The sequence below is a fragment of the Plecotus auritus genome (assembly GCF_963455305.1).
Source record: "Plecotus auritus genome assembly, chromosome: 4".
In the NCBI taxonomy this organism is placed as follows: domain Eukaryota; kingdom Metazoa; phylum Chordata; class Mammalia; order Chiroptera; family Vespertilionidae; genus Plecotus; species Plecotus auritus.
Genome location: NC_137775.1, coordinates 192,384,804 through 192,521,291, shown reverse-complemented (window position 1 = coordinate 192,521,291; position 136,488 = coordinate 192,384,804). Strand labels below are relative to the sequence as shown.

The 136,488-nt window shown below is 55.7% G+C and overlaps 8 protein-coding genes across 30 annotated transcripts in view; 3 read left to right on the top strand and 5 right to left on the bottom strand.

Moving 5' to 3' along the window:
- NPC1L1 (NPC1 like intracellular cholesterol transporter 1) overlaps nt 1-2,996 on the bottom strand; it is a 17,749-nt gene extending 14,753 nt beyond the window's left edge. The window contains exons 1-2 of the mRNA XM_080666259.1: nt 2,845-2,996; nt 317-1,830 (exon numbers count right to left, since the gene is read on the bottom strand). Coding sequence (XP_080522385.1) covers nt 317-1,830; nt 2,845-2,898 — 1,568 coding nt within the window. The 5' untranslated portion in view covers nt 2,899-2,996. The remainder of the gene's footprint in view (nt 1-316; nt 1,831-2,844) is intronic.
- Nucleotides 2,997-6,130: 3,134 nt separating this feature from the next.
- DDX56 (DEAD-box helicase 56) lies at nt 6,131-15,413 on the bottom strand. Of its 2 annotated transcripts, XM_080663384.1 has the most exons (15): nt 14,854-15,413; nt 13,980-14,141; nt 13,307-13,467; nt 13,021-13,191; nt 12,807-12,897; nt 12,042-12,286; nt 11,642-11,761; nt 11,061-11,174; nt 10,878-10,972; nt 10,159-10,232; nt 9,990-10,079; nt 9,594-9,699; nt 8,658-8,728; nt 8,262-8,340; nt 6,979-8,149 (listed from the first exon to the last, which is right to left on the bottom strand). In XM_080663384.1, the coding sequence occupies exons 1-14, from the start codon at nt 14,911-14,913 to the stop codon at nt 8,263-8,265; spliced, it is 1,638 nt and encodes a 545-aa protein (XP_080519510.1). In that variant the 5' UTR covers nt 14,914-15,413; the 3' UTR covers nt 6,979-8,149; nt 8,262. The 2 variants fall into 2 exon arrangements, with proteins under 2 accessions (XP_080519509.1, XP_080519510.1); XM_080663383.1 differs by having other exon boundaries at nt 6,131-8,340.
- Nucleotides 15,414-18,136: 2,723 nt separating this feature from the next.
- Nucleotides 18,137-31,945, bottom strand: TMED4 (transmembrane p24 trafficking protein 4). 11 transcript variants are annotated; one of them, XR_013960498.1, is made up of 7 exons: nt 31,183-31,638; nt 30,646-30,835; nt 21,304-21,404; nt 21,020-21,145; nt 20,385-20,531; nt 18,670-19,158; nt 18,137-18,503 (listed from the first exon to the last, which is right to left on the bottom strand). XR_013960498.1 is itself a non-coding variant. In XM_080666404.1 (7 exons), exons 3-6 carry the CDS (start codon nt 21,385-21,387, stop codon nt 19,009-19,011), a joined length of 507 nt encoding a protein of 168 aa, XP_080522530.1. In that variant the 5' UTR covers nt 21,388-21,404; nt 30,646-30,835; nt 31,434-31,626; the 3' UTR covers nt 18,137-18,503; nt 18,972-19,008. The 11 variants fall into 11 exon arrangements, 8 of the variants coding, with proteins under 8 accessions (XP_080522530.1, XP_080522529.1, XP_080522534.1 ...); XR_013960500.1 differs by lacking the exons at nt 30,646-30,835; nt 31,183-31,638 and adding an exon at nt 21,524-21,734 and having other exon boundaries at nt 18,670-18,883; nt 18,972-19,158; XM_080666404.1 differs by having other exon boundaries at nt 18,972-19,158; nt 31,434-31,626.
- On the top strand, nt 31,728-73,101 carry OGDH (oxoglutarate dehydrogenase). Of its 11 annotated transcripts, none has more exons than XM_080666394.1 (24): nt 31,728-31,825; nt 40,683-40,931; nt 49,558-49,749; nt 50,905-50,995; nt 55,676-55,720; nt 60,717-60,832; nt 61,476-61,630; nt 61,725-61,871; nt 62,224-62,314; nt 62,536-62,715; nt 63,847-63,975; nt 64,104-64,283; nt 64,526-64,678; nt 65,196-65,298; nt 65,438-65,566; nt 65,789-65,939; nt 66,602-66,729; nt 66,808-66,986; nt 67,104-67,175; nt 67,484-67,612; nt 68,039-68,111; nt 71,679-71,842; nt 71,958-72,112; nt 72,192-73,101. In XM_080666394.1, exons 2-24 carry the CDS (start codon nt 40,710-40,712, stop codon nt 72,310-72,312), a joined length of 3,105 nt encoding a protein of 1,034 aa, XP_080522520.1. In that variant the 5' UTR covers nt 31,728-31,825; nt 40,683-40,709; the 3' UTR covers nt 72,313-73,101. The 11 variants fall into 11 exon arrangements, with proteins under 11 accessions (XP_080522520.1, XP_080522524.1, XP_080522518.1 ...); XM_080666391.1 differs by having other exon boundaries at nt 31,752-31,821; XM_080666393.1 differs by lacking the exon at nt 50,905-50,995 and adding an exon at nt 51,118-51,220 and having other exon boundaries at nt 31,752-31,821; nt 72,192-73,060.
- A 1,564-nt stretch (nt 73,102-74,665) lies between these two features.
- Nucleotides 74,666-86,702, top strand: ZMIZ2 (zinc finger MIZ-type containing 2). Of its 2 annotated transcripts, none has more exons than XM_080666698.1 (19): nt 74,666-75,002; nt 79,296-79,430; nt 79,553-79,667; nt 79,895-80,097; nt 80,215-80,398; nt 80,612-80,875; nt 81,007-81,153; nt 81,801-81,878; nt 82,026-82,194; nt 82,647-82,791; nt 82,858-83,068; nt 83,278-83,383; nt 83,537-83,694; nt 84,128-84,195; nt 84,424-84,492; nt 84,725-84,969; nt 85,239-85,408; nt 85,490-85,732; nt 86,109-86,702. In XM_080666698.1, exons 2-19 carry the CDS (start codon nt 79,381-79,383, stop codon nt 86,214-86,216), a joined length of 2,733 nt encoding a protein of 910 aa, XP_080522824.1. In that variant the 5' UTR covers nt 74,666-75,002; nt 79,296-79,380; the 3' UTR covers nt 86,217-86,702. The 2 variants fall into 2 exon arrangements, with proteins under 2 accessions (XP_080522824.1, XP_080522825.1); XM_080666699.1 differs by having other exon boundaries at nt 79,293-79,430.
- A 5,194-nt stretch (nt 86,703-91,896) lies between these two features.
- Nucleotides 91,897-96,273, top strand: PPIA (peptidylprolyl isomerase A). The gene is made up of 5 exons (XM_080666304.1): nt 91,897-92,240; nt 93,738-93,768; nt 93,854-93,942; nt 94,144-94,316; nt 95,935-96,273. Exons 1-5 carry the CDS (start codon nt 92,172-92,174, stop codon nt 96,065-96,067), a joined length of 495 nt encoding a protein of 164 aa, XP_080522430.1. The 5' UTR covers nt 91,897-92,171; the 3' UTR covers nt 96,068-96,273.
- A 5,422-nt stretch (nt 96,274-101,695) lies between these two features.
- H2AZ2 (H2A.Z variant histone 2) lies at nt 101,696-111,730 on the bottom strand. Its single transcript, XM_080666351.1, has 5 exons — nt 111,518-111,730; nt 108,738-108,815; nt 106,514-106,627; nt 102,569-102,698; nt 101,696-102,165 (listed from the first exon to the last, which is right to left on the bottom strand). Exons 1-5 carry the CDS (start codon nt 111,518-111,520, stop codon nt 102,104-102,106), a joined length of 387 nt encoding a protein of 128 aa, XP_080522477.1. The 5' UTR covers nt 111,521-111,730; the 3' UTR covers nt 101,696-102,103.
- Nucleotides 111,731-123,012: 11,282 nt separating this feature from the next.
- PURB (purine rich element binding protein B) lies at nt 123,013-129,087 on the bottom strand. The gene has a single exon (XM_080664855.1). The coding sequence runs from the start codon at nt 128,946-128,948 to the stop codon at nt 128,016-128,018; it is 933 nt and encodes a 310-aa protein (XP_080520981.1). The 5' UTR covers nt 128,949-129,087; the 3' UTR covers nt 123,013-128,015.
- Nucleotides 129,088-136,488: the final 7,401 nt, after the last annotated feature.

The window sequence follows — 136,488 nt, the reverse complement described above, 5'->3', positions numbered from 1 at the left end:
TCAGGGGAGGGCCAACAACAACAAAAAAAGAAGAAAAGACCACAGGCCGAAAGTGCCCTTACCCCGAAGGGCCACACCACACTCCTCCCTCTCCCTCACCGCGCAGGACCCGGCACTGGGAGGCAGCCTCTGACACGCAAACAGGGCACGGACGCTCCCTGCTCCCAGGAGCCCATGAGGCCACCTGCACGTCTGCCCCGGCGCGCGGGCGGGACCCCACCAGGGACACTCGGCCTGAGAGCCAGACCGACGAGGACCCATGCCTGGTCCCGGGGGCCGCGCGCCCCGCCCCGCCTGCAGCCGCCAGGGGACTCACTTGGCGCAGTAGAGGAAGTGGTCCCTCCAGCCCACCTGGGCCGTCTGCCCCGTGAGCGTCTGGTTGGCGGTGAGCAGCAGGCGCGTGCGGTTGCTCTGGAAGTACTGCAGGAGGCTGTTGATGCAGCAGTCGGAGAGGCTGGCGTTGCCGGGGTTCAGGGGCGCATAGCAGATGTCCCGCAGGGAGACGTTGCGCTGCTCCTGGGGCGACCACACCTGCAGGTGCCGCAGCCGCTCCTGCAGCCCCAGCAGCGCCAGCAGCAGGTCCGTGCCCAGCACCCCCCCGAAGGTCTTGGGCCCCAGCAGCAGGGAGTCGTACTGGTAGCTGGGCCGGCGGGGCGCCGTCAGGATCACCTGGTTGGTGCGGAAGAAGGGCCCAAAGTGCTGGTCGTGGAACGCCTTCTCCCGCCGGGCCTGGCTGTTGGGGGCCGACCACAGCTCCACGGGGTCTGTGGTCAGTTTCATGAAGGCCAGCCCTCCGGCCAAGGCCACCACCACGGCCGTGGACACCAGCAGGACGGTCAACGGCCAGGAGGCCACCCAGGTGCCCCAGTCTTCGAAGCACGTGCTGAGGAAGGTGTGGGTGGAGTGGCTGAGCCTGTTGGAGATGCTGGGGCCGGCCTTGGGGTCCCGGGTCCTGGAGAGCAGACGGGTGCCCACGAGGAAGGCCGCGAGCACGGCCAGGACGGAGCACAGGATGAGGATGAGGGCCAGCCCGCCCGCCAGGTGGCCCAGGCGGAAGGTGGCGTCCAGGGCCTCGGGCCGGGCAATGGCCGGGCAGGAGGCCGCGCAGTCCTGGCAGGAGCAGGCGGCCGCCCCGCCCTGGGACTGGTTGCAGGGGGTGAGCTCCCCGTCCAGGGGCTGCATGGGGCTCCCTGCGGCCTGGCCGGGCTCCCACAGGTGGAAGGTGATGGCCAGCGGGGCCAGGCCGTTGCTGATGTCGCCCTGGTAGTTGAGCCAGCGCTGGGCGTTGCAGAGGGCGGAGCCGTAGACCCCACACATGGCGCCCACGGCCAGCGTGGCGGCCGCGGGGATGCGCACCCGGCTGCAGGAGTCATAGGTCCGCTCGGCGAAGCTGCGCCGGTAGAAGGCCTCGTAGGCCACCACGGCGGGGGGCTCGCCGGCCCCCCGTGCGGCCACCCGCGTCACGTTGATGAAGGTGCTCTGGTTGGGGCTGCAGGTATTGTGGCAGTGCAGGCTCACGAAGTTGTCCGCGCAGGCGGGGCAGCGGGTCAGCAGCGCCTTGGTGACCGCCAAGCTGGCCTCCAGCGACACCAGCTGCTTCCGGGAGCAGCAGGCGAAGGTGGCGGCGTCGGGGCCGGCGTCGAGGCGAGGGCAGACGCGCCGCAGCAGGGCCAGGTGGTCACCCGTGACGCGGGGGGCACGCGTGTTGTTCAGGCAGGACACGTTGGCCAGGGTCGCCAGGCCCCCCGACAGCTCGGGGTTCTTCCCGCACTCGTCGTAGAAGGCGCAGTAGCCCGGCTGGTGGATGGGCGTGTACGGCTGGGCCTGGGCCTGGGGAGCAGGGCAGACTCACCAGGGGTCCCACACCCTCGGCCGGGGGGCGGGGGGCTGGGGACGTGGGCTTAGGAGGGACGCAGGGCCCGGTGGGTGGGGGGGTGGCCATGGCAGCTACACACGGCTGGGAACTGGGGAGCCGTGAGGGGTGCAGAGGCCTCTGGGTGGTGTCTGGGGGTGATGGGCTTTCATCAGGTCCCTGAAGAGAGGGAGTTGAGCCCTGGCCGGTGTGGCTCAGTGGTTGAGCATTGACCTATGAACTAGGAGGTCACAGTACAATTCCCTGTCATGGTACATGCCTGGGTTGTAGGGTAGATCCCCAGTCGGGGGTGTGCAAGAGGCAGCCGACCCATGATTCTCTCTCATTATTAACGTTCCTCTCTCTCCCTCTCCCTTCCTCCCTGAAATAAATTAAAATATGTTTTTAAAAAAAGAGGGGTGGGGGGGGCGACCCAACAGACCTGCATGTGGCAGGGTCACACACAGGTCAGGGATGACTCGAAGGGGTCGAGCGGCACTGGGTGCTGAGCACATGGGCTCCACCACCAGCGCCATTGGCAGCCGCGGTGCCCACGCTGCGGGCCACACCGGGAGGCAGGGGCCCTCTCGGGACATCGGTGCCCGGCTTCCCCGCCTGGGGCCCGAGCCTGCACCCTCCCTCCCAGGCCTGCAGTGAGCAAGAAACAGCAGAGGCAGGTGCTAAATCCACGGTGGGAGGGAGACTCTCAGAAGCCACTGCCCACCTCGGGCCAGGGCGTCCACAGCAGCCCAGGGATGGGAGGCCCCTGGTCCACCCGGGCCAGCGGCCCCCTCCACAGCCCTGTGTCCAAACCACCCCGCGGCCTGGAGACTTGGGCAGCCAGGACCTCCGCCCACACCCGCCTCTCGGCCCTGGGATTCCCTGTCTGTCCAGAGACGGATCCCCTGTCCCGGCTCTCCCTGTCACCAAGGACCCCCGTGCCCAGGACTCGAGAGGGGAGGCCCCAGGCAGGGTGCAGGCGCCAGACTCACCGCCTGCAGGAGCAGCACCCAGAGCAGCCAGACCCGCGGGCGGGCCTCTGCCATCCCGGCTCCAGGAAGGGGTGAGAGGGAAGTAAGGCCACAGAGAGCCGAGCTCAGCCGAGGGCTGGGTCCAGGGGGCACCAGCAGGGCTGCCTCCTGCCAGGGACAGCCTGGCCTGACGGCAGGGGACCAATGGGGCCGCCCCGCACCTGTTAATGATCCACTGCCCGCCCCGCCCAGCTTCGGGCACTCTCTCAGGGGAGTGAGGGGACGGAGGTACAGGGTCTCCTGTCACCCATTTCCCAAGGCCCCAGGCCGAGGGCTGAGGCAGCTGGGGACCCGCACAGCCCCACACTTGCTCCCCCCGCCCCCATGCGGCCTCGGACCCCCACTGGCCCCAGCCCCCTCTTGGGACCAGGCGGGCCCTGGCTGGACACACCTTGCACTGTCATCCTTAGCAACTGTTGTTAATTAATATTAACAGCCCAATAACAGGGGACACTGGGGTGGCGTGATGCAGTGACATCGGTCTCCTCCTCTGGGCAGAGGGAGGTCCATTTGCTGAGGGCCGACCATGCCCCAGAAGTGGGAGCCACGGCCCCCCTGCCCCCACCCCCGGAGGCCAGGGTGTTGCTGGGAACCCCACAGCGGCCCCACTGGACGGGACGGAGCCAGGTGCTCACAGGCTCCTCGCCCTCCGATAGGGATCTGCCTATCGCCAGGATGGGCCGACCTTGGCCCTGCGCAGGGCGTAGCTTACCAGGCTGCCGGGAAGATCCCTGTGGCCACCGGCTGGAGGGAGCTGCAGGGACCTCCATCCGCCCCTCCTCCTCGGCGCCGCCCGTCTCTGCTGTCTCCCCTCCTCCTGGTATCTCCCCGAAGCAGCACCTGAGACAGGGATTCCAGGGGGGCAGCAGGAAGCCAACCAGGGTGCATTAAAGAGCAGGCTCACCGGGGACCTTGGGGGGTGTGGGGGCCTGCTCAGGGGGCCCCCCGGGGAGGGGGAAGGGGTGCTGGTGGAGGACATGGGCAGCTTCAGGCTCCTGAGGCCCTTGTGGAGCCCTAGGGGCCCTGCCAACCCATCGATCCAAGAGTGGCCCCGGGGAGCCCCTAGGAATGGAGCCCGGCATGGACTTTCGGGGTCCCCCCCGGGAACACCCACAGTCTGCCACTTGGCTCCCTTTGCACAAGGCGGTGGAGCAGAGTCACGCTGACAGCAGCACCTGCACCCCTCATGCCCCATTTCCCGATTCTTGCTCGGCCTCCCTCCGCGTCCTATCAGCCTGCTGATTGCTGGGCTGGGTGCCACAGGCCGCCCATCCCCCGGCCTCGCTCTTTCCGTATCTCGTTATGTGAGTGTCTGGTTGACGCTGTTCCGTATCTCGTTATGTGAGTAAGTGTCTGGTTGACGTCTGGCTGACGTCTGGTTGACGGCTAACAGTAGTTCCTCGTTTTGTGGCCCCGGGGAGCCCCTTAAATGAGGAATAGATCGTGGAGATGAGATTAGTGGTCAGAGTGGCATGTTTATGGCCTCAGTGGGTGCTCAGCTCCTCCGTGGGCGTCGAGGACGCCCGGGATTGCGTACCAGATCCCCGCACTGCGCCTCGGGGGTTCGGTTCGGTCTCCTGCCACCGTCAGTGCCCGAGCTGCCCGTCCACCCGCTTCCCCTGCCTTGTGCTAGATCTGCTGCCGACTCGACAAGTTTAATAACTGGAAACGGGTGCCTCCTCGAGAGGCCCAGGAGCGACCCAGTCCCCAAGTGCGGAAGGCGGTGGGGAGGGGCCAGCCGCCAGCACAGGAGCCTCTGGGGGTCAGGGGAGCCCCTTGTGGACGGGCAGCCAGCGCGGGAGCCGAGGGCTGGCTGTGCTGTGTGTCTCCGGGACATCAGCCTGCAGCCTGGGCTGAGGTCGGGGTGGGGTGCTGTCGAGCCAGTCACTGGCCCGCGGCCTCGGCACTGGCTAGCTCCCGGCTCATCGGGCCGAGCGGCCTGCAAGCTGAGATGTGGGCTCTGGTCACCTCCGTGGCACCTTCCCCGGCTGTCGGAACCCAGACTACGGGTGGAGGATGTGTCCACAATCCAGGCAGCGGGTCCGCGGGCCACGCGGCTGGGAGTGAAGATAGGCAGGTGCTGCGCGCTAAGAGCTGAAATTGACCAAATTACTCCAGTGCACACCCGGGAAAGGGCACCGCAGCCCGCCTGGGCTCAGGGAGGCTCCGGAGGAAGAAAGGGCCCACGTGCTCGGTGCCAGCTTTAGCGAGGAAGTAGCAGGAGGCCAGCTGGTGTGTTGTTGTTGTTTTTATAAGGGAGAGGAAGCGAGAGAGATAGAAACGTGGATGGGAGAGGAGCATCATGGACTGGCTGCCTCCGACACAGCCCCGCGGGGGATCAAGCCCGCCACCCAGGCATGTGCCCTGACCAGGAATCGAACGGAGCCGGAGACCTTTGGTTCCTGGGTCAACACTCAACAGCCAAGCCACACCGGCCAGGAATACCAGCTCGTTTTGAGTTTCAGATGAACCACCTAAGTGTTTAGTGTATCCCAATATTGACTGGGATATGCGTATGCTAAAAGTGATGCCCCTCATCACAGCACCTCGGGGACGAACCTGAGGCTGAAGGGACAGGGCAGGACTGCACCCAGCTCTCACGTCCCGTCCCGGGTCAGGGCCACAGACCTGCGCACCCCCTCTCTGCCACTGAGCTGGTGGTGAGGCTGGCAGCGTACTCCCTCAGTAAAATGGGAGGGCGTGTGCTCCTCCGGGGGCCTGGGTCGGCGGCATCAGCCGTCCTGCAAGGAGGCCCTAGGAGTGCAGACTCTCAGGCCCGGGCCAGCCCTGCGGGCGCCACCTCAGAGAAGACACTGATTGGAAGGTGCACTGGTTTGAGGGGCCTGTGTGCGGAGCCGGTGTGGGGGTGCGTCCCCCACTTACAGAGGAGTCAGGGGAGGCAGCACATCGTGGGCCCCGCAAAGGCTGCTCCTGAGGACTGACGACCCCGACGCGCAGCTCTGCCGCTCAGCCGGCCGCCATTCCCACTGCTTCCTGCGGGGAGAGCTCTGATGCCCTGAGCTGCGTCTGCCCAGCAGGCCCCTTGCACGCGGGAAGGCTGGGCTGGCATCTGCCCTCCCCCCGCCCCCCCGCCCCCCGGCCGTGGATGGCGCTTTCCCACATAAAATGGCCGTGACCAGCACAGAGCAGGCCCCACCCCCCCGAGGCAGGACCCCGAAAGCTCTTCCTAGACACAGGGGGTGACATTGGCAGAGGCCCCTCCTGCCCGTTTTTTTGTTTTTTTTTTAATATATTTTATTGATATTTTACAGAGAGGAAGGGAGAGGGATAGAGAGCTAGAAACATCGATGAGAGAGAAACATCGATCAACTGCCTCCTGCACACCTCCTACTGGGGATGTGCCCGCAACCAAGGTACATACCCTTGACCGGAATCGAACCCGGGACCCCTCAGTCCGCAGGCCGACACTCTATCCACTGAGCCAAACCGGTTTCGGCTCCTGCCCGGTTTTGAGCTTTGTCATTTCCTCCTGGGACAATGCTCTAGAGACCAAAGTCCCAGGGCCAACCAATTCCCTAAAAGCTGAGTCATTGGTTCTGAGTCACGAATGCTCTGCCAAGGGACTGGCATGAAGCAGGGTGCGTCTGACCTGCTCTGCTCACGGGTCGGTTTCCGGGAACATCTGCCTGTTATCACCGCCCGGGGCACCTCAGCAGGCGCTCCCCTTAGAGACCATCTGTGCCCTTGAATTGCGAACAGGAACCGTGCTTTTCAAAAGTAAATGAAATCGCTTTCTCAGCCTCTGCCCATTTTTGTGACCTCTTCGATTTTCGCTTCATCCTCAGACGTGGCAGGCCCCCCACTCAGTACTTCCACACAGGAAGCTGCTCCCACCCACCTTCCGTGCCCACCTGCACGGGCAGCCAGCACCCGGACTTCTCCAGTGGGTGAGCCCTGTGTAACCTCCTGGTACCCTGGACACCCCAAAGGCTGGCCATTGAGTACAGCCCACGCTGCCTCTGGCCCCCAGCCCAGCACCTGGCCTGCTCAACAGGTGTTGTGGGCAGATGGATGCTTTGTGAACTGTGGGAGGCGGGGCACATTGAAGGCCTGATTCTTTTTCATGTTTTTATTGATTTCAGAGAGGAAGGGAGAGGTGAATAGAAACATCAAGGAGATGATCATTGATCAGCTGCCTCCTGCACGCCCCCTACTGGGGATTGAGCCTGGAACCTGGGCATGCGTCCTGACTAGGAATCGGGCTGTGCCTGCCCAACCCCCTAGTCTCTGGCACAGGGCGTCCATCCAGGCGCGGGTGACAGTACCAGCAGGGACTCCAACGTCCGACAGTCCCAGGATGCCAGGGGCGCCTGGAAACGCTGAGCTTCTCAGCTGCTCAGTGGCTGGCTCCACCCCTGCCTTCCCGGCCCAGGGACCCTTCAGGTGCTCATTAAGGGCAGACGCTTCAGCACCAGACAGACAAGTCCAACCCCCGAGGGCCTCAGTGCCCCGTGTGGGGCCTGAAGGAGATGCCCAGGCCCTGGACACCTTTCCTCTGCAAACTCAGGGTGCTCTCCACAGCCTTGGCCGTCCACACCCGACCAGTGGCAGGGCCCGCTCCAGCAACACCCCCCTCCCCTGCAGCAGCAGCAGCAGCAGCCTGGCCTTGTGCGGCCTGGCGAGCAGATGGTGGTCCTGGGATGAGGGCCACAACCAGGGGCAGCCCTCCTCTGGGCAGCAGGAGCTGGGAGGTCTGGCCTGGGGGGACCCTCTCCTGGGGCCTCCCGGCCAAGTGGAGAGCAAAGAACGAGGTGTGTGAGCCATCACAGCACCACCTGTGCACGTGGCACATGCACAGCGGTGCTGACGGGAGCAGCAGTGCCGGGAGCTCAGGACTGCGGCCCTGGTGGCCCAAGGAGGGGAGGCAGCGGGCCCGAGGTGAGCAGGGCCCACTTCCTGGTGGGTGAGCTGTCGATTCGGAGCTTCAGGGGATGGAGGCTGGTCAGTGTGACCCAGGCAGGAAGGCACAGGAGCAGGTGTGGGCGGGAAAGAGACCTGGACAGGGCAGGCGTCTCCCAGGCCCAAAGGCCCCGCGGCAGGGCGGCACGGTTACCCCTGCTGGCCACGGGGCCGCATGCAGCAGGCAGAGCGCCGGGCACTGCCTCCCAGAAGCGGTTTCCGAGGGCTGAAACCTGCATGAGGCCCAGACGGAGGCAGCCAGAATCTTTATTCTGTCTTTAAGGCACAAAACGCGGCCTGGCAGGGTCACACACGGATCTGGAGGCCAGTCTGCCCGCTCCAGCACCTAGTGCATTCATCCAGGGCGAGAATCAGTCCCTCCGTCGAGGGGGAGCCCCACTTTCCCGCTGTGCTCAGCCCCATGAGGCCGGGAAGATAGCCGAACCCGCCTGGACAACCTCAGGAGGGCACCGCCCTGGGTCTGCGCTTCTCTCCACTGTGCTTGAAGCTGCGCAGTGGGTTCTGGGCCTTCACCTTCTGTGGGGGGAGGTTGAAGGTCAGCTGGAGAATGCCCAGACTGAGACAGCCCAGGGCCAGGGCAGACGCTGCTGTGGCCACATGCAACCTGGACGGCAGCGGGACAGCCAGCCCGTCCTCCTGGTCGTAAAGGCACACGTGGGCAGCTGCAGGAGTCCCAGCCCCTGGCTCTGACCTGGCGGCCAGGAGTTTTGGCTAGAATCTAGCCTCTAGATGTTGGGACCACTCTCCTCCAAGGTGTGTACAGACCGGGTGACAACGAACCAGGAGGGGGGAGACCACAGCTGCTACCAAGGCTGGGGGGAGGCGGGGCGTACCTTGACCTTCTTGGAGGACGGCTTCTTCCGCTTCTTGTGTGGGTGAACCAGGCCGCGAAGAGCAGGAGGAACTGGAAGAGACACGGGCTTCAGCAGCTGCCACCGACCCTGCCTGACCCCTCACCCACGTGCCCTCCGGGCCCTGCTGCGACCTCTCCCCCATCCTGACTCAGGGCCGCACTCCAGTCCCATGTTCAAGTGCCTACAGTCACACAGCTATTTGACATCACAGCGTTTGTTGCAATAACTGTGAAAGGAAAAACATAAAGGTATGTTCTTAAAGGAGAAATGCTACAGCCCTGACCGGTTTGGCTCAGTGGATAGAGCGTCGGCCTGCGGACTCAAGGGTCCCAGGTTCGATTCCGGTCAAGGGCATGTGCCTTGGTTGTGGGCACATCCCCAGTGGGGGGTGTGCAGGAGGCAGCTGATTGATGTTTCTCCTCTCCCTTCTTCTCTGTAAAAAATCAGTAAAATGTATTTTTAAAAAATGTTATAAAAATAGGGAAAAGGCCTGTGTGTGGTTGCCCCACACGTGACCCGTTTCTACAGATTCGCCCCGAACTGGCAGCCGTTCCCACAGCCTCCCTCCACCTGTCAGACACGTGCTTCCCCATGTGCTGCAGGCTCCTGGCTTCTGCCCTCCCCTCCAGCCAGGCCACGGTCAGAGGCCTCTGAGCAGCACCTGACACCCCAGCCGGCTGGCCACTCGCTGTTGGCAAATGCCTTTGCTCCTGCGTGACGAGGATAGCTCCCTCCTGGCCCCTCGGGGCCGCCGTCTGCACCACAGAGAGCAGCGCCCTCTGTGTAGCGAGTGCACCTGCTTGTGTCTGAGTACACGCTGCTGCCCTGCTTCAGGGTCCCGTAGCCCAGCACACAGTAGCTGAGCACTGACCGCGCCCCCGCCCCCCCAGCTTGGGGCCCGCCAGGCCCACTCACCCAGGTAGTCAGGGACGTGGCCCAGATGAGGCTTGACCACAGCAGGGTGCAGGGGCAGGTCATGGCGCAGCAGCTGGAGGTCCCTGGGGTTGTCTTCAAAGTACGTCTGACGAGAGAGACAGAGATGCAGGGGGTCTCCCTGTGACTTTTCGGGGATCCAAGTGGGTCACGCATCTTTAGAATTTGAAGGCTGAGGTTCCCATCCCAGCCACCCCGCCCTCTCCCAGAGGCAGAGCTGATAGGCTCTTGCTTCCCCGTCCCACAGAGGCACTTGGCGGCACACGGTAGTGCAGTGCAGCCGTCACTGTGAGACGGCAACTGTCCTTCACCGAGTCACCTCCCAGCCGAACGGCCCCGTCTGCCAAGGCCTCAGCACCAAGCGTGGCGCCTCCTCACCTTCAGCCTCTCTGAGTGCAGGAGCTCCTCCTTGATCTCCTTCAGCCTTGCTTCTCGGATGGCTTGTTTCGTCACCGAGCGCATGGCGTCCTGGGTGACACCGAGGTCAGGACACCGGGCTCCCGGGCTCCCCCGTCCCGCAGGAGCCGCTGCTCTGCCCGGCACTCACCCTGCAGCGGTAGCGGAAGCCCTCAATCTCCTCCATGCGGAACTGGTAGGGAAGCAGGGCGGGGGCCCCGTTCTCTGTGGAGAAGCAGCCATGAGTGGCCCTGGCTGCAGACCCCCTGCCTCCCGTACCCCCCTCCCCAGGGCGAGGCATCAGCCTCTCCGGCTCATTCCCTGCGAGGTGACCTGTCCACAAAGCAAGACATCTGGGTCTTGCCGACAGGACACCAGTTCCCCAGGATCCTACGGCCAGGCAGCCCACGTCCCAAGTCCTGGGTGTCATTACATCCCTCATCCTCAGGACCTGCCCAGCCCCCTACTCTCCCCCGCAAGGTGCCTTTGGATCCTGCACCCTTAACGTCCTGGGGGTGGGCAGCCTGCCTGTCCACCCTCCACTGCCCTCTTCTGACAGCCTGGCTGCCCCACAGAGCTCCCTCTCCCAGGGCCGCCTCCTGAGACCCACCAGCCTCTTCCCTGTCTCCCAAAACCCCCTTGCCGCCCTCAGCCCTTCTGCCCCGGGCAGGCAGTAAATGTGACCCAGGATCTGGGCCTGCTCATCTGTGAAGAGGCAGTGCCTGCTACCAGGGGCAGGATGAGGATGCAGCGAGGAGCATGGGGCAAGCATGGTGAGCAGGAGGGTGGCCGCTGGTCACGCTACGGTCCCTGCTCCATTGCCACCACTGGGCCCAAGGCATCCTGGGAGTGGCCGGGCCCTGCTCTTACCTCCACCGAGAAGCTCCTCAATCCTGTCCAGCTGGGACTGCTCCGTGGGCAACACAAAGGTCAAGGCTACGCCTGGGTTGTTGGCACGTGCCGTCCTGCAAAGAGATGGCCCAGCCCGTCTCTGGCCTGAGTCCTGGGGGTGCCTACAGTCCAGGTGCCCGGCCTGCCGTCCAGCTCTCCTACCTGCCAGCTCGATGGATGTAGGCCTCAGGGGTGGGGGGCAGGTCGAAGTTGAGCACGGCACACACGTGGTGGAAGTCTATGCCACGGGCCACCCCCGCCTCCGGATCAGAGGCCCTGCAGGAAACACCCACAGCAGACTCGACCCCGCCCTCCCGCTGGCCTTCTACAGCTCCTTTAATCAGCAGGGTCTCGGAACTAAGCCCGTGTGGAGCCCCAGGGCCCTAACAGCGGAAGACCCTTTACATCCAGAACTGTTCCAGGAGCTGGGCAGAGGGGCGGCCACACTCTGGCCCTGCCCCCAGCTCGGAGGCAACAGGGGAACTCACCGCCTCACAGGTGACCCAAGAACTCACTGGGCAGACAGACTGCAGGCTCCTTTTCCCTCTCAGGTCACAGCTGCACCCAATGCTGGGCCGTCTCCCCTGCCAGTGTACCAATCACCCAGGCAGCCAGCCCCCTTGTGCTGCCAGGGACCAGGTGAGCCCTTCACACCCCTCCTCCAGGCCCAGCAGCCCAGCCTGGCTCCCACTCTGGTTTCAGTCTCCCTGGGGAGGGCTGGAAGGACAAAAATGTGGACGCACCTGCTCCCCTTGGGCCCTTTGCCCTGACGCCTGCCTTTGACCGGGGCGCCCAGGACTTCGGCATCAGTCGCTATGACGCAGTCGTAGAAGCCTTGGTTAAACTGTGAGATGATGTGGCACCTGTGGCCCAAAGGGGAGGGTCAGCCCCAGGAGTAAGCTGGAGGCAGCGCTTCACCCCCAGCACCACCGTGACCGTCATCCTGGCGTTTCCCTCTTACACTCTCCCCCTACTTTATCTCTGACCCACCCCCTCGCTGAAGACGGAGGAACAGTGGGTACCTCGGAGTCTGTGGCAGAGTCGCTGACTATCTGCCAGCCTGGCCTGGCCTCTAAGCTCGTAAGAAACAGGAACACCCATCGAGTGTCTCCTTCCCAACCCCCATCTTCAACCACCGCCCACCTGGAGCGCAGGGGCAGCTCCCCATTGAGCACGCAGGCGGGGATGCTGAACTGCTCCAGGAACAGGCGCAGCCGGTAGCTGCGCTCCAGAGTGTTGACGAAGAGCAGGGACTTGCCCCGAATCAACGACAGCTTGAGCAGGGCGTACAGCAGCAGGAACTTGTCTTCCTCCGTGCCGCAGACCACCTGGAACTGCTGTAGCTGCTCTGGCCCTGGCAGCTGGGACTCTTGCAACTTGAGGGTAACCTGGGGGGACAGGCCTGTGGTCAGGAAAGAGGGCAGAAACGCTCCCACAAGCTGCTGCCTGGCACCACGGTCCCCTCCCACTGGCACAAGGTCTCAGAGGACCCTGGCTATTGTGGGCACAACAGACATGACGCTACATGCCAAGTGCGGAGGGCACAGAACCAGGAGAAACACAAGCACACGACTGTAGTGAGCGGGACGCCCTATAGCAGTCACCTTTCTCAGGAATGGAGGTCACATAAGTAGAGAACTTTGGCCCTGCTGCTAAAGGCAGCCTTTCTGCCCTTGGGGGTCCCTGCTCAGACCTTTAGGTGACCCCTAGGGGACATATGGAGGGTGCAATGATTTTAGATGTGGAGAGGGTGTTGACGAACTATTGGCTGCTAGTGATTTAGAACCAGGGAGGCTAAACCAGTGACTACTGTCCTCCCCCAAACACCAAAAGGCTCCTGTGAGCAGGAGGATCAAGCCCTTTGAGTGCACACGTCAGCGACGGCAGACGCCTGCACTGGGAACTCACTGGGTTATGCAGGACCAGCTCCTTGAGTGTTTGCACATCCTCATTAAAAGTAGCCGACATCAGAAAAGCCTGATAAATCCGGGGCAAGTGACTAAAATAAAACAGACTTCCGTCAGCCTCCAGCTCCCAGGGCCTCTCACTGTGGCAGCTAGACTTCGGGCCACCTGCCCCAGGCCCAGGCGTCGACTCTCACTCCCCAACCCCTCTTCCATACCAGAGAAGACTCTTGAGCTCCTCCTCGAAGCCAAAGGAGAAGAGGAGATCGGCTTCGTCCATCACCAGCAGCTCCAGGGAGTCCCGCAGCTTCAAGCTGTCTTGCTGCAAGTGGTTCAGTATGCGTGATGGGGTCCCCACCACGACGTCAGGCTTCTCCGTCAGCACAGCTCTGCAGGCGGCAACACCTCAGGGTCAGGGAGAAGGCACCCCTCCCTTGCTGCACACAAACCCAACCTCCGTCTCCGTGCAGCTTTATCCCCTAGAGTCCCGGTGCTTTCGCCCACCTCTGAGAGGCCGAGTCTTCGGCGGCCGAGACATTGGCCACCCGGATGTCTCGGGCACAGTAGGCAGCCAGCTGCTGAATCATGGACTGGGCCTGCCGCGCCAATTCCTTGGTGGGCACAAGGACAAGTCCACGCACAGCCTGCTCCACCACGGGGCCGGTCTGCAAGAGCAGGAATCAGACTTCAGGCAGTCGGTCCCTGTCATCTGGCCCCTGGTGCTTCTCCAGGCGATCTGGCCCAGCTGCTATGACTCCGACACCACTCAGCGCTTGCTTCTCCCACCTCGGAAAGTGGGGCAGAGGGTTCTTTCCCCAGGTGCTGACCCACAAAAGGAGTAGCTGACTTTATGGGTATCAAGTTACTTTAAAGTCAGGGGGCTGGAGGTTCACAACAGACTACAAGTAGGAGGGGGAACATGCCCAGTTTTTACAGCAGAAAGAGGCCTAGACTAGGACCCAGGTGACCTGAATTCCAGCCCAGGTCGTTTGCCACGACAGTACGAGACTCTGCGGGCCATCCCTCACAGGTAAGAAGCCAAAAGACTTCTTACCTGGTTCTGGAGAAAGGCTCAGGACAAGACAGCTCGGGGCGGGAGGGGGCGCGCACAACGACCACTGGACCACTGAGACGCCAGCCTCTCCCTCCCCGCCTTAGGGCGCCTCCCGCGACCCACCGCCTTCCTGTGGAGCAGCAGCTGCAGCATGGGAATGGCATAGGCGGCCGTCTTCCCCGAGCCGGTGCGGGCCCGAGCCAGGAGGTCCTTCCCCTCCAGGGCCAGCGGGATGGCCTTCTCCTGAATCAGCGTGGGCCGCGACCAGCCCAAGTCCGTGACGGCCTAGGAGAGACGCGGGGCGGCTCAGGCGCGAGCAGCCCTCCACCCCCCGCCACCCCGACCAGGCCGGCCCCTCAGCCCTCCACCCCCCCGCCACCCCGACAAGGCCGGCCCCTCAGCCCTCCACCCCCCCGCCACCCACGACCAGGCCGGCCCTCAGCCCTCCACCCCCCCGCCACCCCGACCAGGCCGGCCCCTCAGCCCTCCACTCTCCCGCCACCCCGACCAGGCCGGCCCTCAGGCCTCCACCCCCCGCCACCCCGAACAGGCCGGCCCCTCAGCCCTCCACCCTCCCGCCACCCCGACCAGGCCGGCCCCTCAGCCCTCCACCCCCCCGCCACCCCGACCAGGCCGGCCCCTCAGCCCTCCACCCTCCCGCCACCCCGACCAGGCCGGCCCTCAGGCCTCCACCCCCCGCCACCCCGAACAGGCCGGCCCCTCAGCCCTCCACCCCCGACCAGGCCGGCCTCAGCCCTCCACCCCCCGCCACCCCGACCAGGCCGGCTCTTCAGCCCTCCAACCCCCGCCACCCCGACCAGGCCGGCTCCTCAGCCCTCCAACCCCCGCCACCCCGACCAGGCCGGCCCTCAGCCCTCCACCCCCGACCAGGCCGGCTCCTCAGCCCTCCACCTCCCGGCCACACCGGCCCGGCGGCGGCCCCTCAGCCCTCCACCTCCCGGCCACACCGGCCCGGCCCCTCAGCCCCGCTGGGTACCTGCAAGAGCCGGGGATCCAGGCCCATGTGTTCGAATCCCAAAGCCTCGTCGTCCGCCATTCTGGGTTTCCGTAATGACAGCGCGCACGCGCGGGAGGAGGAGCGTGCGACGTGTGGGGCGGGAGTCAAAGCAACAACCAATCAGCGTCGGAGGAGGCTAGGTTTCCGGTGTTGGGGCGGAGCTCTGGGGCTGCGGCGGCGCGCGAGGCCAGGGGCTCCAGGCAGAGGCGGCAGGCGGCAGGCGGTGGGCGGCTGGGGGTCGGGGTGTCGCGTGGGAGCCCCCGGGCACCCTCCGGTCCCGGACGTTGCCTCCCAACGCCTGCGCGGTGGGCCTTTCCTGCTCCGGGGACGGGCGGATGGATGCAGGTGTGGTCCCAAGTGCCCGCGCCCGCCGCCCACCGGGCACACTGCTCGCAAGTGCACAGTTGCAGGCTTTGGCTTTACCCTCGTTAGCGCGTCTGTGATCAGCCTCGCCCTACTCCTTAGGCCCCACTGCCCGTGACTCCCGTGGCGGCTTCTCGGGCGCGCCCTCGCCTGCCCAGCTGCCCGGGTCGCTGTCTGGTCTGTGAGGGCACTGCCTGCCTCACCTGCGCTCAGGAAGCGCCCGCAGACGTGTTCCAGGGCCGGGCCCTGGGGCAGTGGTGGGAACGGGGCAACAGCTGTCCAGGACGCCGGTGGCCGCGGGTGTGTTGGCGTGGGGGAGAGGCCAGAGGCTGGCAAAGGTGCAGGGCTCGGACAGTCCAAGGACAGGCTACAGCGATGGGTCTGTGCCAGGACGAGGGTTGGAAGGATGAGTAGCAGGAGACAGGAAGGTAGGTCTGTCCGGGCTCCCCAAACCAGACTGCCCTTAGTTAGCTGCACAGCTTGGTTAAGAATGCGGGTTCTTGCCCCTAGGTGCGTTCTGGCGTCTCTCTATTTCTCCTAAGCTCCAGCCCTCGCCCCCATCCCCCTTTTTTCTTTTGCCTCCTGTTTCCTGGGGCCATTTCCCCTATGACTGACTTCTTCCTCTGCGACTGTTTAAATACACTTTTTCTTATAGTTTGAAAAAAAAAAAAATGGGGCCCTAGCCGGTTTGGCTAAATGGATGGAACGTCTGCCAGCAAGTGAAGGGTTCCCGGGTCCGATTCCGGGGCACATGCCCAGGTTGCGGGCTCCATCCCCAGTGTGGGGCATGCAGGAGGCAGCCGATCAGTGATTTTCTCTCATCATCGATGTTTCTCTTTCCCTCCCTCTCCCTTCCTCTCTGAAATCGATAAAAATAGATTTAAAGACAAAAGGAAAAAAAATGGGGACTCTTGGTTCCCACCTGTATTAGTTTGGTATTGCTGTTACAATTACCATAGCTTCGTGGCTTCACACGGCAGGAATTTACTCATGGTTCTGTAGGGCAGAAGTCTGACAAGGCCCCACGGAATGGAAATCAAACTGTTGGCAGGGCTGCATTCCCTTGGAGACGCTAGAGGAACAGTTTGTCTTGCCTTTCCCAACTTGGCTGATGGCCCCTTGCTCCATCTGTCTTCAAAGCCAGCAACAGTGAGTGGGTTGAGTCCTCACATCCCATCAGACCTTCCTTTGCCTCCCTCCTCCACTCTTAAGGAAACTTGTGACGATAGAGAGCACAGCCAGATAATCCAGGACAATCTGTTTTAAAATCAGCTGTTAGTACCCTTAACTCCCTTTGCCATGTTAGGTAACATATTCACAAATTCCAGGGATTAGGACATGGACATCATTGGAGGGCCATCCTTCTGCCAATCAGGCGACCCCAAACACAAACCTGCTTCATCAGTTTTGTGAGCCAAACTGAATTTTTAAAACTTTTAGGCCTGTCCAGCCAGTTTGGCTCAGTGATTGAGAGTCCACCCCTGAGCCAGGATGTCACAGTTTGATTCCTGGTCAGGGCAAATGCCCAGGTTGCGGGATTCCCCAGTAGAGGGTGTGTGGGAGGTGGCCAATGATTCTCTCTCATCATTGATGTTTCTATCCCTCTCCAGTCTCTGAAGTGAATAAAAACATGTTAAAAAAAAACCCAAACACTTTTAGGGTGTAATGTCTGTGAACACCATACAGCAGTATGGAAATCCTCTCACCTGCCCCATGAGCTAGTGTAATACAGCCCCACATTTGTTTCACTCCACTCCCCTTCCAATAAAAACTTGACAGGAGAAATCCAAGACTTACTGACCTATAGACATAATTTAGATGCAATTATGTCACCCTCGCTGGTTTGGCTTAGTGGATAGAGCATCAGCCTGCAGACCAAAGGGTCCTGGGTTCGATTCCGGTCAAGGGCACATCCCACACCTTGGTTGCAGGCTCCTCCCCGGCCCAGGCCCTGTGCAGGAGGCAACCTATAAATGTGTTTCTCTCACATCGATGTTTCTGTCTTTCCTTCTCTCCTCCACTCCCTTAAAAAAAGTCAATGGAAAAATACCCTTGGGTGAGGATTAACAAAACAAGATGCAATCGTGTCTACCGCTGGCAGACTTTGAGGCCAGCCTCATCTCTCACCTGGAGTTTCCGTCCTCCCACAGCCCAGACTCCAGTCTCTTGCTGGATTCCTACTAACAGCCACAGGGTAGCCACAGGGTAGACACAGGCTCCCTTCGTGTCTCAGACTCCACAGCCTCAGGCCAGTGGCCTGCACAGCCAGCCAGCTCCTTCTGTTTCCCTGTTTACTGTAACATGAACTGGAAACTATGCAAAATATCCAAAGAATTTTGGATATATCCATTATGGCATTTCCCCTTACTGGGATAACATGGCCATCCAGAATTAGAATGTAGAATGTCAAAAATAATTACAAAAATATTCAATGACAATGCCCATAAATCTAAACTGCATATATTTTTACAAGTGAAAACAGGTACATATGTGGAATAATATAGGAAATAAAGAAAAACATTAAGAATTTAGTTCTGTAGGTCAGATAAATGATAAAACCATGAAATAAACACATCAAGAACGGGCAACTGATGGCATTGTTTCCTACAGAAGACGGCATAGGGACGTGTAGTGAGATCTGCTTAAACTTACGATCTGGGACGTAAGCCCTTCCTACAATCCCTTGCTGGTGTTTCTACTTGGTTGACCCATGTGAATGGCTGAGCAACCACTTGTCCACCCACATCCCAAGACGGAGGTCAGGACAAGCGCTAGCACCATGAGCCCACACGTTGCAGCCCACTCCAGGCAGCCGCAGGGGCAGTCCAGGCCAGGAGCCCTTCCTCCGTACCCGTGTGCCTCCACTCTGCCCATAACCTCTCACTTCACTCCAAACACGGCTAGTACAACACGTTTTATTTCACTGGAAAAACCTGTATAAAGAACCAAACCTGGCTCCATGAAAACATTCACCATAGCTTAAATAAAGGTCAAGGGGAGCGGGCGGGTACGAGTGCCCTGCTTGTGCGAGCTGCCACGACCTCACTCCGGTGAGGCCCTGTCTGGTGAAATCTCAAGTGTCCCAGAGGAGTCTCTGCTTGTTGGCCCTCTCTTAAGGCCTCGAGAGCAGTGGGGACATCTGCTTTCTGGCCCACAGACGGCTGAAGTCCTGAGAGCTGCCACAGCACTTATCAAAAACGTGTGGACAGAATGCAAGGGGCTGTGTTGGTGTTTTCAGCTAGTCATACAGGCAGTTAGCACTTCAACTAGGAAAGAAAATATATACTTTATCAAAAAATAGTTCTAATATATAGAAAAACATTTCAATCCTCTAGGGCCTCTGCCCCTTATTTACATTCACAAAGCCCCTGGGAGAGCCCAGGACTGACGGGAGCAGGGAGGCAGGGCCTCTTGGGCATTGCCATCGCTTACTGCGTGAGTAGATGAAGACAGAAGATACAAGAGAGACTTGTCATTTGCTCAGTTGGTGATAGGATGCAGGGGAATCACTGGAGGTGAGAGAAGTGAGACCTGGTCCTGGGTCAGATCTGACCGTGCACAAACCCCAAGACATCTTTGAAAGCTCGGACCAATGTCCTGTGTTCTTGAGAACCATCGTTAGCAAGTGGCTGATCGGGATGCTTTGCTGCCAGGGAACCAATGTGGTTTATATTCTTTTTTTCTTTTTTCTCCCTCACAAGCCAGGTGGATAAGGTATTGGGTGGGGAAAGTACCAAATAACGGAGGTGAGAGGGTCATTCGGAGAGGACATTACACCAGCTTCTTGGCCTCAAAGAAGCTCTTGAGATGCCGCATCTGCCAGATGCCAGTGAGGATGAGGATGACGGTCTGAGTGATGGACCACCACAGGACCCTCTGGTTGGTGCTCTCACTGGTCAGACGGAAGCGCTCTTCACGATACTGTGGGACAGTGGACCCAGGATTAAATGTGCAGGGAAAACTGGTGCTGGCTGGGTAAGCCACCCCCCGCCCACAGGACTACTCAACCATGGGACCCAACGCCTCCTATCTGCACGACTCCACTGGGAGTGCCCCACGGGAGTGACGTGCGGCCTCTTGGGAAGCATCCCCACGGCGACAAAGTCATGCTCCTTCCATTTCAAGCCAGATCCCAAGGTGAACAGACGATGCCTAGGTTTTTACTCTATTGTACAGAGCTTGAAAAGAGCCCTCTAGACCAGCGATTTTCAACCGTTGTGCAGAAACAATATATTTCTTTTAAAGCTAAGGGGAAGTTTTCTTTATTTGAGTGGGGAAGGGAGAAGGGCTAGGATCCTGATGCCCACACTGTTTACTCTTTTTTCTTTTAATATATTTTACTGATGTTTTTACAGAGAGGAAGGGAGAGGAAGAGTTAGAAGAAACATTGATGAGAGAGAAACATCGATCCGCTGCCTCCTGCACACCCCCCACTGGGGATGTGCCCGCAACCAAGGTACATGCCCTTGGCTAGAATCGAACCTGGGACCCTTGAGTCTGCAGGCTGACACTCTATCCACTGAGCCACACAGGTTAAGGCAGCAACAATTTTTAAAAGATGCAATACCTGACTATTTAGGCAGGGGCACTGACCTCTTTTCCCTTAGATTGTCAAATAAATAAATGACAACAGCCAACCCAACAACAGCCATCCAGTACGAATGAATCAAAATTATACCTAACCCTGGATGACATGGCCCAATGGTTAGAGCGCCAGCCTGGGAACCGAAGGGTCTCAGGTTCGATTCCCAGTCAAGGGCACAGCCCTGGTTGGGAGACAACCAATCAATGTGTCTCTCTCACATCCATGTTTTTCTCTCTTTCCCCCAGCTCCTCCCCACTCCCTTCCACTATCTCTAAAAATCAATGGGAAAAACATCCTCGGGTGAGGATTAACAAAAAACAAACAAAAAGTTACACCTACTTTTTTGTCAGATCAGCAAAAAATATGTATATTTTTTGGTGTGCCACAGAAATTTTAGTCATTAATTTATGTGTGCCATGAGATGAAAAATTGCTGCTCTAGACCAATACCCTCCATTCCATTCCTGGAACAGTTCACTGGGAAGGAGCCAAGCAGAAACTCCAATGGGTGTGGTGGGTATAAAGGTCAATTGCCAGGTCCCAGTACAGCGACATGCCCTTACCCTTTGGTAGTCCTGCTCCTTCTGGATCTGCTCCACCTGATCGAGCAGCTGGCGGGCTCGGAGCTGCAGCTCTGTCAGTTTGTCCTTGGCCGCAATCTCAGGGTAGTTGTTGGCATGCTCTCCAACCTGAATGTCTAGGTGCACGCGCTACAAGGACACAGGGTCAGAGCCCCAAAGCCACAGGTTAAGAAACATAAGTGGGGGAGCCTCAGACGGCCTGTTCCAGACGATGCAACCCACTCTTATCCCTGACTACGGGACAGAGGGGCAACATCTGTCTCCCCAGTTGTGACTATGCCACCAAGGGTCACAAATAATGATGGAGATCAATCTAAACTTTGGAACCAGGTGAGAGATTCCGAGCTGCAGCGAAAGAACTTTTTTCCTTTTTTGAAATGTTATTTTATTGATTTCAGAGAGGAAGGGAGATGGAGAGAGACTCACAAACATCACCGATGGGAGAGAATCATGGATCCGCTGCCTCCTGCCCGCCCCCCCCCCCCCCCCCAAGGATTCCAGCCTGCAATCCAGGCACGTGCCCTGACCGGGAATCCAACGGTGACCTCCTGGTTCACAGATCGCAGCTCAAGCACTGAGCCACACCGGCCGCTGGGCATGAAAGAACATCCTCTTACCAGTCTGCCGCCAGCGAAAAGCACCATCCTGGTGGAGTTGGAGTGCAGGCAGATCTGATGGTCCCCGGGGGTGTGGGAAGTGAAGGTGAAGCGTCCCTCCGAGCCATACTGCCGCGAGAGCACCACCTGCAACAAACACAGCGGTCAGCGGAAGCCCCTGCACTGACCTCTCCAGGGCGGTGGACGCTCTCCCAGCTCCGCACACCCCACAGGGCTCTGGAGAAGGGCGGCCTGACGCCGTTTGCAGGGCGCCCAGGCCACGCACGGCCTGCGGGTGGCCCTACCTTGCCTTCGGGGTCCTTCACCTCCACGTGCATACCCAGACCGGGGGTCGAGGGCAGGAAGACCTCCTTCTGCTTATCCCACATCTGGGTGCGGTAGTTCCCTGCGGAGCGACAAAGATGTCACAATGCGCCTCGACTGCCCGGGCTCCCACACTCCGAAGGGGACCGCGGCCGCGCCTGAGGGACACGCAGGGCCCTACCCACCCCCACCCCGCCTGACCGATGACCATGGTCTCGTCGGGGATTTCCTCGATGAAGCAGCGCTTCTCGGTCTCGCCGATGTGGAAGTAGAGCCCCCGGACGCCCACCGCGCACAGCAAGAGCAGCAGCAACGCGGGCCACCCCATCGCGAGTCGCCGTGGGGACTCGACACCTGTCACCGAGCGCCCTCCGTGCAATGCGCATGCGCACGCCTGCGCCCTGCTTCCAGGCGACGCAGCTCAGCCCGACGCAGAGCGCGCACGCTGACGCGGGTCCTGCGTCTTTCAGACTCAAGAGCGCGGGCAGGCGGAGGGTGCGCATGCGCGGGACGCTCGGGGCGGGGGTGGTCCTATCGCCCCTCAGTGACGTAGCCCAGTACCAACACCTGCCAACTCGCACTTTCTGTCCAGCGCACGGGCGCGCGCCTGCGCACCACAGCAGTAGACGCAACGCGACGGCGCGGGAAGTACGCATGCGCTGACACGCCTCTCTCGCCCCCTCCCCCCCCTCCCTCCGTCGGCCTGCGCGGTGGCCGTGGGCACGTTGTAAGGTCAGGGCTGGGACTGACCCGGGTCGGAGGGCGGGGAAGGAGGCAAGGCGGTCCTGGATGGGCGTGGGAGGGTCGGGTCGGCCTGTGAGACCTCCTCAGGGCCTGGGCAAATGAGAACCCTCTAGGCCCCTAGAGTTGGGGATTTTTTTGAGGAATGATTTGATCTTAGTTTTTTAAAATTAGCCTGTCCTGGCAAAAGTTAATTGTAAAACGTAAGGATCACCAATGGTGCAATATACTTTTGTAAGTAATGTTTAATCTGAATCGGGTGTTTTGTCTTGCAATTTACAGGAAACGAAGACGTTTGGAGGACATCAGGAGGAAATGATAAAGCCAATCCAGGATACAGGACACTGGGTTCAACCTTTAAAAAACTAAAATGAAGAACGAAGGGTGGGGTGGGGGGAGGGGGACGGGACACCTGTGGTGAGGCAGAGTCTGCTCCCTCCTCGGATCCACGTGCTCTTCCCAGTGAGGGCTGAGACCTTTTCCCTCCACCGGAGCCTGGACTGGCTATACATGGCGGAAGCCGGAGCCTGGACTGGCTATACATGGCGGAAGCCGGAGCCTGGACTGGCTATACATGGCGGAAGCCGGAGCCTGGACTGGCTATACATGGCGGAAGCCGGGCCTCAGGCTTCCGTTTTCACGCCAGAAACCCAGCTGACTCCCCACCCTACTGAGCGGCCCGTCTTCGGAGGAGCTGCCCCAGGCAATACATGGCCCAGGATCGGCTAACCCCCAACACAAACTAACAAACAAACAAACAGCAACTGCTCTACGCAGTTCTGCAACTGGGGAAAAATGAGGTCGCTCTATAAACTGACAGGGAAAGATTTCCAGGATGTAATGCTCAGCTTGAAAAGCAAGGAGCTTGCCGAAACCGGTGTGGCTCAGTGGATTAGAGCGTCGGCCTGCGGACTGAAGGGTCCCGGGTTCGATTCCGGTCAAGGGCATGTACCTTGGTTGGGGGCACATCCCCAGTGGGAGGTGTGCAGGAGGCAGCTGATGGATGTGTTTCTAGCTCTCTATCCCTCTCTGTAAAATATCAATAAAATATATTAAAAAAAAAAAAAAAGCAAGGAGCAGCCCTGGCCAGCTTGGCTCAGTGGTAGAGCATCGGCCTGCAGACTGAGGGATCCCGGGTTCGATTCCGGCCAAGGGCACAGGCCTGGGCTGCGGGCTTGATCCCCGGTGGGGGGCGTGCGGGAGGCAGCCGATCAATGATTCTGTCATCATTGATGTTTGTCTCTCTCTCTCTCCTTCTCCCTTCCTCTCTGACATCAATAAAGAAATATATTAAAAAAATAAAATAAAAAGCAAGGTGCAGCCCGAACAGGTTTGGCTCTCAGTGGTAGAGCATGTGCCCTTAGACTGAAGGGTCCCAGGTTCGATTCTGATTATAGGTTGGATCCCCAGCCTTAGTTGGGGCACGTGTTGGAGGCAACCAATAGATGTGTCTCTCTCACATCCATCTCTCTCTCTCTAAAAAAAAAAAAAAGAAAAGAAAAGAAAAATGGAAAAATATCCTTGGGTGAGGCTTTAAAAAAGAAAAGAAAAGCAAGGTGCAGAGAGAGTACATTATCTCTGGTGTTTGTATTTGATGAAAAAACACTGGACGACTAAGACTCTGATATAAGAGGTTATTTACAAGTACCGTGAACACTCGGTCAATGTACACCAGTGTGACTGTACGGGTTAAAATAGAAACACTTCTGCTCTAGTTGGTAAAGGGCCACTCGGCAAGCCCTGAGTTCCCTCCACCTTTGCTCTCACTGCTGATGCCGGTTGCCTCATGACCCTACAAATAGTTACTTCTGGCAGGAAAGGAGTCTGGCAGGCCAGCAGATAATGAGGTAAAAGGTAGCAGAGGTGCAAGAGAGATTTTGCAAACTAGAACTTTTCATAACATTTTTTCCCCATTCAACAGGTTGCCTTTAAAAAAAAAAAAGTTATTTATTTCAGAGAGAGGAAGGAGAGGGAATTCGAAACTTGAATGATGATAATCATTGATCCGAATGCCTCCTGAAAAGCACCCTACTGGAGATGGAGCCTGCAACCCAGGCATGTGCCCTGACTGGGAATTGAACCATGACCTCCTAGTTCGTGGGTCAACGCACAGACTGAGCTACACCAGCCAGACACACACACACACACACACACACACACACATATTTGAGAGAGAGAGAGGATGGGAGAAAGAGAGAAACATCCATTGGTTGCTTCTCTCATGTGCCTGACTAGGGATAGAACCTCTAACACAGGCATGTGCCCTGACTGGGCATTGAACTGCCACCTTTTGGTGTATGGGATGACGCTCCAACCCACTGAACCATACCAGCCAGGGCCTTTTTAATATCTTTTTTTAAAAATATATATTTTATTGATATTTTACAGAGAGGAAGGGAGAGGAATAGAGAGCTAGAAACATCGATGAGAGAGAAACATCGATCAGCTGCCTCCTGCACACCTCCCACTGGGGATGTGCCTGCAACCAAGGTACATGCCCTTGACCGGAATCAAACCCGGGACCCTCCAGTCCGCAGGCCGACGCTCTATCCACTGAGCCAAACCGGTTTCGGCAATATCTTTTTTTATTTTCAAACCATGTGTATATGTTACCTATTTAAAATAAAATTTTGAAATTAGTGTTACCACCATTCTCTATCACTCTACCATTTTATGGATTTGAAACCAACAATTGCTGTCATGTTGGTTTACCCTAAATGGCAGCTCCATCACATATAAATACTGCCTGTCTCTTGTATTCACCTCTCTATCCCAGCACCTAGAACCCATCTGGTAGAACTATCTGTTCAATAATGAAGAATGTATACTTTGAAGAAAAAGCACGTTGAGCCAAAGCCATGGAATGCAATGAAGGCAGTGTTCGGAGGAGAATTCAGTCATAAGTGTCTACATTAAAAAAAGAAGCTATCAAATCAGTAACCTAACTATATTTTGAAGAACTAAAAAAGGAAAAAAAAAAAAAAAGCAAACTAAACCCAAACGAAGAAGAAAGGAACAAATAAAAAATAGAGATAAATAGCCTGGCCAGTTGTGGTTCAGTCATCGTGTAAACCAAAAGGCAGTGGGTTCAAATCCTATCAGGGCACATACCCAGGTTGCAGGTTCGGGGTGAGGGCCGAAGGCAACTGATGGATGTTTCTCTCTCAAATCGATGTTCCCTCTCTCACAAACAAACATGTCCTCAGGTGAGGATTTTAAAAAATTATAAAAATTAGAGATAAAAAGTCGATGAAAGCAAAAGTTGGTTCTCTGAAAAGATGAACAAAATTGACAGACCTTTAGCTAGACTGCTAGACTGACAAAAAAAGACTTAAGTCACTAAAATCAGAAATGAAAGTAGAGACATTACTACTGACCTTAAGGAAATGAAAGGGATAAGAGAATACGGTGAACAACTGCACACCAACAAGTAAGATAATTTAGATGAAACAGACAAATTCCTACAAACACCAATTATTACCTAAAGTAACATAATTAAGAAACAACTGGTATGGAACGGGTGGCTTCCCTGGTGAATTATTTTTTGTTGTTGTTCTTTTTGTTTTTTCCCCTGGTGAATTCTATTAAACATTTTTTTAAAAATTATTTTTATTGATTTTAGAGAGGAAGGGAGATGGATAGAGATAGAAACATCAATGATGAGAGAGAATCATTGATCAGCTGCCTCCTGCACGCCCCCAGCTGGGGATCGAGCCTGCAACCCAGGCATGTGCCCTTGGCCGGAATTGAACCTGGGACCCTTCAGTCCACAGGCCGACGCTCTATCCACTGAGACAAACTGGCTCGGGCTCTATTAAACATTTAAAGAAGAATTAACACCAATCCTACTTAAGCTCTACCAACAAACTGGAGGGAACACTTCCTAACCCATTCTATAAAGCCAGCAATACACTAATACTAAAGCCAAAAACATCATAAGAAAATTAGACCAATATCCCTTACGAATATAGATGCAAAACTCAATAACAATAACAAAAAAATAATAAACCTCAACAAAATACAAGTAATCCAAATCCAACAGCATCTTTAGATGATTATACCTCATGGCCAAGTGGGATTTGCCCTGTGAATGCAAGGATAATTCAACATGAGGAATATCAATCGATGCAATATACCACAATGATAGAACAAAAGGGAGAAAAAACATCATTACTCAATTGATGGAGAAAAGGCATTTAACCCTTTCATCTCAAAACTACTCAGAAAACTAGGAATAGAAAGGAACTTCCTCAGCACAATAAAGGATAGCTACGAAAATCCCACAGCAAACGTAATGATGAGAGACTGAAAGCTCTTCTGTAAGATCAGGAACAAGACAAGGGTGCTCACTCTCACCACTTCTATTCAACATATTACTAGAAGTTCTAGCCAGAGCAATTAAGCAAGAGAAAGAAACAAAGGACATCCAAACTGTGAAAGAAGAAAAACTGTATTTACAGATGACATGATCCTGTATATGAAAAATCCCTACGAATCCAAAAGAAAACTACTAGAGCTAATAAATGAATCTGGTTAAGTTTCAGGACACAAGGTCAATGCACAATAATCAATTCACCAGTAATGAATAATCAAAAAAGGAAGTTAAGAGAGCAACTCCATTTACAAATGCATCCAAAAATATAAAATACACTAGTGGCCCAGTGCACAAAATTCGTGCACATTAAAAGGGGATTAATTAAAGAAAATAATTTAATATATTGCTATTTGCCCTTTCTCTGTAATAGAAGTGTCAGAGATGAAAGAAAATTAGTAAAATGTATATGAAAACCTTCCTCCTGTCAAGAGTCTGGGGCACACCACGGGACCCAGAGTCAAGTCCCCACCCACATGCGCCTCAAAATCGTGTGAGACCCTGACCTGGGCACCCCCCCCCCACTGGGCTAGATCAGGGGTGGGCAAACTTTTTGACTCGAGGGCCACAATGGGTTCTTAAACTGGACCGGAGGGCCGGAACAAAAGCATGGATTGAGTGTTTGTGTGAACTAATATAAATTCAAAGTAAAGGAGCGGAGGGGAGAGCAAGAGAACCCTCCGCTCTTTCGGCTCCGTGGGCCGGATAGAACAGCCGAACGGGCCGGATCCGGCCCGCGGGCCGTAGTTTGCCCAGGGCTGGGCTAGATCCAGACCTGGCCAGTCCCACCTTTGTCAAGCCCCGCTGGGCAGGGGGATAGCCTCAGTTCCCCTGGCCCGGCGCCAGGACGGGGGGCGTGGCCTGAGGTCCCCCAGCCCAGACCCGGGCAGGGGGCATGCCTTGAGGTCCCCTGTCAAGCACCACCAGGTGGGGGACACAGCCTGAGATTCCCTGTCAAGCCCCGCTGGGTGGTGGGCATGGCCTGAGGTCCCGTCAAGCCCTGCCAGGCGGGGGGGGGGGGGGGGGGGGAGGTGCAGCCTCAGGTCCCCCAGCCCAGCACCAGGAGCGGGGATTAGCCTGAGGTCCCCCGTCAAGCCCCACTGGCAGGGGGGCACGGCCTGAGTTCCCCCAACACAGCACTGGGGGTGCACCTTGAGGTCCCCTGTCAAGGACCGCTGGGTGGGGGGCATGGCCTGAGGTCCCCTGTCAAGTCCCGCCAGGCAGCGGGGCGCAGCCTCAGGTCCCCTGGCCCAGTGCTGGGCAGGGGGCAGGGCCTGAGGTCCCCTGTCAAGCCCTATGGGGTCGGGGGAGGGGGTAGCCTCAGGTCCCTGCTGATTGCTCGTTAAGGCTCCTTATGGGAACTTGGCTTCAGCTGTGGGTGCAGCCATCTTTCTGGCGGTGATGGAGTGATGGTCAATTAGCATCACTCTTTATTAGATAGGACAGGAATAATATAACCAAGGTAAAAGACTTGTATACCAAAAACTACAACACGTTGCTGAAAGAAATTAAAGAAGACACAAATAAGTGGAAAAAACATCCCATGCTCATGGTCTGGAAGACTTAATATTGTTAAAATGTAAATACTACCCAAAGCAATCTACAGATTCAACACAATCCCTATCAAAATTTCCACAGCCTTTTTTGCAGAAGTGGAAAAGCCAAACATTACATTTATATGAATTTGTGAGGGGACCTACATAGCCAAAATAATCTTGATAAAATTGGAGAATTCACTTCTGGATTTCAAAACTTACTACAGAGCTACAGTAATCAATCAGTATGGCACTGGCATAAAGATAGCGTACAGACCAATGGAACAGAATTGAGAGTCCAGAAATAAACCAAATATATATGGTCCATTGATTTTTCAAAAAAGGTACCATGTCCATTCAGTGGGAAAAGAATGATCTCTTCAACAGTTGTTGCTGGGACAGCTGGAATTCCACATGCAAAAAGATTAAGTTGAATCCCTACCACACATCATATTAAAAAATAAAATCAAAATGGATAAACAACCTAAATAAAAATGCTAAAACCATAAAACTCTTAGAAGAAATATAGGGGTAAATCTTCATGATTTCAGATTTGGCAATGGATTTTTAGATATGAGCAACAATAACAAACATGGATAGAATGGACTTCACCAAATTTAAAACTTTTGTTCATCAAAGAACTGTACAAAGAAAGTGAAAATGGGAGAAAATATTTATAAATCATATATCTGGTAAGGATTTAACAGGCATAATATATAAAGAACTCCGACAAAACAAGACAAACAACCCAATTCAAAAAAGACTTGAATAGACTTTCCTCCAACGAAAATATAAAAATGGCTGAGAAACAAATGAAAAGATTCTTGACATCATATAGTGATAAGGAAATGCAAATCAAGACCAAAATGAGATCACCTCACATCTAGTAGGAGGCTATAATACATTTTTTTATTTTTTAATATATTTTATTGATTTTTTACAGAGAGGAAGGAAGAGGGATAGAGAGTTAGAAACATCGATGAGAGAGAAACATCGATCAGCTGCCTCCTGCACACCTCCTATTGGGGATGTGCCCACAACCAAGTTACGTGCCCTTGACCGGAATCGAACCTGGGACCCTTCAGTCCGCAGGCCGACGCTCTATCCACTGAGCCAAACCGGTTTTGGCTATAATACATTTTTAAAAGAAATTAAGAAGTATTGATGACGATATGGAGAAATTGGAACCTTCCTGCATTGCTGGTGGGAATGCAACATGGTGTCACCACTGAGGGAAACAGTTTAACATTTCCTCAAAAAGCTAGACATAGAATTACCATATCACCCACCACGTCTATTCCTAGGTGTTATAAAGGGAATAATAAACAAGTACTCAAGATACTAGTAAGCCAGTGGTCACTGTAGCATTATTCACAATAGCCAAATGGTGGAATCAACTTAAATGTCCATCAAATGATGTATAAACAAGGTGCAGCACGTTCAAACAATAGAATATATTCAGCTATTCAGCTATACAAATTTCTGACACATGCTACAACGTGGATGAACCTTGAAACATGCTAAGGAAAATAAGTGACACATAAAAGCGCAAATACTGTATGAATTCACTTATATGAGGTACCCAGAGTTGTCAATTTATAGGGATAGAAAATATAGGAAGGGAAAGGGGAGGGGAATGGGAAGTTACTGCTTAATGGTTGCAGAGTTTCTGTTTGGAGTGGTGAAGGAATTTTGGAAACAGTGGTGATGGTTGTACAACACTGTGAATGTAATTAATGCCACTGAATTGTACACTTTATTTTTTTTTAATTTATTGATTTCAGAGAGGAAGAGAGAGAGGGACGGATAGAAACATCAATGATGAGAGAATCATGGATAGGCTGCCTCCTGCACGCCCCCCCACTGGGGATGGAGCCCACCACCTGGGCATGTGCCCTTGGCTGGAATCGAACCTCGGACCCTTTAGTCTTCGGGCCAACGCTCTATCCATGAGCCAAACCAGCTAGGGCTGCATTGTACACACTAAGTGACAAATATTTTCATACACATACTTTACCACAATTTTTTGAGGGGAAAAAAAAAAACCAACATACTTGGTTCCTTCCCTTTCTCCTAGTCTCCAGATCCTGACCCCGCCCATCAGCCCAACTTTTCTTACCAGCATGTAACACAGTCCTCCCCATTTAAAACACCTCTTCCTTGCCCTGGCCAGTGTGGCTCAGGGGATAGAGCGTTGGCCTGCGGACTGAAGAGTCCCCGGTTCGATTCCAGTCAAGGGCACATGCCTGGGTTGCGGGCTTGACCCCCCAGTGGGGCCGTGCAGGAGGCAGCCGATCCATGATTCTCTCTCACCATTGATGTTTCTATCTCTCTCTCCCTCTCTGAAATCAATAAAAATGTATTTAAAAAAAAACATATATAGCCAAAACCGGTTTGGCTCAGTGGATAGAGCGTCGGCCTGCGGACTGAAAGGTCCCAGGTTCGATTCCGGTCAAGGGCATGTACCTTGGTTGCGAGCACATCCCCAGTGGGAGGTGTGCAGGAGGCAGCTGATGGATGTTTCTCTCTCATCGATGTTTCTAGCTCTCTATCCCTCTCCCTTCCTCTCTGTGAAATATCAATAAAATATATTTTTTAAAAAAAACAGAAAAACATATATATATATATATATATATATATATATATATATATATATATATATATATATAAAACACCTCTTCCTTTTCCTTTTAGATATTGCTCTACGTCCCTATCACATCACGAGTGAGTGGCGGAGTCCCCAGTCTGAATTCTGGCCCAGATTCCGTTATCTGTGTCGTCTGTGCTACCACCGCGGTCAGGTCTCCACGGTCACCCCCAGGACCCTCCGCTGTACTGCAGGGCACGGTCCAGGTCTTGAAGTTGCTGCGAATACACACACGGAACAATTCGGGGCGGCGCGTGGCACCGAGTTTCCCTAATGTCAATCATTTGCATGCCGCCTTTTTGATACTAACATATAATTAATAAAGTCTTTACATGGAGCCATTTATTACGAGGCAAACTGCCATAACTGTAAAGAGGAAAACCGGTATCACCTGCCCCCCAAAAAAACATCAAAGATACTCCCGCCCACCCAGACCCCCGAGCCTACGGCCCGCTCGCTCGTGGTCAAAGAGGGAAAAAGGGAGGACGAGGGCCGCTGGGAGCGAGGCCTTCTCCTTGCCGCCAGGGACTAAAGTTTCCTCGCGGTGTGACCGACTGCCGCTCACCGTACTTGAGTCCTAATGCGACTTATGTTCCCATGTTCGCCTCTGGAAAGAGGGCTGCATCTTACGATCAGAGAGGGGTCCTGACAACACCGTTTTTACTTTCTCAGCAATCAGTAAAATGACGTCGCAGAGCCGATGCCCACTTGCATCGGGTGAAATGCCACGATGCACCGCCCGAAGGCCCGGGCGTCCCCCACAGCAATCCCGAGGGCCACTTGGGGAACCCTCGCGTCCCCGACGGCTCCACGTACACCGGTGCGCGCCGGGCCTCCTGCTTCCCTCTCCCCCGCCGTCCGAGCGCCTCGGGTTCCCCCTCACAGGCCTCCGACAGCCCGCGCAGGAGGCTGGTCCCGCGAAGACCCCGTTCCAGACCTGGCGCGCGGATCGGCCGGGCGCACCCAAGGTCACCGCCCGGTCCCCTTCCTCCCTTCTCCCTGCCCCCCCAAATCTTCGCGCTCGCCCAGCCCTGGACGCACGCGGAAGGAGGCGGCGCGACTCTGTGACGTCACCGCCCCGCCCCGCGACGGAGACTACTCCCGGGCGGGGTTGCGTGCTGACGCCTCACGCCTGGGCGGGGTCGAGAGTTTGGTTCCCCGGAGCGGGGTGTCGGCGCCTCATTCGGGTGGAGCTGAGCTGGAGGTAGGTAAGTGCGCGCTGCCGCCGGGCCCGACCCGGGGTGGAGGCTCTGCGTCCGTCGGGCAGAGCGCGGGAGTCGCGGTGAAAGCCGAGGCCACCACGCCCTTGTTGTCGCCGGCGCCGCGGTGACAGGGAGTGAAGCTAGATGGAACAAGGCTGACGGGGGAGGGTGGGCGGGACGGGGGTCTGACGGACGACCGAAGCAGCCAATGGCGCGGCGGGCACCGCCAGGCGGGCGGAGATTGGCGGGTGCGGAAGCGCGTGGAGGTCGCGCGGGCTTCGGAGCGGAGCCCCATTGGCTGGGGCGGGCGGGGGGGCGGGCCGCGCGGCGGACGTAAAGGAACGGCCCTGCCGCTGGAGTGACTCCCAAGGTCGAGGAGGCGTCACGTGGGACCGCCCAGGCGCGTCCTCTGCGCGCCCGGAGGGACTGACGGACGGCGCGCCCTTGAAGCCGCTGTGGGCTGCGGGCCCAGGGCTGCGCATGCCCGTCGAGGAGTGACTCTGCAGCACCCCAGGTGCGCGGTGCCCCCCGCGCTCACTCCGTGCCATCCTCAGTACCCACCGTCCCCGTCCTTCCTCGGTGCTTCTGGAGGTGACACCCTCGGTGAGCGGATTACCCCGCAGCATCCCACGTACTCGGCACCTACCCTGCTCCGTACCCCACCGTGCCGCACCACCTTCCCTCTGTGGTCCTTTGCGTGAGCACCCACGTCCTCATCCTCTGCAGCAGGTGGGCTAGCAGCCCCTGCTGGAGGAAGGCCCTGTTCGTGGACCTGTCCCTTTCGCAAAGCCTCCCTGACATAGTGTAAGCGGCGCACGGACACTGAGTGTAAAACCGGTGGCCGAGCAGACGAGAGCCTGCCCTCTGCGCTGCTTCGCCCGGAACCAGCACACCAGCCCGAGGTGCCGTTGGCGGTCCTGCTCGTCGCAGCTGGTGCTGGAGGCCCAGTGCCAGGGCATTGCTCTGAGCAGCGTTAGGATGAGCGCCCCTGGGACACACGGCAGAATTTCCTGCAGACCTTCCCCAGGTGAAAATAGGCAATACCATCCCTAGTTTTGCAAATTAGCTGAGGACTAACTCTTTTTTTTTAAAAAAATATATTTTATTGATATTTTACAGAGAGGAAGGGAGAGGGATAGAGAGCTAGAAACATCAATGAGAGAGAAACATCGATCAGCTGCCTCCTGCACACCCCCCACTGGGGATGTGCCCGCAACCAAGGTACATGCCCTTGACCGGAATCGAACCCGGGACCCTTCAGTCCGCAGGCCGATGCTCTATCCACTGAGCCACACCGGTTTCCGCGAGGACTAACTCTTGAAAAGTTGGAGAAGGATCCATATGCTGACTTATCTTTTTTGAGACCACTGCCCACATTCATTTACTTTTTGAAAAATCTTTACCTGAGGCTATGTTTCTGTTGATGAGAGACAGACAGAGACAGAGACGAACCTGGGGCCTTTCGGTGTGCGGACCAGGCTCCAACCAGCTGAGCCCCCTCGAGTGCCAGGGCTGTTTTCTGGTGCTCCGCCTTTTAGCTGACTTCTTGTGACTTACTTGAACACGGTTTTGAAATGTCACCTTTATTGATAGGTCGTGTTTTTGCGTACATCTCTTTGTATAGCTTTTTCAGTGGTTGTCTGGGTATTCCGTTATACATATACACAGCTTACCGGTCCACCGGTGTCATGATTTTGTCAGGGTGGGTGAAGTGTAGAAAACCCTACCTCGTTGAAAACTGTCGTAACTATTTTCTCTACGTACGTTTTACAGCCGTGGGCAAACTACGGCCCGCGGGCTGGATCCGGCTGTTCTATCCGGTTCTCTTGCTCTCCCCTCAGCTCCTTTACTTTGAATTTATATCAGTTCACGCAAACACTCCATCCATGCTTTTGTTCCGGCCCTCCGGTCCAGTGTAAGAACCCGTTGTGGCCCTCGAGTCAACAAGTTTGCCCACCCCTGGTTTAGAACCACATCAGACCTGTAATTTTTGCTGTAGCCATTACTCATAGTTTAGAAGCATCGAGAAGGAAATTGTATTTACTCACAATCTTTGTTTTTTTCTCTTCTTCCTTCATGGAATTGGCAAGGTTCCTGCCTTTATCGGTTCCTTTCTGCTTAGAGACATTGCTTTGGCCGTTCACTGAGGATAGGTTCGCCGGCGGGCCGCAGTTTCTCTTCGTTTTTCTTCAGCCGAGAATGATTTGATTCCCCCTTTCATTCCGGAAGGTAATTTTTGCCGGCTATAGGATTCTGAGTTGACGGTTAATTTTCCTTCTGCACTTGAAAAGTGGTGTGCCCCTTTCTCTGGGCCTCCGTGATTTCTGATACACGTGCCGTTCAAGTTGTTTGTCTGCCGTTTCCGGAAGCTTATCTCGTCTTGGAGTGGACTTGTTGAGGTTTACTCTGTTTGGGGTTTACTCAGCTTGGAACGTTCCCCCTGTGACATCTCTGAATACTTCTGCAGCACCTCCGGCTTTTCCCCCTCCTGGGATTCAGCCCATCTATTCATGTCATCGATCTATTCATGTCATCGTTGGGTCTTTGGTTGTAGTCCCACGTGTCCCCGAGGCCCTGTTCATTTTCTTCACTCTATTTTCTCTGTTGTTCAGATTGTGTGGTTTCCTTCATTCTAACTCCATACTCACTGATTTTCTTCTTTCTCCTCCAGTCTGCAGTTTAACCCATCCAAGTTTCTGTGTTGGTGGCTGTAGTTTCAGTTCTGAGTTTCCATTCAGTTCTTTGTATCTTCTATGTCTTTGCCGAGGCTGTCTGGTTTTCTTTTGTTTCAAGCATACGTTTATAGTTGCTCGTGGAAGCATTTTAAGGCTGACTCCTTTAAAACCTGCCAGATACTCTGACACCTGTGTCATCTTGGTGTTGGTATCTATAGATTCTTTTGTTGGTTAGTTTGTTTCAATGGAGATCTTTGTTCTTGGTGTGGTTAAGTGATCGTTGATGCAGCCTGGACATTTGGGTGTCATGTTATGAGACTGGATCTTATTTAAATCTCTTGAGTAGAACAGGCTTCCTCTGACATTGATGGGGTGGGAGGTGGGGGGGGGATGGTGATGCCTGGTTACCGTTGGGCAGGGATGTAATCCAGGCTCCCCTCCCAGCCTCCTTGGTATTGGTATCTGCTGTGTGGGTGTAAGTTCCCTATTGGGCCCTTATGGTTTCACTCTGCCTGGGGAGGGAGGGGTGTGGCCCTGTTTCTGCTGAGCAGGATGAAATCCAGGCTTCTTTCTCTCCTGGCCTCCACTGACATTGTTGGGCATGGAAGCCCCTGATCTCCTCTGACTTACCAGGTGAGATGGGGCTGGACCACAGAGTTTTCTGTGGGGTTGACCGCAGTGAGGCCATTACTGTCTAAAACTGTCCATCCTGTTAGGCTGCCGTTTCTTGTCTTCTGCCCAGAGGAAGCCAGCTCTTGTGTGTTTTTTGTCTACATTGGCTGGCATTTCTGGGACCAGCTTCTCCAGCATCTAGTCTGGGATGTATGGAGCAAAGAGAACAGCAAGAACTCAAAGCTGTTCTTCCTTTGGCACCAAAGCCCCTTCCCAGTCTGCTCCTCTCCATCTTTCAGCATCTTTTTGTTTTCACTGTAGCATTTCATGTCTTTAGCTGCCTTTAGTGGGAACGGAAGTCCTGTTTATGCTTTTACACATTTTAATAAACATTGGTAAATGGCCTTGCTTTCCATAAAGATTTAATAATTTGTACTCCAGTCAACACCTTTGAACGTGCCTGTTGGCCTGCACCCTGGAGCACTGCCGTCAGGACCCCTCCCATCGAGGGTGCAGTCTGGGCCAGGGCAGTCGGCCCGGAGGCCCCCAGACTGAAAGTTGTTTGGGGTTCTAACTGTGGGCGCGGAAGTCCCTCCCAGAGGTCTGGCCAGCTACCCACTCCCAATTAACTTGCATTTAGGTTTTCCTTGGGAAATTCAGCTTTTTAAGATATATCTTTGGTTGGTCTTTTTCCTTGATAGATTTTAATTTTTTAACCACAGAAACCACTTTAGAGTGAGCTTTAATGTTTGCATCCTCATTACAGAGGCGTTTAAGGTTCATCAACAAGTCAGAGTCACCTGCTTGCCCTTCCCCTGCCCATTCCTAGTTTCTGTCCAGTAATGGCAAAATGCCTCCGCAGTTTGAACTACTTCCCTGTCTCCAGTTTGTGTTTGATGGAGCTACAGGGGGAAGACACTGAGTGTGAGGTTTTCAGCTCAATGAGCGTCAGGGAGAATCAATACTGTGCTCTTTGTGCGCACGTTCTCCGCGTCACTAAGACAAATCGTTGCAAGTGTGGAGCGACAGCATTGTCTTCTTGCCCCATTACAAGAACCTTAAGGAGCCTGAAACTGAGAAGTAAAGAAAAAATACTTTCAAAATGAGTTGTTCTTTTAGAATGGTTGTCAGGTAACACCGGGTAACAGTCACCTGATGATGCGTGCCCTTTCCCCTCCAAGACTCCCTTCCTGAGACGCTGTACACAGCTGTTCTGCTGACGCTGCCTCTTTAATTGACCCTCTGCCTGGCCCGCGTGACGCTGATAGGCATCAGGAGTCAGCCTGTGTCCCCATGTTGGGGGGGGGGGTGTGACCTAGGGTTGTGCTGCCTGACTGGGGAAGTACAGGCACAGATAAAGTTGCTTTATTCCAGCAGATGGTTTCCTATGGGCAGGGCTTCAAGCCCTTAACAAATTTTGCTTTGGTTTTTACTTTTTAAACCTTATTTTTGTCAAACGTGTAGGTTTATACTTGTATCAATAAACAGTGTCATTTTGTGTACTTTATTGGCACGGATAGGTTCACTTATAGTTTTCCTGGACGTAAACAACCTTGTTGAGGTATAACTTACGTGCCACACAGTTCACCCGTTTAAATTGTGCAGTTCCAGTGTCTTAGAGTAGCGGTCGCCAGCCGGCGGCCCGCAGACCCCTGGTGGCCCGAGAGGTCCGAAAGGTTGGCGACGGCTGTCTGCGAAGGTTGTGCACCCATCACCATGATCTAGTTCCGGAGCATTTCCGTGTCCCCTAAAGACAACGCCCTCGCCCATCAGTAGTCACACCTCATCCCTGCCCCCGCCCTAGCAACCAGACATCAGTGGGCTTGGTATAGAGTTGCCTGTTCTGAACATTTCGCGTAAATGAAACGGTGCATGTTGTTTTTGTGAATGACTTATTTCACTTCACATGGTATTTTCCATGTTCATCTGTGTTGTCGAGTGCTAGTCCATTGTGTGGCTGGCCCCCCGTCCTGTACCCATTCATCAGTTGGTGAGCATTTGGGTTTTCCACTTTTTGGCTAGAATGAATAATGCTGCTATAAATATTCGTGTACAAGTTTCTGTGTGGACATTTGTGGTTTTTTACAATATGTTTTTATTTATTTCAGAGAGGAAGGGAGAGACAGAAACTTCAGTGATGAGAATCATTGACCTGCTGCCTCCAGCACGCCCCCTACCGGGGTCATGCCTGCAACTGGGGCATGTGCCCTGGATGGGAATCGAGCCCAGAACCCTTCAGTTGGCAGGCTGACGCTCTGTCCCCTGATCCACACAGCTAGGGCTGGACATGTGTTCTAACTTCTCTTGGTCGTGTTGCTTTTTAATTTTTTAAAAATATATATTTTATTGATTTTTACAGAGAGGAAGGGAGAGGGATAGAGAGTTAGAAACATCGATGAGAGAGAAACATCGATCAGGTGCCTCCTGCACACCCCCTACTAGGGATGTGCCCGCAACCAAGGTACATGCCCTTGACCGGAATCGAACCTGGGACCTTTCAGTCCGCAGGCCGACGCTCTATCCACCGAGCCACACCGGTTAGGGCGGAGTTGCTGAGTCTTATGGTAATCCTATGTTTAACTTTTTGAGGAACTGCCAGACTGTTTTCCTCAGTGGCCGCACCAGTTTGCATTCCTACCAGCGGTGTCTGAGCTCCCAATTTGTTTTTAATTGTGTCTAGTCTGTGTGACATGCATGGTATCTTGTTTTGATTTGCCTTTCCCTAATGACGTAGAGAATCTTTTATTGTGCTCATTGGCCGTTTGTGTATCTTTTTGGGGAAAATGTCTGTTTGCATCCTTTGCCTATTTTGATTGGTTTATTTTTTTACTGAGTTATAGGAGTTCTTTATATGTGTTCTGTATACAGTTCCTTAGTTATATGATTTGCAAATATTTTCACCTATTCTGTGTCTTCTCTTTCTTGATGGTATCCTTCGAAGCACTAAAGTTCTTATTTGGATGAAGTCCAATTTATCTTTTTTGTTTGTTTGTTTTGCTGTATTTTTGGTTTCCTAAGATACCATTGAAAGCCACAAAGAATTACTCCATTTTAGCTTGGAAGTTGTAAAGCTTCCGAGCCTTACAGTTTCCGCTCTTACATTTGGGCCTTAGCTCCATTTTTAGTTCCCTTTGTGGGGGTGCCGCTTCTTTCTTCACGTGCACAGTCAGTCGTCCCAGCATCATCTGCTGATTGCCCCGTGGAATCCTCTGGGCACCTGGTCACGGAGACATGTTCCTCAGCCAGAACCGGCGTGCTTAGACACGGGGCAACCCAGAGCTTTCACTAGCCTGTTTGAGTATGAGTGTCTCCCCAAGTGATGAGCTAGTCTTGACGCCGACTCTGAGGTTGGAGGGACAGGGCCTGATCGACCGAACCCGGAGTGTAAGCTGCGTGTCTGCTCATGGGTTCCTCAGGTTGTGGGGAGAACAGCTGTCCCCTCCCCCAGTCGTCTGAAAGGCAGTCTGCTCTCCTGGGTGCTGTGCTGGCCGCATGGAGCTCCTGTCAGACTTGGGACTGTGGAGGGCTGGAAACGTGGCTTACCTTCAGGTCACGGAAGGACCGCGTTGGGAAGAACACGTTTGTGATGGTCGCACAGCACCTGTCCATGGGGTCATTGCAGCAGCTGGGTGATGGCAGAGGGGATGCCACTGTGTTGGGGAGAGAGGCCCACTCCGGCTGTGGCCCAGATGCCTAGATAAGGATGACCTTGGAGGGAGCACACTGACGTTTTCCTCTGGACCTGAGTTAAAAACAAAACAAAACGCAAAAACGCGCACTGAGAGCAGCTGTGGTGCATCTGCTGTTGCCCTCCGGTCCTCAGGGGCCCTTGTCTGCCTGACACTTGTTTGTGGGAGGTGTTGGGGCGCAGGGAGAACTACCGAAGTAACTTAAAACTTTTGACTTTCAAGATGAAAAAAAAAGATTGCATTCTATTCCGTAGCAATATCCAAAATACGTTGCTTGTTCGTCTTTAATTGTTAAGGAGCAGCTTTTGTCTCGCGTTCAGTTTGCTTTTAAAGCACCTCTGCTGCTTCCCCCTTTGCTGACTGGCCTTCTCTGAGCAGCGGAGCGCCCAGGTGCCCACCTGTGTCCCTCTGTGTGTTCTGATCGCATTTAGGCCAACAGGGAGGGGCCTTATGAACAGTATAAAGCCGCGGTCGCCAACCGGTGGTCCGTGAGGTCCGAAAGGCGTGAGGGCGACCGCTGGAATAAAGGACAGTTTATGAACATTGTTTCTGGTCATTCTTAACGTGTCTCAGAGCTTGGATTTCCTTCAGGTGGGTGTGGAGGTGGGGTGTTCGACTTCACAGCCAGGTGCTTGCTTTGAGGCCAATTCCTGAGCGCCTGGCCTGAGCCGTGTGCCCAGGCAGAGGGCTGTGGTCACCCCAGGGACCCCTCCCCTCCCAGGCCCCTTTTGTTGGCTGGAAGTCTCCTGGTCCCTTCCTGACAGGGTCCCCTGAGGGGCATGCTGGGTTTTTGGAAGTGGTTCACGGCCCTCTGGGAATAGTCTACACTTGCTCGTGGTCTGGTGGGCAGTCAGCTTTTATAAAGTGGCTGTTTTTGATAGAGTTACAAATTAGATGTAGTAGTGTTGTGACCTTCCGGGGCAAGGTCCATTCAGACCAGAAGCAAATACACTTCCCCACCCCTCTCCCTCCCGCAAGCCCAGGTTCCTCATGTTCTCCTGGAAGGGTCGGCAGAATGGGACATGGCAGTCAGAAAGCATGAGCTTGGAGCCTGGCTCTGCTCCTGATGACCCAGGGACCTTGGGGGGAAACTTGAGCTGAACTCAGAAAGCTGATCTGTCAAACGGACGGGGCGTGTGTGGGGTTTGAGAACAGCCCTGACAGGTCAGGGTGCTGACCAGGGTGCATGGGCGGTAGGCATTTGTGTAAGTGCTTTCCTCCCGAACCTCTGGGCCCCGGTTTCTGTCCCGCGTCAGAGAGGTTCCTGCTCAGCCCCTGCGTCCTTCACACTTTTCCACTCTCTGCCTCCCCTCCTCCCGACTCCTCGTGTGGGAGGCGCCCGGACAGAGTGAGTCCTCTGTGGAGTTGGCGTTGTCTGTGCCTCGAGCACCCAGTGCTTTCTCCGTGATGTTTTTAAATACTTTTTCTTCTGCTCAAATATAAATTATTTGAGAACTATTTCCCCTAAATTCTCTATAGCCTCCAGAATATAGTGAGTCCAGTAGGTACTCTGTAGTTTCTGGGTAAAGGAGAAAATATGTTTCTCATTTTGCAGTTCATCCAAATCTAACCAGCAATCAATCAATCCTTGTTGTCTTTTCTAGAATGTTTTATGCAATGTACACACTTAAAGATGTTACACTTAGAGACGTTACATGTTTACATTAGGTGATAGTTTGTATCCCTGAAATTAAACGTCAGCTTGTGAGTGAAGGCCTGGCCCTCGAGGCTGGGGTGGGTCACTCTCATGCTCTGTTGTGCTCTCTGAACTGGAGAGGTGCCCTGCCACCCGTGCCTTTGAACTCTCTCCTCCAGCCAGAGCCTGCGAGTATCGCCCCAGTAGCTTTATCTGCTAAAACGCTCTTTCTGATTTTCCTTTTTGTGCAGGCAGTGGTGAGAAACTTCAGAACAAGGATGTTTCACTTAAGGACTTGTGCCACTAAGTTGCGGCCCTTGACGGCCTCACAGACTGTTAAGACATTTTCCCAGAACAGACCAGCAGCCGCTCGGACGTTTGGGCAGATCCGGTGCTACACTGCGCCCGTGGCTGCGGAGCCCTTCCTGAGCGGGACCAGCTCCAACTACGTGGAGGAGATGTACTATGCCTGGCTGGAGAACCCCAAGAGTGTTCACAAGGTAAGGCTCGCAGGAGCGGGTCCTTGTGTGTTTGGAGTCGCCGCCGATGGTGGCTGGCCACCCAGGTAAGTGTCCTGAGGAGCCCTCGGGCAGGAAGGCAGGCGGCAGCCAGGAGCCCCAGCGACCCAAGTGCTCTGTGGCCACCCAGGCCCAACAGGAACCACCTTCTCTGGAGGGGCGACCCCCTCACCGTGGTGCCTCACTCTCTGGAATAGACCACAGTCACCCGCAAGGATCTCCGCAAGGATGCACTTGCGCCACTTCCGGAACCTCGGCAGGGACGCCGCGGAAGAGAAGCCAGCGCAGAAGAGAAGCCAGCGGAAGGACGACCGCAGGACGCTCCTCGCCCCGGGGTCCCGAGAACACCGTGAATCATCTCGTGTGATTTCTGTGCCTTTCCCATCCCGATCGTTATGCTCATGGTTTCCTCCTGTCCTGGGGAGTAAATCTGGGAAGGCTTCCTTCGGAGCCCCTGTGCCACCTGTAAGGCCTCTCCTCCTAGTGCTTCTGCTCACGATTTGCTTGGTACGGGGCACACTTCGTGGCAGAATTCCTTTTTTTCTTCCCTTTGTTTTATATATATATGTGTGTAATTGATTTCGGAGAGGGAGGGAGAGCGAGGGAGAGTTAGAAACATCAATGGTGAGAATCATCCATCGCCACCTCTTGCACACCCCACACTGGGGATTGAGCCCACAACTCAGGCATATGCCCTGACCAGAATCCTACTGTGATTGCCTTGTTCATAGGTCGACGCTCAACCACTGAGCCACGCCGGCCGGGCAGAGCAGAATTTCTTAGCAGCATTGGACCAGTGGAAATTTGTGGGTTTTAATGACCATTTCATGGTTTTCGGGTCAGGCAGTGGCCGGTGCAGGAGCTGGAGGGCAGGCTCCCCAGGCGCCCAGGCCTGGTGGCAGGTGTGGAGATGTGTTCCGTGCAGGCTGGCGTCATCACTCTTTGTTGTTGTTGCTGTCAATCCTCACCCGAGAATATTATTCCATTGATTTTTTAAAAATATTTTTTTTATTGATTTCAGAGAGGAAGGGAGAGGGAGAGAGAAACATCAATGATGAGAGAGAATCATTGATTGGCTACCTCCTGCACACCCCCTACTGGGGATCAAGCTTGCAACCCAGGCATGTGCCCTTGGCTGGAATTGAACCCGGCACCCTCCAGTTCGCAGGCCAGTGGTCGGCAAACCGCGGCTCGCGAGCCACATGCAGCTTATGAGCCGCGGTTTGCCTCTCTGTCGACTAATGAGTTTGCCGACCACTGCACTAAGCCATACCGGCTAGGGCTTTCCATTGATTTTTAGAGAGAGTGGAAGGGAGGGGGAGAAACAGAGAAAGAGAAACGTTGATGTGAGAGAGACACATCATTGGTTGCCTCCTGTACGTGCCCCAACAGGAGCTGGGGGTCAGGCCTGCAACCGAGAGACATGCCTTGACCAGAATTAAACCCGAAACCTTTCAGTCCATGGGCCAGCGCTCTAACCACTGAGCAACTGGCCAGGGCATGACGTCATCACCTTTTTAAAAAATATATATGTTTTATTGATTTTTTACAGAGAGGAAGCGGGGGGAGAGGGATAGAGAGTTAGAAACATCGATGAGAGAGAAACATTGATCAGCCGCCTCCTGCACACCTCCTACTGGGGATGTGCCTGCAACCAAAGTACATGCCCTTGATCGGAATCGAACCCGGGACCCTTCAGTCCGCAGGCCGACGCTCTGTCCACTGAGCCAAACCGGTCAGGGCGACGTCATCACTCTTGATTGCTCTTTTCCTTCCTTGTGCGTCTTGGGCCCCTAGAATAAGCTCTGTGTCGGTGACATTTACGACTGGATATATTTGTGTGACTACAGGAGCCACCAGCCCTGTCTCACCAGAAGTGCCTCCTCTTTGTCTGAACCTCACGGCATTTAGCGGGCCTTCCTGTTTCGAGGTCCACCAGAGCCGGTGGGGCCTGGTTCCCGGGAAGCGCTCTGGGCCTTGCCCAGGCTGGACAGGTGGACCTGGAGGAAGTGCTGAGAAGACGCCCTGCTGGGGTTGGAAGCCGAGTCTCTGAGGACAGTTGCTGTAAGCTTGTCTCTGGAGTGAATGAGCCAGGCTGCCGCCTTGTGCTCAGGCCTGCCCCTTGCCTTCCTTTTCCTGCGTGTGACCCCTTGTGGAGCCAGGCAGGCCTCTTAGATTAGCGGTGAATGCACATGAGGCGTGCCCGTGACGAAGGGTGCAGGAGGGGGGACGTGTGGCTGCTGGGCAGCCACCATAGTCCTTCCTCTGAGTGATGGGCTCCACCTTTGGTCTCGGGCAGACACCAGGGTGTGTCCTGCCCTCTCAGCAGGTCCATTAGGGCAGAGCTGACGCAGCTTTGCTTTGCTGTCCTCGGAGGTGGTGGATGCTTTGCTCGCACACCTGGAGAGGAGAGAGTGAAGCTGTTGGAGATGTTCTTTGTGAGCTACCTGTGGTTTAAAAACAGCGGCATTGCTCTAATCGAGCACAAATCCACTCGGTTTCCATAACTGAGGAGGACTCAAGCAGAACCCTTCATTTCAACTGCTTTCATGGTAGCAAGTCAGGCAGACCCCAACCCCAGTGCCTCCCGCCATAGTGGGGGTGCTCTGAGCAGGCTCTGGTGCAGCCCTGCCATCCTCAGCTGGGAGTCGCTTGAGCAAGACCCTGCGGTGGGTGGGTCTGAAGGCCAGCGCTGTCCTGCGCGCTGTCCTTCGGTCGCTTAGCTCTAAAGCAGGTTCTGCGGGGGTGGGCCATCGACCATCACCTCCCGCATGTGGACGTCCTGGACAGGGCAGTCACCCCATGTTTTCAGGAAGGGTGCAGGCCCAGCAGCTGGCGCAGAGAGGACGCTTGAGGAGGGTTTAGAGGCCGCCCAGAGCAGCCTTTTCCTGCGCGGCAGTGCTGTGAACCCACCGTGTGCACGGGCACCTGGTGCTGGGACACCGTGCCGAGTTGGCCGCGTTTTCTGACCCGGGAGAGCGCCTGTGCAGGCTGGCTGGGGAGACAGGCTCCTGTCTGCCAGCGAGTCCTGGTGACGGTCCTTGCTGAGGAGTCCCTGCCTGTCCATTGGGCTGAACTGGCCAAACCCTTGTTTCAAGATGGTCGTGCATCTGTTCTCCGCGGTGGCTGGTTGCCCTGTGCTTCTTGTCAGGAGCAGTTAGAAAGCTCTGTTAGTGCCCTGGCCGGTTTGGCTCAGTGTCTAGAGCACTGGCCTACGGACTGAAGGGTCACGGGTCCAATTCCAGTCAAGTACACAAACTTTGGTTGTGGCTTGATCCCTGGCCCTGGTTGGGGCACATGCAGGAGGCAACCAATCCGATGTGTCTCTCACATCTGTTTCTCTCTCCCCCTTCCTTCCACTCGCTCTAAAAATCAATGAGGAAATATCCTTGGGTGAGGATTAACAAAGAATTACAAAGCTCTGTCAGTACCAGAACTTACATGGTTGCCAGTGTCATGCTCGAGCCTGAAATGGACCAGCCATTAGTTTATCACTGTGCCATGGCCTTTGAACCTGGGGTTCGATCCATTCCAGGGTGTCCAAAGGTGATTGGGGTGTGTTTATGGGCGGTGAGCGGGTTCCCACCTAAGGTAGAGACAGCGGGCGTGGCATTGAACAGGAAGAAATGGCTCAGTCAGACCAGAACCCAGAGTCCTAGACTTTGGTGGCTGAAATAAGCATTCGTAACCCAGGGTTACGTTCTACTCACCTTCTTGTCCCTCGGGGCTGTGCAGGTAGAGGCTGTCCTGTGTGTCCGTGCTCTTACTGTCACAGGTGAAGAGCGAGGCACAGTGAGCCCAGGCGACTTCCCTGGCTTTGCCCCGTCTGCAGGGAGGGAACAGGGACTAGGCTGGCCTGTGGTGGCTCCTCGTGCGCGTGGTGTCCTGGTAGGCCGCGCACTCGTGTGGCTGATGTGTTCATACCGTGGGGCCTTCGAGACACGTGAGGGACACCAAGTGGTGCGGTCACCACTCTCCAACCCTGAAGCCTCTGGGAACCAGCTCTGGGCTCGCTCACAGCCAGGAGCTTGGTGCTGAGACAAAGTCCGTTTGCCTCACTGAACCACTCACGCCTACGTCCCTGGTTAGTGTCCACACCTGCCGAGGTCAGCACCTCTGAGGTGGGGTGGAGCCTTGAACGCTGGGCGTCCCAGGTTCATACAGCTGACACCATTCGTGGCACTGCACCAGACACCCCCCTGGCATCCCCTTGACACCCCACCTGACACCCCCCCCGTCAGTCTGCGTGCCCTGTGAGGGAGTCCGAGCCTGTGAATTAACTCAGCGGGTGTGTCGGGCACGTGCTGTGCATTGGACCAGCTTCCGCAGGACAGAGCCGAGGAAGGGGGGCGCTGTGGCTGCAGGGGGAGCCTGCTGTGGAGGCTTGGGGAGCAGAGGCGGGGCAGTGGCCTCCGTGGACTTCACTTAAATGCCGTAGTTACATAAAAGGAAAGAATTCTGGTTTCATTTCAACTAGAATGTTACCCTTGTTTACACTTGAAAACAATGTTTTGTTTTCAAGTCATGTTTTCGTTTAAGTCATTTTGGCAACAAGCTGAGGCCTTAAACCCACTCATGGGAGGTGGCTGCAGGCCCATGCGTCTGAGGACAAGCTGTCTCCCTCCTGCCCGTGCGCTGCCCCGCCCTCCCTCAGCCCTGCCAGGCCAGATGATACGCACCGAGATATTTCCCACTGCCTGGCTGCCTGGTCCTGGTCCCAGCCTAGCCTCCTTCCTGTCTGCCAGCGCCGCCACCTGGCCTCCCTGGGGCCTGCGACCATCCCTCCTCGGCTCCTCGCAGCCAGCTCCCTCCATGTGCTGTCCTTCCTGGCACCTGCTCTGAGAGAACACTGTCCTGCTGCTCCCGAGAGGGAGAAGCATGTCGCAGACGCCTGCCCCGGGCCTCCGCGCGCTGCAGAGGCCGCCTCGGGGCTTGTGGAGTGCCTGCCACCTCAGTCACCGTGCTCACCTTCGCACGTGCCGGGGAGACGTGTCCGGTGTGAGCACATCGCTGCAGCCTGTGGCCCTGCTGGATGGAACAGCTGGCTGTCGGGGGCAGTGCCTTCCCTCCCCCTCCCCGGTGGGCAGAGAACTGAGTGTCTGCATCTGGCTGTTGGTCCGTCCAAGGCCTGGTGGGGGACGGCTTCCTGAGTTAGTTGTGGAACAGGCGGGCACAGGTGGGGGGCTTTGACCGCAGTGCCTGGGGACCAGACTCTCAGCGTGGCCGACGAGCAGCTAAGTCTGCCTGTCACTGACGGAGGAGCACCACCCCCCTCCCTGTGGGACAGGCGCCCCGCTCTGGCCTTCATTTTGCCCATTTTCAGTTGCAGTGCACAGGTTTTGCCAAGTGCATGCAGTCAGAACCCAAATGTGAACACCAGTCAGGTCATGGTGGGAGGGGCTTGCTGTTGGGGTTGTCTCCTGGGCTGAGGGCTGAGTGGGTGGGGCACACCTGAGTGCAGGTGCCCACACCTGCTGCCTAGAATGTGCGGGGAAGGGCCTGGTGTGTGCGGTGGGGGGTGAGTGACGGGGAGGTGGAAGTGCAAACTGGTGCGCTCCCCTGTGGGCCAGCGCTGTCCTCTGCCAGTCAGAAGAAGGTTCCAGAGGGGAGGCCAGTGGTGGCGCCTGCCCCTCCCAGGGCTGGGCTGCCCAAGCTCCAGGAAGTTGGAAATGTTTGGGGTGTCCAGTGCGTCAGCTTTGTGTGTCCTTGTAACGCACCAGGCAGGGGCTCGGCCTGGGCTCTCCCTGCCTGGGGAGTGGACACTGAGGCGGCCTCTCCTTTCTCACAGGAGCAAGTCAGTTCTGTCGCTGGTGGGCACAGGGCCTCTCCGGCAGTGGAGCCGGCTCAGTGAGTGTGGGAGGGGACAGCCTGATGGCAGGTTGGGAGAATGGCACTGGATTCCGAGTCCTGCCCGAGGGGCGGAGAGGGCCAGGCAGGGCGTGTGCGGTGCTTACAGCTGGCGTGGGGCTGGTGCCAGGCGAGGACCCTGCAGCTCTCGCCCATCAGCTGACACACTGCCTGTCAACCAGAACAGGGAACACAGGGACCTCAAATAGTGAGGTTTGTTAAAACATTTAAAAATTGCTATTAATGTATTCCCCATTTTTATTAAGGTAAAAGCTCTGGTTTTCCGTATACTCCCATGTTGTGCAGTATCACCCAGTAGTTTGATTATAAGTTCCTGAATACAAGGGGAATAAACTTGGATGTTCTGAAAACGCCCCTGGACACAGGTTCAGCACCAGGCCCTGCTTACCACAGCAGGCTTCTGGTGGGATTGGCGGCACAGGCAGGGTCTCTTGGGACGGGACATGGACCTGGACCTGCACGGCACTGGAGGGCTGCCTGCAGACTCCTCACTGGCGGTGAGCGCAGGCCTGCTGGCCTCTCTCTTCAGGTTCTCCCGGGCGTCTAATCCGTTTACTGGCCAAGAAGCTTAGAAACTGGACATGTCTGGCGGAGAAGAAAGACAGTGTTTACCAGGTGTACCGGTTAGTCAGATTTCTTTCAATAGATGGAGTTACACATTATGTTGATAGATAATGCGATTTGATATGTATTCTATTTTGTTGTATTAACAGCAAGCTTCAAAACTTCACATGTCAAATTTTCTGAAGGTGTTACCATTAGGTATTTTTACGCTTAAAAATGTTGAATTTCGTGCCAAAACAAGAGCATTTGCAGGAAGTTTTAATTCATTACTTTATTTTGAAGAAGAGTGCTGCTGAAAGTTATCATATACTTCGGGAAGCTTATGGTGAACATGTTCCATCTCAAGATACTTGTGAATGCTGGTTTAAATGCTTTCAAAGTGATGACTTTGATGTGAAAGACAAAGAACGTCCAAGTCAACCGAAAAAGTTTGAAGACCAACAATTACAGGCATTATTGGATGAAGATGCGTGTCAAACTCAAAAACAACTTGCAGAAAGATTACACGTTGCTCAGCAAACAATTTCTGATAGTTTACAAGCAATGGGAAAGATTTTAAAGGAAGGAAAATGGGTGCCACATCAACTGAACGAAAGACAAATGGAAAACTGAAAAGTCACCAGTAAAACGTTGCTTGCTTCAATGGCACGAAAGAAAGTCTTTTTTTTTTTTTTTTTTTTTTTGTACCAAATTGTGACTGGTGATGAAAAGTGGATTTATTTTGAGAATCCCAAATGCACAAAATCATGGGTTGATCCAGGTCAACCATCAACATTGAACTACAAGCCCAAATCGCTTCAGAAAGAAGACAATGCTCTGCATTTAGTGGAATCAGGAAGGTGTGTATTACGAGCTTCTAAAACCAGGTGAAACCGTTAATACTGATTGCTACTGACAACAAATAATCAATTTGAACCACACTTTGGTCGTGAAACGACCAGAATGGGCCAGAAGACATGGCAAAGTAATTTTGCTTCATGATAGTGCACCATCACACACTTCAAAACCAGTTAAAGACAGGTTAAAAGATCTTGCCTGGGAAGTGTGAACCCACCTGCTGTATTCACCAGACCTTGCTCCTTCAGATTATTAGCACTTGTTCCGATCGATGGCACACGCACTTTCTGAGCAGCACTTCAAAACGTACGAAGAAGGGGAAAATTGGGTCTCTGAATGGTTTGCCTCAAAACAAGAAAAGTTCTAGTGGGACCGTACCCACAAATTACCTGAAAGATGGGGGAATGTGTAGCTAGCGATGGGCATTACTTTGAATAAAGCACTTTTGAGGTTTCTTTTGAAATTATCGTGTTTTCTTTGATTACAAATCTGCCATTATTAACCGGGACACCTGGTACGTGTCTCCGACCTTCCTGGTTTTTAATATACGAGCTTTTTTTGCAATGGAATTAAGTGTTGGTTTCTCTGATCTCTGAAATATTTTCTTTTAAGACTCACATCTCTGTGTGAGATGAATAAACTATTAAGAGCCCACAGTGTCCGTGTGAATTACACATGGATCATTTGGACGTGAAGTAGCCAGAAATAGTAGGAAGAGAAATAAGAGTTGGTTTGATTAGCACAGAGGAAGTGGGAACTGAGAGGAGCCCCAGTCGGTTCCCACTGCACGCAGGTGTGTGCTGGCCGCTGCGCTCCGCACGGTGTGGTCTTGACCGCAGACGTGTGCACGCCGACGTCTCTGCCTCCCACACTGAGCCCTGAGCCCCGGTGCTGCCTCCCACACTGAGCCCTGAGCCCCGGTGCTCGGTGTTTGGCAGGATCCCAGGGCTCAGACTAAGGCCTCCCTCTGCGCATTCCTGAGCCCCCGAGGGGCCTCCTGCAGTACGGATGGCACAGTTTCTCCAGCGCCAGCCCCAGGCTGCCCCTTACACAAGGGCCACTGTATGTCGGGGAGGGGGGGTTGAGGGCACAAGTGAGGCCTGAGCCCTGGAGGCTGTGTGAAGGACAGGAGGTCGGGGACAGGCAGGCAGGAAGGGCAGCCAGAGGGCCTCGGCCCCATTGATGGGGGGCATCCTGAGGGGTCAGGGGAGCTGCTGATCAGAGCAGGAGGACATTGTCCGGCCAGGATGTGGCCTGCCTGCCAAGAACAGTTCTTTTTTGGCTGGAAACGAGGGCTAGGCCCCCAGTGGAGTGACACGTGTGTTCCTTCTCTCTTCAGTCATGGGACATTTTTTTCCGAAACACCAATGCCGGGGCGCCCCCAGGCACTGCCTACCAGAGCCCACTGCCCCTGAGCATGGGCGCCCTGTCTGCCGTGGCCCGAGCACAGCCCCTGGTGGGCACCCAGACCAACGTGGACAAGCTGGTGGAGGACCACCTGGCGGTGCAGTCTCTCATCAGGGCCTACCAGGTAAGGTGGCGCCCGCTGGCCTCCCGGGGATGTGCCTTTGCCCTCCACTCCTGCCAGCACTGGGCCTGGCCCTGCCTTGGGGCCCAGGGGTGCAGGAATGAAAAAGGTGAGGAGAGGAGCCGGGACAGTCTCACCCATGGAGCAGATCCTCTGCCATCTTTAGTGCTGCCCTGGAAACAGCTCCTCGTTTGTTTCCATAGGTTGGCAAGAAAGATCTGTGGGCAGGGAAACAGTGCCAGGCGCAGGCAGTGCCGGTGACCAGGAGCACTGTGCTGTCCCGTGTCAGCTGCTAGCACCCCACCGAGAGGAGGAGATGCACCTGTAGGGTTTGGGGACTGGGCATGCCCAGGAAGCAGGGGCAGGTGGGGCGCTCCAGTGCACGGTCAGGCCCTGGAAGGGACCTGGTGCCAGGCCTTTCCCAGGTTAGCCCCCTGGCACCTGCAGACCTGGACACCTGATCCGGGAGCCGTCCTGGGGAGCAGAAGTCTTCGGGCAACCCCTGGGACCCAGACTCTCCTGCTGCCTCTCCCGTCGCTATAACGCAGGCAGGGCATCGGCGTACTCCGCCACCGGTGTCAGGACAGGTACCCGGGGACGGTGGCAAGCGGAGTTCTCTCCAAGGAGGGGAAGCTGCAGGGACCTGTGGGAGGCGGCGTGCACTCGGCCTCAGCAACTGGGCTGCCCGTGGGGCCTGTCCTCCATCCCGTCGGTGCCAGTGGAGGATGTGGGTGACGTGCCCCATGCTTTAGGGAACAGACTTGGGGGAGTTTCTGCCCTGCTTTAGGCAGTCAGATCAGAGGGGGCCGTCCCGTGTAACCATCCTTTGTCTGACTCGGTGCCCTGACCTCCAGCAGGCACGGACGGGTCTGGCCCAGCTCGCACTGCCTGCCCAGCGTTGCATCCCTGCTTCCTCGGAGGCCTTTTTCTGGTCAGAGCTGAGTTGGAGTCACATTGGGGTGATGTCCCCAGAGCCCATCTCCATTTGTCCAGGGAAACAGGGCCCCATGAAGCGGGTCCTTTACAGTATGGGGACAGCCTGCTGTCCGAGGCCGTTAGAACTAGTCGGGTTCATTGCTCTCGGGAGGTTTGACCACGTGTGACTTTTACCCCACAGCCCGGGACCTGTTTAACCACTGCTTGTGTTATTACTTCCAGGTCAGGGGTCACCACATTGCAAAACTTGATCCTCTCGGAATTAGTTGTGTAAATTTTGATGATGCTCCAGTAACTGTTTCTTCAAACGTGGGTGAGGATCGATCTGTAAATGCTAATTTTAATGTAATTTTACTTTTTTTTACCCCTTCCCTCTTTTTTTTCTCCTGTCCTTTTGTGTGTGTCCCTCCCTCCCCATCACTGGCCCTTTCATAGATACGAGGGCACCATGTAGCACAGCTGGACCCCCTGGGAATTTTGGATGCCGATCTGGACTCCTCCGTGCCCGCTGACATTATCTCATCCACAGACAAACTTGGTGAGGGTCTGAGAGCGGCCAGCGCTGCTGCTTAGCTCCCAGGTGCTGGCCCGGGAGGCCAGACGCCCAGACGGGAGGGAAGACTCTTAAGTTTCCTTCGTTCTGATCACTTGACATTACGGTCACGCAGCCTCAGTGCTGGGCAAGTTGTGTTCGTCCCAGCTTCTCAGACAGATGATATGAGCTCCATCGTCTGAGTCTCAAGTTAGAAAGTAAAATTTGGGGCAGAAAAGGTTTGAGATGCAGGGGAAAGGGTGGCCCGCCTGTGCAGGCCCATCAGAAGATGCTCAGACGCTCTTCTGGCGCCTGGCAGACCCGGCGCAGGGCCGCCGTGCGGGACAGGGCCTGCGTAGCCTCCCGTCGCCTCACGCTGTCCCTGAGCACACGGGGCCTGCCTCTGCCGGGCGAGTCTCAAAACAGGCCGTGCCACTGGGGTCTCGATTCTTACCGGCCAGTGATCACACCGAGGAAACTTCGGGAGGCGCCCGGTGCGCAGGGAGGCGCGAGGCGCATGGCGTCGTCACGCGCGTCCCGGGTGCTGCGCAGGGCGTGGCTGGGCTCCACCTGCAGTCGCTTCCTCGAGTTAATCTGCTCGCCGGCTCCGTGCTGCTAACCTGCTACAGAAATTACGGTGTGACTAATTCTGAGAGGGACGGGTGTCACGGAAACACTGTGCATGCTAATGAGACTGACAATTACACCTGCCTGTGCTGCTCCCGCGAGGGCACCCACGCTCCTGAGGAAGGGTGGCCAGTGTTCCCGGGGTCAGGCGGCAGCCAGGGGAGGCAGATGCAGACCGCAGGGCCCTCCTGCTCCGGCCTGGCTCTGCAGGAGGGAAGCCGTCCTGAGCGTGCCACAGGGCAGGGCAGGTAGACGGCCGCGTGGAGTCCTGCTACTTTTTTGGTGGTGACAACTTTGTGCTCCCCGAAGTGGGCTTCTCTGGGTGTCCATAGGACAGGGAGCCCCTCTCCTCCCCTCGGCACGTAGCCCCGCAGCCTCCATGGTGAGCCCTCCCAAGAGAGGGCCCACGTGTCCCTGGCAGGGCCTTCAGGCAGAGCAGGGCACCTCTGGGTGCCCATTTGTTGTCATCAAAACAGACCTTCTCAGTGGTTCTCAGCTCATCAGAGCTGCCTGGGGCCTGGAGCGCTCCTCTGTCCCTCTGGACACGGGGCAGGTGGGAAGGGGCCACAGCCTCCGGGCACGGGAGGAGCCTGGGACGGAGAGTCCGGGCCTGGGACCTGCAGCTCCTGCGCACAGCCGCGTCGGCACAGGCGAAGGCCCGCTCTTCCAGGCCGGAGGCCTTGCTTTCCGTCCGCTCGGGAGCAGGGTCCCTGGCGGCATCTCACACTGAGGGTGACTGGAAACACAGCGTCTGAGCTGTTGGAGGAAAGACGCTGCCTCTGCTGGCCAGGCGCCCTCGGGACCACCCAGTCGGGGAGCCCCCCCCCCCACCCCCCTTTGTAAGAGGCATTTGAAACAATTTGACAAAAGCAGTGATGAGTGTTTTCTTTAGCTACAAAAATAGGAAGTAGCTTAAACCCAGTACATGAATGTGAGCCTGGGGGAGGTTAGTCTTGAGTTGTCACCCTTGGTGTGTGCAGGTCAGTTTCGCCCGACCTCAGGCCTGGCTGCTGGGTGCCTGTCCCCTCCGTCAGTTTGTTTCAGGATTAGCTGAGCTCAGACCGCCGGGCCTGGCTCCCGAGGCCGTGAGCCGGCGTGGTCGGCACAGTCTGGGTAGGAGCTGCGATGTCTGGTGGAGGCAGGCTCAGAAGCTGAGTGATGGAGCCCAGGTCCCTCGGGGCTGGGCCAGGCCTGGGCTCCCAGTGATGGGACGCAGTGTCACTGCAGGGGTGTGGGTCTGGGGGAGCAGCGGCTGCTGGCGTCCTCGGTCGCTGCCACGCCGCGCGGGGCTCCTCACTCTCTGTGGAAGCGGAGGCTCAGGCGACACGCACCCCATGTTGCAGAGCGCAGTCTGCTGGAGAAGCACGTGGTGGGTGAAGGCAGCGAGCAGGGCACTGTCCGCGCAGAATTTCTTAAAGTGGGTCGTGGTTCTCCGCCTGGTTCGTGACCTTTCCTGAGCAGCGTGGGGAAGGCTGGGAGATGCTGGCCCAGAAGTTCCCTGGCCCGAGGTCAGGTGGAGAGGGGGCTGGGCGGCCGCGTCTCTGGGGCTCCCAGGAGGGACAGCAGGACTCGGCTGGCAGCTCTTAACCGCGGACACTTAGTGGACGGAGCACGTGTCGTGGAGGCGGGGGCTGGCGTCATTCCAATGCCCGTGTGGTGAGGGTCAGACGTCTCTCCGTGAGGCAGGGCCAGGTTCTCTCATTGGGCAGAGATCGCTGGGCATGGGGGCCTTTTCTTGGGTGTGTGTTTGGGGGCAGTTCTAGGTGCCAGGCCGTTCCGTCCACCCCCTCCCGAGGTGGGCCCTGGGGTCCTCACACAGAGCAGAACTGGAAGCGGTTCTCTCCGCGAGAAGGGGACGCACCAGCCTCTGCACAGGGTTGGTCTTGGGAAGTGAACTTGAGTTAAACAGTTAAAAATGCAGTTTGAATAAAAGGCCAAATTGTGACATCTTAGCTGCTTAACCGAGTTACCCCACCCCCAAGACCTCCCCTTGCAGGTTGGGAGAAGGGGCTTAAAAACAGCTGATTTCTCACCCTAGCTGGTGTGGCTCAGTGGATAGAGCGTCGGTCTGTGGACCAAAGGGTCCCGGGTTCAATTTTGGTCAAGGGCACGTGCCTTGGTTGCAGGCTTCTCCCCAGCCCAGGCCCTGGTCGGGGCACAGGCAGGAGGCAACCAATTGATGTGTTTCTCTCATATCAATATTTCTCTCTGTCTTTCCCTCTCTCTTCCCCTCTCTCTAAAAATCAATGGGAGGTATCCTCGGGTGAGGACTTTTAAAAAGTTGATTTCCCATCAGCTTTCACAGTCTGAGAGCACTAGAGAGCAGCTCCTCGCACCTACTGGCTGCCGTGAGCGAGCAGGCGGGCGGCTGAGCACGTCCCCACAGGCTGTCCTCCCTCCTGGACGCCCTCACCTGCCCGCCATCCTCAGCCCTCGTCCCCAGCAGGGCCTTCCGCTCTCGGCAAGAAGTCATTCTCTCCTGTGTGTGCGGGTGCTGGTGCTGGTGCTGGGGACCCTGTGCCCTCGTAAATGACAACCAGAATTTCTTCTCTGAAATTTCTTCTCTCCTGATTTGTATCTTTTGTTGGCGTTTTATTTTTAAAAAGCTAAGAAGTGCAGGAGTCCCCTCTCATTTGCAGGCTGCATGCTAAGCCCCCAGTGGTGAGCCCTGTGTGTCCTGGTTTCTCCTACACACACACCTGTGACAAGTATGATTTGTGAACTGGGCACAGTGCATAGCTGAGCGACTGTGACAGCATGCTGGCATCGGAGTCGGGAGGATGGCCTCTAGGTGACCGCGTAGGCTGCTGAGTGACGGGCAGGCATGCATTTTTAGAGCAGGGGTTCCCGTCCCAGGCAGGACAGAGCAGGGCGGCTTGAGATGCCATCATGCTACTGAGAACAGCGTGCAATTACAAACATGAATTGTTTGTTTTGGGAATTTTCCATGTAATATTTTTGGGGGCGGTTGACTGCAGATGGCTAACCCACAGATTGGGGGGGCTCCTGCACAAGTGAAAATAGAAGCACCCCCTGCCCCCAGCGTGAGAAGATGGAGCACTTACCTCGGACAGTGCGTGTGCAGGTGGCCCGTGGCAGGTCCTGTGTCCTGAGGACGGAGGAGAGAAACCGGCCTCGTTCTCACCTCGGCGGAGTGCCTGCCTCCGCAGGACCCTGTGTTCTCTCAGCCGCTGGCTCCGCGCTCTTTGGTGGGTGCTGTGGTCCCACCCAGAGCGGAGTCTCTGCATCCCCTCTGAGTTCTTGCCGTCAGCTCCGAGGGTGTCTGGCTTTCCCAGGGCAGGGAGTGGCCGAGGGGTGGTGGCCACACTCTGACCACTGAGCCCCCAGCCTTGTGAATCCTGTTACCAGGCCTCCTGACCCCGTCCCCAGGCCCATGCATCCAGGTGCTCGGTGATGTTCACAAGACCAGGAGAGCTGCCCCAGGTGGACGGGCGCCGCTGAGCACGTGGCTGATTGCCGTGGGGACGGGTGGCGCCTTCCACTCTGGAATCTTGAGGGCTCAGGTCTCGTCTCCCGCCTGAAGCTCCAGGTCTAAGGAACGAGAATCTCATCTTTTCCTTCACTTCTCCCCAAGTGTCCAGATCGGGTGATTCCTTCCCGGAGCCATGTGGGGGCCACTTCGGTGGGAGGGGGACGGGGTCTCAGACGCCGCCCAGTGGCCTTCCCCTCACCTCAGGCCAGCCCTTGTCCCCACCCTGTCCTCCTCTGTCTGTGTCTGTGCCCTGTCTGTGCTTCCGTCCTGCCTGCGTGGGGGCCTTCTGAACTAACTCTCACCTGTCTTTTTCCTCCGCGCTCCCCACGCCCCTGCCTCAGGCCTTGCCGGTTTCCAGGAGCGACTGCGAGTGCTCACAGTGGGAGGTATGGAAACACGCCTTCTTCCTGGAGCTGGGCGCCTTGGCAGGACGGCTTCTCCCAGCATGCCCTTGGGGAAGCCCACACTGTCCTGTTCAGAAGGTGGCCGCTGGTTTGGAAATGTTTTCCCGTCGCTCAGTTGTGACCCAGCAGGCAGAGCTGCTGTCCGTCATTCCCATCCCGTCATCGTGTCCTGGGACATCCCCTCCCGTCCGTCACCCCCCTGCGCTGCGCCCTCAGGCTCAGGGCTCGCTGGCCCCTGGGCCCAGGCCACACTGCCTTCTGCATGTGCAACCCTCCCTCCTCGCGCCAGGCCTTGGCTGGGCTTGGCAGTCTCTCAGACTCTGCCTCCTGGCACCTGTGGCAAGATGTCCCGTGGGGTGCATTGACAGCGCCGGGGGGAGGAGCCCTGACGACCCTGGGCTCTGCGAAGACCACCCGCGAGGACCCCAGAGAGGTGATAGGGCTCCCCTGCCTGTGGCCACTCCCCGTGGCCAGTCTACCTTCACAGCAGGTGTCTCTCCGTTCTTTTCCTCCGTTTGCTCCTTGCATCTGTGAGACTCTCATTGGGGTTAAAGGCACTGTTAGAGATTCCTAGGCAATGGTTAGAAATAACAACATGTGCCTCCCAGCCAGCTCCCTGTGGTCACCCCTGACGGCCACAGGACGTCCCAGCCGTGCTGCCACTGCATCTGCCCCACAGGGTCCTTGCTGCTTCCCACCCCCGTGTGTAACCCTGGCAACCACTGTCTGTTCTGTTTCTGTAACTTTGTCATTTCCAGAGGTTCTGCTAATGGAATCGCCATCTGTGACATTTGGAATTGGCATTTTTCGGTCAGCCTGATTGTCACCGGGCTATTCTCTGACCCTTGGCTCCTCTGATGGTCTGTCTCCCAGGCTGGTCTCTGACCCCCGATCCCTCTGATGGTCTGTCACCCGGGCTGTCCTCTGACCCCCAATCCCTCTGATGGTCTGACTGTCACCTGGGCTGTCCTCTGACCCCCGATCCCTCTGATGGTCTGACTGTCACCCGGGCTGTCCTCTGACCCCCGATCCCTCTGATGGTCTGACTGTCACCCGGGCTGTCCTCTGACCCCCGATCCCTCTGATGGTCTGACTGTCACCAGGCTGTCCTCTGACCCTTGGCTCCTCTGATGGTCTGTCACCCAGGCTGTCCTCTGACCCCCGGCTCCTCTGATGGTCTGACTCACCCGGGCTGTCCTCTGACCCCCGATCCCTCTGATGGTCTGACTGTCACCCGGGCTATCTCTGACCCCCGATCCCTCTGATGGTCTGACTGTCACCAGGCTGTCCTCTGACCCCCGATCCCTCTGATGGTCTGACTGTCACCAGGCTGTCCTCTGACCCCCGATCCCTCTGATGGTCTGACTGTCACCCGGGCTGTCCTCTGACCCCCGATCCCTGTGATGGTCTGACTGTCACCGGGCTGTCCTCTGACCCCCGATCCCTCTGATGGTCTGACTGTCACCAGGCTGTCCTCTGACCCCCGATCCCTCTGATGGTCTGACTGTCACCAGGCTGTCCTCTGACCCCGATCCCTCTGATGGTCTGACTGTCACCAGGCTGTCCTCTGACCCCCGATCCCTGTGATGGTCTGTCACCGGGCTGTCCTCTGACCCCCGATCCCTCTGATGGTCTGACTGTCACCAGGCTGTCCTCTGACCCCCGATCCCTCTGATGGTCTGACTGTCACCAGGCTGTCCTCTGACCCCCGATCCCTCTGATGGTCTGACTGTCACCAGGCTGTCCTCTGACCCCCGATCCCTCTGATGGTCTGACTGTCACCCGGGCTGTCCTCTGACCCCCGATCCCTCTGATGGTCTGACTGTCACCGGGCTGCCCTCTGACCCTTGGCTCCTGATTGCGGGGAGCATTCCTGGCCATGAGGGGCCCACAGTGCTTTCAGCCACTCACTGTTGACAGGCCTTGGGTGGTTCCTCTGACTCTGGGTCGTTGTAGAGCAGAAGGTTCACGTTCTGAAGAGCCCCGTGTATCAGGTCTCCCTTTGCTGGGTCACACCCTTGTCCCGTCTAAGCACACCTTCCTTAGGGCTCAATCCCAAAGATGTTCTCCTGGGTGTTTGTCCAAAGGCTTGATAGTTTGTGTTTTACGTTTAAATCCATGGTCCGTGTTGTTAATCTCTGCAGAAGACGTGAAGCTGGGAAGGGTTCGGTTTGTTTCCTGGGGGGAGGTTTGCCTGTGGGTGTCTGAGGGCTCCAGCACACTAGTGGGAAAACCTTCCCTTCATGGAGCTGCTTCTGCACTTTCTCAAACCTCAGCGGGGCGGAGGGGGGCTGCTCTGTTCTCTAGCCTGTGTCCCCCCCCCGCCCCCCACCCCCGTGAGGATTGTGAGACTTTCTAGGGCCTTCGTCTTCCCAGATACCTTTAGAGCCAGCTTGCTTTTGTTCTCAGAAAACCTGCTGACAGCTTGGTCAGAAGCGGGTTCAGCCCATGGGTCGGTTTAGGAAGAACGGACTCCTCACCGCGTTGATGGTGACGTGTTTGCCGTGGGTCTCTTTGGGTTTATCCTGTGAGCTCACTCGGCGTCTTGAACCTGCGGGCTTACGTCTTTGGCGTATTTGGGAAATCCCCAGCCGTGTTTGCCAAGCCGCCCTCTTGCCCTCACTCTGGGAATCGCCAGTCGTGGGAGCTTCCGTGGCGTGTCACACGTCCCAGGTTTCTCCAGTCCCTCCGTCAGGCTCTCTCCTCTTCGGGTCCCTTCCTTTCTCTCCTGTCTTCACGTCACTGATCCTGTCCCTGGTTCTGCCTGAGCCCATCCTCTGAGGCGCTCTGTGTGTTGTTTTAACCCTCACCTGAGGATATGTTTTGCTTTTTACTGCTTTTCTAGAGAGAGAGGGAGACGGGAACATCCATCAGTTGCTTCCCGCGTGCGCCCTGACCTGGGAAGAACTTGCAGCCTAGGTGTGTGCCCTGACTGGGAACTGAACCCAAAACCTTTGGTGACTGGACGACGCTCCAACCAGCGGGGCCGCCCGGCCAGGGCCCGTCCTCTGAGTCTCAGTATTTCATCATCTCAGCGTTTCCCATGTGGCCCTTCTTTGCGCCTTCCATGGTTAGACTTCCCGGTTTTGTGCTGAGTCCCAGTCTCTTCCCGGGGCCTCTGTCACGTTCCGGTGGCTTCGAAAGCCCTGTGCGGGGTCCTGGACAGTCCAGTGCGGAAGCCCCCATCTGTGTCCCTTTGGCCTCTGGGGAGGACCTTGTTCAGCCTGGGATGTTCCTGCTCTCGTTGGAGACACTTGTTACACCCAGAACCTTAGGGGTCAGGGGCTCGTCCTTGATCTCTGTGGCCGCCGTCTCCTGGGCACCACACGGGGGCGTCCTGGGTGGGGATTGGAGGCCCCGCACCTCCCGGATGGGTGCGGACAGCTCTTCGCTGATACCTTGGACGTGCAGGTCGGAGGCATGGCACAAGGCCAGGGAGGGCGGGCGGCAGGGTGTCTCGTGTTGGTGGCGAGGCTGCCTTCCTGTCTCGCCAGCGCAGCTTCTGCGGGGCTGGTTTGCTGCACCTGAGGGAGCTCCGGGCTGCAGGTTCTTGGCTCCAGGTTGAGGACAGGAGCCCAGGAGGAGGCCAGGACCCCGGCTGGTCAGCCATCTTCCCCCTTTCAGAGCCGGCCGGTGTCTGGGGTTTTGGTTGCTTCAGGGGCAGGAGGGAGGAGGGAGGATTCTCCACCTTCCCGCAAGCAAGACCCAGAAATGCAGGAGTGGGGCCAGCGGTTTCGAGGTTCAGAGAACGACCAGTTCAGGAGATGGACGTGCAGAGCCGCAGACACGGCGAGGCTGGGCTCGTGCTGAGAGGCCGCGAGCCGGTGCCCACGGCGTGCACAGGGCGCGAAGGAGGGGCCGGTCTTCCTGCCAGCACCGCAAGCTGGGCTCTGCGGGTCACAGGCGTGTGGTTGCTGCCTCATCCCTGACAGAGCAGCGGCTGGGAGCGGACCAGGCTTCCCCAGCCGCCTCCCCACCCCCTGCACGAAGGACCCAACAGTCGGGTGTGAGAGACGCAGGCCTTGCGTTTAAGCATTAGGTCCACAGGCTGCAGCTTGAGGGACACTGGAGAGTCCCAGCCGCTGTGACCGGTGAGCCATGCTGGGCCGGAGCCTGGAAATGCGTGTTTCCGTCTGGGGTGCAGATCCCGCTGCGGGGACACGTGACCGCTGCCACAGGCTGGGCACCGGCCTCTGCCAGGGGTGGGAGCCCTCTGCAGTGTCCCCAGGCAGTTCTCCAGGTCCCTGCCCCTGGGAGACCCGCACAGTGGTGCCCGGGAAAGAGCCCTTCCTTGGGTCCCTTCAGCCTGAGGGGCGCCGGCCCGGAGCTGGGCTCGGGCAGTGCAGTGCTGGTCAGGGACCAAGCCGGTCAGACAGTGGTCGCTAGTGAACCAGCGTAGGCTACTGAAGGTCAGTGCTGGCGGGAGCGGGTCCAGAGCGTGCAGGCTGGGCCTCCAGGAGCAGGGACGGCTGTGAGGCCCTCGCTGTGCTGCCCGCTGCTCTCCACAGACCCCTGCTTCTCGGTGACTGCCCCTCACTCCCCGTCTCCAGCTTCCTGTCACCCCCGCACACGAGTGTCCCCCTGTGCACACGTGGCCTCTTCTGTACCAATTCCTGTCCCACTCCAAGTCCCTCTTCAACTCTCTTCATTTGCTCTCTCATGGACTCGCCCAGTGCCTTTTCAAACCAAAATTGTTGGTGTCTTTGGGACCTTGAAATACGTTTTTCTCTAAATTACGAATAATTGGTGCACCGGACTAATATGCATATATTAATTTCATTCTCATTTGCCTGTGACACCCAGTAATATTCTCAGCTTCTGTTTATTGCTAAGTTTGTGTTTCTAGCTATAAAATGTTACTTACGTTACTACGTGTCAGAGGTTTTCATGGTTTTTCTCTTCTCTTTTCTCCGCCTGGGGCCTCCCTTCCCCTTTCCATGAACTGCCCCGTGGGCCCTGCGTCTCTCCTCACCCGCAGGGTTCTACGGCCTGGACGAGTCTGACCTGGACAAGGTCTTCCACCTGCCGACCACCACCTTCATCGGGGGGCAGGAGTCGGCGCTGCCGCTGCGGGAGATCATCCGACGGCTAGAGGTGAGGCGTGCTTTCCCCAAAAGCCCACGTTGGCAGGAGGCCTCCCCACTAGTTGGGGTTTTCTTAGTCTTGTTTTTTTTAAAAACATATTTTTTATTGATTTTAGAGAGAGGAAGGGAGAGAGAGAGAGAAACGACAATGATGAGAGAGAACCGTTGACTGGCTCTCTCCCGCACACCCCACACGAGATCAAGCCCACAACCTGGGCATGTGCCCAGAACAGGAATTGAACCTTGACCTCCTGATTCATGGGCGGATGCTCAACCACTGAGCCACACCAGCCAGGGGCATGTATTTCTTTAAATGCAAAGGAAAGGAAATTCCTTTTGCTATCTTGTAGATAAAAACCTGTGGTTTTTAATTTTATAATCAACCTAAGAAAGGAGAAAATTCTGTGGGTTCCAATCCCGTGGGAGATTATTTCAGATGTGAGAGGTCGCAGGCTGCCCAGCGGTGCCCTGTCGTCGGAGCCGTCTGCTCGCTTGTCCTCCCAGTTGCTTTTCTCCCTCCTCTGTGGAGCCGGTGGGCACCTTCCGTGTGCGCACGCACGCACAGACACGCACGCATACAGCTGGGTGCGTCGGGGAGGGAGGCGTCTGGCTGAGCGGTGTTGACCCACTGTGCGCCTGGCTGTGTGGAACAGAACGCCTACTGCCAGCACATCGGGGTGGAGTTCATGTTCATCAACGACCTGGAGCAGTGCCAGTGGATCCGGAGGAAGTTCGAGACGCCGGGGGTCATGCAGTTCACCAATGAGGAGAAGCGCACTTTGCTGGCCAGGCTCGTGCGGTCCACGAGGTGGGGAGGCACTTGGGCGGGGCTGAGTAGGGTGGGAGGCCAGCTCTGGGGAGCGGTCAGCCCTGGACTGCTCTCAGGCCGTGGCTCCGTCCAGGTTCGAGGAGTTCCTGCAGCGAAAGTGGTCGTCTGAGAAGCGCTTCGGCCTGGAAGGCTGCGAGGTGCTGATCCCGGCCCTCAAGACCATCATCGACAAGTCAAGTGAGAACGGTGTGGACCAAGTGATCATGGGGATGCCGCACAGGTACCGATACCGCCCAGGGGCGCCTCACCCACCCGGCACCCCTCGCCCTGCAGTTACCATCATGCCCGAGGCCACAGGTGGTTCAGGCAGGCTTGTTGGCCTGGTGCTGCGTCTTATAAAAGTTAAAGCCAGAGCCCTTGGGGTCACCGCAGAGGCCGCTGACCTGAGGGAGGGCTGCAGGTGCCAGCAGCCACGACGGCCCTTTCCTCCCCTCATCATGGCCTCAGGCGGGTGAATGGAGGCTGGCCTCCCCACCAGCTCTGGCCTCAGCACCTCTCGGGCAGCAAACCTAGGTGCTGCCTGTCCCTCAGAGGAGGAAGGGCCCTGCTGACCCCTGACCCCGTGTGTCCAGGGGACGGCTGAACGTGCTGGCGAACGTCATCAGGAAGGAGCTGGAGCAGATTTTCTGTCAGTTTGACTCAAAACTGGAGGCCGCCGACGAGGTGAGGCACTGGTGTCCCCAGGAACGCAGGTGTGGCGCCGCCTCCGGGGGGACTTGCCAGGGCCAGCTTCTGGGGGTTAGAGGGTGGCCACCTGGTCAGCGGCCTGGCAGCCCCACACGTGCACCGGCCCGGGGCAGGCGCCGTCCTGGGCAGAGGAGGTCTGGGGTGGGGTTGAACGCAGGCTCCGTGTGCTGCCCGACCCAGCCTCCGTTTGTCCGCAGGGCTCTGGGGACGTGAAGTACCACCTGGGCATGTACCACCGGCGGATCAACCGTGTGACCGACAGGAACATCACCCTGTCGCTGGTGGCGAACCCTTCCCACCTCGAGGCCGCCGACCCCGTGGTGATGGGCAAGACCAAAGCCGAGCAGTTTTACTGTGGGGACACCGAGGGGAAGAAGGTACGCCACAGGGCTGGGCGGGTCCTCAAAGGCCTGGGGTGGCTGGGGGCAGGGCAGTGACCTCATGCCTGCGGGCTGGTCTGCCCTCACGGCGCCCAGGTCTGGGCCGGAGCCCGTCTTGCAAGTGTCCTGAGGAACCGGTGCTCTCACTGAGCGGGCGGGGAGTCTTTCCAGGTGCGGGTGGCCTGAGGGAGGCGGCGTGGACCAACAGGTGGGTGCCGTGGGAAAACGGGGTTCCCAGGCGTGTACACACCCCCCCTGGATGGTGGCGCCTGCGTGTGTCACAGGTCACAACCTGGAAGCCACCAGGCAGGAACGCCGTGTCTGTTGGCATCGGCGTGTGTTCTAGGGGTGCGAAGTCGGCAGCACCCCCCTGCGTCTTGCTTCCGCTTACCCCAGAAAGAAGGTCATGGGGGTGGAAGGAAGCCAGGAGCGCCTGAGGCGGGGGGGGGGCGTGGGGGGGCCCTGGTGCGGAGCCCAGCAGGGCGGGCAAGCTGTGTGCGGGCGGATGTGGAGTGAGAGGCAGGAGTCCTTACGTCTGCACAACAGCAGGCGCTGGGCAGGTGGGTGGAGGGAGGTCTCTGCAGGTGGAAGGTGGACACGGATAGAGGGTCAGACCTAGAGGTGGGACCAGGTCAGTGCGCAGGGCTCTGCCTCGCAGACGGAGTCTGTGCGTCCTGTGCTTGGGCTTCGGAAGAGAAACTGCTGACGGGCAACAGGATCGGTTCCTGCTCTGGTGGACGCCTGCCACAGAGGAAGGGAGGCCCACGGGGAGGATGTCACTCAAGTGGGCAGCTGCCTCCGTGCAGCCTGGGAGGGCTGAGGAACAAGATTCAGGCTCCCCCACGCTCTGCCACTGTTCTCACCAAGGGCATTGGCAGTTAAAGCTAACACTGGCGTGGGGCCAGCACAGGCGTGTCCTGGTGTGGAGGGCGCCGTTGCCGAGTCTAGTCAGGAGGACCCAGGACCCATGCAGGATGTGGGGCAGGCGAGACGCTGGAGGGCGGCCTGACCCAGCCCCCGCACTTGCCTTCTCACCTTGGAGGGATCTCAGAAAACCTAGTTTGAAAAGCTGCTTGTGGCTCGGCCTCCAGGTGTGCCACACTGGCTCTGTGGTCTTGGGGTCCGCAGGTCATGGCCATCCTGCTGCACGGGGACGCCGCGTTCGCGGGCCAGGGCATCGTATACGAGACCTTCCACCTGAGCGACCTGCCGTCCTACACCACCCACGGCACTGTCCACGTGGTGGTCAACAACCAGGTGACCGGGCAGAGGGCGGCCAGGGCCTCTGGTTTCTAGCAGCGCGGCCCCGCCCCTGTCCTTGGCCCCGCCCCCTCCCTCCGCCCCCCGCTATCTCACACCAGCCCAGCAGCCTGTGTCCCTTGCAGATTGGCTTCACCACGGACCCCCGCATGGCCCGCTCCTCACCCTACCCCACCGACGTGGCCCGGGTCGTGAATGCCCCCATTTTCCACGTGAACTCTGACGACCCAGAGGCCGTCATGTACGTGTGCAAGGTGGCTGCCGAGTGGAGGAACACCTTCCACAAGGACGTGGTGGTGGACCTGGTGAGTGGCCCGCAGGGCTCGGACTCTGGCGTGTGGGTCACCTGCTGCTCTCCGAGAGCCTCCGAGTGTCCTGCCCACAGGCGTCAGTTGTGGCAGGGACTCGGGGTCCTGTCCCGCCCGGACGCTCTCAGGTCACCTGTTTCGTCCCTGAAGCAAAGCAGCCTGGTGTGCCAGGAAGCCGGGCAGGAGCCTCGCGGCCCCTGCCCTCCGCGGCCCTGATGCTGGCTCCTGGCTGTCCCCAGGTGTGTTACCGGCGCAACGGCCACAACGAGATGGACGAGCCCATGTTCACGCAGCCGCTCATGTACAAGCAGATCCGCAAGCAGAAGCCGGTGCTGCAGAAGTACGCGGAGCTGCTGGTGTCGCAGGGCGTGGTCAACCAGCCCGAGTACGAGGTGCGGGGCCCCGCCGGCCGGCTCACCTGTGGCGCTTCACTGCGGATTTGCGGGCCGGGGGCTTTGCGGGCAGGGGGCAGGGCGGCCCGCCTGAGGACTCCGTGTGGGTGGGCGCTCCATGTGGGCCACGGCCCCGCCCACTTTCTAACTGGCAAGTTCATGGCAGGGTGAGAGGCGGGTGCAGGTCCAGCTGGGGGCTGGAGAGGGCTGTGTGCCTGGTGGGTCCTGGGTGCTCAGAAGGAGGCGAGGAGGCTGGCCCAGAGCAGCTCGTGGCCGATGGGGGAGTGGGGCTGCTGGGGAGGGCGCCGTGGGCTCCATCCTGGGGCGGGGGCCGGGGGGCTGCGTCAGCGTGAGAGCCAGACCTTGGAGCAGGGTGGGGGAGTGGCAGGATCTGCCCACATGCGGAGAAGGGACCGCGAGCAGCATGGATCCGAAAGGTGGTGTGCGTGGGGACCGCCAAGGCCGGGCTCTGCCTGCCACCTGCCGCCCCCTGACGCGGCGCCCGCCCACCCTCCAGGAGGAGATCTCCAAGTACGACAAGATCTGCGAGGAGGCCTTCGCCCGCTCCAAGGACGAGAAGATCCTGCACATCAAGCACTGGCTGGACTCCCCCTGGCCTGGTGAGTGAGGCGTCGCCCACGGACCCAGCACCACGGGCCGAGTTAGACCCCACTTCCCTCTCACGGGAGCTGCCCAGGCCTCTCCGCAGCCTCTCGGGAGCCACCGTGCAGGCGGCGTCAGCGAGCGCCTCTGTCTTAGGCTTCTTCACGCTGGACGGGCAGCCCAGGAGCATGACCTGCCCCTCCACGGGGCTGGAGGAGGACATCCTGACGCACATCGGGAGCGTGGCCAGCTCTGTGCCGGTGGACAACTTCACCATCCACGGAGGTGAGGGCTGCGTGGCCCCCGGCCGGTCCCAGGCAGGGGGCGGTTAAAGGCAGGAAGCCCTTGGCTCCCCTCGCCCTGCGAGTGTGGTCCTCGCTGGAGCCGTGGAGGAAGGATGGGCCGTGACAGCCTCCCCAGGGCCTGGTCTCCACACGCCCCTCCCCACCCCGGCGAGGCTGCTCTGTGTGTGGGAGGCTGGGCGGGCGGTGAGCACCGTGTCTGCAGGGCTAAGCCGGATCCTGAAGACACGTGGGGAGCTGGTGAAGAACAGGACTGTGGACTGGGCCCTGGCGGAGTACATGGCGTTCGGCTCCCTGCTGAAGGAGGGCATCCACATCCGGCTGAGTGGCCAGGACGTGGAGCGGGGCACTTTCAGGTGAGCGCCAGGCCCTCGCAGTGGGGGGGGTGGTCACTGCTTCTCTCCCAGGAAAACACGGCACGGCCTTAGGCCTTAGGGCCCACCTCAGCCCAGCGCACACTCCCCCCCCACCCCCGCCTGTGCTGCCCCCTCCCCCCCGCCTGTGCTGCCCCCTCCCCCCTGCCTGTGCTGCCCCCTCCCGCCTCGTCCCCCCGCCTCACCCCCCGCCTGTGCTGCCCCCTCCCCCCCGCCTCACCCCCTGCCTGTGCTGCCCCCTCCCCCCCGCCTCACCCCCCGCCTGTGCTGCCCCCTCCCCCCCGCCTGTGCTGCCCCCTCCCGCCTTGTCCCCCCGCCTCACCCCCCGCCTGTGCTGCCCCCTCCCCCCCGCCTCACCCCCTGCCTGTGCTACCCCCTCCCCCTTGCCTGTGCTGCCCCCTCCAGCCTCACCCCCTGCCTGTGCTGCCCCCTCCCGCCTCGTCCCCCCGCCTCACCCCCTGCCTGTGCTGCCCCCTCCGCCTCACCCCCTGCCTGTGCTGCCCCCTCCCGCCTCGTCCCCTGCCTCATCCCCCCAACCTGTGCTGCCCACTCCCTCCCGTGCGGCCCTCCTGTTAGGACGGGGCGTGGGGTCTGCTGTTGAGCAGAGGCAGCAGCCCTGCCTGCTCACCTGTGTTGTCTGACAGCCACCGCCACCACGTGCTGCACGACCAGAACGTGGACAAGAAGACCTGCATCCCCATGAACCACCTGTGGCCCAACCAGGCCCCCTACACTGTGTGCAACAGCTCGCTGTCTGAGTACGGGGTCCTGGGTGAGCAAGGCCCCCTGCCCCCCTTCTTCCCCGCTGCCCCACCCGCCCCTTCCCTGCTGATGCCCTTCCTGTCTGCAGGCTTCGAGCTGGGCTTTGCCATGGCCAGCCCCAACGCCCTGGTGCTCTGGGAGGCCCAGTTTGGCGACTTCCACAACACGGCCCAGTGCATCATCGACCAGTTCATCTGCCCCGGGCAGGCCAAGTGGGTGCGGCAGAACGGCATCGTGCTCCTGCTGCCCCACGGCATGGAGGGCATGGTGAGCCCCGCCCTGTGCGGTGGGAGAGGTTGGGGTGGCGGGGGGCGGGGGTGCCAGCAGGAGGGAGCCCCGGGGGGTGTGGAGACGGCAATGGGGCTGAACCGCACCTGCTTCCAGGGCCCAGAGCACTCCTCCGCCAGGCCCGAGCGGTTCCTGCAGATGTGCAATGACGACCCCGACGTCCTGCCGGTGAGGGGCCGTCCCCAGGGGCGGGTGCAGGGGCCCCGATGCGGGTCTCCCCCCGTGAGGCTTCCCGAGGGCACGGAGCAAGTGTGGCCGTGGGAGCCGGGGGAGTTGCTCTGTGTCCGATGCGGGCAGATGGCCTAAGGAACGAGCCACTGATCGGACTTGAATGACGAGGAGTCAGTCTTGTCGGGAGGAGGGTGGGTGGAGGTAGGGCCTGGCTTCCTGGCCAGGCAGCCTTGTCAGCAGCCGGGGGTGGAGTGGGGGTGGGGCAGGAGCTCCCTTGCGTCCCTGAGCTCCTGTCCTCCCCGCAGAACCTCCAGGAGGCCAACTTCGACATAAGTCAGCTCTACGACTGCAACTGGGTGGTGGTCAACTGCTCCACGCCCGGCAACTTCTTCCACGTGCTGCGCCGCCAGATCCTCCTGCCCTTCCGGAAGCCGGTCAGCGGGCTCTCCCTGCACAGAGAGGCCTGGCCAGGGGGGTGTGGGCGTGGGAATGGGTGGTCGTGGGTGGTGCACCGAGTTCGGAAGAGGGGACCTGAGGGAGGAGGGCACCTCTGCTGCTGCAGGTTGAACACAAGGCCGCGCGGCCCGCAGCACGGACGCCGGCCACAGGAGCACGCCAGGCGGGAGGGCTTTTTCCTGGGAGAGGGTGGGGGTGACTGGGACTCGGGCAGACGCCTGGCTCAGCAGGGCCCAGCCCCTCAGCCGAGGAGAGGTGGGCAAGGGAACCGCCTCATGCATTGCCCTTCTTCGCTCCTGACCTGTGGCTGGTCCTGACCACAGAGCTGGGAGGGCAGCCCCCCTTGTTGACCCTCCTGGGATCTGCGGGGTGGTCCATCCTGAGCCTGTGGTCCTGTGTTTCAGTTGATCGTCTTCACCCCCAAGTCCCTGCTGCGGCACCCCGAGGCCAGGACCAGCTTCGACGAGATGCTCCCAGGTGGGTGCAGGCGGGCAGGAGGGTCCTGCCTGTGCTCTGGGGCTGGGGCTCACGCTGCCTCCACTGCGGCCCGTGCCCCTTCAGGATCCTTGGATAAAGACCCCCAAACAGGACAGCCCAGACGTCTGAGCTTGCGTGCAAATGGGTCCAAGATGCGCCTCACGTCTGCCCAGGTCTGCGCCGTGGCCTGGAGCCTCCCAGGGCCCTTAGAGGCAGGGAAATGAGGCTGAGCTCAGAGCTCACCCCACCCTGGGTGCTGCTCCTGAGGCTGCACTGGTCACCCCCAGGGACAGGAAAGGCCCCGGGCGGGGAGGACTGCTGCTGCGTCACCTGCCACTCACTGGGACGGGGTGAGGCCCCACACCCCTGCTCAGGGCCAGGGAGCTCACCCCTCCCAGCCGTGGGGCCCCCTTTAGGCTCCAGTCAAGGTAAATCTCTTGTTTGTTCATTTCAGTATTTTATCATGGTGAAATATACATAACGCTAACTTACCATCTTACCCCACGTTAAGTGGACAGTCACCACCGTCATCTCCAGAGCTCCCCATCTTCTAAACTGACACTCTGTCCCCTCAGACACTGACCCCCTCCCTGCCCAGCCCTGCACCCCAGCTACTCTGTCTTCCAATCTGGCTCTGGGGACCTCCCCTGAGGAGTCATGAAGTATCTGGCTTATTCCATCAGCATCGTGTTCTCCAGGTCCGGCTGCTTGTCCGGATTTCCTTCCTTTAAGGCTGGCTGAGCGGCAGTCCACGTGTGGGCGGGCCACACTTGGTTTATCCTTTATTCTTTTTTTAATGCAACCTTACTGAAGAAAAGTCAGTCGGTTGATCGCAGAGCGGCTCGTGGCTCGGTCTCATTCAGTGCTGGGTAAGCACCGCTCGCCCTCGTCCTCGATGGGCTCGGCCATCTCCACCTCGGCTGCTGGGGCGGTGCTGCTGGGAGTCGGGGCACAGGTGCTTCGAGCCCCTGCTCGGTTCTGTGGATAAGTGCCCAGAGGGGGCTGCCGGGTGGCAGGGAGTTGTGGTGGTCATTTTCGGAGGCACGCCATGCTGTTGCAGGCAGAGGCGCACCGTTTCACGTGCGCAGTTCCCGTCCTCCGCATCCGGCCACGCGCGTGGGTTTTGGTTTTTGTGTCGGAGCATCTGATGGCCTGAGGTGCCTCTCACGGTGGTTTGGATCTGCATTTCCCTAGTGATAAGGATGTTGAGCATCTTCTCTGCTTATTAGCTGTTTGCATACCTTCCTCGGAGAAGTGTCTGTTCAAGTCCTTCGCCTGTTTTTTTTAAAATATATTTTTATTGATTTCAGACAGGAAGGGAGAGAGAGAAAAACACAATGGAAGAGAATCATGGATCAGCTGCCTCCTGCACGCCCCCTACTGCTGGGGGTCAGCCAGCAGCCTGGGCATGTGCCCTTGGCCAGAATTGAACCTGGGACCCTCAGTTCGCAGTGCAACATTCTATCCACTGAGCCACACCAGCTAGGGCTTCACCCATTTCTTCCTGTGTGTTGTCTTGTTGCTAATTCAGTCCTGTGTGCTGGATAGTGATGCCTTGTCGGATGCAGGACTTGTGACTGCCCCCCCCCCCCCCCCCCCCCCGTTGTGTGCATTGTCCTCGGGTGCGTGGAACTGTTGATTCTCACGAAGTCGAAAGGGCCCGTTTGGTTGCTTGTACCTGTGCCTTCGCTGTCACGTCCGGGAAATCCCTGCCAGCGCCAGCCTCGTGAAGCTTTCCCCGTGTGTGCTGCTGCGTGCCGGGACTCGGGCTCCCTGTCAGGTCTGTGACCGTGTGCGTTGTCGTGGCGTGAGGTGTGCGGGTCCAGCTCCGTGTGCCTGTGGATGTGCCGTTTTTCCAGCACTTTTGTGGGAGAGACTGGCCGTCCCCAGGAGGGTTGGGCACCTTGTCAGAACCATTTGACCACAGAGGTGAGGGCCTCCGTGTGTTCTGTCCCGGGGCCTACAGGTCTGCTTCATGCGAGGTCCGCACGGCGGTGTTTCGCTTGCTGGTTTCGGATACAGAACATTCCTTATTACAACATCGTGGAAACAGAGCTGGTGCCCTGGCCCGGAGTCCAGCCGCGGCCGTTCCGTGCCCGGGACAAAGCCCAACCAGCCAGGCAGGGCCACGCCGTGCTGGTTCCTGTGCCTTGTGTCCTGAAACCAGGAATGTGGACCCTTCGTTCTTTCTCAAGACAGTCTGGGCCAGTGGTCGGCAAACTCCCTCGTCCACAGAGCCAAATATCCACAGGACGACGATTGACATTTCTTTGGAGAGCCAAAATTTTTTAAACTTAAACTTCTTCTAACACCACTTCTTCAACATAGACTCGCCCAGGCCGTGCTATTTTGTGGAAGAGCTGCACTCAAGGGGCCAAAGAGCCGCATGTGGCTCCCGAGCCGCAGTTTGCCGACCACGGGTCTAGGCTATTTGGGATCTTCTGAGAGTCCATGAACGTGAGAATGGCTTGACGTTTTCTGAGTTCTGGGATCACCCACTGGAAGTGGGTCCCTCGGAGATGAAGTTTTCTCTTTCTGCAAGAAAAAAAGGGGGGGGGGTGTTGATAGGGATTGCATTGAATTTGTAGATCGCTTTGAGTAGTAGTCACATCTTAACAATATTCATTCTTTTAGTCCATGAACATAAATGTCTTTCCACTTACTGGTGTCTTCTTTATTTCAGCATATTTGGTAGTTTCAATGAACAAGGCTTCCACCTTCCTGATTAAGTTTATTTTTAAGTGTTTATTCTTTTTTTGGTGCTATTTTAAATGGAGTTGTTTTTTTAATTTCATTTTTGGGTTGTTGTTAGTGTACAGAAATGCAGCTGAGTTCTGGTTGTTGATTTTTCTATCCTGCAACTTTAATGAATGTGTTTATTCTGATGTGTGTTTTGTGGAATCTAGGATTTTCTACACCTAACACGTGCCATCTACACAGTTTACTTCTTTCTTTCCAGTTTGGGTGCCTTTTATTTCCTTTTCCTGCCCGATGCTCTGGCTGGACCCCCAGCACTGTGTTGAGTAGCGGTGGTGGGAGTGGACGCCCTGTCTCATTCCTGACCTCAGAGAAAAGCTTTCTGTCTGGAACCACCAAGCATTGTGTGCGCTGTGGCCTTTCCGATCGGGCCTTGATCACCTGGAGGTGTTTCCTTCTGATCCTCGATCGGATCGTTTCACTAAGCGAGCGCCTCGTTTTGGACGCAGCTTCCCAAAGTCAGCCCTGTGCCCTGGCCTGGTCCCAGCCATGAGCCTCTGACGGTTGGAAGGGCTGTGTGGACAGTTTCAGTGTCTGTGAGCCCCTGAGGGGTCGGAGCAGATGGCCACGGGTGCTCTCTAGACGCAGCGGCCCCTGAAGTCTGAGGCGGGCTGTTCTGAGGGTGGACGGGGCCGCCTGCCATCCAAGGCTGGCTGTGCTTGCAGGTGCCTCCTTGGGCTGCAAAGCTCAAGGGCATCAGAGGCCGAGGGGCTTCTGGCGTCAGCCCTGCCCCCTGCTGTGTGATCGATCCCTCGCTCGCATGGGCGGCAGGCACTGGGTGTCCTTAGCCACGTCCGGGTTCTCTCCTAGGGACCCACTTCCAGCGGGTGATCCCAGAAGATGGCCCTGCAGCCCAGAGCCCAGAAAACGTGAAGAGGCTCCTGTTCTGCACCGGCAAGGTGTACTACGACCTCACCCGCGAGCGCAAAGCGCGGGACATGGTGGAGCAGGTGGCCATCACGCGGATCGAGCAGGTGAGGGCAGGGGTGCGGCCGCTGGTGTGGGCACACCCCCGCCCCCGACACTGTCCCTCTGGCGCCAGCCTCGCCGCTGCTCTGAACGTCCTCCTGACAAGCCCCTCTCCCCCAGCTGTCGCCGTTCCCCTTCGACCTGCTGCTGCAGGAGGTGCAGAAGTACCCCAACGCCGAGCTGGCCTGGTGCCAGGAGGAGCACAAGAACCAGGGCTACTACGACTACGTGAAGCCCCGGCTGCGCACCACCATCAACCGTGCCAAGCCCGTGTGGTAGGCGCCGCTCGTGTAGGGCACGGGGGCAGGCGGTCCGGGCCCCGGGCGGCCTTGCATCACTGCTCTGTCCCCCCAGGTACGCTGGCCGGGACCCCGCGGCAGCACCGGCCACCGGCAACAAGAAGACCCACCTGACGGAGCTGCAGCGCCTGCTGGACACGGCCTTCGACCTGGATGCCTTCAAGAACTTCTCGTAGATGCTGCCTGGCCGCTGGGCCACAGCCTCCGCCCACCACTGCCCCCGCTTCTCAATTAAAGGATACGTAGTGCCTCCGCGCGCCCACGCCTCCGCGCGCCCACACTCCTCGCCCCTTAGTAGCCCGCTGCTGTCCTCGCAGGGCCGGCTCCCAGGCTCCCAGCTTCTCCGCTGAGCAGCCTTCAGAGGCTGTGGGAGCTGGGGGAGAGGGCGCCCCGCAGGTGTCCTGGGAGGGTCGACTAGCCCCACCCCCAGCTCCACCCCAGGAACAGCCCCGTGGGGCTTTCCACCCAGCAGGGGGTCCTACAGCGACACCAGGTGGGCTCCTCTTCCTGGGTGGAGCCTGACACCTGGCAGGAGCCATCGCCCTCAGAGGCCCTATGGAGTGGGTGGGGCGGCTGATGGGGCCTGAACCCGACCTGACAGGGCAGGCGCACTCCCCAGTGTCCGCTGCACTTCTCAGAGGGTCTGGTGTGCATGGCCAGAGGGAGGGTGGTCAGAAAGCTCCACGTGGCCCACAGCCAGGGCGGCCCTGGGTCTGACGGTCCTGCTCCTGGCCACCTTCCCTCGGCCCCGCACAGCCCAGGCTTCTCTCCTGGCCCCTTCCGCACCGTGGAGACCCAACTGGGAATTCTCTCTCTGCTGTGCCAAAGCTGTTGGGGGGCGAGGCGGGGCCTCCCCTCTCACCTGTCACAGGGATAGATCTGATCTATTTATTTTGGTTTAAAAAGAAAAGGGTGAAAACACTGCGTTGCATTTGGCTTGACTTGTAAACTAAGTTATCCATGAACCTGTCTGCGAGTCTTTCTTCCCGCTGCCTTCTCCCGAGGCCGAGGCCTCCGCCCTGCCCCTTGCCGCCACACCTGTGCCCTTGTGCCTGCAGACCAGCACCCCTCCCCCTGCCTGGCCTGCCTGCCATCCATGCACATCATGCTGGGTCCACGTTCTGAGCCTCTCCTGTTCCCGGTCCCCCTGCGTGGTCTGGTGGGTCCCCTAGACACCTGTTGGTCAGCATCCCCGCCCAGAAGTCAGCCCAAGCGGCCCTCAGGGGAGCGGTTACACCAGCAGGGTCCCCATCCCCATGGGGCCAGGGTCCCCCCCCCCTTTTTTTTTCCAGGGTCCCCTCTTGACAAGAGTCCCAGTCTTGAGCCCACAACTGGTCAGCCTTAGCCTCCAGGGGCCAGCCCTGACGGAGAGCTTAGGGAAAGACCTAGGTGTGGACATGGGGTCCCCTCCAGTAGCAGGAAACTCCTGATGGTCACTCCTCTAGGCCACACCTGAGTCCCTTGTCCTGGAATCCTCTTAAGAATCTTTATTTTATCCTGCATGCTCCCTGCAGCTTGCCCGACAGCCCACGTGCAGGCGGGTCTTGCTGTGTGTGCCCAGGGCCTGCAACTCCGAAGTGCAAGGGGCATCTGCCCAGGTCCTGCATTTGGCCCCAGTTAGGGATCCTGGAAGCCGAAGTCTCCCTCCTCAATATTTTAAAATACATGTTTATTGATTTCAGAGAGGAGGGGGAGAGAGAGAATCATTGATCAGCTACCTCCTACACGCCCCACACAGGATCAAACCCGCAACATGGGCATGTGCTCTTACCGGGAATCAAACCGTGACCTCATAGGTCAACCACTGAGCCACGCCAACCAGGCATCCCCTCAATTTTTAAGAATACAAAGTTGGCCCTGGCTGGTTTGGCTCAGTGGATAGAACATCAGCCTGCAAACTGAAGGGTCCCGGGTTCAATTCCAGTCAAGTGCATATGCCTGGGTTATGGGCTCGATCCCCAGTAGAAGGTGTGCAAGAGGCAGCCAATCAATGATTCTCATTGATGTTTCTCCCTCTCCCTCTCTGAAATCAATAAAAACATTTTTTAAAAAGTTGAGGGTAATCACGACAATGTGGTCTTCCTTAAAGGAAGGGAGGAAAAGTGGAGGAAAGCTTAAAGGTGATAATAGCGCGTGAAAGGTGCAAACTGACCGACTGCTTCTTTGGCCGGAACCCAAAACCGTTCCCACGGGGGCAGCTCTGGGGAGAGAAGAGCAGGGAGCACAGCGACTAGTTTGCTTGCCTGGTTTGCCCGTAAACCGCCCGTCACCTCCGCCGACCCACCTCCTCTGTCCCACAGGCCACGCCCCTCCCCCTGACGTCCGGGCGCCCCACAGGCCCCGCCCCCTACCTCATCCGTCCGGCCACGCCCCTGCCCTCGCCAGCCGGACAGACCCCGCCTCCCCGCCCTGGCCCCACCCACTAAACACTCCTCCCGCCCCCACGACCCGGAAGGCCCCACCCCTCTCCCTCCTCCGCCCTGTCCCACCCCCGTCCCCGCCATCCCGGCCCCGCCCCTCCCGGCAGAGCGCGCAGGAAGCGCGGTGGCTCCGCGGACGCCGCGTTCGGAAAGGTGTGGACGGGGCGGGAACGCAGGTCGCCCCGGTCCGCCCGTCCGCCGTCCCCGCGCCCCTGGCCCTGCCCGCGGCCCCGCCCGAGCGCGGCTCGGGGCTCCGCTGCTCTGGCCTGGGGGCGGGGCCGCGGCGTCATGCATATGCATGAGGCGGCTCCATTGTGCCCTGGGAGCGGCGCGATGGCGCGGGCGGCGGAGCCGGGGCGGCGGGCGGCGCGCAGAGCGGGCTGAGCGCATGGAGCGGCGCGGGCCGGGGGCCGCGGCGGCGAGGGGCCGGGCCCGGCCGCGCAGAGGTGAGCGGGCCGCGAGCAGGTGCGGGCGGCGGGCGGCAGGTGCGGCAGGTGCGGGCGGCGGCGGCGGCGCCTCGGCGGGGCCCGGGCCGGAGCGGCCTGCGCTTGCGTCGTGGTCCCGGCGGCCGGTGCGCAGACCCTCACCTGGGCCTTTGTGGCGGCGGCCGGAAGCTGGCCCCGGCCCGCGGGTGTGCGGAGGCTGTCCGGCCCCGCCGACCTGGCCCGTGGCCGGCGCTCCCGACGAGCCTGGCGGGCTCCCCTGGGCCGTGCGCGCCCACCCGCTCGGGGAGGCCGCAGGCGACGCTGACCTTCCAGCCGTCGATCCTGGGGTTCACCCCTTTCCACAAGGGACACATGGAGGCCCAGGCGGGAGGGTGTCCCTCCCCCGGGGTGTCTTGTTCCCTCTGACCTGCCCCCTCTGCTTTGTTGTACCCTCCTGCTCCCCCCATTCCTCCCCTGAACCTCCTCCCCCTCTGATCTGTCCCCCACCGGCTTCCCTCTCCACGCCTGACCTGCAGCCCCCCCTGACCTCCACCCACCTTCCTGCCCCCACACCTGCTGTCCCCACACCGGGTGCCCCATGCCCTCCTCCCTGATAGTTGCAGAACATCCAGGTGATGTCTGTCATTTGTTATCTCGGGAGACTTCGCGGGGACATACAGGGAACCCCTAACTGGGTTCATAGGCGGGGTGGTCAGGTAGGGAGAACGCACTCACTCCCCAATCCTGACCGGCCAGCACCAGGGGGCCTTCCTGAAGAAGCTGGGAGAGGTGACAGGATCCCAGAGGGAATCAACCCCAGCCACTGGGTGCCAGCCCTGGGCACTTGTCCCACCCCCAGAATGGCCACAGGTGGGAATAGGAATTGGGGAAGATGCCGGGAGGAGGACTCATCGCTGGCTTGATGGCAGGCGCGGCCAGGTCTCCCGCGGAATGTCCACGAACAGCCAGGAGCTGGGGCTGATGACATAAGGTGTCACGTGTCCTTTCCTCTCCTCAGTCCTAGGCTGCCCCCCACGCACCCCTTTTATATGTAAACAGACTCAAAGTGGGGACCCCCTTCACCCATCCCTGAAATGTCCCATACCCTGGCCGCCCGTAAGTCCTTGTCCTGGGCATTCTGGACAAACGAGCAGTTCTGTGGCCTGGCAGGTCGAGAGGGCGGGACTTCCAGCCCCCTGAGCAGTAAGCCCCACCTTGGTGTCCTGCTCCACTGGGTCTCGGCCTGTTTGACCTCAGTGTCCCTCTGGGGCAGCCTGGGACTAGAGCCCCTGCCCTGTGACCAGGAGAAGGACTCGCCGCTGGGGTCAGGTCACGCTGCTCCTGGGTGGCCAGGCAGAAGAAACGGAGTGGAGGATGGTAAGGGGTTGACCAACATGAACGTCCGCCTTCGGCTGGCCCGCAGAAGACCAGGTGCAGCTGCTGTGAGGTTCTGGGGAAGAGGGGGCTGGGTAGTGAGTTGTCTGCAGCTCTCTTTCTGGAGGGAGATGTGATGTGACCCCAGAAAGCCGTGGGCCTTCTAGACCGACCTCAGGCCCGGGCGGTTCTGCCCAGGGGTCCTGGCTTCCAGCTGGAATGGGCATACAGGCAGGCACGGGCCTGGCACTCCGGCTCCTTCCCAGCTCCCTGCGGGCTGGGAGTGCGGAGGGCCAGGTACCTGTGGAGGCTTCTGGGGAGAGCAGACTCGCTCAGGAGCTGGGCCGGCAGGAAGTCCCTGCCCCCGCGAAGTGAGCTGGGGGAACTGGAAACCTCTGTGGTCTGTCCACAGCGGAGAAGCCTGGGGGGTGGAATTCCCCAGACCACGTGGCGTGGGGGCTGCCCTGCACCTGCCCGGGCCTCGGCCTCCTCCTGCCCTCCCCCACCTTTTCGCTCCCAGGATGGCGAAGTGGGCCCAGCCAGCCCCGCGGCTCAGGTGTGGGAGGCTTGCCATGGGCCTCTGGAGAGAGGGCTGCGGCCGGTGCTTCTTAGTAAGCTTTTGTTTTGTGAGAACTCCAGATTCCGACCCAGCTGTAAGAAATAACAGCCCGTGTGTCCTTCACCTGGCGGCCCCAGCAGGATTCCGTTGAGGCAGATACTGTCTCCCTGCGGCCCTCCCCACGCTTCACCCCTCGCGGCCACTGTCTGCCCTCCCGTTTCTATAACCCGTCGTTTCCGGGAGGTTCTGTGAAGGGAGTCGTGCCGTGGGTAACCTTTGGGGACTGGCTTTTTCCACCCTGCAGAATCCCGAGACCCCGCAGGCTGGTGCCTGGGCCAGCCCGGCCGCTTTAGGCCTCTGGCTGTGGGTGCTCAGGCCCGGGTCATCCTTAGCCCCGGAGGGCATCTGGGTCCCTGGGTCATCCTTAGCCCCGGAGGGCATCTGGGTTTCCATTCTCCGGGGTTAGGAGTAAAGCTCCGTAAACATCGCGCCCAGATTTTTACGTGAACGCCCCCGTGTGTTTCTCTGAGATAAGCCATCAGGAGGGAGTTGCTGGGTCAGAGGGAATTGCAGGCCTCGCTGGGAGAGATCCCGTGTCACTGGTCTCACTCTGGGCATCCGGGTAGGTGTGCCCGACGTCGCACGTGGTGCGCGTGTTACCTCCGGTGCGGTGTGCTGCCAGCGCGTCCTCCTGGTGAGACGCCTCGTTCTTCTGCCTGCCCTTTTTCCCACTGGGCTTGCTGTGTGACTGTTCCAGGGGCCAGTCCTGTCCGTGTGTGGCCTGCAGGTGTCTCCCAGCGTGGAGCTTGTTCCACGTCCTCCAGGCCACCTCTCAGCAGCTGGCCCCTTTGTGGATCCCGCTTGTGGTGTCGTGTTTAAGAATGCTTTCCTCGGTGCGAGTCCCAGAGGTTCCCTCCTACGTTTCCCTCACGGTCTTCTCGTTCGTGTTGTGCATCTGGGTCTGTGACCTGTTCCGGGGTGGTCTCTGCGAGGGGTTGGGGTGAGGTCTTCTCCCCGCCGGACCCTGGTGGGAGTGCCTGCACCGGTGTCGGAAATCTGTTGGGTGCATTTGTGTGGGTCGGTGTGGGGTTCTCTGGTCTCTCCCGTTGCCTGTGCGCCTGACCCTGCAGCCCCACAGCCTGATTTAGCTGCTGAAAAGGCTCCAGGCCCCACCCAGGTCTGAGGAGAGTTTCTGGCTGTTGGCAGGTTCCCGCCCCCACCCCAGTGCCACGGGCCAGTCAGGCAGTGGGACTGGGGACGACAGTCTTCCTGTCTGGCCTCTGCTTCCCAGTGGGACCCAGATGGGGGAGGGGTTGGGGGGCCAGGGCGAGGCAGGAGAGACCTGAGTCCGAGTAGGGGCAGGCCCAGTGTGGCTGCCTCCTTGTCTCCCTGGGACTCCCCCCACCCCCCCGCCCCCCGTGCACCCCACGTACTCTGTTCGTGATGGTAACCTGCCTCCTGACAGCCTGCTGGTCAGCACTCAGGAATGTGAGCCCTGGGGTTGGGTGGATGCTGGGCCACCTTCCACCTGGGCCGGAGGGAGGCCCCAGGAGTGCTGGGCGTGTCCCCGGTGGCCTGTCCCAGGTGGCCTGTCTGAGTGTGTGGCCTTGCAGCCCCCAAAATGCACTGGGGCTTCAGACCCGACCCTCGACCCCAAAAAGGTGCCTCCAAGAGACTCTCTGAGAACACATCCCAAGTGCGTGCTTCTGTGGTTAGGCCAGGCAGAGGTGGGCATGGAAGGGGGCCTGGGGAGCCGGCAAGGGCCCTGGGCCTGTCGGTGCAGGCTGGCTTGTGGGTATCAGAACACTGGCAGCCTGGAGGACGGGCCAGCCCTGAGACACTGCATGGGAGAGAGGGAGCCCTGCATGGCACGGGGCACCCAGCAGCCTCTGCCAGCCACTGCTGCCATGTCTGCGTTGGTCCCTTGCCATGTCCATGGGCCAGGCTGAGGGGGGCTGGCCTTGCCCTCCCCCGGCCTCCACCTCAGGCCTCGGGGGCTCTGGATATTCTCTGCCTCTGTGACTATCCAGGCCCCCAAGTGGGAAATATTGGGGGTCAGAAGGCCTGCTTCCAGAGCTAGTCCAGGTCTCCGGGTGGCAGGGCCTGGCCAGAAAGGGCTAATGATGCTCTGGGCTGGCTTGGGGCTTGCTGCCCTGACCCCCTGAGCGGCCCTGGTATTCCAGTCTCACCTCCCCTGCCCTCCATCATGCGCTGGGTGCTGGGGGAGCCGCCTCCGCTTTGTTCCCAGACCCCAAACCCTGCTTCCTGAACCTTGTCCCCTGACCCCAAACCCTGCACCCTGAACCTTGTCCCCTGACCCCAACTGCTCCCAGGGTCTCCCAGCTGCCTCTCCACTGATGTCCTTCCCTCGGTCCCAGCAGCCAGAGCAGCTGAGTCCCACGTCAGCACCAGTGAGGGCTGCTTCCTGCCACCCACAGACCTGGCCTCTAGGCTGCTCCCAAGCCAATGAACCCCATGAACCCCATGAAACCTGCCCTGCCCTCCGCGCCACACAGGTGAGTAGGGCTCCTGCTGCCCCCGCGCAGGCCCAGCAGCCCCTCTGCTCCCAGCCTTCACTTCTCCCGGGTGGCGTCTGGCACCGGAGGCCTCCAGACCAGCCCTGCCCCTGTCCCTGCAGTGATGGTCCCTTCGCTTACGAGGCGGTGCCTTGGCAGCAGAGCGCCACTCAGCCCGCGGGATCGCTGTCCGTGGTCACGACCGTGTGGGGAGTGGGCAACGCGGCCCAGAGCCAGGTGAGCCCACCTTGGATCTCAGGCTGGAGCCAGGCTTCCTGGGCTCCAGTCCTTGGAGGCTGGTCTCCCTCCACCTGCTGCGACTCCTCCCGTCTTCACCTGGCCTCCACCACCCACCTGTGAGCCCCACCACCGCCTCGCCTCCCCTGCCAGGCCTCTCCTTAGAGCCACTCCGTGAAACCAAGTGGTTTGGATGGTTCCCTTTGGTGACTCTGGCTTCCTTGCAGGTTTTGGGGAGCCCCATGGGTCCTGCAGGGAGCCCCCCTGGCAGCTCCATGATGCCGGGCATGGCCGGTGGCAGCTCGGCCCTGAGCTCCCCACAGTGCCTGGGACAGCAGGCGTTTGGGGAGGGCGGCGCCGGCAAGGGCTACGTGCAGCAGGGCGTGTACAGCCGCGGGGGCTACCCCGGAGGTCCCGGCTTCTCCACCGGGTGAGCAGGACCCCCAAGCAGTGTCTTCGGGCCCCGGGAAGGGGACGTGGGTCTGTGTGCCCACCCTTGGGCCACAGGTGGGAGGCCCTTCTGAGCCGTCATGTATGTCTCTTGCAGGTACGCAGGGGGGCCTGGGGGCCTGGGCCTCCCCTCCCATGCCACACGGCCCTCCACAGACTTCACTCAAGCAGCAGCAGCTGCTGCCATGGCTGCTGCCGCCGCCACTGCCACGGCCACAGCCACAGCCACTGTGGCCGCCCTTCAGGAGAAGCAGAGCCAGGAGCTGAGCCAGTACGGAGCGGTGAGGCCGCCCCGCCCCCCAGGCCCGCACTGCTCAGGGAGGTGGACGGTTAGGAGCCCGGCTCAGGGTCTGCCTGTGGGGTGTGCACACGGTGCAGGGAGCAGTGAGGCCAAGGCCCTGGGAGGGAGGTGGGCGGCAGGAGGAGGCGCTGAGGGAGCAGCCTGGGCACCCACCGTGGTGGCTGGGCCTGGACGGTCCCTCTTCTCTTCCCAGATGGGGACCGGGCAGTCTTTCAACAGCCAGTTCCTGCAGCACGGAGGTCCCCGGGGGCCCAGCGTTCCCAGCAGCATGAACCCTGCCGGCGTGGGAGGGCTGATGGGCCCCTCTGGCATGAGCCCCATGGGCATGACCCCCACCCGGGCGGTTGGCATGGCCCCTCTGTATGCAGGGCAGCGCCTACCCCAGCACGGCTACCCCGGGGCTCTCCAGGCCCAGCCGCTGCCCCGACAGGGAGTCAAGAGAGCCTACTCCAGTGAGGTGAGTGCCACCCAGAGCCGCGGTGAGGCCAGCTGTCCCATGAGAGGCCTGGCCGTGGGCACTGCTGTCCCTCCCTGGGAACTGGCCTCCCTGACCCGCTCCCCCCGGGCCTTTGCCTCTTTCTCCTTCAGGTGTATCCAGGGCAGCAGTACCTGCCGGGAGGCCAGTACTCACCCAGCACCACCCAGTACGCCCCAGGGCAGCCCCCTGCCCCCTCTTCCTACCCTGGTCACAGGCTGCCCCTGCCCACCTCCGGCCCCCCGGGACTGCACTACAAGGTAGGCCAGTCCTCCTGGGCCTGCAGCAGCCCCTGCCGGCCCCTGGGGACCCAGACGTCTGGGTGGGCTGGGCGGTGACCACGCAGCCAGGAGCCTCCTGGCCCTGAGCGTGCAGGGCAGCCCTCGGGGCCCAGCTCTGCAGGGACCCCCAGCACAGCCTCTGCGGGGACCCCTGGAGACCCTCTGAGAGGACCCCCAGCACAGCCTCTGCGGGGACCCCTGGAGACCTTCTGAGGGGACCCCCGGCACAGCCTCTGCGGGGACCCCTGGAGACCTTCTGAGGGGACCCCCGGCACAGCCTCTGCGGGGACCCCCGGAGACCCTCTGAGGGGACCCCCGGAGACCTTCTGAGGGGACCCCCGGAGACCCTCTGAGGGGACCCCCGGAGACCTTCTGCAGGGACCCCCGGCACAGCCTCTGTGGCACCCACGGAGACCCTCTGCGGGGTGTTTGTCTCTGTAGTGGCGGTTTTTAAACAATGCAGTCAGTTCGTGCTTCCTGTGTGTTGTTTGAAAACACGAAGTGTGTGAAAAAGGGAACGAAGGGCAGGCCTGTGTGCGGGCTCCCTGCCCCAGTGCTCTCTGGGGTCTGCTTGGGGGCGGCAAGGGGCCAGGCTGCAGCCCAGACCACGTGGTCTCTCTCCTCAGCCCACAGATCCGTTCAACGGGCAGAGCGCCGGCTTCAACGCAGGGAGCATCGGCTACGGCCAGCCGGGCCTGAGTGGGGTACGGGTGGCCGCGGACGGGCGGGAGGCTCCCAGGGAGGGCGCGTGGAGAGGGTACCTAGGCACCCCTGGCTGCCCGGACCGTTCCCGGCGGGGGCTCAGGAACACGGCAGCGCCCCCATTCTGCCTTGACTGCTCTATCCCACAGCCCACCCGTTCCGTCCCTGGCTACCCCAGCTCCCCACTGCCAGGGAGCCCCACGCCACCCATGACCCCCGGCAGCTGCGTCCCCTACATGCCCACCAGCCAGGACGTGAAGTCCCCCTTCCTGCCTGACCTCAAGCCCAGCGTGAGCTCCTTGCACCCGTCACCCCCTGGTGAGTGTGGCCTGGTCCTGGGGACGGTGGGAGGGGCAGGGCCACTGCAGGTGGCTGAGGAAGTGCCTGAAGCCCGCTCCTGGGTCAGAGCCCTGTGGTTGGGGTCCTACGGTCTCATGGGAGCACGAGGGTGACTGATGGCAGGTGGCCCGTCGACACCCCTCAGCGCCCACCCGCTGAAGCACCGGGAGTCTGGGCAGGGCGTGCTCTCAGGCCGTCATTGAGGGAGGACGGCCAGGCTGCTGAGGGGGGCGGGACCGTGGGACCATCCTGCCACCAGCAGAGTGACGGGCAGCTTGGGTTCCAGGACATACCAGCCAGGCCCCAGCCAGTGGAGGGGGGTGGGCTGCGCTCCCCTCGCCTGTCCCTGCTGCCGCGGGGGTAGAGGCGGGCGGCCCGGGGCCCCTGTGAGCTGCTGGGGTAGGAGCCCGCTGACGCCCCGCTGCTCGCAGGCAGCAGCCCCGGCGACGAGCTTCGGCTGACCTTCCCCGTGCGGGACGGCGTGGTCCTGGAGCCCTTCCGCCTGCAGCACAACCTGGCCGTGAGCAACCACGCCTTCCAGCTCCGCGACTCTGTCTACAAGACCCTGATGCTGAGGTGAGCGGCGCCCGGCCCCGCGGCCCCTGTGCCTGCGTCCAGCTCTCAGCGCCGTCCTCCCCGCAGGCCTGACCTGGAGCTGCAGTTCAAGTGCTACCACCACGAGGACCGGCAGATGAACACCAACTGGCCGGCCTCGGTGCAGGTCAGCGTCAACGCCACGCCGCTCACCATCGAACGCGGCGACAACAAGACCTCCCACAAGCCCCTGTACCTGAAGCACGTGTGCCAGCCCGGCCGCAACACCATCCAGATCACCGTCACGGCCTGCTGCTGCGTGAGTGCGGCACCCACCGCCCGGGGCCAGTCCTCCTGCCCGTGCTCCTCGTCCTGCCCGCAGCCCTGTCCTGTCCGCCCTCTGACCCTCGGAGACGAGGCCCGTTAGACCCACCCTTGTGGCTTCCAGTCAGGCCCAGCACACAGTGGGAATCAGGAGCCTGGCCCCACCCCTCTCACCCGCACCCCCGACCCACACCTGCCTTGCAGTCCCACCTGTTCGTGCTGCAGCTGGTGCACCGGCCGGCCGTCCGCTCCGTGCTGCAGGGCCTCCTCAAGAAGCGGCTGCTGCCTGCCGAGCACTGCATCACCAAGAGTGAGTGGCCGCCCACCCTGTCCCGGCTTGACCCTGGCAAAGGCTGTCTCCCTGGGCGGGGCTCTGGGCAGGGGCCGGGGTCTGCCCCTCAGCCCCGGGAGGTGCCTCGTCCTGGCCGTAGCCCTGCCATCAGCCCTCTCCCTGTCACCCCAGTAAAGCGGAACTTCAGCAGCGGCACCATCCCCGGCACCCCCGGGCCCAACGGAGAGGACGGGGTGGAGCAGACGGCCATCAAGGTGTCCCTCAAGTGCCCCATCACCTTCCGCAGGATCCAGCTCCCCGCCCGCGGCCACGACTGTCGCCACATTCAGGTGGGGTCACCACAGTCTCTTCAGCGGCGGGGACCCCGCACCTGGCTAGCAGGTGGCCTGGTTTCCCCTGCCCCTGGGTCCCTTGAGGACTGAGCATAGTAACCTTACTGTGCTCACGGGAGGGCGGGGTGCAGGTGCAGTCCCTCCTAAGACCCAGGAGCCCCACAGGTTCTCCACAGAAACGGAGCGCGTGCCCTGCCCCAGCACACCCTGTGCCCGTGCTGCAGGCAGCACCTCGGGCACAATTGCAGCTCCGGCTTTGCCCTGTGGAGTCTGGCCCAGTGGGGCCATGTGGCTGCCCCGGGCTTGGCCCGTTAGAATGCTGGGTTGTGAAAACCTGGTGCTGGGGGCTTCCCAAACCCAGGAAATAGCCCTGGGTCCCTGGAGGGCGTGGCTGAGCGGGGCCCGGTGTGAGACATCTCCCTCTCCCCAGTGCTTCGACCTGGAGTCCTACCTGCAGCTCAACTGTGAGCGGGGGACCTGGAGGTGCCCCGTGTGCAAGTAAGTGGCCCCGAGACAGGCCTCGGCGGTGCTGGGGCAAGCACGCTTCTCCAGGACGCGTGGGGGGTTCCAGCACAGCCTCCACAGGCACGGCCTAGCTCGGGAGACCTCAGGCAGGTCACCCACTCGGGGCGGCCTCCAGGGAAGGATGGAGCTGAGAAAAGACAGGCCTGGGCCCAGGGCGAGGTTGGCCAGGCCTCTGAGCTGCGTCCTGTTTGCTCTCTGCAGCAAGACGGCCCTGCTGGAGGGCCTGGAGGTGGACCAGTACATGCTGGGCATCCTCATCTACATTCAGAAGTGAGTTCCCTGTGGCCTCCGGCCGCCGGCAGAGGGCAGCCCCTGGGATGGGCGGGTGGAGCCCTTGCTGATCCCGCGGGAGCACACTCCACACTCGGTTGGGGCCAAGGACGGCCTCCGACCCGCAGGCAGCCCCGGGCACGTGGACTGTGCACTTGAGTGGAAGGTGTGCCGAGCCTGCCCTGGGCCAGCGGGGCAGCAGGCTGGGTGGTGACCGCCCGCGTCCCGCCAGCTCTGACTACGAGGAGATCACCATCGACCCCACGTGCAGCTGGAAGCCGGTGCCTGTGAAGCCGGACGTGCACATCAAGGAGGAGCCGGATGGGCCGGTGCTGAAGCGCTGCCGCACCGTGAGCCCCGCCCACGCGCTGCTGCCCAGTGTGATGGAGATGATCGCCGCCCTGGGCCCCGCGGCAGCCCCCCTCGCCCCCCTGCCGCCCCCCTCGGCCCCGGCTCCCAGCGACTACCCCAGCCAGGGTGAGTGCGGCACTGGGCGGCCTGCAGACCGGTGACCCTGGGCAAGTGGCCGTGCTCTCCCAACCAGTCCGCTCCCGCGAGGGTGCTGCTGTGTGGCCACGCTTGGGAGGGCTGGTCGTGGACATGGGCTGTAGGTGTGGCCTCTCCCGGGGGTGGGCAGCAGGGTCTCCGGCGGAAGCTGCACCCCCCTCCCAGCAGTTTGAGCACAGGGCCGTCTGCCCGCACATCCATGGCCTGGCCCCACTGACACCCTGGCTCTCCCCTCTCAGGCTCCAGCTTCCTGGGACCCGGGACCTTCCCCGACTCCTTCCCGTCCACCACACCCAGCACGCCGACCCTTCCCGAGTTCACCCCAGGGCCGCCCCCCGTCTCCTACCAATCTGACATTCCCAGCAGCCTCCTGACTCCGGAGAAGTCCACGCCCAGCCTCACAGGCCAGGTCAGTGCCGGGCTGAGAGGCCGCCGGGCTGCCTCCTGAGGAGCCCTGGCCATTTTCCCAGGTCCTTCTCTCCTTCCTCAGATGGCACCTGCAGGTCACCTGGATCCGGCTCACAACCCTGGGCCAGCCGCACTGCACACCCCCAACCTTGGAGGCCCCCCAGGCCCCCAGCTGCACCACCCTAACCCTCCGCCAGCGACCCGGCAACCCCTGGGCCCAGTGAGCGGGGGCCCCGTCGCCGAGCTGGCCTTCCACGCTGCCACAGGCGTCGTGGGCCCCCCCATGTCTGGGGCGGGGGAGGCCCCAGAACCATCAGCCCTGGACGTGAGTACAGTGCCGTTGCTGGGAGAGGGGGGCCTGGCTGGGAGCTTCCCTCCACCGTAGTCAAAGAAACGCATTAAAGTTCAACATGAACAAGCCAGAGCAGCTCAAAGCAGAAAAGCCTGGGGGCTGGGTCCTGCACCCCTGCTCACATGGGGTCCCCTCGCAGTCAGTGTGCTCCCCAGAGCCTGGAGCAGCTCCGCCACCTGAGGGGGTGCTGTGTCCCGTGCTGGCCTTGGGCAGCGTATCACTGATTCTTGGTCACAGATTGTGTCGGGGAGGGGTCCCCACATCCCGCCCACCCCACCTGGCTTTGCTGCGGGACAGGGCAGGTGCGGAGGGGGAGGCGGGGCTGAGGCCAGTTTGCTTTTGTCCTCAGCTGCTCCCAGAACTGACCAACCCCGATGAGCTGCTGTCCTACCTGGGCCCGCCCGACCTTCCCACCAACAGCAACGAAGACCTGCTCTCTCTCTTCGAGAACAACTGACCCTGCCGGCCGCCCGCCCCAGCCCCTGACACCAGTCCGCCCGCCTCCCCTCTCGGGCTCCCCTGCAGCTGCAAGCCTGCGCTCCCCCACCCGGCGCTGCAGGTTTCGGGGGCCAGCCCCGCCCACCCAGCCAAGCCCCGCCCCTGCCGGCGCCCCACCTCCACGCCCTCAGGCCGCTCTGCATACCCTTCCCGCCCACCATGGCCGACCTGCCGGCCCGCCCCCAGGACTGAGCCGCTCCCACGCCCTCCACACCGACTGCGGCGGGGCCTGAAGCACGTGGAGAGGTGCCCGCGGGCTCGGCCTGGGCCCGGTCCCCTCCTGCCCGGTGCAGACGTGCTTCCCGCAGGCGGCGGCCTCATTACCGTCCTCCCCCCGCCCCGCCCCCCCCATGAACATGCAGCTCCACGCGATTTTAAGCCGCCTCCTGCCCAGGCAGTGCCGGGTGGGGCGCCCGCCCGCCCCTCATTAAAGGATTCCCACGTGGCCTGAGGTCTTCCTTGCGCTGAGCCCGCCCCGCCCCGCCCCGCCCCGCCCCGCCCCGGGTATTTCCCGTCCCTGGAACTTTCCAAGCTGGCTGAGGCCTGAGCCCCTGTTTGTGAAATGTTTGTCACGGGGCCTGGAGACACCTCCGCCACCTTGTTCCGTGTGGGCACGCTGGGCGAGGAGCCCAGCAGGGCGGGGCCTCTGGCCGGACGGGGGAGCCCCAGCCCTTCCTGACCAGCGGCCCTCGGCCTCCAGCTGGCAGAGGAAGGAGGTGCCGTCCTTCCCTGTTGACCTTTTGGGGCCCCAGATGTGCACCTGCTTGTCTGCTTGGCGCATGCACCTCCGGCGCCACAGGACCCCGAGGTTCAGGCCAGGGGCCCTGCCCTGGGACGAGCAAGGCCCCGCAGGGACAGGTCTGCACAGTGCTGTCTCAGCGGAGCCGCCACCACACTACACACGCACTTGGGCCCTTTCTGGGGGTTGGTGGGCAAAGCAGGTGCGGGCGTGGTCCAGCATGGATGCACCCCGCCTGCTGCATTGCGGGTGCTCTTGGATGTGGAGCTGCAGGCTCCTCGGTCCTCTGGCGGGCGGGACACAGGGCAGTGGGACAGGGACCACAGCCCTGACATCATCATGGGCCCCTCTCAAAGTGTGGGGTTCAGCAGATGCCCTCTCAGCTCAGCACCAGCTGTGCATTTCATGGGGTTCCTACGTGCGCTTCCCCTTGGGGATGGGATGGGGCGTCAGGGATCACTAGTGGAGCGGTGGCTCCCTGGGTGTCCACCTCAGTACGAGTCATGGACGTTCCTGTGTGTACCAAACATCACACAGTTGCGGAAGAACCCGCCAGACTGGGAACACCACGCAGCAGCACGTCCTCCCAGCAGACCGCATGTGCGGCCACAAAACACCTTCCAGTGTGTCAAACTGAAAGCACCCCAAGTACCTCCTCTCGCCACAGGGATGGAGCTGGATGTCAATAACGGAGGGAAACTAAAATTCACAAATGTGTGGAATTAACTCTGAATGGCCAAAGGGCCAGAGAAGCAATCCCAGTGCCAAGACAAAGTGTGAGGGGATGCTAGCGGGAATCTATGGCTGTAAATGTCTACATTAAAATAGGGTCTCCATGCTCTCACCCTCGGAAGGAACTGGAGAGAGCAAGCTGAGGCAGAGGTGAGCTAGAGGACAGGGAAACGTTAACGGGGGCACCAGTGCCTCTGAGAAGCAACAGAACGAGCAAACCTTCAGTGAGACTGAAGGCACAAACAACAAAAATCAGAAATGAAAGGGGGGCTTAGTACAGCCTTATCGAGCAAGGATGACGAGAGAATACTAAGAGCAATTGTGTGCCAGTAAGGCATAACCTAGCTGAGCAAGTTCCTAGAAATGCAAAAAATACCCAAAGTGACCCAGGAAGAAATAGCAACTGGCCAGGTCAGTGTGGCTCAGTGGTTGAGCAGCAACCTATGAACCAGGAGGTCAAGGTTCCATTCCCAGTCAGGGCACATGCCCAGGTTTCGGGTTCAATCCCCAGTAGGGGCCGTGCAGGAGGCAGCGGATCCATGATTCTCTCCCATCATCGATGTTTCTCTTCTCTCTGAAATCAGTAAAAATATATATTAAACAAACAAACAAAAAAAGAAATAGCAGCCCTAACTGGTGTTGCTCAGTGGATAGAGCGTCGGCCTGCGGCCTGAAGGGTCCCAGGTTCAATTCAGGCCAAGGGCATGTACCTTGGTTGCGGGCACATCCCCAGTGGGAGGTGTGCAGGAGGCAGCTGATCGATGTTTCTCTCATCGATGTTTCTAACTATCCCTCTCCCTTCCTCTCTGTAAAAAATCAATAAAATATATTTTAAAAAGAAAGAAATAGCAACTGAACACTCTAGTGAATGAGGAGGTTGAGTCGATGATTAAACCGCCCCTTTCTCCCCTGCTACACACACACACAAAATCCCAGAACCGGACAGCTCAGGGTGAATTCTACCTGTATTTGAAGAATGACCAATGTTCCTTGTGCTTCCAAACACGGGGGTGTAGGGGGACACATTCTGACCCCCCCCCCAGGCAGCCCTGGGCCCCACTCCCAGCTCCATCTCTGCCCCTGGCTTTCTCCACTGCAGCCCCTTTGGGTGGCAACGGGGACAGGTCAGGATGGGCCTGTGACCCAGGTGAGCTCAATGAGCGAAGTCCGAGGAGGCCATGAATCGGAGGTCCCGGGGGGGGGAGGGGGGCCTTGGGGTGGACAGAAGTCTGACTGCACAGTGGAGGAGGGGGGAGCTGGCTTCAGGAGAGGGGGATGTGGAGGATCCAGCTCTGGGGGCAGAGGAGCTGCGGAAAGAAGGTGCTCAGATGATGGAAGGAAGAATAACCCTGGGGTGGGCCACTTGCAAGGGGCTTAGACAGCAGGGGCAGGAGAGGAGGGATGGGGAAGGGAGTGAGGGTGCAGGCAGGCAGGGTGGCTACATTAGGTGGTCCTGTATTCATTCATTCATTCCTTTCTTGGGGTGTCAGCAGATGTCCATGGCGGGGTGAAACTGCTCCACCCCTTCGATGTTCTCCTGGACTGACTGGCAAGAGGAGGGGTGCCTGCGAGCTGGCCTTGTAAGGATTATAACGAACCCAAGGGACACGCTCCAGGGCCAGGTTCTGTCATCACCCGCCTGTGAGTTGTTGACCTCATCTATGCATCCATTCAACTTTGACTTTTAGAGCTTGGATGTTGCAGATGCTATGACTCTGGCAGAGCTGGTTGAGAAGAGAGGGTGGTGGTGCCTACAGGCAAAGGGCGAGTTCTGGAAACACAGGGTGGGGTGAGGGAGTCAGTGTGGCAGGAGAAATATCCACCCAGAGATGAGAGCCAGCCAGCTGAGGCCAGACTGTGAAGGGGCTGATTACGTCCTGTACTGTGGGCCCAGGAGGTCTCCAAGGGCAGGGGGGGGGGGGGGGAGGGTGGCCTACAAAATCAGATGGTTTTGAGAATGACCACTCAGGAAACCTGGAAGAACCAGGGGCTCAGTAACCAGTTAAGAGGCTGCTGCTCCTGAGAGGTCAGCAAGATCTGTAGCAGCTGGGACTGAGAGGGGAGGAGGGACAGAGAGGAGAGGAGGGACGGAGAGGGGAGGAGGGAAAGAGAGGCGAGGAGGGACGGAGAGGGGAGGAGGGACGGAGAGGAGAGGTCGAAGGGAGGAGCCCTGTGAGGGAGTGGCGTACAAGTCCCCTGAAAATCTGAGCCATGGGCATGGATGAGGTTCACCATGGCAGGTGTGTAAGGAACAAAAGACACAACTCAGACACACGAGAAACCTGTGGAACAGGTCAAGGGGGGAAAGCTGGTGTTGGAGAAATGGCAGAGGAACATCGAGGCCATCAAGGCAGCTGGGGACGCAGGAGGTGGTGAGGTGCATGAGGGGAAGATGCCTGGAAAAGGCCTGGGTTTGTGGACGGCGATGCCACAGGCTGTCCCCGGAGGGGCAGCTTGCACCCAGTTGTGAGCAGGAACACGATGGCAGGAGGACCAAGCTAGCCCCTACGGAGGTGAGACAGGTTGCCCGCTTCCAAAGGAGCGTTTTTATTTGGCTCACCTGAGTTATCCTCCCGCGGCAGTCTCTCTTGGTCCGAGACGTTGTTGAGAGAAGCATTTGTGTATCGTATGCTACACCTGCACAGCTCAGGAGGGCGTTCTGCCTGCTGGAAGCGAACCTGGTAGCCAGCTCGGGGCGCTGCTGAATTCACTTTCTGGTCTGAATGGTCCAAATAAGGCACAGACCGCCCCACATTCGGAGGTTCCTGGCCTGCTGATGTCTCATTCCGCTAGGAAGTCCAGTTCCACAGATGCCAATCACGGATCCGCTACATTTGCCCCCTTAAACAAAACACGTGCACATCTGAGTGTACATGCTGTGTGCTGTGGATAAAGGGAGGCCTCGGCTGTGACCATGGTGATGGTAAAGGGAAGGCAGGATTTGGGGAGTTGTGGGAGGGAAGTCACAGCACGCTTGCATTAGGCGTTTCTGCATTCATTCCTTCCTTGGGGTGTGTGGGAGGGGGCTCTCAGGGTCAAAGTGGAGGGGAGAGGTGGGCGGCGTTGATGCCCAGGGCCTTGGCTCCTCTGGGTCAGATGAAGGCAAGTCGCTTCCTCCAGGTCACAAAGCGCGCTCAGTGCTGGCCTTGCGAACCCGGAGCAGGCCGGGTAACCCCAGGGCCCTGACTGTCCGCATCGGTAGATGGGGGTCCTGGAAGGTTGTAAGAACGAAACCACACTCAGCTCCTCGCACAGGTGGGATCGCGACCAACAACCAGGGAAGGTGCCCGACGCTGGACTCCTCCCCGCTGAGACTCCTCCCGGCTGCTCCCGCCCGGTGCTGTCCTGCAGAGGAGGAAAGGGGTTTGGGGCCGAGGGGCGCGGGAGCTTTAAGAATTCTCCCGTTTCGCCGAAACCGGTTTGGCTCAGTGGATAGAGCGTAGGCCTGCGGACTGAGGGTCCCGGGTTCGATTCCGGTCAAGGGCATGTACCTTGGTTGCGGGCACATCCCCAGTAGGAGGTGTGCAGGAGGCAGCTGATCGATGCTTCTCTCTCATCGATGTTTCTAGCTCTCTATCCATCTCCCTTCCTCTCTGTAAAAATCAATAAAATAAAAAAAAAGAATTCTCCCGTTTCAAGGTTTTCTGAGCAAAACACTAGGGCCGCCTAAGTGCGTTTGGTGCAGGTAATGAAAGTGCTAATGGCTGGCGCTGCGGGGGTTCACCTATCGTGTTGCTTCGTCTTTCAGGAGGTCAGAGCTCGGCTCTGCCAGCGGTGGGGGCGGGGGGCCTCGGGCAGAGCTTTAAAGAGGGCGGAGGTGCAGCCTTCACAGGTGGGGCGCCAACCTGCCGCTGCAGTGCCTTCCCGCGGAGGTGCAGGCGGGCGTGCCAGGTATTTTCGGAAAGTAGGGCATTTTGGAAGCATTCCGTCACCTCTCAGCCGGAGGCGCCTACGCCTCCCTTGCGGCCGCCAGGGCTCGGAGCGGCGCGGGGCCCGAACGACCTCAGCGCGCCGCACGACCTTGAAGCCCGCGCTCGCCTCAGTGGCCCCTCTGCGCAGTGGGGAGACGCCGGGGCGGGGGTTGGGGGCTTCCTCCCTCCGCGTGCCCTCGGGGTCCCCGCGGCCCCCACGCCCCGCCCCACCGGAGGCGCGTCCCCGGCCCCCGCCCCGACCCCACGCCGCATTGCGCGAAGGAGCCCGCGGGCGGGAACCTGCCGGGGAACGCCACTGCGCACGCGCGCCTGCGGTCCCGCCCCGCCTCAGGGCCGCCTCTTCCCATAGGCCGGTAGCACTGTCATTTTGGCCGGCGCGCGGTCGCGATTGGCCAGGGTAGCGGCGCGCGACCGGCAGGGGGCGGGTCCAGGCGCGGCTATAAGAAGGGCGGACGGCGGCGCTCGTGCCGCTTTGCAGACGCCGCCACCCCGAAGCCGCTCGTGATCAGCCATGGTGAACCCTACCGTGTTCTTCGACATCGCCGTCGATGGCGAGCCCTTGGGCCGCGTCTCCTTCGAGGTCTGGCGGGCGGCGTGGGCGCGCCGGGTGGGCGGGGGTCGGGGCGGCGGCCGAGGGGCTCGGGCGGGCGGCCGCCAAGGAGCGCGGCGGCGCCATTTCCTGCGAGGGGCCATTTTGGGAACCGGGGGCGGCGGCAGACAAAGGCAGGGGGAGGGGCAGCCGCGCCCTTCCGGCCGCGCACGTGCTCGGACCGCGAGCCGTTGGCCACCGCGCGCACCGCGGGCCCTGCGGGTTGGCAACGCTCCTAACGGACGGCGGGCGCGGACGCCGCCCTGAGCGCTGGGCGGGCCCATCGCGGCGGCCGCGCCCCAGGGCGCCTTTCCCTCCCCGAGGCCGGGCCCCCGTGACTGGGTCTGGGGCGGGTAGGCCGTGCGGTGGGGCCGCCGCAGCCCCGGGCGCGCTCCCGGCCCGGCGGAAGCTGCAGGCGCCGCGGCCCGCCTCCCGCGCGGTGACGACGCCCTTGGGCGAGGCCGACAGCCGGAGGCCCTCCGGACCAGGCGGCGGCCCTGGGCGGAGGGAGCCGCATCCGCGCTCCCTGGCGTGGCCTGTGCCACCGCCTCTAACGCCCCCGACGCGCAGGATGCGGGGCTTCGTGCAGGTCGAGGGCGCAGGCGTCCTGTCCGCGGCGCCTGGCCGGTGGCGGGCACCTCGGCCTCGTGGGACAGGCATTTCCGTGCCAGTCGGCCTGCCCGCCTCTGAGTCACCTCCTGTCAAGGGCCCACGTGGAAACTTGGCCGAGCCGGGAGCGCGGTAACGTGTCGGGTTAGCCACGGGCTTAGTGAAACGGGATAGGAGCCGCGGATCCCTGGGCGAGAATGGCGGCAGGGCTGCCAGGAAGGAGGGCCCGCCCCTCGTTACGGTCTGGAGGGAAGTGCAGTGGCTCCCCGGGGTCCGGAGGGCAGAGAAGCGGGGTGGCTGCCCCGAGTGCCGCGGGCGTGTGGCCCTCCCGGCGGAGGGGCTTGTCAGTGCCGAGACCCGCAGGAGGGCTCCTTCCAGGCAGGGGCGCTGCTCGGTGAGGGGCCGGGAGCCGAGCCGGGCCGCTCACCTCGTCCCTTAGAGCGACGCTGACCGCCCGGAGGCGGTGGGGCCCCCCCACCGGTCACTGACAGGAGCGCCTGCCCGGCCTGGAGCAGAGGCAGCCCCGCGTCTGAAATTCCTGTTCCCCAGCTCCAGCCGAGGTTGGGGAGGCGATGGGCATGGGAGAGCTGTGAGTCTGTTGAGAAGGAGGTGTCATAACGCTGGGGAGTGCTAAGGCGCTTGCGGCAGCTTCACACTATTTAAGTCATCGCGGGTTCTGGATTTTTGGCGAGTCTTGGGTCTCCGGTTGCCTAACTCACCCCCACAGGACTTAAGGTTGTCTGGAGCGCTGCTTATTTGGGATTCAGAGTACTACGGAAGCATTCTTTTCTAGTGAGAAAATGAGTTTGGTTCAGAAGCCCCTAAGACATGGGTGGTTGGCAATAAAATATGTAAGCAAGTGTCCTTTTTCTCTTTCAGTTGTTTGCAGACCACGTTCCAAAGACTGCAGGTTAGTTCCTGAAGGTTTGATACAGGCAGCCCAACTTCAGCTGTTGTGTGTGCATACATGTGTCCTTTCTTTTCTTCTTTAATAGAAAACTTCCGTGCGCTGAGCACTGGGGAGAGAGGATTCGGTTACAAAGGCTCCTGCTTCCACAGGATCATCCCGGGATTTATGTGCCAGGTGTGACGTTCATGGGCACGATTTGGGTGCTGCTTGGGGTTGGCCGGTGCCGCTCAGACTGTCAGCATGAACCCTTGGGCTCCTTTTTGTTTCTGTAAACCTGATCAGTTTTAAGCTTGAGTTTGAAGTTTGAAGCTCACAGGCTTGGCACGTTTCCGATTATGTTGCAAAAGTGGCAGGTTTCTCTTCCTTCACTTCCAGGGCGGTGACTTCACCCGCCATAATGGCACAGGCGGCAAGTCCATCTATGGGGAGAAATTTGAGGACGAGAACTTCATCCTGAAACATACAGGCCCTGGCATCCTGTCCATGGCAAATGCTGGGCCCAACACAAACGGCTCCCAGTTTTTCATCTGCACTGCCAAGACCGAGTGGTAAGGATGGCACCCGGCAGGGCAGGCCAGGAGCACCCGCTTGGCTTCCGGCTCTCCCTGCTGCTGACATGCTGGGTAGTAGGAGAACGTGGACACCTACAAGCTCAGATGCTTGGCTCCAGGGAGCACGATCCTGTGAACAGTGGGCCAGGGCGCTTGGCTGCTGCATAGTTTGCTTCGAAGTAGTAGTATCCGGAGCAGAGTGGGTGAGTGGGTGGTTTCAGCTTAGAGCTAGTAGGTAACAGGTTGATGCCTGGTCAGGGCACATTGCCCAGGTTGCGGGCTTGTTTCACATTGGGGGTTGGTCAGCCAATTGATGTTTTGAACACTCCCTTCCACTCTAATCCATGGAAAACAGGTTTTTTAAAGTAATATTTATTTTTTTTTTTTAAATATATTTCTTTATTGATTTCAGAGAGGAAGGAAGAGGTAGAGAGAGATAGAAACATCAATGATGAGAGAGAATCATTGACTGGCTGCCTCCTGCACGCCCCCCACGGGGGATCGAGCCCGCAACCTGGGCATGTGCCCTTGGCCAGAATCGAACCTGGGACCCTTCAGTCCGCAGGCCGACGCTCTATCCACTGAGCCAAACTGGCTAGGGCTTAAAGTAATATTTTTTTTTTTTTTAAATATATTTTATTGATACTTTACAGAGAGGAAGGGAGAGGGACAGAGAGCTAGAAACATCGATCAGCTGCCTCCTGCACACCCCCCACTGGTGACGTGCCCGTAACCAAGGCACATGCCCCCGACCGGAACCGAACCCGGGACCCTCCAGTCCGCAGGCCGACGCTCTATCCACTGAGCCAAACCGGCCCTGGCTAAAGTAATATTTTTTAAAAAATATTTTATTTGGGGGGGAAGACATAGAAAATATCAGTAATGAGAATCATTGATCAGCTGCCTCCTGCACAACCCCCTACTGGGGATTGAGCCTGCAACCCAGGCATGTGCCCTTGATTGGAATCGAACCTGGGAACCTTCAGTCCGCAGGCTGACACTCTATCCACTGTGCCAAACTGGCTAGGCTAAAAGTTATTTTTTTTTTAATTGATTGCAGAGAGAGAGAGACATCAATGATGAGAATCATTGGGTATTGAGCCCATAAACCAGGCATATACCGTGTCCGGGAATCGAACCTCTGATCTCCTGATGCATAGATTGACACTGAACCACACCAGCCAGGCCTAGGCTAAAAGTCTTTTTTTTTTTTTTTTTAATCTAATTTGCATGTGGCTTATTGACTCTTCTTAGGGGTCCATTATAAACTCTTTAATTTTTTTTCCGAGAGGGAGAAAGATACAAAAATAAAAACATCAGTAATAGAGAATCATTGATCAGCTGCCTCCTGCACACCCCACAACCCAGGCATATCCCCTGACCAGGAATGGAACCTATGACCTGGTTCATAGGTGGACGCTCAACCACTGACCCATGCTTGCAAAGCTATTAGGAACTTTTGAGCCTCAGCTGGAGAGTCTTTCAATCCGTGGTGTTTCCCGTACCTCAGTGCTGGACAAGCTTCCTTCCGGTGTGCTGCTGGGTGTGCACTGTAGGCCTGTGGGGCTCTCTGCTCACCTCAATGCACAACGCAGGCTGCTTGTTCCATTTCCAGGTTGGATGGCAAGCACGTGGTCTTCGGCCAGGTGAAAGAGGGCATGGATATTGTGACGGCCATGGAGCGCTATGGGTCCAGGAATGGCAAGACCAGCAAGAAGATCACCATTGCTGACTGTGGACAGCTCTGATGAATCTGACTGGGGCTTTATCTTCCCACCTGACGGTTCCTCTGTCGCTCAGGAGAGCGCCCTTCACCCCCAGCTGCTTGGAATGTTCCATAACCTCTGTGCTCTTGCCAGTTCATTGGGTTCCATAATTTCCTTCCCCTCCCAGTCTAGCTGGATTGCAGAGTTAAGTTTATGATTATGAAATAAAAACTAAACCGTTGTCTGTCCTTGTTTGGGTTAGGGCTTCATTTTAAGCAGGAACTTGTCTTCCAAGGCAACCTTGGTATTTAATTGCACAGAGTAGTTTTTTGCTCCCCTAACCTCAGGAGGAGTAAAAGGTAAAATCAAACCAAGTGTAAAAGGTTCCATGTCAGGAGCCCTGTGCATGGGCAGAAGGAAGCCTGCCCAGTGGGGTGCCAGCCAGGAATACCACCCCCCTCGCTGGCTCCTGTAGGGGCCCTGGTTGTCCCAACAAGCACTTGTGTCCTGATGCTATTGAGGTGATGGCCAGGTGACGGGCTGCTTGGTCGCTTCCTTCTGCACAGAAGGCACTTGCCCTCCCGGAGTGAATTGGTCCCGTTTCCTCCGTGGCTGTGGAGCTCCTCACAGACTAGTCCTGGGTGTGACCACACGCTATCAAGTACCTGCCAAGCAGTAGATGCTAATGCACAAGGCTGGCTATTTGGAAAAACGAGAGAATAGCAGGTCAAGGGCAGATTGCTAGTTTACAATGGTTTTGCTTCAGGTGGTCTTGGCATGTGAAGATGACCTAGTCAGCATTGCCCAAACGGCTGAAGAGTTAACCAGATGGAGAAGAGGTTCCAGCAGAGCCTGTGTATTCAAACCTGCCTCCAGTCCGTCTGCGGGTGAGAAGGGATAGCTGGGCTCTTGGGCACCACAGGAAATCTCCAAGCTCAGTGGTGGTTTACCTATTTTTTTAATTTTTTTTTTTTTACTTTGGAGAGGAAGGGAGAGAAAATCATTGATGTGCTTGCTACCTCCTGCACACAACCCACTGGGGATTGAGCCCACAACTTGGGTATGTTGATAGCTTGATGCTCAACCACTGAGCGATGCTGGCTGGTGATCTATTTTTTTAGGACCCAGTTCATACTCTTAATTTTTTAAACTGAGTCACTGAGGTTTTAACTTTTTAAGTTTCTTACAGAGAACAGAAACATCCATCAGCTGCCTCCTGCACACCTATTGGGGATGTGCCCGCAACCAAGGTGTATGCTCTTTTTTTTTTTTAATTGATTTTTTTACAGAGAGGAAGAGAGAGGGATAGAGAGTTAGAAACATTGATGAGAAACATCGACCAGCTGCCTCCTGCACACCTCCCACTGGGGATGTGCCCGCAACCAAGGTATGTGCCCTTGACCGGAATCGAACCTGGGATCCTTCAGTCCGCAGGCTGACACTATCCACTGAGCCACACCGGTTAGGGCCCAGTTCACATTCTATACAAGAGCTGCTTACACAGGGTGCACTCTGCTTCAAGGCGTCGTAAGGACTCCATCATCACACTTGAGTGCCTAGCACATGGTGTGTGGCCAGTTTTTGAGTGGCCCCCCCGGGGTGTTTAGTGAAGCCTAGTGCCCAGCCCAGGGGAGGCCCACAAATACCGAGTGAACTGTGTGAAACTTAGACCATTTTTACTGATTTCAGAGAGGAAGGGAGAGGGAAAGAAACACGATGGGAATCACTGAGCTGCCTCCTACACACCCCCTACTGGGGATCAAGCCCACAGCCTGGGCATGTAACCTTGACCAGAACTGAACATGGGACCCTTCAGTCCACGGGCCGACGCTCTAGCCACTGAGCCAAACCAGCCAGGGTGAACATAGGCCATGTTTTTCCCCAGAATTCAGAACTTACAAACTATTGTGACACGCAGAAGCATATCGTGTGGGTCTCTACTGCTGCATTTCCAATTATCCCAAAACTTTACGACCAAGCAGCCCCCTCAGTTTCGGGGTGTGGGGAATCAGTACGGCCTGACGGTCCTCTCCAAAGTCATCTCTGCTCCATGGGGGTCGTTACCCTGCAGGGTTGTGCCTTGTCTCAAGGCCTCGCCAACCAGATCAAAGTCACTGTCTTACAACCTGGCCATCTTACAACCCGGCCACGCAGCTCAGTTAAGGGCGTCGTCCTCATACACCAAGGTTGCCGATTCAAGCTCTGGTCAGGGCACCATACAAGAATCAACCAATGAGTGCATAAATAAGTGGAACAATAACGTGGTGTTTCTGCCCTAAAATAGAATATTTTAAAAAAATACAATCCTGGGACACTAGCCAAATTGCACTACCAAAAGGAAATAGATGTTTGAAGCAATTCTTTAGAAAACTAGTAAAAGAGCCCTATTCTCTGTTGATTGCCTTTTCTGTCTCTACTTTGGCTTCCAAAAACAATTCAAAGTTCAGCAGGGACTTGGCTGGTGAGCTCAGAGGTGAGAGATTCAGCCCTTGCACCGAGAGTTCAGTTCCCAGTCAAGGGCACTTACCTGGGCTGCAGGTTGGATCCCAGCCCGTCAGGGCACCTGTAGGAGGCAACCAATTGATGTGTCTCTCACATCAATGTTTTTCTCTCCCCCCACTTCCCACCCTCCCTTTCACTCTAAAAATCAATGGCGAAGATATCCTCAGGTGAAGATTAACAACACAAGTTCACACAGGGATAACTGTGGATCCTCTCAGTATAGAAACTTTTCAAAATATGTGCCGAGAAAGTCCAACCAGAATGTTGAAATTTCTTCTTGTAAGTCTAAGAGCAGAAGGGATGATGGGTTATCATCCATGGGTGACTCCCAGCAGGGTCCTGGATCTGGGCAGGCAGTAAAGATCAACGGTGAGAGAAGAGCTGACAAGAGAACTTGGAAAAGAAAAAAGAACTTGACAATCAATGGGGTGGGCTGACCATCAGTCAGTCTTCATGTTACAAGAAGAGGCAGGAGTTAGGTGCTCCCTGACGGGATCCAATAGGAAGCACACAATTTCACTGATGAAATTAGTTTTGTGAAAAAGCACAATTCCCTGGCCGGGTGGCTCAATTGGTTGGAGCATAGTAGCGAACAACAAAAGGTTTTGGGTTTGATGCCCCAGTCAGGTCACATACCTAGACTGTGGGTTTGATTCCTGCTTAGGGCTCATATTAGAGACAACTGATAATTGTTTCTCTCTCACAGATGTTTCTCTTTCTCTCTCTCTCTCTCTCTCTCCCCCCCCCCCACTCGCCCCTCTCTCCCTTCTCCCCCGCCTCTTCCTCTCTTTATAATCAATAAAAACATATCCTCGGGTGAGAATTTTTTAAAAAGGCAAAATGCAACAAGAACCCCTCTAGAGCTATTTATAAGAAATATGGGGAACAGAGTGGAAAAAATTAAATGCCATTAGGTTGCATTCAGTAAAATCTACAATTAGAGATGAAAAGCTCAGTCCCTTCAAAAATTAAATTACAAGAAAAACAAAAAAGAGTAAAGAGAAATCTTTAGATTAAAAACAAACAAGACCTGGCTGGTATGGCTTAATGGTTGAGCATCAACCCATGAATCAAGAAGTCACCAAATTTCCGGTCAGGGCACATACCTGGGTATCAGGCTCCATCCCAGTAGGGGCTGTGCAGGAGGCAGCTGATCAATGTGTGCTCTCTCTTTCTCCCCCTCTCTCAATGAACACATTTTAAAAATATAGAGTGTTTTTAAAAAAGAAACAAAGATGCCAAAACCGGTTTGGCCCAGTGGATAGAGCGTCGGCCTGCGGACTGAAGGGTCCCAGGTTCGATTCCGGTCAGGGGCATGTACCTTGGTTGCGGGCACATCCCCAGTGGGAGGTGTGCGGGAGGCAGCTGATCGATGTTTCTCTCTCATCGATGTTTCTAACTCTCTCCCTCTCCCTTCCTCTCTGTAAAAAATCAATAAAATATATTAAAAAAAAAATATATATATATATATATATATATAAAGAAACAAAGAGATAGCAACAAAATGTAAGATAAAAATGTTACCTGGATTCTGATTCAAACAAACCAACTATAAAAAATTTATGAGACCACCAGGGAAATTTGAATACTGACATGATATACATACATTTTAAAAAAATATATTTATATTTAAATATATTTTACTGATTTTTTACAGAGAGGAAGGGAGAGGGAGTTAGAAACATGCTCTTGACCGGAATCAAACCTCCTCCCCGGCCCGGCCCTGGTCAGGGCTCATGCAGGAGAACCAATCAATGTGTTTCTCTTACATCAGTACTTTCCTCGTTCTCTTCCACTCTCTCTCTAATATCAATGGGGAAATATCATAGGGTGAGGATTTTAAATATATACTGGAGGTCCGATGCACGAAGGTTCATGCAAGAATGGGCCTTCCTTGCCCTGGCTGCTGGCACTGCCTTCGCTCTGGCCGGAGCCGCCTTTCCGCCTTCCCACGCTGCCCAGAGGCCCGGAGCTGCTGGGGCGGTGCAGAACACCTGCATCATCGCCATGGTGATGACACAAGCGACCCGCCCTGCCCCCAGGCGCTTGGCACCTACATATGCAAATTAACCCACCATCTTTCTTGGGTTAATTTGCATACTCAATTGGCTGGCGGACAAAGGTACCGTCAATTTGCATCTTTTATTAGTGTAGATATATATTAATTGAGTGTAATGACTTGGGTCAGTTTCTAGGGTCTCTGTTCTCTTCCATTGACCTATACTAGTATGCCTGTTCTTTTTTTTTTTTTAATATATTTTATTGATTTTTTACAGAGAGGAAGGGAGAGGGATAGAGAGTTAGAAACATCAATGAGAGAGAGACATCGATCAGCTGCCTCCTGCACACGCCCTACTGGGGATGTGCCCGCAACCAAGGTACATGCCCTTGACCGGAATCGAACCTGGGACTCTTGAGTCCGCAGGCCGACGCTCTATCCCCTGAGCCAAACTGGTTATAGGGCTACCCTATGTTTTTTGTTTAAGACTTCAAGGCAGAAAATACTTTCTGAAGTACCACTAATTGGTACATTATATAAAATTTACAGGTTACTTAGAAACTGACAAAGAAAAATAAGTTTAAAAATGTACAAATTACTGAATGTTAGTATCAATGAAAGACCACTAAAAATTTGAATTTTAAGCCCAAAGTGGAAAACTGATAAATTGAACTTCAAATTTGGCTAAGAGTGTGGGCCCTGAAGTCAGGCAATCTAAGTTTGTATCTCAGCTCTGCCATTTCTATCGCCTAAACCAGTGGTCGGCAAACTGCGGCTCGCAAGACACATGCAAGTCGCAAGCCACGGTTTGCCGCTCTGTTGACTAATGAGTTTGCCAACCACTGTACTAAACCAATGTTTTCTGGCAAACCATTTAATTTCTGTGGGCCTCAGGTTCCACTATTTAAAGTGGGGGTAATAAAGTTTCTGGGTCAGGAAAGCACTTAGCACAGGGCCTGCCATACAGTTAATCAAATAGTTCCGCTGTCCTAGTTCAACAATTTTAAGTGCACGTTCTCATATTCTAGCATTTCTGAAACTGGTATGCATCTCACTGTCAATGGTGTATCATGGTTAATGGGCAGTTTTTCTTTGGTAGTACGTAAAAACGGTGCACACTGGAAATGGATAGCATCTAAGACTCAAAATAATATGGTATCAATCGTGGTAAAGCTATATTCCCAGATTCTATTTTAAGAATATTCTGAACATAGGAAAAAAAAAAGATTGAGTACATAACCAATTTAAAAATTTAAATATTTCACGAGTAAAATATTTCCAACACATCACAAACAGAACAGATTTGAGACAAATTATTTTTGTAAAAAATGGTTTATCGATTCCATTTTTGTATAAAATACATGGGAGAAAGCCAGCCAATCAACACCACTGCTGCCACGAGAAAAGATACTTTTATCAAACTTCGTGTCTAAGAACGTACAAATGTTTCTCTTACCATGTCTACAGTAATTGTCTATGCTGTTCCATTTAACTTTTTAAAATTCCATATATCCCCAATATTTCTTCTGTCCTAGTTACAGTACAATGTCAGGGAGGAAGAGAGTTAAAACAATTCTCTAAGCAGTTTTCTGCTGACCCTTCTTTCCAATCAGAGACTTATGGATGTGAGGGATCACACCTAGAATGAAATAAAAAAACGAATTATTAAAAAGAACATTAAGCTAGCTGTATCTAACTACTTCAGTGCCTCAAACCAAAAAGAGCAATTATACAAAGAGTGACATTTACCTAAGTCCCCTCTCATGTCTGATCCTATTTATGTATCTATACCAAAGGGGGCCCCACCTCAAGGTCCGGGAACTCCTCTAAGACTGTATGTATAAAATGATGTGATTCTATGTGCTTTTTGGGAGAATAACCACAGCTTCAAGAGGTTCTCCCAAGATGACCCAAAAAGGGATAAGGGACACCACTTACACCTCCCCTTCACTGACCCTGACTCCCCTGATCCCCTCATAGCGACCTCCATTTATAATCAGGAAGGCCAACAGCAATCCAGCCTGAAGCGGTGACGTACGTACCCCCCCCAGCTATGGTGGCCTTGATGAGAGAGTCCAGCTCTTCATCCCCCCGGATCGCGAGCTGCAGGTGGCGGGGAGTGATGCGCTTCACTTTGAGGTCCTTGGAGGCGTTGCCCGCCAGCTCCAGCACCTGCAAAGCACCGGCGACAGCACGTCAGCCAAGGGGCGGGGCGGGGCGGGGGGTTCAGTGTGGATTGGGTTTATAGCTAAAGAGATCACTACAGCATCTGCACGTAAGACACACAGAAGGTTAGAAACCAACAGTCCATTTCCCTTTTCCTACTTTTTAATGAATTCTGGGTATCTATTGATGCTCCTCCAACAATGGATCCGGCATTAGACAGGAACATAAACATACGAACAAGTCCATCCAATGTATTTGAACACAATCATATCCTTGAGAACAGAGAGTCTGTCTTTCCTAAGTACCCTTGGAGGAGAGGTCGTAGGAATGTTCAACAATTCCAAAACCCATTCTTCCTCATATTTTTATAATGCTTGTATAGAGCTCTCGTTATTTCATTTGGCTTTTTAATATTCATCTTCTATAAGAGCACTAGAAACTTCAGCAAAAAGCTATTACTATAGGAAAAAGTAAGGCCAAGGGCTATTTTCCTCAGCCAAGATTCTAACGTGGACATTAGAAAACCATGTGGTCTATTTCTGTACAACCTCCAATGGCTACAACTTATTTCCTAGCACTTGTAGAAAAGATGAAAAATATAATTCAAAAAAATTTAGTCACCCTGGCTGGTGTGTCCAATGGTTAGTGTCCGCACATGGACCAATGTTTCTCTTTCTCTCTCCCTCCACTCTCTAAAAATGAACAGACTTTTAGTTATTTTTATTCGGAGTTTTTAACATCACTGGGCCCTATTATACTAATACGTACGCAATAAGCTAGAAGCCCTTCAGAGACCACAGGGGCATCATAAAGCCTTTGACAGACTACAAAATCACTCCACAGAGCCCCTGCATGTAAGAGCGTGGGAAGCCTTGTTGCACAGCTGAAAGAACCGGCATGCTTTAAAACCCACCGAATCCCATCTCAGTTTCCTTGGGACTCTGGCCTGGCACCAGTATCCTTTTCTTAAAAATACATTTTTATTGATTTGAGAGGAAGGGAGAGGGAGAAACATCAGTGATGAGAATCATGGATCGGCTGCCTCCTGCATGCCCCCCTAATGGGGATCGAGCCCGCAACCCAGGCATGTGCCCTGGACTTGAAATTGAGCCCGGGACCCTTGAGTCCGCAGGCTGATGCTCTATCCACTGAGCCATACCAGCCAGGGCCACCATATCTTTTGAGAGCTCCCCAAGTGACCCTAGCAGGAAGCCCTGGTTAGAACGTGATTACCTGTACTAATGACTGAATTATTTTCTATACCTGCACTAATAATGAAACCCCAAACTTACATATCTGAAAATATGTCGACTGCTTCCGATTACTGTCGAATCTTAACTTAATCAAATGTAAGTCAAAGTTCCCAAGAATCAAGAAAATGGGAGTTCAGATGGAACTTGAACATTCTGAGCCAGGGACCAGGCCTCTAGATGGGAATTAAATGTGTACCTTCTGAAAAGTCTGCAGCTAAACAAAAACTGGTGTAAGGCTGATAAGGGAGGAAGGGGAAGAGAGGTACTCAACTAGTTCCATATTGCCAAAATGAACCCCTGGTTCACCATAGAGCAAAGCTGAAACTACTGGTAATTCAACTTATTTATTTATCCCCGACCCCCCCCCCCCCCAAAAAAAAAAATCTGGATTTTTTCCTGAAGGCAATGGAAAGCCTCTGGAGAAGTGTCATTCATATATATAATCTTATTGATTTTTACTTTTATTTTTTAAATAGATTTTTATTGATTTCATAGAGAAAGGGAGAGGGAGAAATAGAAACATCAATGATGAGAGAGAATCATTGATCAGCTGCCTTCTGCAAGCCCCCTACTGGGGATCGAGCTCGCAACCCAGGCATGCGCCCTTGACTGGAATCGAACCCAGGACCTTTAAGTCTGCAGGCCGACACTCTATCCACTGAGCCAAACCAGCCAGGGCTAATTTTATTGATTTTCAGAGAGAAAGGAAGGGAGAGGGAGAGAGAAACATTGATCTGAGAGCAGAACATCGATGGGCTATCTCCTGCACGTGCTCCCTACTGGGGATTGAACCCAACACCTGGGAATGTGCCCTTACCAGAAATCGAACTCGTGACCTTGGTGTACTGATGCTCTAGCCAACTGAGCTACCTGGCCAGGGCCACCGGTAATTTAATCTTAAATGTTCAATGGGACACAAATGACCTGGATGAGGTTAATGAAATGACAGCGAAGATAATTAACATACAGGTTGAACCTAAATCTTTCTCAAGTAAAATCCCAGCTTCTGTTTCTACTGGGTTGGCCACCTCTACCACTTGACTTGCTTGGGATACAGATCATGGAGTTCATGGCCCACCACCTTTTCCTCAGGAGGGGCTAGGATGGAGAAGTGGTGGCCCAGGACCCAGTAAATAAGAACTCTTGCCCAGCCACAGCCGTGTGGCTCACTCACATTGGTTGGGCACCGAAAGGTTGCTGTTTTGATTCCTGATGGGGGCACATGCCTGGGTTTGGGGCTCCATCCCAGGTACGGGGTGTGCAGGAGCAGGCGACTGATGTTTTGCTCTCACATCAGTATTTCTCTCTATATATAAAAATCTATTTTTAAAAATCTTTTAAAAAATTCCTGGTCAGGGCACATATTTGGGTTGCATGCTTGATCCCCAGGAGGGGGCGTGCAGGAGGCAACCAATCAGATGTTCCTCTCTCATCAATGTTTCTCTCTCTTCCTCCCTCAAAAAAAAAAAAATCAATAAAGACATTAAAACACCACCACCACCACAAAAAACAACTCTTGCCCAAGTAACTGAACCTTCTCGAAATGTGAAGCTAAGCACAATATAGCTGTTATTCATAAAATCATGCACAGAACCAGAATATGTCTTCTATCAAATTTTGTATTATATTTGTGATTTTTTTTTTAAATATATTTTATTGATTTTTTTACAGAGAGGAAGGGAGAAGGAGAGAGAGTTAGAAACATCAATGAGAGAGAAACATTGATCAGCCGCCTCCTGCACACCTCCTACTGGGGATGTGCCCGCAACCAAGGTACATGCCCTTGACCGGAATCGAACCTGGGACCTTTCAGTCCGCAGGTCGATGCTCTATCCACTGAGCCAAACCAGTCAGGGCTATATTTGTGATTTTTAAAAATGTATTATCACACTGGCAAAGCTTTCCCCCACCCCAAATCTTTACTAAGAGATTATGCTGTAACTTCTACTGATTATACACTTACTTCAGAGTTCACTAATAGTATTTAAATTCCTTTGGTAGTCACTTAAAAATATGGATGGGTGACCCTTGCTCAATTTTAAGAACGAGTAAACCAAGGTTCTCTTTGAGACTTGGCACTGGTAACAGGCTGATTACCACACATCTAAAGCTGCGACCAGCGGAGCCGAAACCGGTTTGGCTCAGTGGATAGAGCGTCGGCCTGCGGACTGAAGGGTCCTGGGTTCGATTCCGGTCAAGGGCATGTACCTTGGTTGCGGGCACATCCCCAGTGGGAGGTGTGCAGGAGGCAGCTGATCGATGTTTCTCTCTCGTCGATGTTTCTAGCTCTCTATCCCTCTCCCTTCCTCTCTGTAAAATATCAATAAAATATATTTAAAAAAAAAAAAAAAAAAGCTGCGACCAGCGGGGAGCGTGCAGGAGGCAGCAGACTGATGTTTGCATCTTTCTCCCTCCCCCTTCCTCTCTCTCTAAAATCAATAAAAACATATAAAAAAAAGAGAGACTAACAAGCAGATTTGTCTTTTCTGTTTTAAACGCACGTTCCATGGTTCCAGCCTTTTCTAGGCCAGTACCTTTGGACTTCCACGTCTAACACCCCCTACGCACCTCAGCAGTGAGGTACTCCAGGATTGCGGCACTGTACACGGCCGCCGTGGCGCCGACCCTTCCGTGGCTTGTGGTGCGAGTCTTCAAATGTCTGTGGATGCGGCCCACGGGAAACTGAAAGAGACACCGTCTGAATGGGAGGGACTGAAGAGCCTTGACATCACACCACTGAGTGTAATCAAAGGCAAACAATTGAGGAAAGCGTACGTTAAAAAACTGGATTTCCCATATTAGAAGCCAAACTTACTTGGCAATTAACAGTCCTAGGGCCTGTGTGTGTGTCCTAGTAGTTAGGCCCCAACCTTCCTGCCTGCTTTTACCCTCCTGAGCAGAGAATCCAGGTCAAAGGAACACCAACCACCACAGGGCTTTCTGACTAGTGTCTGCATCAGCGGAAGGTCATCATAAGATGAAGAGAAACTGCTGTGCACCATCCACTGCACCTCCCATGTGGCCTCATAATCATATCCATGTCTTGAACCTCCAACACGTTCCTTCAGCCTCAACTCCATTCTGTGTTTCAAGAGGCGACCTGACAAGAACCAACACCATTCGGTAACACGCCGTATTAAATATGTAAGGTCTTAACCTACGTGGGTTTGATTACAGAAACTAACAGAGCATTCTCTAAGAAAACAGCCAACACCATCCTTTCCTTGTGACTCTCTGCTTTCTGGACGTGGGTACTTTCTCATTCCCCAAATACCCTGACCCCCCTGACCTGCACCCTTTACTCTTCTCTACCCATTTCTCATGGGTCCTCCTACCCTGTTCCTGGCCCCCCATTCCAACAGCTCCCTCTCCACAGGCTCCCCTCCTTCTGCACCCTTCGCTCCAAACCTCTCCACATGTCTCAGTCAAGTGCTTCCAGTTACAGCCTAGATGCCTGCTTTCCGAAGGCAACATTTACAAGCAAATCCGGAAACCCTTTCTCTCTTGTCACCTGTTCTCTCCCAAACGCCAGCACCCTTCTTGAAGACCAGGGTAACAGTTTAATGACCAAAGGTATTAGCCGCCTCCAGATGGCCCCTTCCGGAGAGGAGAGAAGGCAGGCTTTGGGATGGGCTGGAGCGGGCCCCTGCCTTGCTCCCCAATGCATCCTCAGTGGCTGGACTGTCCTCTGGCAGAGTAGGACCTCAAACACCATTCCTTCTTGGGTTGCAGATTACAGAGTTCTAATACGAACTCCAAACTCTGCTACTCCGCGGCTTTTCTGTTCCTCAGGGGTTCACCCTATCCTTGTGGTGCTTCCTTATGCTCTACTTGGAAACTCACTGATAGCGTGAACGACCAATTTTACAGAAGTGATTGGAAATCTGTAATTATTTCTATCACCTCACTTGGAAAGCGGGGCTCAAATCTACAACTTGTGGACATTTTCATGTGGATGTTTTGGTAGAACTCCAAAATGACTCCACTTAAATTCTTAAATCTTATAACATATCCTTACCACAAGCTCCTGTGTCACTTAGTTCTAAGGCTTACAGAAACCTCTGACTTTCCTCCCAACACCATACCTCTCTGCCCACTTTTTGGGAGTACATGAATGGCTCCTATTCCTATCCTTCCCACTTTCATTCAAGTATGTATTACCTTACTCCTAACACCACTGCAACAGCCTCCACCTGTCTTCCATCTCCCACTGAAATAAACTCTAATAGAAATTTACACGAGTTAAAATATAGAATGTACCCACCAAGTTTAAGTGCCTGTCCCCTTCCTGCAGAACCCCCTAGATCGTGTCAGCCTCTTGTTCAAAAACTGTCAGTGGCTCACCACTGCCAAGAGGATAAAATCCAAACCTTATCGTCTGGCCTTTGAACTTGCCTGTTTACAAACTGTCTCAATGTTCAGAATAATTCTTACTCATCCAGAAAATTTTTAATTTGTGGACTAAAGGTGCAATTATTCAAATAGAAGAAGTCTGAAAGTATTTAGTATTTTGATACAATTTATAATATAATCAGAAACATAATCTAGAAATAATAGATTTTAAGAGAGCAAAATTACCCAATTTATTTAAGACCTCTTCATAAATGTTCTAGTTTGGAAGAAGAGAATACAAATTAAACGATAATTGCTTTATGATTTAAATTTTGACCAATTAACCGCATTATTAAAGGTCAGTAGTAGTATATTTTTGTAATTAATGAAGCTTCTATGGGTTGTGAAATTACAACAGTAAAGAATTTAATAATGCATTACAATATCATAGATACATTACCTGTAGCCCAGCTCTCTGTGAGCGAGACACTGCCTTAGCCTTGGCCTTCCCACTGTCCTTACCAGCTTTGCCTCCAGCCTATGTGAAAAAAGACTCCAGGTGAAGATGCAATTTCAAAATATTCAGGAAACAAAAATTTTCTAATTTTATTTTAGTCAGTTAAAAAAAATCTAGGTGATCTCCTTCCTCAATTTTATATAAATTAATAATGATGTAAATATACATACAATATACATAGCAACAAACATGTGTTATATCACCACTTACTAATTTATTTAAAATGAGGTCAAACCTTACTTATTTAAATGAAATTGCTAAAAATTTGAACATATTTTTCAAATTTCAGACTGAAGAATCTTCATGTCAACATATAATTTCCACAAGAACAATCAGAACTTAGCTCTTCTAGGAGGAAACAAGTAAAAAAAAAAAAAAAGAAAAAAGAAAATTAAACATCCATGAATGGTGTGGCTTGGTTGGTTGAAGAATCTTACAGTACACCGAAGGTGGCGGGTTTGATGCCCCTGTCAGGGCACATATAAGAATCAACTGATGAGCCCTGCCAGTGTGGCTCAGTGGTTGAACCCCATCTATGAACCAGGTCAGGGTTCGATTCCCAGTCGGGGCACATGCAGGGGCTGTGGGCTCAATCCCCAGTGGGGGGTGTGCAGGAGGCAGCCAATCCATGATTCTCTCTCATCATTGATGTTTCTCTCTCTTTCCCTCTCTGAAATCAATAAAAATATATTTTATTTTATTTTTTAAAAGACATATTTTATTGATTTTTTACAGAGAGGAAGGGAGAGGGATAGAGTTAGAAACATTTATCAGCTGCCTCCTGCACACACCCCACTGGGGATGTGCCTGCAACTAAGGTACATGCCCTTGACTGCAATCGAACCCGGGACCATTCAGTCTGCAGGCCGACACACTATCCACTGAGCCAAACCGGTTCAGGGCAATAAAAATATATTTTTTTAAAAAATCAACCAATGAATGTGTAAACAAGTGAAACAAATCAATGTCTGTCTTTAATACCAATTTTTATAAAACTGTGTATAGTCCTCCTAAATGCATGTCTCTGTTAATTTAATGTTTATTCCTGAAAACCATATATTAAAAAAAAGAGAGAGGCTGTGACAGCAATTAGAAGCAGGAAAAGTCTAAGAATTAATTCATGTCGCTTCCTTACATTTAATTTTTTTATTTCTGAGGTCAATCAAGTAACAATATATTCTCACTTACTCCTCACGGACATCTTTGCCCTGGTATGAACATTTAAAACCGCCCTAGCTTGTCTGCTCAGGGGACAGAGCGTCCGCCTGCAGACCGAAGGGTCCCGGGTTCGATTCTGGCCAAGGGCACAGGCCCAGGTTGGAGCTGGATCCCCAGGGGTGTGTGTGTGTGGGGGGGGGGGGGGCGTGCAGGAGCCAGTGGATCAATGATTCTCTCTCTCTCCTTCTCCCTTCCTCTCTGGAATCAATAAAAATTACATTAAACAACAACAAAACAAAACAAAAAAAAACCTCTCACCTGGTGCACGGTCTAAAATGCTACTCACAAAAAAAATAATAATAATAGCCGAAACCGGTTTGGCTCTGGATAGAGCGTCGGCCTGCGGACTGAAGGGTCCCAGGTTCGATTCCGGTCAAGGGCATGTACCTTGGTTGCAGGCACATCCCCAGTGGGAGGTGTGCAGGAGGCAGCTGATGGATGTTTCTCTCTCATCGGTGTTTCTGACTCTCTATCCCTCTCCCTTCCTCTCTGTAAAAAATCAATAAAATATATTTTTAAAAAATAAAATAATAATAATAAAATAAAATGCTACTCACTGCCTATGAATCGTAAACTAAGAACTATCAGGAACTAAAAGCCACCACTGGCAAAGCAGCGCCGGCGTCCCCACCTACCCCTAAGCCATTTCTCCCTACCGCTGAGTCCACCGTGTCTACCTCCGTGCCTTTTAAGAAGGCGGATACATATAATAAAACAAAACAAAAACAAAAAAAAACAAAAAAAGAAGGCGGATACAAATCCAGTTGAGAGACCTGATCCGCTCAATGGCTATTTCCAAGGTGTGGCGAGCTCGGATACACTTGGGACTGACGGAAATCAGACCTGAATCTGAACGTCCGTGCCGCCCGGGACACAAACGCGAGTGCCGGACTTTATTTTCATCCTCCGAGGACGCGCTCACCGATCTCAGAGGACGGAGAGGGGACCATCGGTCCGCGTGCGCCCGACAGGGGGTCGGATCCGCAACCTCTCGGTGCCCGGGACACGCTCCGACCAGCCAGCGACGGCGGCCGGGGCAGGCACGGTCCGTTTTTCAGGGCGACCACCGGATCGGGACTAAGCGGGGCTCTGCACTCGGTAGGACTCTCCCACACTAACGGACGCGGCTGACTTCCGCTCAAGTTTAAAAATCCTACGGGCTCGATGACAACTCAGTGCCGCCGGTATTTTTAGCTGCCGGGAAAGGGACACCGGTGCACGGCACTCCGCTGGTGCGCGCGTGACCCCGGGAGCACCGGCGGGGGCCCGGCGGCCGGACCTGCGCCTCACGCGCCCGCGGAAGGGCTGCGGCCCCGGGGCCGCAAGGCCCTCGGATGAGTTGGGGACCCGCGCGTCCCCACGGAGCGCTGCGTCCCAGCCGCACGGCGCGCCACTTCGCACTCAGACGCGCTCACCGACGGCGGAGGTGCAGCCGCCCGCTCAGGCCGCCCGGCCTCGGCACGCCCGCCGCCTCCCGCCCGCCCCGCCGCCGCTCCCGCCCTCACCATAGTCTCGGCCGCTCCCGCCCTCGCTCCCGCCGAGCCGCCGCCGCTGCTCCCGCAGCACCGACCGCCGCCGTCGCCGCCGCCGGAGCCCGGACAATAACCGGGGCCCGCCTCGCGCCGCCCCGACCAATGGCCGCTCGCTTTGCTAGTTTGAACCTCGGCGGCCGCCCAATCGCACGTCTCCTTCTATCCAGACCCCGCCCCCCCGGCACCTCCTCCCTAACGGCTGTTTGTTTTTGCACACGGCACGTGGGGGCGGGGCCTCCAGCCTCCACTGGGACGTGCCAGTGAGCGAGTAGGGGCGGGGCCTCGCGCCGCTCTCCGCCTGTGTCCGTGGCAGAGCCTGATGAGCGGAGCGATGGACCAGTGAGGGTGCACGGTGGGTGGATATTAGCCAATGAGAACATCGCCCGCGAGCGAGGGAGGCGGGCCTCAGGAAACCACAGCGGGATTAGCCAACGAGAAGCGACTGGAGGGCGGCGGCGGTTTTCCCGCGCATTCGCGGAGTCCGCTCTCCCGCTCTGAACTTTTTGGAAGGGAGAGGCGGTGGGCGTCGCTTCTGCCCGCGGGGTTTCCGACTCCCGGGGCGTGTACTTGTTCGCGGGGCTCGTGTCGCGGCGGACGCTGACCCCGGCCGGCGTGTCACAGGTCTCACCAGGTGGGCGGCCCTGCCCCACGGTGTGAAGGACCCTCTGGCAGGAGGGAAGGTAACGGGGGCCGAGGTGGGGAAGGAGGCCCCGAACCGGCGGCGTGGGGGGCCCCTAAGGAGCCTGGAAGTTAACGGACTGCGCCCGCGCCTCTTTTCCCGTCTGAGCGACCTGCCGGGATGTCCCTGGGAGCCTTTCCCCGGGCACGGGGAAGCAGACGCGCGGGGCGGGGGGTGTCATGGCGCAGGCCCCGCAGTGCCGTCCCGGCCACCACGTGCGCTCGCACTCAGCTCCGCGCTGCGAGCCGTGGCCCCTTCTCTCCCGGTCGCGGCCCGCCCCGTCCTTCCCTCCTCGACCCCCCTCTTCGGGAACACAGCTCTCTGTGGTGTGCTTTCCTCGACCTGGTTGACCCGGACGCCATCCACATCCCCCGAAGGCGCCGCGTGTCCTGGCCCCGCGCACCGCGTGCTCCGGCGCCCTTGGTTTGCCTTTGCGGGGAACGGCCCCCATTGCAGCTTGTCGCCTGCTGACCGCGTCACCCTTCAGGTGTCGGCGAAGACGTCCTCCCTTCCGGCCTCCCGACCTCCCGGCACCTTCACCTGGGTGGGGTGCGGGGCCCCAGGGACCTGCCACCTCGGCTCTCACCGCCCGGATTGCACTGGTTTCCCTCACACGGCGTCGTTGTCAGGCTTGGGACAGTGCGAGGCACCCGGAAAAGTCACTTGGCAAAGGAAGGGAAACTATGACATTCTTTTTTCTTTTTTAAAAAATATATTTTATTGGTTTTTTACAGAGAGGAAGGGAGAGGAATAGAGAGCTAGAAACATCGATGAGAGAGAAACATCCATCAGCTGCCTCCTGCACACCTCCCACTGGGGTTGTGCCCGCAACCAAGGTACATGCCCTTGACCGGAATCGAACCCGGGACCCTCAGTCCGCAGGCCGATGCTCTATCCACTGAGCCAAACCAGTCAGGGCTTAATGTGTTTTTATTGATTTCAGAGAGGGAAGGAGAGATAGAAACATCAATGATCTGAGATAATAATTCAGGCGTCCTCAAACTAGGGCCCGTGGGCCACATGCGGCCCGCCGAGGACATGGATCCGGCCCGCCGGGTGCCGCTGCCTGTCCTGCTTAGCAGCCGACTCGTCCCGGGCCTGCAGTGCGCATAGGAATTTGTTCATAGTTTTTTTTTTAAACTATAGTCCGGCCCTCCAACGGTCTGAGGGACAGGGAACTGGCCCCCTGTTTAAAAAGTTTGAGGACCCCTGTAATAATTGATCAGCTGCCTCCTGCATGCCCCACACTGGGGACTGAGCCCAAAACCTGGGCATGTGCCCTGATGGAATCAAACCGTGACCTCCTGGTTGATAGGTCAGTGCTCACACCACTGAGCTGGGCTATACTCTCTTTTTTAATTTTTTAAAAATTGATTTCAGAGAGAGGAAGGGAGAGGGAGAGAAGGATAGAAACATCAATAATGAGAGAGAATCATTGATCTGCTGCTTCCTGCATGCCCCTTCCAGGGGATCGAGTCCACAACCCAGGGATGTGCCCTGATTGAGAACTGAACCATGACTTCCTGGTTCATGGGTCAATGCTCAAACATTGAGCCACACTGGTAGGCAAGATTTATACTCTTAAAACTACTAAACATTGTTGGAAAAACTAAAGATCTATGAGAATCACAGCTTGCTGCTTTGTAGAAATTGACAAGACCATCCTAAAATTCATGTGGGAATGCAAGAGAACCAGAATAGCAAAAATAATCTTGAAAAATAAGTTGGAGGATGCACACTTCTCAATTTCAAAACTACAAAGTTACAGTAATCAAGATAGTCTAAGGCATAAGGATAGACATAGACCAAATGGAATATATTAGAGCCCTATGGTCATTTGATATTTGACAAGGATGTCAAAAGTCAATGAGAGTCCTGGCTGGGTAGATCAGTTGGTTAAAGAGTCGTCTAAAATGCTGAAGTTGCCCTGGTCGGTTTGGCTCAGTGGATAGAGCGTCGGCCTGCGGACTGAAGGGTCCCGGGTTCGATTCCGGTCAAGGGCATGTACCTTGGTTGCGGGCACATACCCAGTAGGGGGCGTGCAGGAGGCAGCTGATCAATGTTTCTCTCTCATCGATGTTTCTAACTCTATCCCTCTCCCTCTCTGTAAAAAATCAATAAGATATATTTTTAAAAAACAACCAAAATACCACCCACCCCCACCCCCAAATAACCCATGGGAAACTTAAAAAATAAATAAAATAAAATGCTGAAGTTGTGGGTTCGATCCCTGGTCACAACACATACAAGAATCAACCAAAAAATGCATAAGTGTGACAACAAATGGATGTTTCTCTCTCTAAAATCAATTAAAAAATTTTAAACAAGAAAACTCATTAGGGAAATTACAATCTTTTGACAAGTGGTGCTGGTATTTCTCCTTAAAGAGAATTTGCTTTCTTTTATTTATTTATGTAGAAAATGGATTGGCAGGAAATGAATCAACATGCTGAAGTGTTCCCTCGGAAGCCTTCAAAGACTAAATGGTAGTTACAGTGTAGAAACACTGCAGCAAAAACCCCAAGAATCTCCCCACACTTGTTTCTGTCCTAGAAACCTTAAGCTGCAAAGGTCTGGGAGAGGTCAGCAGTTGTATCCAAAAGAGAGCTTGCAGTCCCCACCAGAAAGGTGTGGGTCAGATGAGGGGCAGACAGATGAGATCCCACTGTCGTGATGACTCACTTGCCTGAGCGATATGGCCAGCTGGGTTTTCCTTGCCGGAAAATTGGCAGCTGCTGGACTAGAACATTCCACATTGCTGACAACAGTTCTCCTTCCCTCAGAAGACTGTTTTCTGCCATTTTTCTTGAGAACTTAACATGCTTTCTCCTCTCTTTTCCTTTCTTTTTTGTTATTTACTAGAGGCCCGACACGAAATTCGTGCAAGAGTAGGCCTTCCTTCCCCCAGCTGCTGGCACTGGCTCCCCTCTGGCACCCAGGACCTGGACTTCCCTTGCAGCCCCGGCTTCGTCCAGAACAACCTCCAGTCTAATTAGCATATTATGCTTTATTATAGATACTAAAGGTGGGGACCCTGCCTTTATGTTCTGAACTATGCATTACAAGGGATGCAACATCTATATATATAAAAGGTTAATAGGCTGTGTCCCTCCAACTGGTCGCTATGACGTGTACTGATCACCAGGGGGCAGATGCTCAACGCAGAAGCTGCCATGACACGCACTGGCCATTTACAAAGAAACAGCACCGAGGACCTGGTGCCAACAAAGCAACACTCGACTTCCCCCAAGTTGGACACAGGTTCCACCACCACCTCGAGCGACACCTCACCAAATCACAGACGACACTGCCGAGACCCCATGGTGCAAAATACAGCCCACAGCCTAGCCCGGAAACGGTGGCTGTGGGCTCTGGGTAACGACGTCACACAGCAATGCCCAGCTTTCTCTCCCTAGCAACAGGCCACTCAACGATAAATGGCATTATGGACCTGGTACCCACAAAACAACTCAGCTTTCCCCAAGTGGGATACAAGCCCCGCCACCACCCCGGAGCTATAGTCCACCAAATCGCAGCCGACGCTGCCGAGAACCCATGGTGCAAAATGTGGCCCAAATCCCAGCCCAGCTCAGAATAGTGACTGTGGGTGCTGGGTAATGGTAACATAGCAACACCCAGCTTCCTCTCCCTAGCAACTAGCCTCCTTGCAGTTTCTTCAGCCCAGGAACATGACTTGCTTTATAGCCAGGTGCAAACATTTTACAGTTTAACCAAATGTCTGTGAAGCATTTTCCCTGCCTCATCTCATTTGATCCTCACAGAAGTCCTGGAGTAGGCAGATTGGAGACTCGATAGAATCCTATTTTCATTAGCTGCAAAAAAGCTCTCCCTGGCACCAATGCACGTGTGTTTCCATCTGTCATTCATGAATTTGGTTGACACTTCTAATATAGAGAAAGAGCAAATAGCGATATTGAAATATTGCTTCTAATTAATTTCCTTTCAATGTGCACGAATTTGTGCACCAGGTCTCTAGTCCTATATAATTAAAGCCTAATATGCGCCCTAACCAGTTTGGCTCAGTGGATAGAGTGTCAGCCTACGGACTCAAGGGTCCCAGGTTTGATTCCGGTCGAGGGCATGTACCTTGGTTGCGGGCACATCCCCAGTAGGAGGTGTGCAGAGGCAGCTGATCGATGTTTCTCATCGATGTTTCTAACTCTCTATCCCTCTCCCTTCCTCTCTGTAAAAAGTCAATAAAATATATTTTTAAAAAAAGCCTAATATGCTAAGTGTCCAGTTGACTGTTCAACCAACCAAAGTATAATATGCTAATGATATGCTAAGGCTGCTCAACCGCTCATTATGACATGCACAGACCACCAGGGGGCAGACACCACAACTGGTAGGTTAGCTTGCTGCTGGGGTCCAGCTGATCTGGACTGAGCGAGACAGGCTGGACACGCCCTGGAGCCCTCCCGTAGTCCCTCCCCATCTGGCCAATCTCCCGCTTCGCTCCCTGGCTGGCCCCAATTGGGACTGGGCAAGATGGGGCCAAACACACCTTGGAGCCCTCCCACGGTCCCTCCCTGGCCCCGTTCGTGCACCAGTGGGGTCCCTCGGGCTGGCCTGTGCCCTCTCACAATCCAGGACCCCTCGGGGGGATGTTGGAGAGCAGGTTTTGGCCTGATCTCGCAGGCCAGGTCAAGGGACCCCCACTGGTGCACAAATTCGTGCACCGGGCCTCTAGTATATTCATAAAGGGGCTCAGGGAATTCTTCCAATCCTTCCTCTGTCCACCTACACTGGGCCCACTTCCTCCCTGGGGCTTGGGGAAATGGCTTCTTAGGATTTGAGATTCATAGAGGTGTTTTAATGAGCAGGGAGATCTGTAGCAAATTTCAGCTGCAACCCATCCTAGCTTCCTAGTCCCATAAACCAGAATATTTGAACTCTAAATATACCCTCAACCCAATGTACGTTCCTTCTAATTCTTCTGAAAAGCGTTCTACTATTTTCTCTCCTAACCCACTAAACTATAACTTACATTTGGACCATATCTTCCACACCTAGTCCAATATTTGGTACCTAAAGAACTGAATGAATGAATTTACAACATGATCTGGCCTCATGGTTAAGAAGATTTCAGAGTGCTGACCACCAGGTGGCTCTCATCTCCCTACGTACCAATGGCTTCTACAGGAAACCGGACACTGTTCTATGGCACCTTCAGGATTTTGTGTGTTAAAGATACTGGAGTCACGCTGTTGGTTTATGACAGAGTCAGGAACAGAACCTAATGCACAAAATACCAAAACTCTGAAGTCATACCCCGATACCTTGAGGTGCTGGCTTCAAAGAGCTCTTCAAGCTGCAGCCTGGCTGCACACCCAGAACTTCAGGGACAACTGTTACACGAAGCTGACAAAATCAGCAGGGCAGCCCTAGCCTGTTCGGCTCAGTGGATGGAGCACTGGCCTGTGGACTGGAGGGTATCGGGTTCGATTCCGGTCAACAGCACGTACCTCGGTTGCAGGCTCCTGGCCCTGGCTCGGGACATGCAGGAAGCAACTAATGATGTGTCGCTCTCATATTGGTATTTCTGTTTCTCCCTCTCCCTTCCACTTTCTCTAAAAATCAATGGAAGCCGAGGCCGGTTTGGCTCAGTGGATAGGGCGTCGGCCTGCGGACTGGAGGGTCCCGGGTTCAGTTCCGGTCAAGGGCATGTGCCGTGGTTGCGGGCACATCCCCAGTGGAGGGGGGGTGTGCAGGAGGCAGCTGATGGATGTTTCTCTCTCATCGATGTTTCTGGCTCTCTATCCCTCTCCCTTCCTCTCTGTAAAAAATCAATAAAATAGCCTGACCGGTTTGGCTCAGTGGATAGAGCGTCGGCCTGTAGACTAAAGGGTCCCAGGTTCGATTCCGGTCAAGGGCATGTACCTTGGCTGCGGGCATATCCCCAGTGAGGGGTGTGCAGGAGGCGGCTGATCGATGTTTCTCTCTCATCGATGTTTCTAACTCTCTATCCCTCTCCCTTCCTCTCTGTAAAAAATCAATAAAATATATTTTTAAAAAAATCAATAAAATATATTTAAAATAAAAAAATAAATAAATAAAAATCAATGGAAGCCCTGACCGGTTTGGCTCAGTGGATAGGGCGTCGGCCTGCGGACTGGAGGGTCCCGGGTTTGGTTCCGGTCAAGGGCATGTGCCGTGGTTGCGGGCACATCCCCAGTGGAGGGGGGGTGTGCAGGAGGCAGCTGATGGATGTTTCTCTCATCGATGTTTCTGGCTCTCTATCCCCCTCCCTTCCTCTCTGTAAAAAATCAATAAAATATATTTTTAAAAAAATCAATAAAATATATTTAAAATAAAAAAATAAATAAATAAAAATCAATGGAAGCCCTGACCGGTTTGGCTCAGTGGATAGAGCGTTGGCCTGCGGACTGAAGGGTCCCAGGTTCGATGCCAGTCAAGGGCACATGCCTGGGTTGCAGGCTCAATCCCCAGTGGGGGACATACAGGAGCCAGCCAATCGGTGATTCTCTCTTATTGATGTTTCTAGGTCTCTTTCCCTCTCCCTTCCTCTCTGAAATCAATAAAAATGTATCAAAAAACAAAATTCAGCAGGGCTACAGCAGAACCAGTGCACCAGGGTGCATGCTTCCTGAGGCCTCTGTCAGTCGGTGACAATAGCTAACTCCCCCAGAACTTCTGTGATTTCTGCAGGGGGGCTCCACGTGGGGTTTGACCAGCAGCAGCAGCAGCACCTGGGAACTTGCTAGAAATGCAGCTTCTCACACTCCACCCAGACCAGCTGAACCAGAAGCTCAGGAACTGGAGTGTAAGAAGCCCTCCAAGTGACAGGCATACTGAAGGCTTCTATGTGAATAAAGGCCCCCAGGTTCTCCCAGTGAGGACACTGCTGACACAGTATTTCACAATTCCATTTGCAAACTTTTCTCAAAGTGAGCTCTTTTGGGGTTTGAGTGTTGATGTAATTTCAGCACAGAGGCACAGGTTAAGGCCCTGTTTGAGTGCTTTGCGATCATGCATTTCTTTTGTTTTCCTCCTGCAGATTCCCAGTCCTTCCTCCCTTTCTCTTCCTTATACCGCAAGATCCCACATCCTCTCATCTTAACAAGACACAACAAAACACTATGTCTGTTTCCCAGATTCTGGCCCAGGTGGTCAGGGTGGTACCTGGGCATCAGCATCCAAGTGCTTCTGCGGTTAGCAATGAGGACCACCGCCATATTGCAGAAGTGTGTGTGTGTGTGTGTGTGTGGTGGGAGTAATTACTTTACTGGCTAGGACTAGTTTATAGTGAGAGGCTTTAATATAAAGAAAATATGGGCCTGCCCGGCATGGCTCCGTGGTTGAGCGTCGACCTATGAACCAGGTCACAGTTGCAAAGCTGGATCCCCAGTGGTGGGCATGCAGGAGGCAGCTGATCAATGATTCTCTCTCACCCATGATGTTTCTCTCTCTCCCCCCCTCTCTAAAATCAACTTTTTAAAAAAGTTGCCAGTTCCATCAAGGCACATGACGGACAGGGTTGTGGGCTTGATTTCCCAGTAGCGGGTATGCAGGAGGCAGCCGATCCATGTTTCTCTTCCTTTTTCTCTAAAATCAATAAAAGCTATTTTTAAAAAATGGTTCAATTTCTAATATAATAGGTATCCATTATTATAGCCCTGAAAGATAAAGAACTCCTTGAGTAAATTTTGAGTGTAAAGGGGCCTCTGAGATGAAAAACATTGGGGACCATGGCTGGGATCTACAGACATAACCATTGTATGTTTCTTTTAATGTTGGCTTAAGACTGGCCTACTTGCCCTGCCTAGCCGGTTTGGGTCAGTGGATCGAGTGCTGGCCTGAAGACTGAAAGGTCCCAGGTCCCATTCCAGACAGGGCACTCAAAACAAAACAAGCCGAAACCGGTTTGGCTCAGTGGATGGAGCGTCCGCCTGCGGACTGAGGGGTCCCGGGTTCGATTCCGGTCGGGGCATGTGCCTTGGTTGCGGGCACGTCCCCAGTGGGAGGTGTGCAGGAGGCAGCTGATCGATGTTTCTAACTCTCTATCCCTCTCCCTTCCTCTCTGTGAAAAATCAATAAAAAAATTTTTAAAAAAAAGAAGACTGGCCTAACCCTCTGCAGGACGTCGGCGACAGTGACACACGAGGGGAAGTCTCCTTACACCGCTGGAAGTGATGGCCCCAAAGCCAAGAGGACAGGAGAAACAAGTGGCCTGTCTGGGAGATGAACCGAAGCACAAAATTCATTCACAACTTCAGTTAACTCCACAGGCCGCGTACTAATTAGAAAAGGGTTATGGGGAACCAGAGGCGATGGAATATACTAGTACAACGGCTTGTAAGTCATTTCAGTGGAAACCCACCCAATCCCGGACCCGCTTATGAGCCCAGCACAGCTGTGTGGCATCTCCCTCCCAGTCACCAGGCAATTCTTTGAAGTAGAGACACCAGCACAAGGTTGTCATTCACTTTTCCGCATACTTTATTTGTTACAAACATACAATTTTTTAAATATAGACTGTAAAACTCCATTTGCAAAAGTCTGCTATTGTAAGGAGTACACACCAGCAGTAAGGATTCTTAAACTTTTCTCTGTGAGTTTTTCTGTCAGTTTTGCTAGTTAGTGGTAATTACGGGACCCGCCATTTTAGAGACCTGTCTGAAGCAGCCCTGCTCATCTCAAAATTGACCGCAATCTGAGCTTCAACCTCCAGGCAGTGAGATCAACAGCCCATCTAGACTCTGCTTTTGAACATTTCCAGGAAGTATGGTTTCTGAATGGATACTGCACTTTACGGATTTGTTTGAATTGCCCATGCAGCTGTTTGTTAAAGTGCATTCTTCTTTTAAAAAATAAGAGGAATAATCTTTACTCTTTAATCAAGGTACTTTAAAAAATGAACTTTTTGGTCTCTCAGCAGATATTCCCAAGTTGATCCTATCACTACAAATTTTAGTGTTCTATTTACAAGTATTTATAGGGTTACAGGTGGAGGGGACCTTATACATTTAAAGGTGCAGCTTCTTTTGAAGCAGAAGTCAGTCCTACAAATTCACACATAAGAACACACACTTGGTTTACAATGCACAGCAGGTGGGTATTTACACAGACTGAAGACACCCCAAAACCCCCTTTAAAGTAACTTCCATAGCTTCTCAGCCTTTCAGCTAAGACAGTGGTGGTCAAACTCATTAGTCAACAGAGCGGCAAACCACAGCTCGCGAGCCGCATGTGGCTCGCGAGCCGCAGTTTGCCGACCACTGAGCTAAGATTAATTGTAAAGTGACTTCCAACCTTAACTCTACTTGTACATCCGATCAGATCAGGAAGCTGTCTCCTGCTGTCAAGATTTGGTTTTAACTTCATTAAACAATGCCTACAGATTCTCTGCCAGCAGGACATCAGCCTCCCTTTGGAGTGAAGAAGCTAATGGAAGGAAGCCCTGACAGATATGACTGCAAACATCCCAGAATACAAATGGACTTTAAAAATAATCATGGAAAAAACGCCTGCATGTAGTTGCAAAAGGAAGCATAAATCCCCATTAATCTCCCTAGAACTTTAATCTTAACATTATTCAAATACTGATAACTGAAAAAACTCAAAATATACTTGGCCTGCTACCATAACATGCAAAACTGCCCACTCTTTGTAAGTATGCCCTGCTCTGATTTGAAATGTTTCTGCACTTGGCAATCTATGAACGTCTAGGAAATCACAGAGCTTTTTATAACAGAGGTGGCATGTGGACTGGGAGAAAAGGTTTACATTTCATATCTGAAGAGCTGGAAATGAAACTCCCAAATTCCTACACATGTGCTTAGTGACAGAATTTTTTCAATTTTCTTAGGACTCTCCCCGCAGTTATATGTTCCCAAAAAAGCAATTTTAAAAGGGGAAATATATTACTTGCTCTGCTATTTTCAAATATAAAGATTTTTTTTGAATCAACCTGATCTTTTGACACAGGGTGAGAGTGGGGACAAAAGTTTGCCTTTAAGGAATAAGGGTTGGTCCAAATCAATTTTCCTGAAAGGGTTAGCCATTGCAATGACTGAAGATAGGGAAAAACATGCTAGTGGACAATCTGGACAGGTCTATCGTTTTCTGTCCAATATTCTGAGCCCACATTTCATCATACCAAAGATATAACCAGCCCTCTCTTATCAATGACCGTGAGACACTTTACATATAACAGGGAAAATGAAATTTGCTCCTAGATTCAAAATCTGTTAATTACAGATAGTCATATTCTCTTGCTGCTGTTCTAACACAGCTTTGCCTGTCCCAATTGGAATGTCTAATTCAAGAGGCACGAGTTAAGATTTTCAAATGAATAGCAAAAGATTGTGAATAAAGGTGATTACACTGGTGACATATTTCCTATTTCATTAGGAAATATATATTCATAAAGGTCTTACTTGGATCAGAGGTACAGATAATTGGAAATTACTTAAGAAATCTTCATCATGCAGTTTTGTAATTTTTTCATTTTCCAAATTTAATTTTTGGTACTGATAATTGGGCCACATTTGTTGAAATAAGAGTCTGATGAAACTAAGATTTAAGAATGAGGGCAGGAAATGGTGACTTTAAGTAACAAAGTTAGCTGTATCAAGAGTCTATCTCTTGAAACTTCTTGGGTCTAACATTTAAAAATTAATGGCTACTTTTCTAGATTAAAAATGGGAAATGAAGTTATAATTTGCCATTTCTATCTTATATTTGGAATTTCAAACGGGATCGACATGAACTTTTTCTTTTTTATCTATATTTTTCTTAAGGTAAATGAGTTTTTTCTTTTCTACAAACTATCTCCCCCTGCCCTCAGCCCCACCTATATACTCATTATTCAGTTTATTCAATGGGAATAGTAACTGTTTATGAAGACATCTAATTGATTTACAGTACTCTAAAACTAACCCTGAAAACTGAATCTCATTCATTTACTATAACTTCAGTGCTGTGGCTGACAAAAAAAAGTTACCTTAAGGCTCAAGGGGAAGAAACTTACAAACTGTGAATGCAGCATTGTTCACTATCCCATCCACTGGAAGCTAAGCAAAATGCATTCTGGATCAATAATACAAACTTTCTAACATTAGGAAAGATTTCTACTCTTTATACACAGAGAATAATATTCATAAGCAGATTATCTTAGGGGAGCCTGAGAAACCATGATCCACATCACACAAAGAGTCCGTGTATTTCATGATCAAAAAGTGCTTTTTCTTGAGAAATATGTCAGGGTTAAAATGGCAATATACAATGTAAAACCACACTTCCTCAAGTGAAGTCAAAATGGAGAAGGAGCAAAAAGATGGGAGGCTCTGCCCTCTGAACAGGCCTGACACCTGTGACTTTGAAGGGTGTATTAAATTAAAATAGTTTTTAAAGAGTCAGCAGTGGGATTTTACACCACTATATATATTCTAAAACCTGAGATTGGACATCAAAGCAATCAACTTTGTACTTATTAGAGCAATTCTGATACTTCCTAAAAATAGAAGACAACTCAATTGAATTAATAACTCCCATTAAATTTCCCCAATCAAAAAGGAGACCCATCACAAACACATTAGGTACTAAGAGTACTGCAGGAAGACTCTTGGCAAATGAGTCATTTTTACATAAGCAAAAGTCACTTTTCTCCTTCCCCTTCTCACCGATCAAGGCCACACTATTTTCAAATGAATATCTACTGAGAGATCAGTTGTGCATTAGACAAAGTACCATAACTGGGTTAAAATGAAAAAAAAATTTACAGTGAAGAATACTTATGTGCATAGCTTACACACTCAAGCGTCTCCTTAAATTTCATCCACCTCAAGGCAAGGTAGACGCAAGCAAATTGTCACCTTTTAATACCTTGTGTAGATCATTCTATACCCCCCTGTAAAGCCAGTCAAGGTCACATTTAACAAAGCATCCTCAGCAACTACAGTGCCTGAAGTGTGCAGCCGTTTACAGACCACTCAATATGAGGGCATTATTATAACCAGCCTCTTCTGCCCACAACCCTGCATTTTCAGATAAGACAGGATAGTTGTTTTGTTTTGAGAAAACTGAAGCTTGAATCTCTTAAAAGACCTGCAATTTATTGCAAAATGATGGAGAGGTTACAACGGAAGCAGGTTAACGGCTGCCTGGACGCAAGGCCTCGCCACCATTTTGCAGTAAATATTATGGAAAGTGACCTGACCAGCAGCCGTGTCTGTCTCACAGCTACAGCCATCTGTACCACCTACATGCCTCCCATAGTAACATAGGGTGTCTGGGTTTCGGTTTGGTTTTCGCTGATTTTTGGTGCCATCCAGATTTACACTGTTCTGCGCAGCATGTGCACTGACAACTTCCTCTGCTGATGAGAACTGTCGTTCTACATGAATGACAGGTAGGGACAATAGAAACCAGAAAGGAATTATGGGATAGACTCAGAGTTTCTTGCTCTTTCAATTCTGTTCCTAAAATTGTGGACTTTTCACCTCTGTAACTGCAGCAGTTTGAGAAATGAACATTCTACCAATTATTAGGAAATAAGTTTTACTTCCCTATTTCTCTAAATGTTTGCCAAAGTCAAAAACAAGCCCTAAGTCACTGTGTAAAGCAGAGGTTGAAAACAAAACATTTTCTGTTTGGATTTAACATAGATTATTTCCTTTAACAAGCAATATCTATGACCGAATTCTGAAAGATGGCCCATTAATACCGCCTTGTTTATTAACAAACCACACGTTAGAAGTGTAGTTTCTATCGTCCCTAGTGACTGAAGGAGGATCAGTGAAATGCTACAATCAATCCGCATCCTTCCGTAACCTTCCTGCAGTAGGAAGGGCCATCACCACCCTGCAGAGAAACAAACCTTTGAGATTGGTTAAGACTTAAAACCCACCACTATGACATTTACCACTTACTCTTACATAGGCAGGTCAAAAATTTTAATATAAATTACTTTTCCAACACATAGCTTATGCATTCTTTGCTCCTTTTTTTTGGAGGATTCTCAAATTGATTATCTAAAGATTTACATATGATATACTACTGTTACATGGTCTAATGACTAAGAAAATTTCTCTGGTAACCAAAGCTGATCCCATATATGGTAGTGTTCTTGGCATATATTCTATATGCCTCAGACCACTTCCACATTCTTTCTATTCAGCTAATTATAGCTTAGTAGCCACTGGTGAGGATTGTGAAGACCCTGTCATTTCTACAGAATAGAAAGGCAAGGCCAGTTACTGCAGTTCAGCCAAACAAAAGAACAGAGAAGAGGAGGAAACCAACCCCTTAAACAGGAGAGTTCCCGCACCTTTGCAAAATTGAACTGGCTCACTGCAGCTGAGCAACAGAGCCACCACTGAAGCAAGAAGACAAGTTGGTCTGGACAGGTTGTGCATGATTTCAAACCGAAGTTACAGCGGCCAGCTAATAGCTGCAACCTCAGTTTTCACTGCTGCCTCAAGGTCTGAAACGAAACAGTTTCTGCAAAGCTAAAGCTAGTTTCTCAGCTCCTTTACTAAAACTACTTAGGGATTTGTTCTCCGCAGCAAAGAAATAAAACACTCAAAACACATAGGTAAATACAGCAGGACATCATTGAAAACAGCTGCCTTGTAGTACAAAATACAGTACAAGTATACGGATGTCGTTAAAACATCGAAAATACTATTGCTCCCATACAATTTAGGAAACATTCTTTGCAACGGAGAAAATTGTTTAAAAAAAGAAAAGCTTTAAAAAAATCTGTTTAAAAACTCTACTGTGGACGATGAGAGTAGAGAAATTGTCTGAAAAGGGCACCAATGTTTGTGGCTCTTCCACTTTTTTTTTTTAAATCTAAGATTAATAATATTCTGAATCACAGTCTAATTTTTAAAAAAGCCTAATTTTATATACATAATTATTACCCTCCTCTCAGCCACAATGCATGAAAACGACCTTTTTGTATATTACTTATCTCCTAATAAATACAAAAAGATTGTGTATATTGAATAATACCAAAATAAGATAATAAAAAGGGTATGCAATAAATTAAAAGGCAGCTCGAATAAAGGGCAGTCATGCAGTTAAAAAAAAAACCACTAAGATGGTGGAGGTGGGGCTATTTGCCTCTTGGTTGAGGTGCTGCACAAATCATACCTGAAAAACTTTGGAAAGAACACAGCTCCCATTTGATTCAAAGTCACCTAGGTCTATGACACTCAAATACCTTTTGATGGGGTGGCATTAACTTGATTAGTAAAATCACTTCTACTGAAAGTCCATTTAAAATATAGAAGAGGCGATCCTTGAAAACCCCAACTTTTATTCTTGAAAGACAGCTGGATAAACTGGCAAAAGCCAGTTTTGTTGAAATTTCAAGATGGTATAAAAATGCTTCAGGATATAGTCAGCATATTCACGCTCACTTCGGCTCCATTCGGATGGGTTTCAGCTTCCAAAGGGCACACTGCTTGCTAGACACACATCCACCTTTTGCCAACTTTGATTGTGAGGTACTGATACAATGGATCAAGTTTTTAAAATTTTATTTAAAAAGAATAAATGATGCTGGAATTCTGGACCTGAGGATCTTTAGTATTTGAACAAATCCACAGATTAAACTGAAGGTAGAGGAAGACTTCAGTTTTCGTTATTTCCAACTTTTCTGTTAGATGGATATTCCATTAAAGCTCAGACCTGTAGCCACACTGTTCCTTTTCCAAGTTTTGTGGTTTAAAATCCAGACAACCAGTGGCCGAAACAGCCGAATTAGCCGTAATTCACTGGCTCACGTGGCGGAGCCACAGGGAGCTGGCTCTCATTCACACCTAAGCCATTTCTTGGTAACGACCTCCGTGTTTAAGAGATCGGGGGAAGAACTTTAGTGAGCAGCAACCAATCCACTCAAACAGTTTTTTCCTTGTGCTTTATGCCTGATTTTTTCTTGTGCCTATCTCAGCAACCCCGATGTAAAACTGCTCTTTCGTCTTCAAAAAAATTTTGCCAACTTTTGGAAATATTTTAGTAACCAATTCTAGTTCAAGGTCTGACAGCTGAACCCATTTGCATCCTGGAAGACGATTCTGCAAAGACAAGGCATTGGCCTTGGTCCAGGTATGGTGCAAAACCATCTTAAACAAAACGGATCCAACTTGTTTCTGTATTCCCCGGTGACTGTTTGAATTCATACTTTGCCCTGTCCATGATTAAAGTTGCATTCCTTTTCGTTAAACCTGTACCCTCAGAACTGGGTAACTGCAAAGGTCTCTCTCTTCTCAAGAATTCCATGAAGACCTAAATCCAAAATGCTGATTTCAATGGAGGTGAAGGAACAGACACTGCAATACGAAGGTCTGGAGAGATCGTTAGGTTCCCAAGTACAACACAAGTTCGGCTGTTCTCACGAGGTCTGGGTAACTCCGAAGTGTTCCTTGGCCCAGGATGCGGGAGGACCTCATCCCCCCACCAGGGTTCTCCTGGGGGGTTCAGGGACCTCAGCTGGGAAACCACAGAAGCTGGGACTATTTTGCTCAGGTGAGGAGACGCTGTTCCTGCAGGTTGCTGTCAGCTCCTTGGAACTGGACTGCTTTTCTCTTAATTGTCCGTGACTGTTCTCTTATGGTTATTTCTCGTAATGAACTACATTATCTTAAACGCTGTTTTCTCCACGTGGGCCTCCCTTGCTCCCCCACTAGCTCACTGGGGAAGAGGAGGAGAGCGCTCTTTAGACGGGGGGGGGGGGGGGGGGGGAGATGGAGGGGGAGATGGAAGTGGGGTGGGAGGCCCGTAGGGGGGAAGCTGCGCATCTCAATCCTCATCCACCTCCTCGCCCTCAGACTCGTCCCCGCCGCCGCCGCTGCCCCCGCCGCGTCGCTCGTAAAGCTTATCTCTCTGGCGCTCCTGGATCTCCTTCATCTCATCCGCATACCGGCAAAAGGCGCCCCCGAACTTGCCCCAGGCCTTGAAGGGGACGGTGATGGCGTTGCGGTAGGACGGCTTCACCTCGCTCACGCGCAGGAACACCCCGTACTTGTTGCAGCCCACGTCGAAGAAGAAGCGCTTCGAGTCCACCGTGATGGAGGTGCCTTCCGGGAGCTCGCCGTACTGGCCGCCTCCGGGGCCGCCCGCGCCGCCGCCCGGGCCGCCCGCCAGCTCGTCGTCGTCGCCGCCGTAGTCGTCGATGAGCTTGGCCAGCGCGTCGCGGAACTCGATGAGGCCCTGCGCGGGCAGCGCGATCGTCTGCCCGCTCTGGAGGCCGCCGGGCGCGGGGCCGCCGCCGCGCGTGACGGTCTGGCGGATGCGCAGGAAGCGGCCGCGCTGGTTCTCCTTGAGGTCCAGGTAGTACTTGCGGTTCTCGCGCACCAGGAACTCGCTCTTGAGCGCGCGCCGCGGCCCGCCGCCCTCCTCGGCCGCCGCCGCCGCCGCCACCTGCTCGGGGCTGCTGGGGCCCAGCTGCGCGTAGTGCTCGATGAAGTCGCCCAGGTAGTCGCGGAACTCGGCGGCCACGGCCATGGACAGCGTGAGGCGGCTCTTGGAGCCGCCCGCGCCCACCTCGGCGATCTTGAGGAAGCGGCCCTTGGCGTTCTGCTTCACGTCCAGGTAGAAGCGCTTGTTCTGGATGTCCAGCCGCTTCGAGGCCAGCTCCTGCGTCTCCTGCTCGCCGCCGCCGCGGGACGCGGGCTGGAAGCCGCCGGGCCCGCCGCCGCCGCCGCGCTCGCTGCCGCTGTCGCCGTCCGCCATCTTCTTGGCCGCCGCGCCCTGGCCGCCGCCGCCGCCGCGCCCTGGCCGCCGCCCGCAGCCCGCCGCGCTCGCGCCCCTGCCCTCCGCCCTGCGGCTCGCTCTCCGCGGCCCCCCAGCCTCGCCGCCGTCCCGCTCACTCTCTCCGGCCGCTCATCGCCGGCCGCCGCCCCCCACCGCCCCCGCGCCCCGCCCCGCCACTTCCGCCTCGTCCGCGCTGGCTTCCGGCGCGCGCTCGCGTGACGCCGCCCGCCACGCCCACCATGGCCTCGCGGCCGGAAGCGCCTCGCGCGCGCGGCGGCGGGGCGCAGAGAAGTGACGCAAGCCGGAGAGGCAAGGCGGGATTGGGGCGCGGAAGGCGCGGGGGGACCGTGAAGGTGAGGGGAACCGTCCTGCGTGTGGTGCCGCCTTCACGTGCGGGCCCAGACCCCCTGGCGTGTACGCTCGGAGTGGGCGCGCATGTTTGGACAGAGGGCGGCGTCCGGGGGGCTCCTCTGCCCTGGCGGCAAACCGAGCCACCCCGCCGGGCCTGCCGCGCCGTAACCTCCCGCGGGAACTGGTGAGCCCGGTCCCCGCGCCCCGGCGAGCGCGCCAGCACGTGGACGCCGCTTTGGTCCCAGGAGACCTCCCACAAGTCCTGGGACGGGAGTGGGAGCATAGCGTCACTACGACGCGGGGAAACGGGGCGAAGGCCCGAACCGGCAAGGACCCCATGTTAGCGCAGAAGGACCCACGCTTCGTGTGACGCGCGCGTCCCGGGTCTGCATCCCATACCAGCCCTGAGGCCTCAGGCAGATCAGTGAGTCTGGTTCCCTCCCGTTAAATGGGAATAACCGTGCCTGTGTCCGGGGGTGGCCCTAAGAATTACTTGGGATGCGGCTTATGGCAGAGAAGGTGGCCCACTCCCGGACCTGGGAGGGCCGGGGGAGGAGCTGTGGCGGCCGCGTCAGCAGAGGAGGGCCCCTGCCCACGGCGCCCCTCCCCCTCGCTGGAAGGCGCCCCCCCCTGCTCTCCTCTCCTCTCGTCCTCGAGGCTCACCGCGGGCCCGCGTGCTGGATTGCATTCCTTTCTTTTTCTCAAGTGAACCCTTCCTGGCGACGGAACACCTAGTCGATGGCGTTTTATAGTCGATAAACGAAATAAAGCATAAAAAAACACATAAACTGACACAAAGGAAGCTCTGAGTATTGATCGCCGCTGCTGCTGTTTCATAAGAAAAGACCCAGTCGGGTCCTTTCCTAGTTCACGAGCGCGAAGGTGTGAGAGGTGTCTCCTCAGGCCTCGTTATGACATTGGCACAATTCCCGTCTCGGGTGGGAAAACACACACATTCAAACAAAGTTAGAATAATAGCTACCAGCCACACGCACAGGATCCAGGGGAAGACAAAAGTCTGGGGCCGTGGACATTCCAGTCTCAGCGAGGATTTGGACATTTTGAATTCCCTGGGGAAGGAATGTGATGTCAGGCATCACCCGGCCTTCGTGGAAGATGTCCACGCAGCTGCTGCTGCTCTGACTTCTTGCCAACCCAACCACTTCGCTGCATGGGGACCCCAACCTGGGAAGGATGCTCTATCCCCCCGTTCATTTCTTACCAGTTTGGTTTTCACAGTCAAGTTCTAATGTAGAGTTAGATTTACTGTGTGAGATGAACCAACAGAGGCCTCCTTTCAGCTGGAACGAGGAGAGCCGGTGGGAGAGATCTTACACTCTACCATTCATCCGTTACCCCCAACCAGAAGACACCCACTTCCGTCTCCCAACAGGAGATGTTTTCTGCTCCCCTGCTCCAGCAGGAAGGAGAGGGACTCCTCCACGCGACCCCTCACCAGCGATGGTCCCAGCTCAGCAGATGAAAGGCCTCTACACACTCCCCGTTTCCTCCAGGGCATTCTTCACGCCAGCCCCTCGCACGCCCACCCACCGTGCCTCTGCGAAAGAGTGTTCCTTTCCTCTGCTCTCGGGATTTAACCCTGGTTCACCTGCCATTGGACTGAATGCCCACATTTATTGTTCTCAGTAAACCCATTTGCTGGCGAAATAGCTGGCGGTTTGGTGAAGGTCGACAATTGCTTTGTTTCCTTTGGAGTTTCATTCCTTCCTTTTACACTTAGGATCTAATACCTTACCATAACACTCAATAGTCATGTTTTCTTCAGAACTTTTGCAGTTTGGTTTTTAAAATATATGTGATTATATCACATATTTATATTTTATATTTAACCCTGTTTTAGCTGGGATGTATTTTGGTGTGTGGTATGAACTGAAGAATCTAAAACATTTCTTTCAAATGACCAATTGTCCCGGTACTATTTATTGGATAACCCTCCAAGGACAGATCTCAACAGGTGGAGATGGATGTAGCTTATTTGGGGCAGAGGGAACATTTGTTCCCAGATGGCTAGAAGTCTAGTTTGGCTGGAGCCCAGGGTCTGTGAGGAGGGGGGTGATGAACAACAGAGTGGAAGGTGGCTAGACGGGCTGGTGGGGAGACCTGATTTGGAGGTGGGAGGGAGGTGGGACTGGAGCCAAGCAGGGTTGGGGGGGGGGGTAGGGACGGACCCTGGAGCTGTGTACATAGAGTGTGACGCCTCCCCTCTGTGTTCCCAGGAGGTGGCCCATGATCCAGGACAGTGTGCGTGCGCTCAGTGAGGAGGCAGGACTGGAGATGGCTGGTGGAGAGAGGGAAGGAGAATGTGGGGTTCAGGGGCAGGAGAAGGGTCAAGATTTAAAAACCCAACATGGGTTGCCCTGACCGGTTTGGCTCAGTGGATAGAGCGTCAGCCTGCGGACTGAAAGGTCCCCGGTTCGATTCCGGTCAAGGGCATGTACCTTGGTTGCGGGCACATCCCCAGCAGGAGGTGTGCAGGAGGCAGCTGATCGATGTTTCTCTTTCATCGATGTTTCTAGCTCTCTATCCCTCTCCCTTCCTCTCTGTGAAATATCAATAAAATATATTTTAAAATAAATAAATAAATAAAAACCCAACATAGGGATGAGAGAGAGGATGCTGTGAGTGACCAGCTCCCAAGGCTGTTCAAGAAGGATGAGTTTTTTTTTATTTAATATGTTTTTTAAAAATATATTTTTATTGATTTCAGAGCAGAAGGAAGAGGAAAAGAGAGAAACATCCATGATGAGAGAGCACCATTGATTGGCTGCCTCCTGCACACCCGCCACTGGGGATCGAGTCCACAACACAGGCCTGTGCCCTGACCGGGAATCGAACTGTGACCTCCTGCTTCATAGGCCAACGCTCAACCCCTGAGCCATGCTGGTCGGGCCAGTATGAGTTCCTGTTGGAGATGGCAGGAAACTCTGAATTGAGACCTTGGAGGGCCCGATGCTGCGAATGTGACGTGCCCCGCCCACAAAAGTCACCATAAACTGTACGCTACATAATGAGCTGCTTTGATGCGTTTTTGGAATATTAAAAATTTTCCCCGGAAGTATATTCCTTCTCGGTGGCCTTAAGCACCTGTTGTGGCCGCCTTGTGGCAAATCCAGCATGAATAAGGGCCTCTCAGTGCCGGCACGTTAAGTCTGAGGAGCTGGCTGGATGCCCGGGGGGGGAGACATCCAGGCAGCTGTGGATCCAGACAGGCGCAGGGACAGCAATGGAGCTGCAGGACTGGGAGCTGCTGGCAGAGGGGTGGGCTTGACGTCAGCTTCCAAGAGCTGCACAGAGAAGTCGGGGACAGGCCAACGAGATGGGGAGAGAAAGGCCAAGGGGTCCGATGTTAGGGTCCGTGCGGAGCCTGCGTGGACCCTTCCCATGCGCCCTGGAAAGGTGCTGGCAGGCACCCAGATCCTGAGGAGAGGAGCAGAGCCTGCAGCCCAAGGCTCCCCTTCTTTTCATGGAAGGGAGAGGGGGGGGTAGAGAAAAACATCCATGATGAGAGAGAATCCCTGATCGGCTGCCTCTTGCACGCCCCACCCTGGGGATGGAGCTCACAGCCCAGGCATGTGCCCTGACCGGGAACTGAACCCATGACCTCCTGGTTCATAGGTCAACACTCAACCACTGAGCCTTGCTGGCTGGGCTCAAGTCCTCCCTTCCTGACTCCTGTCTCTGACTCTGCCGCCGTGGCACAGTGGACGGCAGATACCACAGGGCTAAGGAGAGAACACCTGGGCCGGAGTGTGGGTTGGAGGCTGCCCGGGTGACGGGGTGGGGAAGGACTGTAGGTGCAGAGGGAAGCATGAGGCTGCCCAGAGAGCCCTGGGCCAGCAGGGTGGTGCGGGAGGAAGCGGTCATTGAGCAGGGCTGGACGCCGTGAATGGGGCAGGGGCCAGACCCTGGGAGGCCGGAAGCTGTTCTCTCTCCCGAGGCCAGGGAGAGAGGAGGAGGCAGCCAATCCACGTGTCTCTGTCTCTCCCCCTGCCTCCCTTCCATGCTCTTTCAATGGGCAAAACATCGTCAGGTGAGGATTAAAAAAATAAAATATGCCCTAGCCGGCTTGGCTCAGTGGATAGAGCGTCAGTCTGCGGACTGAAGGGTCCCAGGTTCGATTCCGGCCAAGGGCACATGCCTGGGTTTCGGGCTCGATCCCCAGTGGGGGGCGTGCAGGAGGCAGCCAATCAATGATTCTCTTTCATCATTGATGTTTCTATCTCTCTCTCCTTCTCCCTTCCTCTCTGAAATCAATAAAGAAATATATATATTTAAATAAATAAATAAATAAATAAATAAAATAAAATATAAAAACAACACCCTGGGCCCTTCCAGAGGCCGGAAGCTCTAACCCAGCCGTGGGCAAACTACGGCCCGGGGGCCGGATCCGGCTGTTCTATCCGGTTCTCTTGCTCTCCCCTCCGCTCCTTTACTTTGAATTTATATCAGTTCACACAAACACTCCATCCATGCTTTTGTTCCGGCCCTCCGGTCCAGTGTAAGAACCCATTGTGGCCCTCGAGTCAAAAAGTTTGCCCACCCTGCTCTAACCCCACCTGTTCGTCCGCACAGCCAGTGTTCCACGTGGCCCAGGAGCCCCCAAAGGTGTCTGTGTCCTCACTCCACCCAGGCCTCGCTGCACCCTCCTCCTGGCTGCGACAGGCACTGCCCTGGCATCACGGAGGGAGGTGTGCGAACCTCGGGGCGCGGCTTTGCCCTGAACCGTGTCACTCGCGGTCGTGTGGGCTCCAGGTCCTGTAAAGGCCCAGGTTGAGGGGGGAGCAGGCACGTAAAACCCAGACCTACCTTGTCTTTCTTTTGGGGATACGTTTGTTGGATGAAAGAGTTGAAACCCCAACCCAACAAACAGAAATAGAACTGTTGAAAAGTGTATCCGCTGCATGGTAAACAGGCCTGAGGAGGCCATAACCGGGGTCCCTCCAGCCCTACACAGCACGGGGGGGGGGGGCTGTCCCTAGCCACAGGGCCCCCCCAGTTGCCCTCAGCTCGGCAGGCCCAGCTGTGCTCACAAGACCTCCAGGCAGGCTCTCCCCTCAGCTGCTGGGGGAACAGGTGTGCCCTTTCCAACCGCCCCCCAGGTCACTCGTGGTTTCTCCATGGAGCCGGACAGTGGCCATCTGTTGTGACTTGTCATTTCATCGAGAAAATGCCAGAATGTTGTTCTCCCTCCGACACTTCCTGGGGACTCGGCTCTGCCTCCCCCAACTCCTTCCAGAAGGCGTCTGGCTCAGACACTGCCCCGCCTGCTTCCCCGTCTGCTCCTCGCCCAGTTAGACCCAGCCCTCCCACAGGCTGGAGGCCGCAAAGCTCGGCCTGTGATCCGGGACGGCGGCGGCCTGAGCCACAGCCACAGCCTTTAAAGAAACCTTTACCTGGAGGAAGTGGGGAACCCCAGGAGCACTTCCTCAGCCGTGTGTGTTTTGTTAATCCTCATCTGAGGGTATTTTCCATAGGTTTTTAGAGAGTGGAAGGGAGAGAAGGAGAGAGAGACACATCCATGTGAGAGAGACACAGCAATTGGTTGCCTCCCACACGCACCCCAACTAGGGCCAGGGATCAAACCTGTAACCAAGGTGTGTGCCCTTGACCGGGAATCGAACCCAGGATTCTTTGGTGTGTGGGGGCTGATGCTCTAACCACTGAGCAACGCCAACGGCCCCTCAGCCCTGTGTGAAACCCCTGGTCCACAGCCTCTCCCGACCTGCCTGGGCGTTGTTGGAGTCTGAGTTTTAGCCTGGGACGGCCGGAAGGCACGATTTCTCTGCCGCCGTGGTGGACACACACACACCGCCCCCGCCCCCCGCGACTCACCGCGTGGGCCACAGGGTTTCCTTGGCGGGGAATGCCAGCCCACGCGCTCTCCCTGCTCCTGATGGGCGCAGAATTATTCACACAATCGTCCGTGCCCGTGCTCCTGCCTCGGTCCCTTCCCGCTGCCACCGCTGGGGTCCCGGCGGCCCCTCAGGCCTTGCCGGTGAGCAGTAACCGCTTTGTGGTGAGCTGTCCGCTCCTCACGTGCCCTGGTCTCGGTCACCCTGGGATCCCCTCCCTTCGGCCACTGGCTCTAGCTGGCTGTCCTGCCCGCCTCCCTCTCGGACTCCACGCAGTGAGACCGGTGCGGCTCCCTCCCGCCTGGCACCGGCTGTACCCACCGTGGGAGGCTCAGCCGAGCCATCTGCTCCCAAGCCCGCCGGCCATGCATGCATTTACCCACGAATGGAGCCCAACATGGAGGGATTTATTACCTGTATTTGTAGAGTAGATATTTTGGGAAACATTTATGGAAATACTTTTTTAAAAAATATATTTTATTGATTTTTTTTACAGAGAAGAAGGGAGAGGGATAGAGAGTGAGAAACATCGATGAGAGAGAAACATCGATCAGCTGCCTCCTGCACACCTCCTACTGGGGATGTGCCCGCAACCAAGGTACATGCCCTTGACCGGAATCGAACCCAGGACCCTTCAGTCCGCAGGCCAACGCTCTATCCACTGAGCAAAACCAGCTAGGGCAATGGAAATACTTTTAAATATGTTTTTATTGATTTCAGAGAGAGAGGAAGGGAGAGGGGGAGAGAGACAGAAACATCACTGATGAGAGAGAATCATGGATCTGCTGCCTCCTGCACGCTCCCCCTGGGGATGGAGCCCACAACCTGGGCCTGTGCCCTGATGGGGAATCAAACTGTGACCTGCTGGTTCATAGGTCAACGCTCCGCCACGGAGCCACGCCGGCCGGGCGCGTGCTGTGTTTTGCCACATCCGTGTGTCAGAGACCCTGGGTGTGGGGACAGCGGGTTGGGCTGGTGGTCAGGGCTGAGGGTGCTCTCGGGGGGGGGGCTCAACTCCCCATCTCCCAGGGTCTCAGGGCAGAAAGGGCCCGTGTTGGCTGAGCCCCGTTTTCGTCAGTTGAGAAATGAGAGTGTGAGCCGGGAAGGTGAGCTGGGAAGGTCCGATGGGGTGTGTGTCGAAGGGCTGTGACGATGGGGAACTGAGGCCTGTCTGCTGCGGGCAAGGTCCACACTCCGGGTGGAAGAGTCAGGCGTGGAAGGCAGGGCAGCGCCCACCTGGGTCACTCTCCCTTCAGGGCCCTGGACGGGTCACTCCTTCCGCCTATTAGGTCCCA

Bases quoted from the DNA above. Each gene is read 5' to 3' on its own strand.
- DDX56 (XM_080663383.1), bottom strand. From the start codon at position 14,913: ATGGCGGACGACGAGGCTTTGGGATTCGAACACATGGGCCTGGATCCC. The intron at 12,287-12,806 runs GTGAGTTCCCAG...CTGTCCCCCCAG, and splicing joins AGCTGGTCCTGCATAACCCA to GTTACCCTCAAGTTGCAAGA. The intron at 8,341-8,657 runs GTACGCCCCGCC...CTCCCCCCACAG, and splicing joins CGTCCTCCAAGAAGGTCAAG to AAGGTGAAGGCCCAGAACCC.
- TMED4 (XM_080666402.1), bottom strand. From the start codon at position 21,708: ATGCGCATTGCACGGAGGGCGCTCGGTGACAGGTGTCGAGTCCCCACG. The intron at 21,405-21,530 runs GTCATCGGTCAG...GTCGCTCCGCAG, and splicing joins AAATCCCCGACGAGACCATG to GGAACTACCGCACCCAGATG. The intron at 20,532-21,019 runs GTAAGAGGATGT...GTGTCCTTGTAG, and splicing joins TTTTCGCTGGCGGCAGACTG to CGCGTGCACCTAGACATTCA.
- OGDH (XM_080666393.1), top strand. From the start codon at position 40,710: ATGTTTCACTTAAGGACTTGTGCCACTAAGTTGCGGCCCTTGACGGCC. The intron at 60,833-61,475 runs GTGAGGCGTGCT...TGTGTGGAACAG, and splicing joins AGATCATCCGACGGCTAGAG to AACGCCTACTGCCAGCACAT. The intron at 61,631-61,724 runs GTGGGGAGGCAC...GGCTCCGTCCAG, and splicing joins AGGCTCGTGCGGTCCACGAG to GTTCGAGGAGTTCCTGCAGC.
- ZMIZ2 (XM_080666698.1), top strand. From the start codon at position 79,381: ATGAACCCCATGAACCCCATGAAACCTGCCCTGCCCTCCGCGCCACAC. The intron at 84,196-84,423 runs GTAAGTGGCCCC...TGCTCTCTGCAG, and splicing joins TGGAGGTGCCCCGTGTGCAA to CAAGACGGCCCTGCTGGAGG. The intron at 84,970-85,238 runs GTGAGTGCGGCA...CTCCCCTCTCAG, and splicing joins CAGCGACTACCCCAGCCAGG to GCTCCAGCTTCCTGGGACCC.
- PPIA (XM_080666304.1), top strand. From the start codon at position 92,172: ATGGTGAACCCTACCGTGTTCTTCGACATCGCCGTCGATGGCGAGCCC. The intron at 92,241-93,737 runs GTCTGGCGGGCG...TTTCTCTTTCAG, and splicing joins TGGGCCGCGTCTCCTTCGAG to TTGTTTGCAGACCACGTTCC. The intron at 93,943-94,143 runs GTGTGACGTTCA...CTTCACTTCCAG, and splicing joins TCCCGGGATTTATGTGCCAG to GGCGGTGACTTCACCCGCCA.
- H2AZ2 (XM_080666351.1), bottom strand. The intron at 102,699-106,513 runs GTGCGTAGGGGG...GGTGCTTTGCAG, and splicing joins TGGAGTACCTCACTGCTGAG to GTGCTGGAGCTGGCGGGCAA. The intron at 102,166-102,568 runs GTACGTACGTCA...ATTTCATTCTAG, and splicing joins GGCCACCATAGCTGGGGGGG to GTGTGATCCCTCACATCCAT.
- PURB (XM_080664855.1), bottom strand. From the start codon at position 128,948: ATGGCGGACGGCGACAGCGGCAGCGAGCGCGGCGGCGGCGGCGGGCCC.